This window comes from Phaethon aethereus (assembly GCF_964289735.1).
Source record: "Phaethon aethereus genome assembly, chromosome: 4".
Taxonomy (NCBI): Eukaryota; Metazoa; Chordata; class Aves; order Phaethontiformes; family Phaethontidae; genus Phaethon; species Phaethon aethereus.
In genome coordinates, this window is record NC_138578.1 from 59,277,004 (window position 1) to 59,387,670 (window position 110,667).

The 110,667-nt window shown below is 39.9% G+C and overlaps 5 protein-coding genes across 7 annotated transcripts; 3 read left to right on the forward strand and 2 right to left on the reverse strand.

Moving 5' to 3' along the window:
- Window positions 1-281: 281 nt before the first annotated feature.
- Window positions 282-16,151, forward strand: UGDH (UDP-glucose 6-dehydrogenase; the record flags this gene model as incomplete). Of its 3 annotated transcripts, none has more annotated exons than XM_081998710.1 (11): window positions 282-443; window positions 2,760-2,861; window positions 4,241-4,441; window positions 4,524-4,721; window positions 5,219-5,366; window positions 6,543-6,637; window positions 10,792-10,922; window positions 11,644-11,777; window positions 12,927-13,018; window positions 13,104-13,214; window positions 16,041-16,151. In XM_081998710.1, 11 exons carry the CDS (start codon window positions 282-284, stop codon window positions 16,149-16,151), a joined length of 1,485 nt encoding a protein of 494 aa, XP_081854836.1. The 3 variants fall into 3 exon arrangements, with proteins under 3 accessions (XP_081854836.1, XP_081854837.1, XP_081854838.1); XM_081998711.1 differs by having other exon boundaries at window positions 5,219-5,360; XM_081998712.1 differs by lacking the exon at window positions 4,241-4,441.
- Window positions 16,152-22,507: 6,356 nt separating this feature from the next.
- On the reverse strand, window positions 22,508-31,941 carry LIAS (lipoic acid synthetase; the record flags this gene model as incomplete). Its single annotated transcript, XM_081999132.1, has 11 exons — window positions 22,508-22,560; window positions 23,487-23,598; window positions 24,384-24,454; window positions 26,133-26,278; window positions 26,946-27,074; window positions 28,143-28,200; window positions 29,055-29,211; window positions 29,443-29,523; window positions 30,185-30,278; window positions 30,967-31,139; window positions 31,858-31,941. 11 exons carry the CDS (start codon window positions 31,939-31,941, stop codon window positions 22,508-22,510), a joined length of 1,158 nt encoding a protein of 385 aa, XP_081855258.1.
- A 659-nt stretch (window positions 31,942-32,600) lies between these two features.
- On the forward strand, window positions 32,601-37,446 carry RPL9 (ribosomal protein L9; the record flags this gene model as incomplete). Its single annotated transcript, XM_081998912.1, has 7 exons — window positions 32,601-32,646; window positions 32,723-32,838; window positions 33,730-33,825; window positions 34,139-34,271; window positions 35,669-35,749; window positions 36,207-36,324; window positions 37,332-37,446. 6 exons carry the CDS (start codon window positions 32,601-32,603, stop codon window positions 36,311-36,313), a joined length of 579 nt encoding a protein of 192 aa, XP_081855038.1. The 3' UTR covers window positions 36,314-36,324; window positions 37,332-37,446.
- A 3,372-nt stretch (window positions 37,447-40,818) lies between these two features.
- On the reverse strand, window positions 40,819-60,833 carry KLB (klotho beta; the record flags this gene model as incomplete). Its single annotated transcript, XM_081999380.1, has 5 exons — window positions 40,819-41,180; window positions 43,651-44,794; window positions 46,369-46,637; window positions 50,541-51,048; window positions 60,096-60,833. The coding sequence occupies 5 exons, from the start codon at window positions 60,831-60,833 to the stop codon at window positions 40,819-40,821; spliced, it is 3,021 nt and encodes a 1,006-aa protein (XP_081855506.1).
- An 11,116-nt stretch (window positions 60,834-71,949) lies between these two features.
- Window positions 71,950-109,557, forward strand: RFC1 (replication factor C subunit 1; the record flags this gene model as incomplete). The annotated part of the gene is made up of 25 exons (XM_081999337.1): window positions 71,950-71,985; window positions 72,771-72,899; window positions 75,083-75,158; window positions 77,227-77,346; window positions 90,194-90,426; window positions 91,159-91,233; window positions 93,136-93,213; window positions 94,010-94,097; window positions 94,193-94,494; window positions 95,603-95,710; window positions 96,245-96,424; window positions 96,746-96,850; window positions 98,104-98,506; window positions 99,461-99,570; window positions 101,167-101,281; window positions 101,746-101,834; window positions 102,874-103,011; window positions 103,433-103,528; window positions 103,704-103,802; window positions 104,241-104,395; window positions 104,513-104,630; window positions 105,580-105,725; window positions 106,176-106,392; window positions 108,511-108,702; window positions 109,252-109,557. The coding sequence occupies 25 exons, from the start codon at window positions 71,950-71,952 to the stop codon at window positions 109,345-109,347; spliced, it is 3,504 nt and encodes a 1,167-aa protein (XP_081855463.1). The 3' UTR covers window positions 109,348-109,557.
- Between the last annotated feature and the right edge of the window lie 1,110 nt (window positions 109,558-110,667).

Sequence of the window (110,667 nt, forward strand, 5' to 3'; positions counted from 1 at the left end):
ATTTACGCTGGCAGGCTTCAAAGCGACCACAGAAAGCGCTTCCTCAATGGTCGGTGTGTGCTGGTGCTCCTGGCGAGGGCAGGCTCGCCTTCCTGGGCGAGAGGGAGGAATTGCAGTTCATTTCAAGAGATCAGCTGTAAGAAAATGTTTCTCTTTGTGGCAGCATAATAAAATCTCAAGTCGTTAATTCTCTCTTCTTTCCTTGAATTGTTGGCCAGTATTTTAATTTATAACTCCTGATTCTTCTTCCCCCTCCCCCCCCCCTTCTTGGTAGAGCAATCATGTTTGAAATTAAGAAGATTTGCTGTATTGGTGCTGGTTATGTTGGTGGGCCAACCTGTAGTGTTATTGCACAGATGTGTCCCAGTATCAAAGTTACTGTTGTGGATGTCAACGAGGCCAGAATCAATGCCTGGAATTCAGATACACTCCCAATCTATGAGGTAAACTTGTCTCGCTGTTGTCTCTTCTTCCAGCCAGTGTTGCATTTGCTTCCCTCCCACCACATGGCATTCCACATGGCCCACTTCATAGCACGGTGATGTCCTTCAAAAAGAGTATTCTGGAACAGCTGCTTGTCACTACTGCTAAACAAGATTTTTGAAATAACTCAATATGTCTGGTGCAGGCAGGTATTTAAAGCTTATATATGAAGGGCCTAATAAGGAAAAATGTGATATTATCTATAGTGAATTGTGCTAAATCATGCTGACTTTCTTTCAAGACCTGATCTAGTCATAACATAGTCCTCTTAGTTATAGCTATTATCTGCTGTGTTGTAGCACAATATGAATGTGTAATATTGGGCAGTAAGCTTTATTCCCATTCTGAATACTGCCAAAATCCAATCTGTGCTGCCCATCTAAACCATGTTGTAAGATGGGAACGGTAAGGTTCCTGACTCACTTGTACCATAAACCTCCAATCTGGTCTGGGAACACTAGGCCAGGTAAAAAATATTTTTAAATGTATCTCACTGTCACTTCATTACAGAATGACTTTCATTTAAAAATATATAAAGCATTTTTCTATTTTGATTCTCTTAGCACTTGTTATTTTTCATTCTTTTTCACCCTTTAAGAATAGGTTTCTTCATTCTTTCACAAGGTACAGTTTTTATAGGTTTGAGTTCTTTCTTTTCTTTAATGGGAGTGAAAACTTATCTTCACTTGACTCCCAAAGACAAGGCATGTTGCTGATACTAACAGTTACTCTTTTGCTATTTCTTATATTCTGAATCCTGTTTGTGCTGTAACACTAGTGTAGGGGTTTTTTCCCCTCTTAAAATCAAACCTATACTGTGACTCTTTAAGTGAAGATGAATAGACCTCCTTTGTCATACATATTCAAAGGAAAATGCGTATAATGCTCAGATTAGTTAGGTGAGATATGAATAAGGATCATGAAAGCAAGTCCTTTGTTTTGTATAAACACTTAGACTGAATGAGTTAAAAGTAGAGCTAGTCTTGGCATGTTGAAAAAAAACCAAAACCCACAAACTCGCAACATCTGTTTCCTGGAATGGTGTCCTTTGCTTACAAAGAATGTACAAAAACTGCCAAGAATTAGTTCAGATAGTTGTAAAATCGAGTCATTGCACGGTGAGGTTTTTCTTAATTTTTTTGTTTTGGGTTTTTTCTTTCCAGTGTCAGAAATTGTCTAGTGGGCTACCTTTCTATTTACATCCCAGTAGGACCATAGTTGGAACATTTGGTGGGTTGTAATGCATGTTATTCTGCCTGGACTGACCTTTGTTTTCCTTTTAAGAAGGTATTTGGTACAAAGTGAGACAGCAGAAGTGTCTTGTGTAAGAAAGCTTCTGCTTCATTTTCCTCTCTCTCCCTCCAGTGAATCTTTGCCTTTCTGGCACTTACTTAAATATCCCATGTCATGATGGGCATCTCTCAAGTTGGAGATGTGATTGCCACATTACAGTGTATTACTTTATTTTTCAATCAAAAAGTAAAGGCTTCTTTTGTTCTTTGACAACTATATCTTAGTTAACTAATTTTGTAGACCATTCTGACATGGAGGATTGCTCATGTACATGGCCTCCTATTCCTCTTGTCTGAGTGGAGGTGTTAAGGGAAGGGAATTGTGCCTGTGATTCTTCCGTGCTGCAGGTATGGTGCCATGATAAGTTTAATTTGGCCCAAAGATAAGTGGTTGCCAAAAGGAGTGTGCTCTTTTATCTACTCTGTGTTTCTGCCTTTCTTTCACTGGATCAGGGCTTGCTAATTTGGTAGAAGACTTCTTTGGCCAGGGGTAGGATTTGTGCTGGATCAGTTCTAGGTCTGATGTTGGGGAGACCATGGAACGTGTAGCTGAGAGAACAGGAGATTGGGACCACCTCTTTTGTTTGCAGTCTAGGGAATATTGTAAGACTTTATGTCTTGAACCTACTTAACATCACTCTACAGGTATTTCTTTAATTGTTGCTCATGCTAGTAGAACTGAGTGTAAGAATAACTGCAGCCTAAAATCTGGCTGTGCAAATAACAATTCAGTGTGTCTGAAAGTTTTGAGACAGCATTTTGAGTGTTTTGAATAAGAAAGGGCTTTATTTTTTTCACTATGTAAATTTACAGAAGCTTTACGTCTGTTCTTTACATTTGGCATACTGAAAACATGCCACACGGGGGATGTGTGTGTGTGAAGTCTTTCTGTACCTGAAATGATAGGCTGTTTGTTTGGGTATGCAGTTTTCTGTTCTTTGAACTGCATTAACCTTAACTGTTTTTTTTCTTGCTCTTTTTCAGCCAGGGTTAAAAGAAGTGGTAGAATCCTGTCGAGGAAGAAACCTCTTCTTTTCCACCAGTATTGATGATGCCATTAGAGAAGCTGATCTTGTATTTATTTCTGTAAGTTTAGGGGGAGAAGGTGGTTGTGTGTATTTGTCTTTTTTTTTATCAAGTCATAATGTTGCTCTTATGTTAGGAAGAGGCCTTTGTTTTGTCATATAGATTCAGTTAGCAATGTCATGTCACTGTCACAGTTTTCTCCTTGTACTTCTGTGTGCTGTGGGAAAAGTGTTTAAATAAGCTTTTTATTTTATTTTATCTGTTTCTTATAGCCAGTAGAATGTTTGACAAATGAACAGACTCTAAGTCCAAATGATAATGTTGATGTTTAGCTTGGTTAGATGTATGGGGTCTTAAAGCAGATCTGACATTGCAGTGTACTACTGAAATGTATGAGACTTTAAGAATACTGATATGGTTCCTAGATAGGGATGCAAAGTCATATACTGATTGTTGGGTTACAAAGATGACTTATTTCAAGAAGCTTTTTAAAAATTGTATTAGTAGAAGAGAGGCCAGCTGGCTTTAATATTTTCTAGCTTTAATATTTCTACACTATTGACACCACTAGGAAGAGGATCCAGTCAAACATAAACAGTGTGACCTTTTGTAGTCTAGAAGGTTGTTCCTAATGCAAAATCCAAAAGAGCTGATTGCTATTAATCTTCCTAGGCCACAGTTAAGTTTTGGTGGGTTTTTTGTTACTTAAGTCCTCTTTTCTTGAACTCCTCTTTGTTAGGACACCTCAATACAGAGCTCTATTTCTGATAGTATTTTTCTCCATTCATTAAGGCTAAAATGAATGCTGTTTGGCTGGATGACTGCCACTAATACAAGCCTATATATTGCCACCTGTCCTTGGCTTGAAACAGGCTATTGTCTTTTACATGTTGTTGCCATTTTCTTCTTTCAGTCTGTAATGAAAAGGACCCTCTGTCTAATCTAACTGATGTGTTTTCCCTTATGTTGCCTTTTCTGCGTACTTCGCCACAGCAATTTTCAGCAGCTCTACACTTAGGTTTCACTGCAAAGTGGGTTTAAACTGTAACTGCCTCACTAGCTGCAAGATTTTTACATGAATTTTTGCACTTCTGATGTGGGCCAGGAAACAAAAGGTGGCTGGCTGTAAGAATGAAGAAATTACTAGTGTTTCCAGAATAAGGACTAACTTTCACCGAAGCTTGCAGAGCTGCTATGAATTATTCTTGCTTAAATTCTATTTGAATAGAGGCCAGTGAGCTTTCTTTAGAAGACAAAATGGGTAATTGAGAAAGCTAATAGCCATTCATCTGATATGGTAACTAAAATAATTCTGGGGTAGAAGCAAGCTGGACTCTGGGAAGGAAAATGTCTGTCATTTGTAACAGTTTCACCTTGTCAGTACCTCTTGTATTAAGAGACCTATAACATTTCTTCTCCCTCCATGTATTTGTAACTAGGTTAACACACCAACAAAGACCTATGGGATGGGAAAAGGCAGAGCAGCTGATCTGAAATACATTGAAGCTTGTGCTAGACGAATTGTACAAAATTCAAATGGCTATAAAATTGTCACTGAGAAAAGCACAGTTCCAGTACGTGCTGCAGAGAGCATTCGTCGAATATTTGATGCTAATACTAAGCCTAACTTGGATTTGCAGGTAAGTGTAATCTTTGAGTTGTCTATTTAAAGGCCGGTTGTTGCTTTTGGCTTTTATCTGTCCTTTATTTCTGTGCCTGTAGGTGCTGTCTAACCCAGAGTTCCTTGCAGAAGGAACAGCCATCAAGGACCTGAAGAACCCAGACAGAGTGCTTATCGGTGGAGATGATTCTCCAGAGGGACAGAAAGCTGTCCGTGCTCTTTGTGCTGTTTATGAGCACTGGGTGCCCAAAGAAAAAATCCTCACCACCAATACCTGGTCATCAGAACTTTCTAAACTGGTTAGTGTTACTGACCATTGTTGTCTGCAATGAGCGAAGTGTGTAAGTGAGACAAAGTTCAGAAGCAGAAGTTCACTGACACCGGGTGATGCAGCTAGGAAGGGTGGATGAGATTGGGAGTACCCAATATGTATGTCAAAGGATATTAATCTTTTCCAGTTATCTCAGCTGAGATCTAATAGATGATATGAACTTTCCATGAAGTCTTTTTCTCACTGTTATTGCTGTGTTATTTATTACTAAGAGTAAACTTCCAGTGCTGCAGAAGCTGGTTACCATCATAAAATGGTTCAAACTCTGCAAGTTAATTATTACATTATTTTGCTTAGATCCTATTAACCGGCATTTATGTATTAAACTAGTTATGTTACCATTTTGTATCTCAACAGTGTTACATAGATACTAAAGTAATCCTTCCAGTAGTAACTCCCTTTGGTCTGTGGGCATCTCAGTTGCTGGAAAAATCAAGTTCTCTTTACTATGGTTTTTATTTGCAGGCAGCTAATGCATTCCTTGCCCAAAGAATCAGCAGCATTAACTCAATCAGCGCTCTGTGTGAAGCTACAGGAGCAGATGTTGAAGAAGTAGCAAGAGCTATTGGAACAGACCAAAGAATTGGAAATAAGTTTCTCAAAGCCAGTGTTGGTAAATGAAAATTTCCCCCCTTTTTTTTTTCTTCTGGGCTTCTGATTAATAGTGCAATAGGTCTACTAGTAAGTGATCTGATACTCTAAAATCTTCTACAGCATGAGTGTGTGAAAAAAATATTGCTGTAGAGTACTAGCATAAATCAGTTTTTCTGGTAAAATGTCTAGGACTGAGGTTGCTCTAGGCCCTGGAAATCTGAAACCTGAGAGTTCAGAGTGCAAGGTTTATCCTGCCTGCACACTGGAAGGAAAAGCTGCACCTTTACTTTTATGAAGCATCACTGATGATAGTGTTCTCCGAGATAGATGTCTTCCCAATTGTAACTGCTGCAATTTTGTTTGTGAGTTGCTGCCAGCAGCCTGAGGAAGGGGATGCCTCTAGGTCAGAATGTGTGATGGCAACTTCTAATTTGTAGGACGAATTCGGCTGTTTAGGTTTACTAGAGAGTAAGATGTGATGAAATGGTGGTCAGCACAATAAGCTTTCAAACTTACGGAACAAGACTAAAGTCTATCTGTATGGCTACAGTTTTCATGCTGGAAAGAGACAGTGACTTTAAAATAACCTTATTAAATATAACATCTCCTAGAGTGAAAAGTAGGTAGCAAATTCATTACCAAAATTCCTATTAGGTTATTACAATTCCTTCTACAATATGTTGCTTCTGGGATGCTGCTGAGCAAAGTTCTAAGGGTCAAGGATCCCTCTATTAATTGCCTCAGTTCTCAGTCGTCTGTGGTGATCTTTGGTTCTTGGCAATGATGAGAGACCCATTTGGGGTGGGGGAGGAAAGAACCTAATCTTAGAATACTTGGTCTGAGAAATACTAATCTAAATCTCTAGGTAAGGGGGAAGAGCAAACCCAGGTGCTTGTCCAACCACTTGTGATGATAAAAAAACCTAGGGGCTATCTTACCCTATGTTTCCCTGAGACTGGGTTAAAACTTCCATTGACTCCAGTGGGACTTGAAGCAATTTTAAGGCTTCTGTAACTGACAGTTAAGTAGGTCCAGGAGTTGTAGTTTGAGAAATTCTTAAGGTTTTCTTTTGCTAGCAGTGAAATACTGGGAAAATTATGCTGACTGTGTTAATGATAGCAAAAAACTACTTGATTCCAAAGATTGGCTAGAATAGTACCTTAGTCACCTGTACAATAACCATTTTCTCTTTCAGGGTTTGGAGGTAGCTGTTTTCAGAAGGATGTCTTGAATTTAGTGTACCTCTGTGAGGCACTGAACTTACCTGAAGTAGCCCGCTACTGGCAACAGGTACAAATTTTTTTGAGGGGTTAGTTTTTCTTCAGCATTCAGCTTTCAGGCACAGAGCTTTTGAGCATTGCCCACATATAATCTGTGTTTCAGCTTTAAGGAACAGATACCTTAATGTCGATCATCTTTACATTTTAGGGCCCTCAGCCTGACACTGCCATTTGATACTTGTGGGTGCTTAGGCTTTTTTGGGTTCAACTAAGTTGTATGGATCAAATGGATTGGGAAGTTGTCTAGAAGTAGCAGTAGAAAATGTGAAGTACAAGCATGTCTGGACTTCTGTCTTCCTCTTGCTCTTGGTTATCTCTGTCCACTATATCAGAGCTTATGATCTTTTCTTCAGGGTCTACTTTTACAGTTCCTTTTCCTGAAAGAACTTAGCAGAACTTGCTATTCTTTTAAATAAGTATGGTTGCTGCTGTTCCCTGGTTAATATTAGGAATGGTTGGGAAGATGTGGATGCTCTCAGCCCTAGCATCAATGCAGCAATACCAGAATGCTCAGTCTGTACTAGAAAGTGTTTCCCTATAAACCAGTGAAAGCACTTCACCCCTCTTCCCAGTCCTGACTGAGGAAGCAGCTTTGACATATGTGGTATGGTCAAAAGAACAGCTTTAGCTTATTGTCCTGATTTAGGCTGTGGCGATCAAATACAAGGCTGCCTAGCAGATGCCCCCAGAATACCATGCACATGATTTACCTACCTTATTAGCAGCTTTCCTGTTTTTTTTCAATCTTCCTTTTGCTAGCCTTTTTTTCTCCTCACTTTCCTCTATCCCAGTCTGCCTGCCAAATGAACAACATGCCCATAATTACTTTTCATCATTGGTCAGTTGTGCCACATCCATCCTGATGTCCAGTATTTCTTATACTATTACCCAGGTCATCATGGCCATGTGGTACTGTTGATGGGAGTTACTTAGGCTCTGTTGGCTTTGCAAGATTCTATTCCCCAAAAGGTCCCTAAATCTCCTTTCTAATTGTCTGAAGCTTGACTGAATCTCGCTCATAATTGCCCCATAACTGCTTGTAGAACTCAGCCATCTCTCACAGTGCTATCTGTGACTTTTGTCAGCTTCTTATATTATCTGTGATGTCCAGTGGCTTTCTGCATCCTGTTCAGATAGTTTAACCTCCAGCCAGGGGCTAGTCAGCAGCCTAGTTACTTGCTTGCAACTCTCTTATATCAGTTTTTTGGGACAAGGAAGACATGGAGTTTATGCTGTCTGCCTCTGAAGGGGTTCAGATTGACAATTTCCTTAATATACTTCATTAGGATAGTCTAGTCCATAGTGGAGAGGCTTGCAATCCCATCGGTGAAGTGACACTAATGTACTACATGAACCTTGCACAAGCATCCAGGAGAAGTTTGGTTCAGTGTAGGACTTGGATGCATTGGCACAGTACGAAAGAGAAGGAGCCCTATGTTCTGAAACATGCTTCAAGAACTGCTGCTTTTACTCAGTATAAGATGTAGGCAGACAACAATCTCTGGAGCTGCAGGAACTAACCATGTTACCCCACTGACAATCTGATGAATAAGAAAAAAATACTGTCTTGACAGGGACAAATTGGTTTGGCTCTCTCCTTTGAGATCACAAGGGTCGTTCTCAAGACGCACTCTACTTGGTATCTTGGCAACCCAAAGGCATAGGAACACTTAGTTTGCTCTGTGTGGAGGTGTGTTTTTTATTTAACAAAAGCCTAAAAAGTTGCATTGTTAATGTAAACTAGTTTAAAGTTGTGGTGGGTTGACTGTGGCTGGATGCCAGGTGCCCACCAAAGCTGCTCTGTCACTCCCCTCCTCAGTTGGGCAGGGGAGAGAAAATACAACAAAAGGCTCATAGGTCAAGATAAGGACAGGAAGAGATCAGTCAGCAGTTACTGTCACAGGCAAAACAGACTCAACTTGATCAAATTTAGTTTAGTTTATTATGAATCAAATCAGAGCAGCATAATGAGAGACAATGCAAATCTTAAAACACCTTCCCCCCACCCCTCCCTTCTTCCCAGGTTCAATTTCACTCCTGACTTTTTCTCTACCTCCTCCCCACTCAAGCAGCACAGGGGGACAGGGAAAGGGGCTTGTGGTCAGTTCATCACACATTGTCTTTGCTGCTCCTCCTTCCTCAGGGGGAGGACTCCTCGCTTTCTTCCCCTGCTCCAGTGTGGGGTCCTTCCCACAGGACACCATCCTCCACAAAGTTCTCCAACATTCCTTCCCACGGGCTGTAGTTCTTCACAAACTGCTCCAGCCTGGGTCCCTTCCACAGGGTGCAGTCCTTCAGGAACAGACTGCTCCAGCGTGGATCCCTCATGGGGCCGCATGTCCTGCCAGGAGCCTGCTCCAGCATGGGCTTGCCATGGGGTCACCGCCTCTTTCAGGCTTCCACCTGCTCCAGCGTGGGGTCCTCCACAGGCTGCAGATGGAGATCTGCTCCACCGTGGAGCTCCATGGGCTGCGGGGGGACAGCCTGCCTCACCATGGTCTTCACCACAGGCTGCAGGGGAATCTCTGCTCTGGTGCCTGGAGCACCTCTTCCTCTTCCTTCTTCACTGACCTTGGTATCTGCAGAGTTGTTTCTCTCATATTGTCACTCCTCTCTCAAGCTGTAATTGCACAGGTGGTTTGTGATTTTTTCCTCTTCCTAACTATGTTATCGCAGTGGTGCTACCACCATCACTGATGGGCTCGGCCTTGGCCAGTGGCAGGTCCGTCTTGGAGTCAGCTGGCACTGGCTCTGTCAGACACAGGGGAAGCTTCTAGCAGCTTCTCACAGAAGCCACCCCTGCGGCCCTCCTGCTACCAAAACCTTGCCACACAAACCCAGTACAAAAGTCCTTTTAATGCTTTTATGCTCTCTTACTCTGTTTTAAGAGCAATTCTTTGCAGTGTTTATATGTGACTTACTACCTGATTTGTCCACGCCTTAATAAGAATAGTTACTCCAGAGTTAGGATAAGGTAAAGTGTTATGCTCATGTAGTGCCACCCCTTGCCTGCACCTTCTGCTTCCTCAGAGCCCTGTCATCTTGCAGAGGTCTATCTGCCCCACCCCAGACTGGTAAAGCCATGTAACACACACGTGCACCTGTATAAGCAACTGGGTGAAGACCTTCTTTGTGGCCTGAGCACAGCACTGTCAGCAGCTCATCAAAATGCATGCCCATGGGAGACCTCAGACCAGTCTAAGGACAGGGTGCAAATTCTGGAGGATATGCTGATCAGAGCAGCCCCAGAATCCTAACTTTTATTCTCCCTAGCCTTCAGACAGCACAGGGCGCTCTAGTTTTGAAGTCTTCATTAGTTTAAAACCTACCTCCAGAAAGAAATATGTCCATCTTACCCTGTCATCTGTTACCTTTGTTTCCCATCACCACCTTGTTGAATGCATAAATCTCACTGCTCTTATTTTTTTCCTCAAGTAAAGTTTGTTCACCAATATCCTTCTACTGTATAGTTTATACCTTATGTTTCATAGACTGCTTTTGTTAATTCTTGATTTGGGTTGAAAGTCTCAAAACCAAGAGGGAAATGTAGTTCTTTCCAGTCCATGCTGAACTCTGACTAGGTGGGGGAACCAGTGCCCTCTGTGTTAAGGGCTAGAGATAAAAGTATGAAGCAGGCTGGTGGAAAGTACAGGAACAATCTGAGTGAAGTGAGGCACTTAGATATCTGATTTAACCATGTTACTTTTGTGTATTGAAATCTGCTAGTGTGGATTAAAAAGGCTAAAAATGTTCTTACAGTTGTTATACATGGTGTGTAAGGTAGTGTAGGTCTGGCAATGGGATGTCTATGTGACATGAAGTATTCTAACACTGAAACTGCTTTCCATGTTTCTGCCTAGAATACAATAAATTGTCGATTGAAAAAAAGAAAAAAAGGCAATCTGAAAAAGTCCTAGCCTTTGAACTAGATAATGCATGATGGTATGTGTGTATATCAGTCACTGATTAAAATAGGATTTGACTCAGAATTTGGTAAATTACCTACATTTATATTTGGATTACTTACACTGAGTAAAAATATTTAGCTTTCTCTTTAAGCCTCTATTAAACTTACATGTGGGTAGCTTTGCTTGATTGTTAATAGAAGCTGTTTACAGTTTAAAATGGCTCCCTCCTGTACCATCATGTTTTATATAATTTCAGGTGATAGACATGAATGATTATCAGAGAAGAAGATTTGCTTCCCGCATTATTGACAGCTTGTTCAATACTGTCACTGATAAGAAGATTGCTATTTTAGGGTTTGCATTCAAAAAGGATACTGGGGACACAAGGTAAGAAAGCAAATTCAGTTCACTAATGTGGATTCCCTACAGTTGTGACCAGCTGTGCAGCTAAACCCCCCCAGCTGAATTGCATTAATAAAAATAGATCAGATATGGAACCCTTAACCTCTTGTGACTGACTTGCATTGTAACAAGGATTAGTCTTTCTTAAATGGATGAGACAATTGATTCTCGGCCTCTACAACATACCTGAATCATTCAGAAGCTGGAGCAGATACCTCTGGTCCTTATTAACTTGCATAAGCAAAGGTAGATTTTTGATGGAATCCCTCCATTCTCCACAGAAAAGAATGTAAACTTTTTTTTTTGCAGCTGGTTCTAAATTGCTATATGAAGCCAAAGTTTCAGCTTTGTTTCCTAAATGTGGTTAATTCTGTTTTTCTTTAAAGCTTAAACTTGATACAACTCTCTGACTGCAGTTTGTGGGGAAAGCTGATAAGCTTGATACCTTGTTAATTATGGTAAATAGGAGTCCCCGGGCTTGGTATCTCCCTTGCATGATTCAGCAAAAGAGATGTAAACTTGGTTTTCATATTACTCTCAGTGGTGTCCCTTAAGATTTCAAGTTTGCTGCTGGGATGGATTACCATGAAGATGTTTAATGTAAAACTGGTGTAAAAGATCTGGCATTGCCTGTCATGACACTTCAAGACTTTTGGTACTTGTAGCATGCCACCTGATTCTTTAACTGATTCATTCACTTCCCTAGAGAATCATCCAGTATCTACATTAGCAAGTATTTAATGGATGAAGGAGCAAAGCTCCATATCTATGATCCTAAAGTACCTAAGGAACAAATCATCTTGGATCTCTCACATCCAGGTGTCTCAGAAGATAACCAAGGTAAGAATGCCCATGTAAAACTTTATTCCTCTTTCCCTCCCCACCCTATTCTCACAATACACAAGATCTGTTTAACTACTATAAATTCATTTTCACATTTTCACCATGGCAATGATGTGTGCTGTTGGTTACACTTACTAGAAGACTGTCATAGCTCAGAGGATTACTGGAACTCTTCCCTCTCCCCCCATAGCTTTTATAGATAAATGCTAATTTTGTACTATTTTTCTTTTGATAAATATTAATTTGAATACATGCAATAAATTTTCTCTCTGCATAATTAAAAGGAAGAGAAAGAAGAATGTCCAGAAGTAGGAGAGACTAGTGTTTTGTCAGCTCCTTTGTGTTATGAGTCCTATCTTGCCTTAGTTTTTGCTTGCATATCTAAAGTAGAAATAAATAAATAGTTCTGAAATTCACTGTAGAGCATTCTCTATTTCCCCTATATCAATTGCATATTAATTTGTTCCTTTAAATTCAAGAAAACGTCAAAATAATCATCTACAACTAGAAATTTCTTGGAGAGAAGCAGAGGGTATTTGGGATTTTTGTTTTCTTTTTTTAATGTGGAGGGGGAGAATGGAGATGATGGGTGGAAGTGGGAGAAGGATAGATCAGGCTTCTAGAGGGGAAGAGAATGGAGGAAAATGAGCTTTGACAAAGAAGAGCAAAGACTGTACATTACCTGATTTGCCCTTGAAGTAGAGGGGAGTGGGAGGGTTGTCTCTAGGCAGCTGCTGAGGCAGTTGAAGGAGGAAGGCAGCCCCTAGTGAGCCATATGTATCTTCTCTAGTGTGAACCAAGTGTTAAATAGGAACTGTGATGTGCTGCTATTGTACAGGCAATGACCTTTGTGAGAGCTGGCATTTGAACACTCCATAGTAACTTATAATTCTAGAGATACTCTTGACTTCAAATCAAATTTGAATGGTTAACTTCAAACATGTAAGTGCTTGGACTCTATTCAGATGCCAGGTACAAACTGCTTTCATTTAAAAAGTGAAATTGAAGTGACAAATATCTTGATAGAAAACATCTCTAGGCAAGTGACTTGAAACTCCTTGTTTGTATAGAGCAAGGAAGGATACTCATTTGCCAGGAGTGCACCAGATGTGTGAAGTATAAAACTTTATTTTCCTTCTGTTACAGTGTCTCGGTTGGTCACTATCAGTAAAGATCCCTATGAAGCCTGTGATGGAGCTCATGCTCTTGTAATTTGCACTGAATGGGACATGTTTAAGGTAAATGTTATCTTCAGTTTAAACTAAAGAAAAGGGGAGTGTTATGCTGCTACTTTATTCTGTCTGCTTTAATTGCCCTTTACAGGAGTTGGATTATGAACGTATTCATAAGAAGATGCTGAAGCCTGCATTTATCTTTGATGGTAGGAGAGTTCTAGATGATCTTCACAATGAGCTACAAGTTATTGGCTTCCAGGTAATCAGCTGGATGCTGCTGCTGCTTATGTTTCTTTCCTTCTGCTCTCTTCCCTCTTGCGTTCTCCCTCTGCAATGACTAAATAGCAAGCAAAAAAAAAAAAACTTTTCAGGTGAGGATTTAAAACTAAACCTGCCTGTACTTAAGTCTCTTCATAGTGCTGTCTTCCTCCGTTACCTTACTATTTTCATAGACTGATGCTCTGTTAAAATCTAAGCTATCTATCAGACTATGCCATCAACATTCAGCAGTATAAAGCATGCATTAGAATCATAGAACCATTTAGGCTGGAAAAGACCTTGAAGATCATCAAGTCCAACTGTAAACCTAACATCGGAATGCTGGTCTACCCTTCTTTGGACCAGGGAAGTCATGCAGAGTTATGAGGCTGAGATTTAGCAGTTTTTTAGATCTCTCCTAAATTCATTTTGGGTAATCATCAGGGTATTTGACTGCAAAACTACTCCCTTCACTGTTTCCTCAAGTCCTGCAGTCTTTGCTGCTACCACCCAGCGGAAGGGCTGAGCTTAGCATTTGGTGTATGTAATAACCTGTGCCACAGCCCCTACCTGGCAACTTGTTTTAATACCACCAAACAAAAAAAGCAGCATTTAAAACTGACATTAACAGGATAGCAAAACATGCTTCCTTCAGAAGTAAGTGTAAGCTGTAAACACACTTTTTGCTCTTCACAAAAGACATAAGCAGGTTTACCTAAGGCATGAGACTTAAAGCCAGATGAAGTGTAATGCAGGTAAAAAATATTTATCAGTCAGTGAGGTCCTCCACTTGGACAGACTATTAAGAAAAGTTTGGGACTCTTCTCCACAAGGTCTGTACAACAAGGCTGGCTGACATTGGAGATAAATGCATTGTATGCAAAGATGTATCTGAACATTAGCCAGTGAAATGCTCAAGTGTTACATGAGAGACTGGAAGAGATGATTGATTATCCTTTGTGATGGATTAATGTCAACCAGAAGGTCAAAACAATGGTGTTTGTTTACACCAAAGAGAGGGCCCAGAAGCAAACGCTTAACTTCTTAGCAAAATGCTTTGCTAAGCTTACAGCAAATGATATATCAAATTATAACCAGTGTGATATTTCTCCTAGGAACTTCTCTTCTGAAGTTAGTGGTTTTAAAGACTTTCAAAATCAGAGACTGTACCTTTGTTTCATAGCTCTTGGGTGACTTTTCTAAGAAATTCTAATTGAATTTTTAACCAATTTGTGAGTTTGCCATCCAGGTTTATAATCCAGATTTTTCATCTAGAATATAATTACAAAGGCATTCAACAACTGACCTATGTTCTCTGCATAAAATAATAAAAAGAATTTTATCATAAATGGACAACCCCAATATTTAACTTTTTAGGTCCCAGTCTTTTTAACTGCCCTTGTTAAAAGCTGTTGCATAGACAGCCTGATGCCAATAGCATTTCCGTTATATACAATCCAATCTATGAATTTGAGCTGGTTTAATTTCTTTTTTTTCCTCAAATTGGAGTTTAAAAAACTTCACTTGAAATGGTGGGTGTGTTTTATAGCCTGTTTCCACAGTGGAAGCTTAATTCAGGAAACACAAATGTGAAGCTCTGTAATTCTAAGTAAAGTAATTTCTGATTTGAGACAAAATCTGTTCGAGTCTCAAGTGAGGAGAGCAGGGTGAGCCTTGATTTGAAGGGCTTGAAGCACTTCTAGCATAGACAGAATTTGACTAATACTAAAATCACCAAATCCCCAAATAATCTGATAGAAGCATCTCAGACACAACCAGAACAAAATCTACAAGCCAGACCAGATGGATGTTTTGGTTGTGTTTCATTCTGCGTACTCCTGTGTATTGTGATTACTTGCATAATGGCTATAGGCTTTCTCTCTTGATATTTTTCCCCTGCTTAAACTACACATAGTTTACACTGTTTGTGAACAGGCTTGTATAAATTGATTTAACCAGACAGTTGAAGCTGTTATGGGCAAATATGGTACATACAGCTCACATGACTGTTGAAACACCTTTCAGAGTTAACTCTGATGTCTGTCTAGAATATATTAATAAAATTCATGTTACATTTAAAATAGTTGAAGTATTTTGGTGCTTTGCATCTGACCTGCACTGCTTAAGAGGAAAGCTACAGCTCTCCTTATTTACTGGGTGTCTGAACTGTTTTGATAGTTAGTGTTTTGTCCTCTACAAGTTCTGTCCTTAGTGATTTACATTAGTCTGACCTAGAAATAGGAGGAATCTGTCTCGCTCTTTGAATTTTGCAGTACCTGGCTTATATGTGTGTTTGTTTTGTTACATACTTTCTCTTACTTAGTTGGCTGCCTTTAGCAATTCAGAGTTGTAGTGTTTCAAAACCAACCCACTCCATCAAGGAGGGGAAAAAGCTGTTTCTATCCTAATTTATTTGGTACAAATTTTTAGACAAAGGAGGCCGAACCTCCATTTTGTGAATACCCAGAACATTTTATGACACTTGTTGTACATAGTCCTAGGGAAGCTGAGGCACATGAGATGGCAGCTATAAATAGGCAAAGCAGGGACCTGTGAAAGGCTGTTTGTTTGTTTGTTTTAAAAAAACACAACAAAAAACCACCACCAACAACCAAACCAAAAAAAACCCCAAAACCAAACAACCAAAACAAACCCACAAAAAAACCCCACACCACAACTCTTTGCAACTCCAATCCCAGAAACTGTCCCTGGGCACACTGTGCTTTGTGGCTTATATTATTATAGTGTTTGTGAAACATAGTCATGGTCCTGGATTTAGTTTGTATAGCTTGCTGCACTCACTTGTTAAATGTGTTTTCTCTTTCAGATCGAAACAATTGGGAAGAAGGTGTCAGCCAAAAGAATTCCTTTTGCTTCTTCATGTGAGATTCCTAAGTTCAGCCTGCAGGACCCACCTGTCAAAAAGCCTAGAGTATAATGTTTAATAGGTACTGAAGGAATTCTGTGGACCTTCTTAGTGATAATAACTGTATGCCTATGCTTTTTTAAGGAAAGATATTTTTCATAAACTAAACCAATTTTACACTAGAAATGGTACCTGGTACATGTGAATTCAGTCTATTTTCAAATCTCTATTTTTATAGCAATTTTTTTGGTTACTGAAGATGGTACAAACCTGTTTTTAATAATGAATCATCTTTTAAGTGAAAAAGTTACCTTCAAACTGCAGATTTCTGCTCCAGAAATGTTCCTAAACTGCACTTTAAATGTTTCAAGTTATATGAAAGCAAAAGAAATAGAGTATCTTAGTCCAGTTATGGACAGTGATCAGGAACTTTGGTCTAGCCAATTTTTCATTTTCTTTTGGGGTAATTCTTTGCCCAGTTACATGCTTGCTCTAACTGGCATTGAAGTCAAAAGATAAGTTCTAAGTCAATTTGGTGGGATTTGTATTGATCCCTAAAATAGATCTGACTGCAACAATAATACCCCGATCCTGGTTGGGATCAGTTGGCACTGATGCAGTCTAAACTGCATGTGTTGTGAGGCCAGGTAGTCCTGCAGGCATCTATCATGTAATTAATGACAGTGGACTAGCAGCTATAAACAGATCCACTGGCAGATCTTCACTTTTGATTCTTTGGTTGTCTTGCCTACATTCCATGTGCAGCCACATAAATTGTTGATCTAATCAGATTCCTGGGGCAAGTTTTTCTTAAGTTACAGCAATACAACCCAACTTCAGCAGAGGGGCATTCTGCTTGTTTGAACATTGAATTTAAGCAGAATTACCTTAATTTGGTGTCAGTCCAAGTAGAAAGCAAATATTGGCCTCAAAGCTACCTGATAGTTATCTTTTCCTTCCTTTCTGCTTACATACTTCATCTGAAAGCAGCTTTCTTAATGAATCTGCAAAAATTATTCTCTGCTGTTAAGAAATTATTAAAAATAAAAATTCAGCCCCATGAGTTAGTCAGCTTGCTACCTCATTTAATTAGCAGGAATGAATACTTCCTATGTTATCTTGATATTTTTGCTTTTACTATTACTTTATTTCTACTTGTTTTTATTATTCTCAATTGGACAGTGCTATTAAAATCCTTGAGATGACAGCTTGTGTTTGGCTTATTGCATGGGGTTGTGAAATGGAGGGGAGGCTAGAGAAGGATGACCATGAACAGGTTTCGGACTAGAAGACATAGATGTCTTAGCTGAATAATAGAGAATTCTCCTCTAACTGGCCATATAGCATCTTCTGAATTTATTCAACAGGTTTGCTTTCAAGTATGCTGTATCAATAGTTTAAACAGCTTAAGATCAGTGTTGTCTTGGTAATGAGTGCTATATCATAGCTATTTACTCACAGAAATGTAGATACAACTTAAGCTTTAGGACAGATACTTGAAGATTTGAGGAACTTGTATAACAATTCGGGTAGACAATACAAGACAGTGTTATCTGACTGAAATAGCTGTATCCTTGAACCAGATGTTTTCAGATTCTGCATGTTACTGGCTTCCACAGAGGGACTTATATGCAGTGATCACTCAGCACTTTGGGCAAATATGCCTCAGGCTTTTTGTCCTATCATAAGATTCTTCTGTGAGGAGTGCATCAGAAGCCACTCAGAGTGGGAATTACAGGGGCTTAAAATCAAACTGTCATCTTTTCATCACAGCTTCTCCTCTTCCTGATTCAGTAGTGCTGCTTTCATACAATGCCTACACAGCAGGGACAACCACAGTTGTGGTATTTGTAAGCATTGTAATCCAACTGGTAATCACCCTGTCTTTGCAGGTAGGCATCCTCTTGACTACCTCTGCCCCCATAGCACCTGAAAGGTCATTTCTCCTTAGAGATTAAGAGGGTACTGACAAGTTGTACTCCAAGGATCTCTTATCCTGAACTATGTTCAGGGTAGCACAGTGCTGCTTCAGGGTTTATCTTAATGGGGAGGGTGCGTAGAGGCTTCAAGAAAATCAGGATCCTTCTCAAACTTGCACACAGCTGTAATAGTAGTGCTTCTGTATGGCACCTGTCCTCATCAGTTTGAAGTAGACAGATGAACCATTAAACTCTTGCATGAAGTGTTGTTCCTGTTAGGAATGTGCAAGAGCTGTAAGGCTGGCCAGTGTTTGTGAGGCTTCCAGTGGCTTTTCACATGCCGTCCCACGGAGAGGGAACTAGGTGCTATACCCCTATTCCTACCCTGGTTCTCCTGCAGACTCAGTCAAAGCCTGGATAGTTACTTGCAGCTTAATCATAAAGATAATAAAGAATGGGCAAGTTCATTATAGTGGAATCACTCTTAACTCCCCTTTCTTAGGAAAGAGCAGCAGATCTTTTCGGAAGAGCAACACTGGGTAAAACTGGTACTGGCATTTCCCTTGCTTTCTTGGAGAGTCAGCTTATTTAGTTTCTTGGTGACTGCATTCTTTTAGTGGGACACTAGGACTGTGGGATGAATCCAGTAGAGACAGCTGGTAGAGCATGCCTTCAGGATATTGAAGTACTTACCTTGCACATATGTGAGAGAACCTCACTGCAAGACAAAAAGAGCAGGCTTCAGAAGCTTTTACAGCACTGTGAATCATAACCCATCATCTTCAGAGTACAGTTGCCAGGGAAATAAGAATTGGAGATGACTTGCATTCCTGCTCTGAAGGCTTGAGCAGCGCATGTAAGAGATGGGTTTTAACACTGTTGAGTCTTTGTCTATGGGATTTTACAGCATGTGATTCTTGATGAGAATTGTGTAATAGGAGTAGTGGACTCCTGTGCTTTAAAATTCTTTTTATGGGGTTCTTAATAAAATGCAATCCCGCAGTAACACTGCTTTTCACTGCACAAAATGTGAATACAACATCTGAAGCAAATCCAGCTTTAATACAAGACTATGAATAGTATGATGCAGACTGCATAAATTCTTACCCAAGATGTGCATAGACAAATTATAAATGCCAGGCAAGATGTACCGTTTTTCTTTTGCGCACGTGTTCAACCCTTTGTGCAGCTAAAACTACTCTGGTTCCAGGCATATGATAGCCCAGAGTATTGCAAGTGAATAAAACAAACACAGTTTTGACCAAGACTGGTTAGTATAGGAGCAGTTAGTGGTGGGATTTTGTACTGGCCAACAAGCTTACACTTCTATCACTTGAGGATGTTCTGTTGATCTAGAATTTATAGTAGTGCTATATATCTTGCTCAACAGCTAAAGTTTGAAATGAATTGTAAAACAGTGCAGGAAGGCATAATGGGTTATCTATGATTGCTTTAGGAATACCGGAGTCAGTTTTCATTACTTGTTTTTTCTATTCCAAGGTGAGAATTCCTATTGCAAGTTGAACATCTGCAATAAGTTGCCCTATCTTGTAGCAAAGGAGTGCAAATACTTGACATTTTCTTTTTAAATGAAGGGGATACCAATATTAATTATTGATCAAGTAGGAGAAAAACTTAAAACTGTTCTTAAATGAACACTTCGGCTTTGATTTAACCTAAAGACTTGAAATCACTGGGAGATGTAGCAGTTTTCTAGTCAGCTGCATAACATTTAATTATGCTTCACAGAGTGTAGTAGATTAGATTGGTGTAATGATGCTAGAAAGACTATTCATTCTTTTAAAGTGTCTGTATCAACTTGAAATCATATTCCTAAAACTCTTTGTTTTCCTGATTGCAAGGAAGATTGTTTCTTAAAATATTTTATGGCTGCTTTGTGAAACAAACTGACAGAATGAAGTGATTGACATACAAGAAGAAAATGTCACTAAACATGAAACTTCATCAGAAAGAAAACTGAGATAGTTGTGAAACCTGTGCTGAATTTATAACCAGGTGTTCTGCGAGACTTTGGTACCTGAATGGGCAATAGGGAAGGAAGATGGTTGTAAAAGCAGGATTTCTTAACTAGGAAAAGAAATTTAGCATTTGTCGTCAAATGCGCTTAAAAACAAAGCACCCCTCCCATCTATGAAGTCAAAACGTGACTGCTTTCCTTAGAAACCGCAGCAAAACATGCAGTTAGAAAACGGCTCATGTAGCTTCTGAAACGTGGTACCAGCTGGCAGACAGTTGTGTAAAAGTGTGAGATCATCTTCCAAACCACCCAGCAGCAATTCATAGAGAATTCTAACATGAAACAACATTGGACTGTGCTTCCAGAGGAATTATTTCTCTCACTGTAAAGAAGTCATGGATAATTACTGCACAATGTTGTCTTGTTCCAGTTTGGTAATAGCTGTATGGCTCAGAATTCCTTTTTCCGTATTTCTGATGTTGATATGCTGAAAGAGCAGCAACTTGGCAAAAGCTACAGTAACATTGTTAAATCTACTCTGTAGGCAAGTCAAAGCCATTATTTATATATAGTAGGATCTCTAATAAAGGCTGGCAGCTGTTAAATGGTGAGGGTATCCAGGAGTTAATGTTGCACCCCTCCCTGCCTGCTGCTGTGGAGGCAGCATTGAATTTCCCTACCATACCTGACAACCTTCCACTGCTTTAGTATTTGGTGTGCTTCAGCTGAAGCAGGGCATTTTTGGCTCAAAGTATGCCTGGTCTTTCGAAGACTAGTGGTCAGGTTGGTTTTTTTTAATTTAAATTTTAAAATCTATTATTATTTTACAATTTTTTTTAATTAAAAAAAAAGCCCTGCCTTTCTCTCTGCCTTTACAAAGTACAGCTATTAAGATTTCTGTTTCTGTTCTTCCCCTCTGTTCCTCATGGATCAGACTTCTCTTCCCCTAACTTACACTTCCATTACACTGTTTAATTAGTACACTCCTCCTAGCTTAAGGCTATTTGTCTTCATAATGCTTTAACAATGCTATACTTCATACTTCATTTTGTGAAGTGTCAATTGTGCATCACTGGCCTCAGTGGTATAATCTGATTTTTGTTGTTCATGACAATACCAAGTTTCTCCTAGATATTAATTTGCTAACTAGCTGCCTGCCTTCCAACATCTTGCTGAGTAGGGGGTGGGCAAAAGGTGCACTCTTTCATGTAGACTACAGTAGTTTTCTACAGAAAAGTACTATAGCCAGCCTTAGGATTACCTGATGATGAGAGTCTGGGACCAGATAATGAATTCCTGGCATGTTTCCCAAATACCTTCATGAAGATACAGCTGAAGCCAGGTCAAAAATGGTATCTAAGGTCCATAGTGGACAACTGAGAATTATTAGGGAGAGATGCACTTTGCACTATCCTGACTGTAAATAGAAGAATTTACAGCTGCCATTATACCATAAGCCATGCTTTTGTTTCTGCTTGAGCTTAGTAGGGTATGTAATGGATTTCATACTTCATCCGTGATGAAATTCACTGCTCTGCATTCAGACTTAACAGCCAGACCATGTCTTAAGGGGGAAGGTAACCAGACCAATCAAGCACAACCACCGCACCCTCAGACTGGCTTTTTAACTTTCTTTTAATGATAAGACAATACCTATGGAGTAGCAGCACAGTACAGAACAGCAGTAGTTCTGCATACCCGATACTGAAGAAGCACCTGTGCAACTCAGCAGGGTTTGGTACAGTTGTACACCCAAACTAAGGGTGGCTCTATTTATGCTGTTAATGGCAATTCAAATTTTTCCATATGATTTAAATTATATGGTATCTATACAAGGTTAATCGTCCTGATAGAAAGGCCTCTTGTTGATTTCAACTTGATATGTTGTGTTTACCGAGGCTCACAGTTGGAGACATGCAAGCACCTGAAAGGCAGCAGCTATCAGAATGGTATAGCTCATTTTCTTAAGATGAAGGTAAGAGATACCGTCCCTTGAAGGAGCACTACCGATACTTTCTCTGGTGTGGTTCAAGAGAGCCCTAATACCGTCCTTCGTCATGTGCACAATCTTTCTTTAGAAGTCCTCTAGTTCCCAGAGCCCCTGCAAGCTTGTGTTACACAATGGTAAGATACACCAAAATATCAGTACCTTTCAAATTACTGTTAGCATCTTCACAAGCATTAACTGCAGCAATAGCGATGGTAGTATAAAACCTGTTTACTTAAATCTGTCTTGATTTTTTTTTTTCCAGCTTACATTTCTTCCATCTCAGTTCCATCACTCTTTCAAAATCAGTTCTATCTTCTGACTTTTTGCTGAACACGAGAAGTACTATGTAGTTGTAACCTTGCCAGGAGGAATGAGGTAAAATAATGTGAAATGTTTTGGTGAGAAAAAAGTGTTCTGGAAAGATAGTAAATTTATTCATACATCCACCATCTGGACTTCTGCATTTCTGGAACTCAGTGTAATTATGCACTGAAAAAGGGATCCTTAAAACTGGCTGCTTTAAATAGGTTCACTCTCATTTTCAGATGGCTTTCGTCTTTCTTTTTTCTACTAAGTTCTTCAAGAAGAATTCACCTAATTAAAAAGCAAAAAAGCAGCAAAATGATTTATAGGTATTTCAATGAAATAAAGCAAAACAATACACATTCTTATTCAATGCGAATATTCTATTTTACAATTGTTCTCACCAGTTTTTTTGTAGTAATTCAGCTCCATACAACAGACTTTCAATGTAAAATGGGGATGTAAAAAAACCCCAAAACCCAACAACCAACCCTTCCACCCCCACAATCCTGATTTTCCTCATGCCCAATTTTATGAAATAGCTCTGCTTCTTTGTGTTTTCCAACAGGCAAAGGTGAAATGATTTAATTAAAAATTAATTCCTATTTCATAAAGTATCAGTGAAACCTGCTCTAAATCTTATTTGAGCTGGGATTAAAACAGCCTGAGAAGCAAAGTGCCCCAGATGAGTCTTCTCTGCTCTGTCCTTAGGAAAAAACAGGATGTTGGACGTACACAACAGTCCCATTAATATCAGCTGCTACTTGATACTGAGTGCTGTGTCAGAAAAAGTACTGCCGTAACAGTGTCTATTTCTAAGACATGGTAAATAAATTCTGCCTAAAGCAACAAAATTGCATCACACACAAGTAAGGCCCCCATTAAACACTGAAGCATCCAAGAGACAGAATGAAAGGGGTGGGAAAACTTGAAAGTTGGGTACCCTTTATGCTGCCTCACGTGTTAAGTATAGTACAAACTAGGTTTGCAAAGAATTAGCTTAAGCAGCATAGCCATTGTACCAATACCAACTACTGTCACACTCACGCATTTAGATGACCTACAGAAGATAGTACGTGTAATAATTTAAAAAAAAAGATTACTATATTAGGTGTCCTTGAGCTAAGGTAAGCTTTGTTGCGTTATTACTTCACCGTTTTAACTTTATAAACTAAAACGTTATGTGCTAAAGAATCTAATGCTTTTCAGTAATTTACCTGCTTTATAGGAGGAGCGCACTAAAGGCCCGCTAGCAGTGTAATGGAATCCAAGATCATTTCCTACTTTTTCCCAGTACTTAAATTTTTCGGGAGTTATGTACTCTTCAACCTAAGTGAAAAGAATTCATTTTGATCAGGTATTAATGCAAAGGAGATGGCTATAGCTAGCACATAGTGAAATGAAACAGTGTTATATTGCAAGTTCAATATAATTGAATTGAAATTATTGCAAGTCCAAAACTTTCACCAGTCAAGTCACAAACTGAATTTCCTCTCTGTTCTCTACCAAAAGAATGCATTTTCTTTGCTTTTCATATTTAGCTGAGAAGTTTAGAATTTAGTTTCTGGTTGTTGCTTTATCATTTTCTTTACTCTGTTTTTGAAGGGTCCTTTCGAGCAAACCTGTTTTTGTACAAGTTAGTAAAAAAAAATACAATAGTCCTACAAATCTCTTCACTAACAGTTCTCTCGGTGAAACATAGTAACAGAGATTCAAGCTCTGGCCTGATTAAAGAAGGAGAAAATGGTAATTTCCCCAGCTGAAGGGAGAGCCTATGAGATAGTGAAGGGGAGCTGGCTTGAGCCATTGTGTTTGAGACGTACACCGAAACACTTGTTTTCCAGAATCATGCCTCAGCTTCAGCTGCCTCCCCAGCTACTAGCAGAAAGTAGCCACGGGAAGCCTGCAGAAGATGGAAGGGATTAGATGGCTGAGGTCATTTTTAGCGAAAAGTCCATAAGAGATGAAGATCAGGTTAAGCAAGGAAGAAAATTTTTCCCAGCATCTGCAGTTAAGGTAAGGATGCATATCAAGCCTCAATTTTGAAAGAGGAAACTTGACTGTGCAAGGTACAGACCACAACAACACTGCCTGTAAATTAAAGGCATTTTTACCTTTAGGTGACGTTTTGTTGGTTGCATGTACTGTCCTAGGGTCAAGCAATCTACATCTGCTTCCCGCAATACTGTAAAAACAAAATTCCCTGTTAGTGGCAGAAGGATCACAAGGAATTGTCAGCAGCTAGAAAACACCCTCCTTCCAAGTCTGAACAAAGGTCACTCCATGGCACCCTGCGGGGGTTACATTCTGCTCTCCAGCAAAGGGAACATGCAACCTCCATGAGCAGTAGCCATGTACCTCACCGTGAGCTCCATGCTGCTGCATGTTTAAAGCTAGAGGGAATAGCATGGGCCTCACTGCAGAGATGACATGCTCTTGTCTTTTTCATGTTACTGTTTTTCATTGTGTCTTTAGGTCAGAGCCTTCGTTTGACTGATTCTGTGGTAAAAAATGGATGCTTGCACGTACACTTGGCACTTCTCCACTGTTTCAGGAGAACTCATGCCGAAAAGATGCGAACAGTTCTAAACAGCTATAAATCAGGGGAAGTTGCCAACATCTTTTGCCATTTTTACACACTTAGGATGTATGTTAGTTTTGATGCCTACAGAATCTCATAAACTTTGCTAAAATTTGAGTATATACTAGAATCAATATACAGCACATGAGTTCAGGTCGTCCACGTAGAGCGGGAAATCCAGATGCCCGATAGTCAGCTAGCCTGAAGAATTATGTTTGCGGCAGCTAGTGAGGTGTTCTGAACAAAAGGATGGCTGAGGAATCGGATTTTGCATTAACATCTCCATATATTTTCTGGCTACTTGGGGCTGGTTGCCCCATGTCAAATAGGAAAAAAAGACTGTTTTGACTACAGCATGACACTCACTGTTACCCTGGCATCTCTGTTTAGATTGATATGGTTCTGTAAAGAAACTGGTTCAATATTGGCACATTTACATGTTCTCTAACTCGTACCCAGAGGATGGAAGGAGAACAAAATTAGCGTAACTGAATGAATGTCATGGGTAACAGTATGGCTCCAAATACATCCATGAAAGTGGCCTGAAAACAAATAGCACCAGATCTGACATTTCATATTTCTGTGGCGAGAAAATGCTGAGCAGGAAGAATGGGAAAAACCAGGAACTGTAATTCTGGTCTGGATTGTGGGACAGCTGCAGAAAATACAGACTATATCACTGCATTCTAAATATGGGTTGTTGTACACAAAATAAAGTCCCAGGTAGACATTCTTACAGGATATGGGAGAAATGCCACAGGATTTATGAATTTCTTCTTACGAGGGCATTGCATTCACTTACTACTGTGAAATTCTCTCCTCTTAAAAATACATTTACATGAAAACATAACATGTTACAGCTCCAAGCATAATAACTTTTTTTGCATCTAAGTAAGCTAAAATAGAATATTTTAAACAATCAGGTCTTCTATTTCTAAAAAAGGAATGCATGATTAAGGCAACTATGTTGCAAGCCCATTATTTAAGTATTGCAAAGATAAAAATGTGGATACAGTCACACAAAGATAGTTATAATTTCCATTGAAATCAACAGGAGGTGGATCTGCCTGTCAAATTGAATCCGAAAGCCATAAGAAGGCAAAATATTTCAGAAGTTCAATCTTTTTTAACCCAACTTTTTTATTTTTTCCATAAAGCTTAGAAAACATTTCCTGCACCAGCAAACTGATTTGCAAGTAGAGGCAAAGATGCTTACAACTGTTTTCCAACAGAATAAAATTCATACCTGCGAATTTTGGCATCTATTTCAACACCAACTTACATTTCATTGTGGAATATACTTGTTCATCTGTCTCGCCTAGCCCCAGCATAATGGAGGTTTTAGAAATGACGCTAGGCTGGACCTCTTTAGCATGCTTCAGCACACGTATGGATTGCTCAAAGTTGGCTCGGGGATCACGGACCTTCCTTTTCATATTTTCGGTACAAGGGGGAAAAAAAAAACGCATGAAAGTGTGCACAGGAGTTAGAGATGCCAAGGATGGCGCGTTCTGCTAGTTTCTACACAGTGAAAACCGCAACTTGGAGGTCTCAGCGGTGTAGTTTGGCACGGGCGGAAAATGCCCCAAAGCAACACGAGCGGTGGGATACGCCCCAATTTCGCGCTGGCTGGATGACCGAAGCCGGCCCTCCCTGGCCCCCGCCCGGCCGCGGCTCCCCCGGCGTGGCTGGGGTTGAGGGGGCGGCCTGGGGCGCGGCTCCCCCGGCCCGACGCTGAGTCGGCACCGCCCGAGGGCCGCGGCGCGGGCGCCCTCTGCCGGCGGCCGGCGGGCACGGCAGCAGCGGCGCCGCCGCGCGCGGGGCAGGCTGGGAGCGGGGCCGGCGGCAGCGGCGCGCCCCGCGCCATGGCGCCCTGCGCCGCGCGGCCCGGCCTGGGGCCTGCCCAGCCCAGCCCCGCCAAGCCAGCCCAGCCTCGCCGGGACAGGCTTGCCCTTGCCAAGACTGGCAGGGAGAGCTTCGGTGGGGATCTAAATAAATGCCTCCGGCTATACTTTTCGCAAAAAGTCCTTTTACAAAAGCCCTCGTCTGTTTATACTTTCTGCCACTTCTGTTTATACATGCCGCTACTGCGTACCTCTGTAACTGCGGCACCGTCTCCACGTTGTGGGCATACACATCCAGGCCCGATGATGCTACTTTCTCCACAGCTTTAAGGTCCCCTCGAAAATCAGGGGTTAGGCATTCTACTAGGATTTTTGAATTCCTGAAAAGGAGAGAAATGAACACAGCTATGGGATTTGTGTCCCTGTTGCTAAAAAAACCTCAATATAGCAAAAAACCAAACGTAACCAAATAAATGATGCTCTGATAAGCAAAGCAAAGCTACTTCAGGATACACTGCTAAACCAACAAATTTCTGCCAATACTTGTATTACAATTCAAACAAAACATCGTGTTTAATTCCTCATTTTACTGATGTGAGCTGAAATAGAATGAAAGCCAAATAATAAATATCAGAAGGGGTTCCAACAGTCTCTTAAACAATCACATGCACTGTTTATACATAGTTTTTTCTGTGTCTTTGTTGCAGATTAATTTAACATGAGTTTAATATCATAACTGCAAAACACAGAGGAGCTATAATCCTGCCTACTGACATAAGAAGACTCTGCATTATTGCCCTGGAATCTAATCCTGGTGTCCAGGAGGCAGATTTCAGCTCGGAAAGGCAGGTGAGGAAAACTGCAGGAACCATTCCAGTCCCAGGATACACTGGATAAAGACTTAGATGAGGTTATACGAATTAAACCTGCAGGCAGAAAAGTATGCTATCAAATGGCATACAGGTCACCGATGCAGAGAGTGCAGAAGGCATAGCTAGGTACAGTAGGAAAGTACAATCACAGTTAGAAATGTCCATTGTGGGAAAATGCAACGCAATCTGATCACTGCTGGAAGAGAAACCCAACTTCCTTTGTAACATGATGATACTGTTATCTAAACCCAGTGTTTGAGCCCCAAGCTTCAAGAATGAACATACCTCAAAGGATGGACTCATCTCCTGGTAAACCAGCTGCATGGTCAGAGAAATAATCCAGTGCTTAGCTTCAAATAAGCTTAGGCTAAATTAGAAATGCATCCAAACTTAAAACACTTCAGGGCCATTATATGAGAAAGATGAAAAACAGGGGAAAAAAGGAACACAGATAGGCTAAAGGCAGACTTTTGTATTTGCATGGCCACTGGAATAACCCAGCTGAAGGTAGTTTTGATATGCAGTACCACTTTCTAAAGTTTTAATAATAATAATAGTAATATGTTAATGATGTACCTTTCTTTCAGATGAGAGACTGTCTTTGCAAAGTGTTCTGCTCCACCATCAGGCATATCTAGAAGCATTTCAGTTATTCAATTAACTTTTCAGTTCAAGAAATGTACTTAATTATTAGCAAAGCCACAAAAAACCTACAGAGTCAAATGTAAATGCAAACTAATAAAGCAGTCAAAGCTCAGTCTTATCTTACTGCATATGCCAAAGGTTTACAACAGATATTCTACCAAGCCTTGTTCTGCACAAAGTCTAACTGTGATCATCTAGGGCAGACTTCAAATGTTTACTCCGAATTTACCCGTCTCTAGGTTCAGCCTCAGCACAGAATGTCTTTATCTATTTATGTTTTCAGTCTCAGAAACCGCTCTACAAAAATTAAAATACATCTGTTATTGCTCTTTTATTGTAAGCCACTTTGAAGCTACTGGACCTTCCACCAAAGTCTACTGATCAGTCTTTACCATGGTTTTCCCCACCTATGTGGTGTCATCACAAAGGAGCTATTACAACCTTAGGAAAAGGTAACTTTCAGTTTTGTTATGTATAATATATTCCAGGTTTAGTTTTTGGAAGGAAGTTCTGTAATGGCATTGCATATAAATGTTTGCAGGGTTTTTTTGCTAATCAAGTAATAGAACATAATGTACATGTATGTATTTTGCAAAAGTTATAAAATATTTGTTGTAATATTCTTGATGTTTAATAGCAGTGTAACTTCTGTTACATTGTACCAGACAGAGAGAGATACTAAGAATATGTAGAAACTTTCCAAAGTTTCAGCACTGCCCACTCCTTTAAAATAGTAATCCTCAACAATTGCACCAAGTGATGAATGTTTATGGAGGTCTACGTTCACCCCATGGAAGGCATATGAGAGCATAGACTGGAAGAGATGAGAGACAACATACTAACCATCTCTGTCCACAGACGTCAGTACAACATAGTCCAAGCCCCACTCAGCTATAGCCTTTGCTGTGTTGTAAGGCTCCTTGGGATCCAGTGGAGGTGGATTTTTGGCTGTCTTTACTGAACAAAATCTGCAACCTCTAGTGCATGTGTCACCCATCAGCTGAAATAAGAAAGACATTCTTACCTTTATGTTGTACGCATCCCTATCGGTCAGCTGAGAAACAGCTGCATAAGCTAGATCAGATAAATCCCAATATTAAGCGAAAAAACTAGGACAGTGCTTTGCTCTAAATTTCTTGTAACAAACGCACTCCTTTGCAGTAGCGACCAACAATACACTTCAAACAGCTCAAACATTAATAGAATACTTAAGAAATGGTTAATGGCTTACCATAATAGTAGCTGTAGCTGTAGCATACTCGCCACCTCCCCAGCATTCTCCGATGTTGGGACAACGTGCTTCTTCACATACCTAAGTTCAAAGACAGTAATGTACCTGTCTTTTTTCCATGTTGGTACTGAAATTTATATTATTGTTGTTGTTATTATTATTGATATTATTATTGTTATTATTATTATTATAAAATTCAATAGTAGGCTACAAACAAAACACAACTGATGATAAATTAGGACTTTAACAGAGTTACATGTTCTACGAGCAGTCAGTAGAATAGCTAGGAAGAAAACAGTTGTTTCCCGACATCTATTGCCATTCTTTTCCTCTACTTTACAACTCCAAAAACTCCTTGGCCAAGTAACTGACTTGTTAATTAGCACAGATTGCCATTAACATTTTAAATGTAAAAATTTATACAATATTCACAAAATCTATGATGCATTTCCACGTATGTTTCCATTAAAAACCGTCACACAGAGCATCTTCTGATCTCTTTGGTGATGCAAGCTGTAAACCCTGATATTTAAAATCACAGCAGGAAAACCAGAAAATTCTCTATTGGCTTTTCTTATTCATTCTTTAGGAGCAAAATTCACTGCTGGCAGAAGGGATCAGCACTGGGCTTGGTTTCAGCATTGAAGATCATGCAAGACATGATTTCCACCTGTCCTTCATGAAAGAATAATTTTGTATCCTTAAAAAATGCCTTATTTCTACAGAAATCTACTAGATTTACCGTATGAAGATTCAAACTTCTCAAGGTATTCTTTAGTTTATTGTAGTTCTTTCCCATGGGAATCTCTGTTTTCAGCCATGGAGGAAGCCGCAACCTGAATATTACCAAGTAAACATAAAGATTAATAAATTATTTATGTGGTAAGCTTTCATTACTTCCATGGAACCACTTTAATTTGTTACAGGTCCCAACTAGGAAAGGTTCCTTGGAAACTGATGTGACTCAGCAACCAATATTAACATCATTCTGACTCATAACAGACTTCTCTCTTCCATGTTTATGATCATCCCAGCATTCAAGAGTAGGAGTTTGTTGTCACTGGAAGATTTAAAACTGCAAACTGTACCGTTGGGATTTAACAGTGCCACGGTGGAGACTGCAACAATTAATGGCAGTTTAAATTACACACGTATCACAAAGTCTGGTCAAATTTATAACTGCAAACATGAGTGTTTAAAGCATTTTTTAATTTAGTCTTCATCTGTTTGTTTTATGCTATTAAGAATATTTTTTCAACACCAAAATAGGGTATACTCGCCTACTGATACATAATTTGACACAATTCAAGGCACAGGCACTCAAGTGAGAGACCATCACCACATCTTCATGTTTTGTTATGGATTTGAAGTTAATAACATGTTTGTTCTTTCTTGAAAAATTAGGAAATTGGCAAGCCAGTGCAACAGAATTTAATAAAAATACATTGTATACATTTTGTAGTCAATACTAAACACGCAAGATATGGCATGGAAGCAACTACAGTTGTTTAAAATCACAATTACCTTTCTCCTTTCTGACGCTTTAAATTGCCTTTATACTCAGCCCACACGCTCTTGTCTGACAAATCTCCAGATACAAAGTCTTGTAAGTCTGGACCATTTTGCAGAAACTCCTTTTTTTCCTCTGTTAAAGAACCTGATGTTCTGTACTGGTTACACACATGGCTCCCTGACACCTAAAAGAAGCAACCTTCTCATTTATTGAATTATTAATGTACTAGTATTACATACTAAATAACTGCTTGTCCTTTTGATGGTTAACGTACGCTTTGTATAAGTATTTTGCCAATTGCCTTTACTTTAAAGATGTAATTGTCTTTTTCATTTTAAGTGAAACACAACGCATGATCCCTTCCAAAAAATCTTAATATCAAACTAAGTTTTTGGGTACAGATAACACTGTATGGATTAATTTGAGATTTCGGGGCTGAAAAACAAGGTGTTGTGATGACTAACCGCACACTGCCGTGTCAGTAACCGACCGACAAAACGTAGCCCAGGCCGGGCTCCCAGGAGCGGGGTCTGCAGCGGGTGGGGTCCGTGGCTCAGCCTTCCCAGTGTGTGCCCACGGGCACGGCAGCTCTCCGCCGGCTCACGCCCCAGACTAGGCCGCCGGTGCGATGCGGTGCGGGGGACAGGCCCTCCCGGAGCTCTGCCCGCCGCGAACCACCGCTGTCACGCCCCGCCACCCAGCCCGCAGCGATCAAGAAGACGAGCTCGGATAACGGCATCGTCTTCTGCCTCCACGATGGGAGCAGTACCCTCACTGGGAGTGGGGAGCGACCGTCCCGAGGTCTCCTTTCTGCCGGGCCGCAACGCTCACCCCGGTACGCTCGGCAGCCCGCCGTCCGGCAGCCCCCAGCGGCACACGGCCCTGACACGGCGCCCACTCACCCGTCCTTGGGGCCCCAGCAGCAGCCGCCGGGCGGCCATGGCGGTGGCGGCCCCGCGGCAGCGGCCCCGCGGCAGCAGCGACATAGCGGCACCCGCGGAGCGGCCGGACCAGCTCTCCCGGCCGGCGCAATCGATCCTCTCAACGCTCGTCCGCCCCGCCTGCCCGCCTCAGTCAGCTCGGAGGCATCGGGCCTCGGCTACTCTTGCCTCTTAGACGGCTGCCTCGGCGTGATGACGCCAGAGGGCCGGGAGCGGCTACAAGTGCGTGATGACGTCAGACGCAGGCTCTTTCCGCTCTGCCTGCTGCGAGGTGAGGCGCGCGCCGGCGGCGGCATCCGGGGCCATCCGCCGCAGGCAGCCCCCTGAGCTCCCTGTCCGGGCCTGGGCAGCCTGCGGGGCGGCGCGGGGCCGAGCCGCCGCATCCTGTCGCAAGCCCTGCGGGAGAGAAGCCCCCAGGATGGCGTCTTCCCCAGGCCCTCCCCCTCTCCGCCAGCGGTCCTAGGCCTGGGCTGGGCCCCGCTGCGGCGTTGAGCGTTGAGGCCGCCGCTTTTCTGGGGCTTGGGCGGGATGTGTCGGTGTTGGTTGAGGAGGCCGGCGCCGTGGTGGATCGGAGGGGGTGGGGGCATAGGATCGGTGCTCCGTAGCTGCGCGTTCCAGGGTGCGTGGCGGAGGAGAGTGGCAGGGGCGCAAGAAAAGGACTGTGCCTTGAGGGTCTGCAGCTTTTTTCCGTTGTTCTTTTTAGAATGAAGACCATTCTCAGCAACCAGACCGTTGACATCCCCGAGCAAGGTACGTCTGTGTTTGAAAGGCGTTTTATGGTGCTGACCCTGCAGCCTGTTAACCTGCGTCTGCCTTTGATTTCCAGTCAGTGTTTCACTGAAGGGCCGGACAGTCATTGTAAAGGGCCCCAGAGGAACCTTGCGGAGGGATTTTAACCACATCAATGTGGAGCTGTCACTCCTGGGAAAGAAACACAAGAAGGTGAGTGCTGCAGAGGTCGTTTCGCTGCCCGGAGAGGGAGAGTAGCTTTACAATTAGCTTAAAAACTTCTTGGTAGTATAGGAGAGTGAACCAAAAAGTTGAGCTGCAGTTATGTAACTTAATTTTTCGCTTATTTCTGTGTATTTTGGAAGAGGCAGGTCTCACGGGACCTGCTCTGGACCCATGGAAATCTTGCAATTCTGTGATATATTGGAGTGAACTTGTTGATTGATTTTTTTTTTTTTTTTTGGTAGTTGCAGGCAGATAGTTAATGGGAAAGGGGTTGATCGTTGTATCCCGTGTTTTATAAACGGACTCGTTTTAGCTAAAAAAAAAATAAATCTCTATGTTTAATTTTCAGAATTGGCAAGTTATATCAGGAGAACAGATGTTTTCTAAATAAATGCATAATATTTTTGTATGGCCTTAAAAACTACAAAAAGAGGGAAAAAGTGGCTGATTTCAGCTACTTTTTCACAAGTGTCTAGTGTTTCATTAAAACACTGGACCCACACACAGTGTTTTGTTAAAAAGTTCATAGATTCCACATAGGAGACTGACTTTAGAACAACGTATTCAGTGTTTAGTATTTGATAACACATCCTTCAGCTTAAGATGTCTGAACATCTACCCTGGCTTCTTTGAAGATTTGTTAGTAATGAGACATGAAGAAAAATACTTGTTGTACGGCTGGAGGTTAGGATTTAAAAGATTTGAGCTAGGTGGGCCTTTAATAGTCTTTGAAAAAAAAAGGTATTTATCTGCTTTTGTTAGGTGGGCTTTTAAGTAGTTTATTAGAGCTTTTCACTCTTAGTTTATCACAAAAACGTTTCATTTTTAGTTCTGAAGTGTAGCTGAAAGCGTTAATTTTATTGAATTTTTTTTACACAGCTACGTGTTGACAAGTGGTGGGGTAACAGAAAGGAACTGGCAACAGTTCGCACAATTTGCAGCCATGTACAGAACATGATAAAGGGAGTTACACTGGTGAGTTTTATTTCAGAATGGGATTACCTGTCATTTTCGTTACAGCAATGGACAGCCTTTTACTTTCAAGAGAGCTTTTCTAAGCATGCGAGATGTAGCTTTCTCTATTTTTTTTTTCCCCTTGCACTTGCTGTCAAACAAGTTCTGCAGGTGGAAGAAAGCATGAATGTCTCTTGGGCTTAGTGTCTTGCCCTTGTTAAGAAACTAGTTCCAGTAATCCCTTGGGTTTAGATTTCTCCAGTAAGCTTAACATATCTGTTTTACCTTTTGGACATGTTCTGCTTTCAATATCTGATGATGCCCTTCATCGTAGGGCTTTCGTTACAAGATGAGGTCAGTGTACGCTCACTTCCCAATCAACGTAGTTATACAGGATAATGGCTCACTTGTGGAAATCCGAAACTTCTTGGGAGAGAAGTACATTCGCAGAGTGCGTATGAGGCCAGGTGAGTGTCTCTGGAGATGGACTTTACTGTTTCTAAACTATTTGCTTTGTGTACTCCCACTGATACAGGCAATGGTGAATGATTGTTGAAGCAGCATTTTTGCCTGTTTGAATTTACATAATCTTATGGTACCTTTGCCACTGTTTAGATTTATTATTAATAATGCTTTTGTCATTTATTAGCTAGCTCTTACTACTAAAAATAACTAGTTTAGAGCTACTTACTGTAATATGAGTGACAAGGACCCCAGTGTTTACTTTTATCATGAGATCTGGGCAGTGTTGATAGCTGGTAAACTTCAGGTGCTCAATTTTAGATTTCTGTTTCTGTTTTAAGCATTGTATATGAACTAGTCTCACACTACATCATATTTTTGGTCTTTGAAGTGTTCTCGTATTTTGAATTTCCTGATTGTCTAGGAGCACACATGATAAACTTCAACATTACTGTCTTAGTTGTTGGTTTTATATCTTGCATACTTGGGAGTTTTAGGAAGATGTCTAGCAGAGTAGGCATTTGATGGAGCTTGTTAAACTTCAAAAGGAGACAAAATATGTCATAAACACAGTTACCTTAAGACTGTAGGAAAAACTCTATCAAATTTTTTTTGATAGTCCTACTTCTGGTGAAGGTATGGACAAGGCTACTTAGTGTGACTGATGGTGTTTTGGGGTAGCTTTAGATGAACGCATTAGATTTGTCCAAAACCACTGGTAGGTACAGTGTGGGTTACTGACAGTGACTTTGACTTTGACTGTGGGACATTATGGGTGGGTTTGATTATTGTATTTCATTTTTGTAAGTCAGCATTTATGTCAAAGATAGTAAAGTGCTTGCTTAAAATCTTAACATCTATTGACTAAATAGATCAAACTTCTTACTCTCCTTGCAAATGAAAATTTCCAGTTAGACTCTTGAATGTCCTTGTGTTTACTCCTTGTGAGTATTCACAGTGTTGCTAGTATAAATGTGGTGCTTGACATGTCAGGGGACAGGGTTGTTTTTTTTAATGACTCGGTTGCAGCGAATCCAATTTTGTCTTAATGAGAATGTGGAAAATGGCACCACCTAGCTGACGAAGCCACGCTGGCAAAATCTCTGGCTTATACAGAGTGTTGGTGATTAATGCTGTAAATTAGTGACATTTAAGTAGGAATCACACTTAGTTGCTTTCAATCCAGATCACGACTTGCACTAATCTTTGTGTGCAGAAATGATTAGGGAGGACAATCCTGGAAGGGGCTTGGGGGACTCGTTTAACAAAGTCATAGAAGTTAATTACTGCCCAGAATACTACTTTCTGGATCTGTAAATTGGGACAGGACATGAATTACGTTTTTTTTAGTACCCCTAATGTCTTCAGCAACAATGAAGATTGTGTCTTTTTCTTTCTTTAGGCGTTTCCTGTGCAGTATCTCAAGCCCAGAAAGATGAGCTGATCCTTGAAGGGAATGACATTGAATTGGTCTCCAACTCAGGTTTGTGACCTAGCTGTGTGGGAAGCTATAATGATACAGCCACTTTTATCTGGAGATATGTCAGCTTAACAACTTCTGTCTTTTTTCTCAAACCCTGAAGTAAATGACAGCTCGATTCGTCCCCCCCGTCACTGTAATTGCTTTTTATAGTTTCTTACACTTTTTTTTAGACTTAAAGATACTTCAAGTCCATGGAAGGTTTTTTTGAGTCAGTATTAATGGCCTTTTTGGCACCAAACTTTTCAGCTTTTCAGTAATAAACTGTCACTGCCCTGAGTTGCCAAGATGGGCTCAGTGAAAGGCATTCTGTTTTCATTGGAACTGGCAGGATTTCAAGTTGGTAATTCCCTTCTCCAGGTGACAGTTTCATTTGTTAGTTGAAATATTGGGGAGTAAACAAAGGCTATGTGTTGGCTTGGACCTGTGCTTTCTGCTAATGGTCTTGCTTTGTCTGCAGCTGCCTTGATCCAGCAAGCCACTACAGTCAAGAACAAGGATATCAGGAAATTCTTGGATGGTATCTATGTCTCTGAGAAAGGAACAGTACAGCAGGCAGATGAGTAAAACTCTAATAGGTTGGTATCCTCTTATGCAGATTGTACATCTTCCGTAAGGGGAAGATGCTATCTGGGGACGTGGTAAAGTAGATAAACTTTGTCAAGGTTGTGGTTAAGCAGGTTCCCGACAGGGATGCAGTTGTGCTTGTAAAAGGCATCGTAAGAGGTATCATAAAACTTAACTTTTGCTAGGTCTCTTGACAGCGACTTTCCATCTCTCATTCAGTTGGTATTATCCTGCTGTGTAGAGAAACATCTGACTCTCAAGTGTTGTATTCTGTGCTGTGCGTGCCACTTACGATGGCGGCTGACCTGGCATGACAGACTGCTTTATTTAGATTTACAGAGACTACTTTCTTAGATTAATGTTCCTCTTGGTTGGACACTGCCTTCAATAAAGTCAGTCATCAGCACATCATTTATATAGATAGGTTTTCTGTGTAGTTTGTGTGTAAATGCTTGTAAACAAAGGCCAATTCAACAAGGACAAGTATATAACATTGTGTATGTACATTTGTTACTGAAGGATTTTGGGATAATTTAAGAATTTTAACTGTTAAAGGAATTCAGTGCATTTCAGCTATGTATGGTTCCATACATGGTACAAAACACTTGTGCGGAATAATGAGACAGGCTGACTTGCAAATAAAAGTCTTTGCCTTTTGCACCCAAGCTTGAGACAGAGGATGCAGATGAAGTGAGTTTCATAAACTGAATTTTTTCTTATCACCTGACAGGTACCAGCTCATGCAGCCTACTGAAAAAATGATACTTAGTGCTGCTCCAAGTTCCTTGAGAGACAGAATGACTTGTTACCTGTTTGTTAAACAGTCGAGACCTGTTGTGTTTGAAGGCATCTTTACGTGATCTTGTCTGAATAAAATTAAGCAAATTCTTTGAGCTATTGAAGTCTTATCTTGCATTAAAACTATCAGATAAATGAACTTGATATATGTCTATAAACTTTCAGTTTCACATTTGCAGTACTGAAACCTTTCTAAAAGCTCTTAACTTTTTATTTACAGTTGTCTGGATCCTGAAACAAACCACCATGAGACATTATAACAGCAAGTACTGGATTGAAGAATCTGATACAAAACCTGCACACCATGAGAGGTTTAATAAAATAAAAGATATTTCATATCTTGGCCTCTTTTTTTTTTAAAAGAGCTAAATGGTGATTATGTGAACCTGTTCAAGATCTTTTGGTTTTTGGAGAAGCAGATTTGTCACAGAGTAGTGCAAGATAACGTTAGCACTGTGTACAGGTTGCGTTACCAGTCTCTGAGAACATTCCGACTGGATGGAGTCTGATGGTTTGGAAACCTCATACTGGTGGTGTGTGGACCCAGCGTATAAAGCAAGGAAGTGGTAGTTTTAAATCATAGCATTAAGAAATAGCAAAAAGCATTGGTCTCACCGCAAGGAGACTAGTGTTCTTTTGCATTAGTTCAGAACCCCACACCAATGATGGCAAAAACTGATTTCCATGTACAGTTTCTGGAGGGGGGGTCAGACTGATAACGGAATCTGAAGTAGATTAAAACCAAAATTGGAATTGGTGGAACCAGACTTACATGACTGTAAACCAAATACAGAGGTGGAAGTAATAGCCTGAATACAATGCTTTAGCTGTGTTGGTCAATAAAGAAAACCAAGGACTTTATCTCAGAGTTCAGGCAGAGCTTATTGCCAAGTTTCACCACCAGTGGTTTGTGTCACCTGGGGATATAGCATGCTCTGTTTCCTGGTGACTAATCCTGCCAGGTAGCCATGTCTCGCTGGGATTTTGTGCTAGTTCTGTGCTGTGGTAAAATCCACGTTGTCACTTGTCATGTTTGATTTTGAAGAGAGAGACACACAAAATACTGGGGTAGTGCAGAAATGTACTTTGCAACAAGTGGCTAAAGCTTAATACTGAGGAAAGCATCTATGCATGCCTAAAAAATAGAGAAAATGGCTCAAAGCACCTCCTTGCATGGTTCTACGGAGTTCCACGGGGGTGTGCAGTACCACACCCTGAGCCCAGAGAAGCAGTGGTACTAAACGTTACAGACATGGGCTTTGTACGTGGCCTGCTTAACATTTCCAAGATGGGTTCTTGTGTGAATTGTGTGGCTAAAGGAGTCTTCCAAAATTCTCTGTGCTCCTATAAGGCACAGGGAATTCCAGCAGCATTTCCCTGTGGCGTGCTTCAGTTTGATTCCCCAGCTGCTGCCAGTGGTAATCCGTCAATGTCTTTGGGTGATGGAAGGATGCACGCACCTCTTGATACCTGTCCTGTTTGCTGTGCTGGTAGAATGTTTTCTAGGGTAAAAGGGGCCAGAGTCTCTCATCGTTTTACTAGTGCTTACCTTTTGAATTAACCTTCTGTGATGTTGACCAGTACTTGAAGTAGAATGGAGAAACAGTCTCCTGCATTGATGAACTGAGACTCGAGTTTGGGTCAAGTATTGGGAGTTTGGGGTTCAGTTGATTGCTCGTATCCTTGAAGTCGCAGTTTCATAAAGTTTCTAGTAGTCCAAGTCTAAGTAGCCATAATACTTGATCACTTATGTTCCTATTTATCAGAATACGTTACTATTTACCTTGTGCTTGATGCTCATTCATGTGTTCCAACACAGTTGGAAAAGACAATGTGTTTATATGCCTCATCCCTTCAGAAGCACTGGGGTACATACAAAGTGCATCTATCTGTTTTGGCGACCTTAAGACTGCGGTAACTAGCCTCTAATGGGAACAGGTTGGGGGTATCGCTGTGTCTTGAAAATGGTACTAGCCACTGGAAAAGAAGGTTGTAAAGTGGAAGAGGGCAGTGGGAATTTAAACTGATGCCTCTTTTTGCCCTTCCGTTTCTAGAGCAGCTTTTCTACCCCTCTCCAGTGGTACCTGTCTGGGCAGCGATGAGCTGAGCATGTGTCGTGATGCCACGACTGAAAAGGCTGGCTGATGTGAATTCTAAATGATGGTACAGTTCATGGGAAGAACTTGTTGGGGTCATTCTGAGGTGACCAAAACCAGACCAAAGTAAACCTCTGTGTTTGGTCCCTGAAAAGTTTAAATGAGGTAGCAGGTTTATTTATCCTTTAAAGCCATTATGCCTGGGTTGGTAGCTTTTGTTTAATGCAGTAATAGCAATAAACTCTTGTCATGGTTTTATCCCACTTGTGGCTTGCCCTGGCACTTGACCAGAACTAAGATGATAATACATATTTATTTCTATGAAAAAGTGCAATTTAAAATGATATTTTCATCACTCTCTTGAGTGGATTAATAGTTAACGATTTATTTTTATGTTCTCTGCTAGTAAAAATTTTTACGGCTGTCCCATTTTGGAGATGAAAAATAGTGACTGTATATGTTCTGGTTTCAGCCAGGATAGAGCTGGTTTTCTTCAGAGAAGTTAGTATGAGACTATGTTTTGGATTTGGGATGAGAAACTGGTGATAATGTGCTGATGTTTTGGGTTGTTGCTAAGTAGTCAAGGACAGTCCAGCTTCTCGTGCTGGGCTGCCAGCGAGCAGGCTGGGGGTGCACGGGGAGCTGGGAGGGGACACAGCCAGGACAGCTGACCCAGGCTGGCCAAAGGGATATTCCATACGACGTCATGCCCAGTACATAAACTGGAGTTGGCCGGGGGGTGGAAATCACTGCTCGGGGACGGGCTGTCGATCACTGGGTGGTGAGCAATTGCTGTATTGGGCATCGCTTCTTCTTGTACATTCCTTTGTTGGTATTATGGTTGTTGTTTCTTTCTCTCTGTCCTATTAAACTGTGTTTATCTCAACCCATGAGGTTTTTTTCCTAATTCTCTTGTGAGCGGCTGCGTGGTGCTTAGTTGCCAGCTGGGGCTAAACCATGACAGTATATTATTTTGACTTGTCTCCTGTGGGTCCAGTTACATTTGCTTAAACCATTGACATCTGATTTCCATCCAATACATAAGAGATAATAGCTATGTTGGTCAATAATGGAGTTAACTTGGATTTGTTTTTTTAGAGGTCTCTTCAGAAGCTGGGCCAGCACATTTCATTCTTGGTTTTGTACTTAGTTGAAAGTTTGTGGGTTTTAATAACATTTTTATTTGTAAACCCTAACAGCTGCAGTTTCACACTCAACAACATGAATATACATCACAAGACACTTTGGTCTGAAGAGGTTCACAGAAAAGTGCATATCAGTTCTCACAGCTTAATATCTCTTTTCAAGTCTAACTGCTTGAAAGGTTAGTCCAAGGCACAGGAGAGTCGTAAAATGTTCGTTCTTGTTTTTAAATAGATGAATTTATCATCTTCTATGTACTGAAGGTGGATAAAAGCCATTTCACCAGAAAGGAATGTCATCATAGCTGCTCTTCCTGTGCATAAGATTACTTTCCGATTTCCAGCTAAATGCTTGGGGTGTATGACTGGAGTGACTCGCGTAGTGCTTTTCTACACTTGTCTGATCTGCATCATCCTCTGTAGAATGCAAACTGATGAATTTCACTGACAGTGGGCTTGTGCCCCCTTTTTAAAATGAAACACAGATGCACTGGATGCTTTTTGCCTTAAAACGTTTTCTTCTTTTTCTTTTGTGAAAAACAATAATGGTTAAAAGCAAGATAAAGGTAGAGAAAAGGCAGCAGGCAAAGAATATTAACGGTTTCTTCTGAGAAATAAACAAGCAGAAGCTACACTGCTTTTCTTGGTTGGAGGGATTGCAGATTGAATAGTCAGCAGGAAAGCCGTTGTTGCTTATGAGGTTATTGTAAAATTTTATTGAAGGCTTTCCTTTTGAATCTGAAGTGAAAAATCCAAATCTGGGCTTAGATTTTTCTTCAGTCAGCTTAAATGCATAGTAGCCTTTAATCTTGACTTTATCAATGTAGTATGCTGGGAAGGGGGGAAGAAAAAAAAAAGAAACAAACGTTGTTAGTAAAACCTTGCATGACATGGAAACCTTCTGGTAATGAGTTCAGATTTCAAATTATCAATTTAAAAAGCATAATTGCATCATAAAATATTTACTTACACTTACCACTTCTAACAATACTCCACTCCCACTATCTTAATCAAGTAGAAAGAATGCATCATTGTTTAAAAAGAAAAAAAAGTCAAAATTTGGGGATTTTCTGGTCCTACTCTGTGGAAGCTGGATTTGAACAGCGTTAGAGCTGGGAGCTTGCTTTCCTGGGAGAAGCCAGGCGCTGCTCTTCTAGCCGCAGTGACTCAAGGGGACCAGCATCTGTGCCGTGAGAGGAGCTTTCCGAAAATTCCTGCCCTCTTCCAAACCCAGCTGCTCAACCCTGCAGCACTGTATGTTATGCATGACTGTATGTTATACTGCTGCACCTAAGTGTGGGGTGAAAATACTAATGAAATCATAAATAGCAGTCTTTCGTGAGTGAACATCTCTCCAGTTCATGTGTAAGCAGATAGCATAGTTGGGGATGTGGCCCAGATTAAGCAAGAATGTTGTAAATGGGTGGGGGATCTTTCTGTGAGTACTACGAAGTATCATGCTGTCTGAAAATTAAAATGGCAATACTATCATGAGTGCCTTTTTAACAACTTTTCACTTTAATAATTTATTGTTCTTTTGTTTGCAATGTGAAACTAGCACAGAAAATAAATCAGCAAATGCTCATTAGTCCTCTAGTAATTGAGAAAGAGCTAAGCACTCGAGGGGGAATGCTCTGTTTCTTGTTGGTGTCTAAAAGTAATCTGAAGCCATGCCTAGCCATGGGTAAGATCCATCTCATTTTTACCTAGCTAGCTCCTAGAGAGGAGGAACCAGGATATGTGCAGAGGGATCTGGACAGGCTGGATCGATGGGCAGAGGTCAACTGTATGAGGTTCAACAAGACCAAGTGCCGGGTCCTGCACTTGGGTCAAAACCACCCCGTGCAACGCTATAGGCTTGGGGAGGAGTGGCTGGAGAGCAGCCCAGCGGAAAGGGACCTGGGGGTGCTGGTTGACAGCCGGCTGAGCATGAGCCAGCAGTGTGCCCAGGTGGCCAAGAAGGCCAACAGCGTCCTGGCCTGTACCAGAAATAGTGTGGCCAGCAGGAGCAGGGAAGTGATTGTGCCCCTGTACTCGGCACTGGTGAGGCCGCACCTCGAATCCTGTGTTCAGTTTTAGGCCCCTCACTACAAGAAGGATGCTGAGGTGCTGGAGTGTGTCAGAGAAGGGCAACGAAGCTGGTGAGGGGTCTGGAGCACAAGCCTTATGAGGAGCGGCTGAGGGAACTGGGGTTGTTCAGTCTGGAGAAGAGGAGGCTGAGGGGAGACCTCATCGCTCTCTACAACGACCTGAAAGGGGGTTTTGGCGACGAGGGTGTTGGTCTCTTCTCCCAAGTAACTAGTGACAGGACAAGAGGAAATGGTTTCAAGTTGCACCATGGGAGGTTTAGACTGCGTATCAGAAAAAATTTCTTCACTGAGAGAGTGGTCAAGCATTGGAACAGGCTGCCCAGGGAGGTGGTGGAGTCGCCATCACTGGAAGGGTTCAAAAAACATGTAGATGTGGCCCTTCAGGACATGGTTTAGTGGGCATGATGGTGTTGGGTTGGTGGTTGGACTTGATGATCTTAAAGGTCTTTTCCAACCTTAACGATTCTGTGATTCTGTGTTGCAGACTATGTTTGGGGACAGGTGCCCCAGAAGAGCTTTTAGACACCCCATGTCCTGATCAGGGAACTCGCTAGTGCTTGCCAGTAGGGAATAGTGAGTGCAGGGAAGTATCGTATGTGTGGTTTGGGCTGTACTGGTTCAGGTACCCAGGCCCTTCTGGGTATCCTATGGCTTGCTGCTTTCCTTTTAGTGTTTGGTTGGAGGAAGAGGGATGGGAGGGGTGAGGTCCCTGTGGCATTTCTCATACAATAAGCTATTGCTGCAGATCATTGCCTTGAACATTTTTGTCCTCTACCTCCATAATTGTTACTACTTTTTCTCTAAAGCAAAGAACTAGATTTCTGTAGGTGCACAGGAGAAAGCAAGTAGTGGAACAGGAACTAGAGTTGGACTCTCCCTTCACAAGTAGCTCCTCAAAAATGCAGTGACCTGCTGTATTTCTTCTATATATCCCTCCAGGATACATAGTCCAGGTCTCCGTGGACTTGCTTGTGCTTTCCTGCCCAGTGACTCTAGCTCAGCCAGTAAGTAAGCAGGCTGCCACCTTTCTTTGTAGAGCAGAAAACAGAGCTGTCTCTTGGGAGTTTGTCTGAAGTACCATCTCCTACTAACTTCTGCATAACCACTCTGCTGTATATGCATGACCTGAGGGCTTAGCTGCTTGCTTAAGCAATGCCTGGGTCTGTGCCACGGAAATGGCTCTGAGGAACTTGAGTCTATCATATACTCACCTTTTAAAACCTCTTGTACGTATTTTCCTAAGTAATAATTTCGAAGTTCGTCGTTGTCTAAGGACTGGTCATCTATTCCGTTTGCTGTGATGTAAACATCGATGTCACCGTAAGTTTTTTTAATCCACCTGAGAACTTTGCGCACTCCCCAAGGCACCACTGCCAGGCGGGAAGGGGAGCTCAGGCAGGTGATATCCTGCAGAAATTGGATGTCACGATCAAATTCGTACTGGCTCCCATTCTGAGGTTCGTGAATGACAAATCTGGTGGTGAAATGATTCAGCGCGTAAAAGTCAGCTGCACCTTTGACGAGCTGCTTTTCCTGGCTTGTGAAAGACGGCAACGAAGAATACGAGAGGCCTTTTCTGTTTTTGAAGCCGATGTATTCCCTCATAGTAGCTGGATAGTCCCCAGTCTTAAATATGGGATCGGCAAACCAGCCTATTTCAAACTGAAGAAACCTGTTGGCCGCTTTTGAATGAGATTCAAAGTAGGGGTTGGCAGGCTCAGCCCAGTCTGAATGCAGGGACAGGGACACTTTGCCATACTGAAAGGACCGGTACTGCTCATCATATATTTTCCAGGCCATGGCATGTGCTATTAATAAATTGTGTGCTGCCCGGTATGTGTCATTGCTGCTCCTATTATAGACATCGCTTAGCCGGTTAGGCTCGTTTATTGTAATCCAAAGTTTAACCAAATCGCCAAGTTCCTGAAAACACAAAGCTGCGTAGTCTTGAAAAGCGTAGGCAGTAGACTGGTTCAGCCAACCTCCTGTCTGCAGCAAAGGACCTGGCAGGCCCAGGTAGGCGTGAGTTGGATAATACAACGTGACCATGGACTGAACATTGAGCTTCAGTACTTCGCTAACCACGCATCTGTAATACCTGAGAACTTGCCTGTTGACCACTGACAAGTCTCCATTGGGTAAAATTAGTGACCAGTCAAGTGCAAATCTGTAATGCGTGACTTTCATTTTTTCCAGAAGGTCAAGCTGCTTTTTAATACTGACAAAATCTGTGCACTGTGCTGGCCGGGTTTTTAGCTTCACCCCTTTAACTTTGTGCAGGAGCCCATCTCCTGTGACGTTCCAGAGGTACAGGCTGGAATCACAGAACTGTGGTGAGGAAGCCACGGATTCTGCCTGTGAAAATAGAAACGATAAGTTACAACGGGGTTTAATTAAATGGGTGCCTGCTCAGAGTCTGCATTTCTGCCTGTGTTTGGCTGTGGGGATTAGTGCTGGATGTCAGGAGGTCCCGCTCAGGTGCTCCGAGGGGAAGAGGATCTATACGGACTTTGTGCTAGTGGTTGTCTTACCCGTGCTGTTCTTTCACGTATGGAAAACATTAAAATTGCACTCTCCTTTCTACCTGGAGAACACACTGGCGTTTGCCCTGCCACCAGCCCGCACACGTTTTTGCGCAGGCACACCTCCCCGATGGAGGTCACTCTGCGGGCATGCAAACAGCAGTTCCCAGGCAGCTGGCAGGGGAGCGGGGTGGTAAGAACCAGGGGGTATGCGAGCCAGGGGTGGATTATTTTGGTACTGCTGCTGAGATAACTCTGTGAAACTGTGGCACAGCGTTCTGTGGTCTTACTGGTAGTCCTGCCTATGCAAACATCTGACACAAACAGCTTGCAGTGTTCATTATCAGTTATAGCTTTACTATTTTCTACTAGTTAACAAGGTGTAGCACAGGAATTTTTTTTTATGATTCCAATTTTTTTAAAATACTTTTTGTAGGATTTGTAATACAATATAGCAAGGTTTAAAATATTTAATCTGATTTTTTTCTTAAGAAAATGGACACTTCTGTGCTGTATATTTCCTCAAAACGATTATCAAAATATGTAGAAGCTTTTTCCCCCCCCCGATGGTTGTCAGTGAACAGGTTAAGTTACAGAGTTTCGTTATTTTTTGAGGCTGATGTTGGTCATTGGACTAGCTTTCGGTGTGCGATGACAAAAAGTATCCCAACGCTGGCCATACGTACGGTTGGCTTGTCTACCACGTTTAAAGTAAAAAGAGATACCGTAGGAACCAGTTTGGAAAAAAGGTGGTATGATCTGTTTTCAAATGGGAGCTCAGATGGCAAAAGCTGATGTTTTACTGATGTTGGTTATAAGTCTTTCTAAAGAACGGCTTGTTACCCACTTGTGCAAGTGGCCCTTAGAGCCAGGCTCAACCCAGGGAACCTGCTGCTGCCTTGTTCAGTAGCTTTAGACAAGACCTCGAGCCTGCAGGCAGCTTACAGCAGGTTACAGGTGTAACCACCTTGTCCCTGCCCTGTGCCACTCTCTGTCGTGCCGTCGTAGGCACCCCTCTGGCCACGCCGTGAACTGGATTGGGAAACTCCCCTGGTTGAAAAATAACCCGGGAACAATCGGTCGGGGTCAACTTCTTGGTCTGAAATTTCCTGATCTGATCTGCCACGTGGAGACACGCGCAGAGGGAATGCGAGGGAGGGCCAGCCTTGGACGGGCTCCTGCAGCAGGGTCCGCTGCCGCAGGAGCACCAAGCACTCTGCGACTAGCGCACCCCAAAGCCTGTAAAGTAGATAAAATTGAAGCTATGCAATTACGAGTAGGCTTAACTTCTGTTTGCAGCGTGCATTGAGATTTCTGAACGAAACATGCTGTACACAGTCATTTATTTACAAAGTAAAGTTGTTGATTGCTCTGCATCCAGCAGTCTTCCCAATAATTCACGCTTACCTTAAGAACAGATTCGGTGATACCCCAGGAGAAGTCACAGGAGAACTGAGCTTGCAAGCTTGGGGTAGACTCCTTTGGGAAGAAGCCATTTTCTTGTATGATTTGTTTATAATAAAGTGCAGATGACTTGGGAATCCTTTCCTTTTTTTCGCTTTTGAAATCCACATAAAATAATCCGCGTCTGATGTTGTAAGCATGTTGCCATTCAAAGCCATCAAGGAGTGACCAGGCTGTGTAACCGAACACATCTATGTTGTCGTATTTAATAGCTGCGTAAGAGAAATATCCATGAGTCTTAGATTTAGGTCTCTAACATATGTAAGGGATAATTTATGAGAAAGGTCTGTTCAATTTGAAAATCTCAAGGATATTCTAAATGCACATAGGGTTATTGGCCCATTGTAAGTCATTGCAAAACTGACAGACATTAGATATCTTAGTTCTTATTCATTAAAAAAAGCAGGTACATTACTAGTTTCTTGTAGTTCCTAAATTACTGTAGGATGCTTTATTTCTACTTTGAGCAAACATGAAATCATAGAATCACAGACTAGTTTGGGTTGGAAGGTACCTTTAAAGGCCATCTAGTCCAACCCCCTGCAGTGAGCAGGGACATCTTCAACTACATCAGGTTGCTCAGAGCCCCGTCCAACCTGACCTTGAATGTTGACAGGGATGGGGCATCTACCACCTCTCTGGGCAACCCGTGCCAGTGTCTCACCACCCTCACTGTGAAAAATGTCTTCCTTGTATCTAGTCTAAATCTACCCTCATTTAGTTTAAAACCATTGCTCCTTGTCCTATGGCAACAGGCCCTGCTAAAAAGTCTGTCCCCATCTTTCTTATGAGCCCCCTTTAAGCACTGGAAGGCTGCAATAAGGTCTCCCCAGAGTCTTCTCTTCTCCAGGCTGAACAACCCAACTCTCCCAGCCTGTCCTCACAGCAGAGCTGTTCCATCCCTCTGATCATTTTTGTGGCCTCCTCTGGACCCGCTCCAACAGGTCCATGTCTTTCCTGTGCTGAGAGCTGGATGCCACATCCAGATTTAAAGCTGCATTTGATGATTTGCAAGTAATATATATCAATAAAATTAGAGAATAGTGAGTAAAAATTAAAGGTGCAACAGTTGATCTAGTTTGTGACTTTGTATTTGTCTTGAAGCTAAAACTTTCTTATTGCTCTATCTTTATTTGAAAGATCTCTGCAAGTTCTTAACATTTAGTAATGTCTGTTCAGCTTCTAAATTGAAAAATTAAATGTGTCAGTATGGGACCTGTCCTGACTTTAGAAGAAGCTGGGTTGATCAACCCAGAGACAGAAGTGCTTGTTTTTTTCACAGAATGGGTGCAGCACATGCATATTTCTTCGGTTAATCTTAACATCCCTCCACCTTCTAAAGGAGGATTTTGACAGACAGATGGATAGCCATATTCTACCTGTAGTCAGCTGGGAGTAAGCCAAGGAATACAGATGAAGTATTCTGATTTAAAGCTCTACTCCCACCCAACATTGCTTTGCCTTCTTTTCTCAGGACGTTTCAGTTTGCCTAATTTTATGTTTCCACTGAACTTCTTTGCCTTAGTCGCACCATGCCATGACTTCAGCAGGAGGCAGTTTTGCGCTGTACTTGTGTTCATGCAGCAGAGTCACAAGGTACATACAAGCAGTACTGTCATAGTCTAGTACGATATTTTACTAGCTGCTGGATAAAGAAATCAGAAAGCCCAAGAGTTTGCAGTGTAAGTACATGAGAAACTGATAGACAAGACCAGAAAACTTGGCCTTGGAGATGAGGGAATGCAATGAAGCAATACAATGGGATGCATCTTCGAGAAAAGCAACTTCTAAATATTAGGGAAACCACGGGAGAAAGCACAAACGTGTGAAAATATCAAATGCAAAACACGGTGGTGGAGAATGATGCAGAGGACAAAGAGATAGGCCAGAAGGGCCTTGTAAGGAAAGATGAGTACTTCATGTCTGCGATGAGGAAGGCTGAATCAATGCAAGTAGACATATAGGGACAGGATAAGCGACAATTATTATTTTTTTTAGAAGCATACTGAATGGATGGGAGCTAAGTTTGATTGTCAGAGCAAAAGATACTACAATACTCGAGATGGTGCATGCCTAGATGAGAATTTTTGCCTGTTAAAATGGGTAGGGGGAAAAAGCACTATTTTCTGTCTATTTTGTGATAAGAAGAATTAATAGCTAGGCAGGTGATAGGTAGAGATCCTGTGGATCAGCATGAGAGTACATTTGTCTGCAGTGACAGTGAAAGGAAAGGGCAGAAACAAAAGTCAGGATCCTCACTGAACATTGGAGCGGGGGTGAGAAAATCCGCCTAAAAACCAAGGGGATGTTCCTGGGAGCAGGACCAAGGGGCTGAAGGTAGGAGAGGTCAGGAGTTAATTAAGCTCCCTGTGTCATCAGAGGTGACAGCCACAGAAGCAGATCTCAAGGAGTTTCTGCGTCGTCTATAGGCAGAGCCTTGGAGTCCCTCTGCAGAAGTAATAATAGTTTCAGTATTTACAGGCATATGCATGCCGCTAAGAAGCTGTAGTTTCAATTGCATCCTTGTACCATATCTGAGGTCGCTTCATTCCAACGGTGACGTTATACATCACGTATTTTCATGGCTCACAGTGCCGTGAGCCACAGACATACAGTGCAAAGTTTACAGCGCTCTCCTTGAAGACGCGCACGAGAGTCCAGCGCCTTACAGCCCGTTACGTGCCATCTTAACAGCCACCATCCCATTACAATTTGGCCTGTATAAATGATGTTTTGAGGTTAACAGGATCTAATTGATTTTGCTGCAAACAAACAGCAAATTTATGCCTGACTTCTCTGCAACGACAACAAAAAAAGAAAATATATTCCAAATATTATTCCTGATCAGACAAATTAATGTTTGCTTCACAAAAAATGTATTAGTTAAGAGATAATCCTGTATTTTGAGGCAGAGTTTAAAGTATCTGCATACATAAAAATGTAGATGACAATTCTTGAGAAGTAGTTATTGGTTCAACATTGACCAGGTATTTCAGAAGCGTGAATCCACAGATGGTTATTACAGCCAGGTCTGCTGTAGAGGGTTCAAAAAAAAGAACACGCTACAGATTTTCTTATGTATGTGTCCAGAAACCTACCTGTTCCACACCTCCAAATCCAGGCCTGCATCTAGGCTTTCCTGCTGTGTCACTGCAGTATTTAAAATATTATAAACCAAATACTGGAATGTAACCTCCTCAAAATCTGGGAGAGGACGTGTCACACAGTTGCGCTATGTGAAGTTTGCAGTTTGAACTGTATACCTGGATAATCTTCATTTGGAGCTTAATTACATTTGTTGGTGATACAGTAATTCCTGACTCGGTGTCAGAATAAACGAGTACTGGTGTTTTCCCTTTTCTGAGGGTAAGAAAGGTCTTTGTAAAGGGATCCGAGCCATCCCATCACTGCAGTGTGGCAGCAGCAGCGGGCAGCTGCCCCTCTCCCAGCGCCAAACCTACAAACTGGGTGAGTGGGAAAAGAAATACTGCTTTTGCAGAGGCTGTAGGTACTAACAGCGTCTCTATTTTATACGAAATTAAATCTTTTGCCTTCAGAGAGCACCCCTGTACACTGACTTTATGAAGGGCAAATGCCAAGACTAAAAGTGTGTCTTTAACACGCTATCTCTGTTGGGCGTGCAATCATCCTGAAGAACGATTGCCCTGCTCCCGCTGACTTCCTTCGTGCATTTTATGTTGGAGTAGGATCCCAGCACGGCAATGACAGTCTGTAGTCACTGTCTTGTTTTCCTGCTGTCAAGGTATGTACCTGTACTGTAAAGGTTTTACAGTTGGGCTGCCAGCACTGAAAAGTGATATCAAATAGATTTGTTTTCATTCATTTCCAACTCAGTTTTTCCACTTGTTTAGTTTTAAAATCAAGCGCAGGTGTTGGACTTTAGCTTTCTGGGACAGGGACTATGGTTTTTTTCTGTGTTTGTACAACACCTAGCACCAGTAGATCCTGATCCATGACTTGTACTCATGCAGTATAAATAATTAATAATTAACTTAGTTGCCATTATCTCTTAAAAAAAAAACCAAAACATTACAGAGCTAAATATCAAAAGATCTTAAAAAGCTCTCCGAAAATCCAACAACTTGTGCACAAACCTTGTAAAACCTTATTAATGAAGTTTTTCATCATGTAGATGGCTGTGGTGTCATCTGTTTTCACATGGCTGTCAGTGAACCAGCCATTCTCTGCAATCAAGATTCGAGGACTGTTATATTCCAGTTTAATCCAGTTCAGTACTTCTCTCAAATTGAGTGACAAATTTTGTCCCATTTTTGGTAGAGTGTTTGGAGGTTTAAAGTTATTAGGACCAAAGGAAAATGCAAAGAAGTCAGCTGTTCCCTTTATGTAGTTTTTCTCATCCTCAGTAAAGCGTGGCAAAAATGAGAATTCGTTTTTCAGTTCTTCTGGATAATCGCCGTCCCCATGGATGGGTTTAGCAAACCATCCGAGTACTCTCTCCATAGACTGCTGACATTTAGAAATGTCCAAAGCATCTTCCGATTTGTTAGGTTCGATCCAGTGGGATCCCAATACTATGGACATCATCCCTTTCTGAGACGGTTGAAAGCGTTTTTTGTAGTTATGCCAAACTTTTGCATGAGCCTGATGAGAGAAAAATAGCATTAAATTGTAACTCTCTAATAAATCTCTGTGTGCGTAGGCAGCTAGACAGGCAGGTAGCCGCATCTGATTCACGGCAGGCTTCTCTGGAATCTTAACACACAGTTAGGGCACGCTAATTACTCCGCACAGTTGTAATGGGCAATTACTGTTACACTGCAAGGTACCTCAAGATGACGGTAATGCTTAGTATCTCGTGTGCACTGTTCCTATGACACATTAGGGTTGTGGCTCTTTGCTTTTAACATAGGTCTTAAATTTCTCGAGAGGTCCCAGCAGGGATGTGAATAGCGGTTACATGGACACTTTGGGACTAAACTGCTGTCTAACGGTGGGATCTAGATGGTCCCGTCTAGGTCTTTCTCTGTCAAGCGGTGATTGCTGATACCATTAAAATTTTAAACCATCCTTACAATTGTTCCATAAATTCTGCATCTCAAATGATGTGTCCTTTGTCAGTGTTGGCTGTCTGCTATTAACTGCTCTGTGCTATGGGGGTTGCCTGGATTTATTCTGATCAAACCATGTCCACCCCATCCCCCTTCTCGGGATACACTTCCATTTGCTTTAGTTCGGCCTAATCGTCTGAGTGTGTGCTCAACTTTCGATATTTGCACAGTCCCTGGGTGTGAAAACTTAGAGAAAGGACCCAGCTGCAAAGTTTGAACCCAAATGCCAAGTTTCACGGTTCTGTGTGAGAATTTTGATCCAAGTTCATTTCTTCTTTGAAGCGTCTATAATAATTCTTCTGCCTGTACATGCAACAGCACAGAATGAAGCTTATTCATATTAAGTAGAGAACAACAACATTCTGGTTTGAGAAGGAAATTTGGTAGCAGTGTCTTATAAGATCTATTGGGTATGGCATGTTTTAGTACTTATAATCAGTCAAATATTGATTGCCCTAGAACAGACAGAAGTTTTGCTATTCGTGTTAGTGCCAATGAAGGCATATCTTTTATCGCATCTTAATTCCATTTTTCTGATTATCATCATGTTTTATAAAGCTTAACGTTGTCACACAACCAGGATTATCTTCAAATGTCACGTTGTTAGTTACTTAAATAAGAGAATACAGCAGTCAAAATTTACACCAAAAAAAGGAATGCATGAGAGACTGAGGAGCCACTAGCACTGCCAGAGTCCCATAGGAAGCGGGGAGAGCCAGGGTGCCAGAGAAGGGTGACTCTGGATCGCAGCGTGAATCACGCCAGAGGATCTGACACGAGAGGGGAGCTGACCTCTCCCAGCCGAGGAGTTGTCAAGTAACTCGGGGTTTACATCATTCCTGACGTGTGGCTCTACGCTCTTAAGCTGGAAAGAAAACATCTGTTTGCACCCAGAAAAAACATTGAGAAGCACTGTAAAACACTTAGCGTGCTGAGTTAGACCAACATCATTACGAAGCCAAACAGCGTGTCTTACCTTTGACAATAATTTCAGTTAACTTATCTGGAAACACACAGCCTTGACAGTATAAAAAACCGGACGATCTGATGTCAGGTAGATATTTGGTTAAGCTAGGGAGTACCAAAGAATTACAGTTTGTGAAATTTTGTGTATCAGTTGTTTATGGTTTCTAAGGTCATGCTCGTAACATTTGTTCAAGGTCTGTCTTTGAAAATACTGATAAAGTAACATTAACCTTTGAAATGCAGGTTCCGTAGCTGAAAAGGGAAGTCAGCAAAATTGTACTCACGAGACAAACTGCAAGACACAGCTAAAATATCATAAAACGGATTTCTTACCAGTCTCATCAGAGAATGTAAGTGGCCAGTGCCATCTCCTCACTTACCCTCACCGTCCTCTCCTGAAGGTCTAGCCCGGGGCGGGTGCTGGGGACGGGCTTGCTTTGTTCTCTGCCTCTAGTGATTTCTCACCTGGTTAGTTTTTTTTTTTTTTTCCCAGACACAGGCTACTAACGAACACTGTTTAATGAAAGGTATATGGTTGCGTTGACTCAACAAGAAAAGCCCCGCTGAAGTCAGCTGTATTATGCACAGTGCCAAGTAGCATCACAACAGCACCAGGGCAATCTCAGAAATCACACATTTCTAGGTGAAGTGGAGAAGGACAGCTTTGCCAGAAAAACAACTAATTAGAATGCAATATTGACAGGTAAAAGACAATCTGGGACAACTCACTGTATTCATAGGCACCTTCAAGAGGTTGATTAGAAGTACGTAAAGTTACTATTAAAAACGTTGTCTACAGTAGAGAATACAGCCACAGGTATAATTCTACAGGAGTAGACCTGTAGTACTTTACAAATAAGTAAACTTAATATGAGGCAAGATAGGACCCCCATACACAAATTCATGTGTGTCACTGATGTCTCACTGAGGCTTAATGCTACCGAAAAAAAGTCACTTGTCTATAGTGAGGGGTTTTACAGATGTAGTAGAGACAATAGCATTTGCTTGCCTATAATTCTGTTTTGAGTTGTTAATTATCTGTAAAGCAGCTTAACATTCTCAGATGGAAGGTGTTCGCTAAGTGCAAGCTATTGTTGATGGAAGCAACTGATTAATATAATTTCTTTTGTAAGACCACATATGAAGCAAACATCAATTTAAAAGCTGTATCATACATCAGTTTGGCTATTTTGAGTAAATCTTGACTAATCTTTTTTTTCAGTTAGAGTTTAATCCTAATCTTTCACTTTCCTTGCTAGATCAAGGACAAATGTCAAGGCTAAGTACACAGTGAAAGCAGGATCAATACTGCGTATTTATTCTAGACACATATGACACATTAATTTCAGCATATCTTCCTGGTATTCATATAGAAATTATTCCATAGACCTGAAAGTCACAGAGAGTGACTAAGTCAGTTAGTATTAACCATGTAAAAACGCTAGATAAGCTAAGTCAAGTTAATAAAATCAAGACAACAGTATTGTTCTCCTTTCTTCTTGAAATATTCTCATACGCCTTCAAACTCTGATCCTGTAGTTTATCGCATACATATGCAGCAAGTTTACTGTTGAAAGACCAATACACTCAAATTCTTAAGATATATTAAAGTCAAGCAATTTTCCTTGAATGTCTCAGCAATGAGCACACAAAACAATGTCAGGGGTATATGGAGTTATTTTAGTGTGCTGGAGAGCAAGAATTTAGTAAAATTAGAATTTTAAATTAATTTTAAAATAAAATTATTCTGGCTTTTTTTTTAATTGTTTGGGTTTTGAATGATGAAGAGCTAGAATGCAGAGTCTGTTGATGATGGTGTTAAGCATCACTGTAAAAGAAGGGCAGGTGTGTGTGGCTTATTTGGAGAACATATTTCAGTTCAAGGCCCTTTTGGTCTGTGGTAAAGATGCCATGTAGTCTGTAGAGCCCTTATTTTGCAAACTGACTCTGAATCTCAATCCTTGTTAAGGAAAAAAGGGCTCTTGAGATGTAGGCAACTAAATTTCTAAGAGGGTGGTTTGAAGGACTGAGACTTTACTATCAAATGTGTTGTATGCTAACCGTCTTGCATTTGGATTGTGTTTTTCCTGATGATTTCCAAGAAGTGTAAGAAAGCTAACCTGAAAATAACAAATCATACAAAAAAGTGTGAATCAGTGCTGAACTTTACATCATCACTGGCGGCTACTACTGTTTGAAAAATCTTCCAGCAAAGACATGTACAAGCATAGAAAATTCGGCTGTCCACCCTAGAGCCCTACTTGGTGGAGACAGATTTCCCTCCTCCTCCTGTAAGAAATACAGGTACTGGTGTAGCTTCATCTTTCTAGATCCTGAGGAAAGGAAGGATCTATGGAGAAAGGAGGAGAGGAACTCTCTCCTCTATCTCTAGAGGAGATCCTCTAGAAAGGAGGATCTTCCTCCATCCTTTGGAGGAAGAGAAGAAAGTGTCTGGCTGGATGGAGAGATCAGAATTATTCCTCATTCATGCAGCAGAGATTTGTTTTTAAGGAGAACGAATTATGGGATTTCTCTGGGACATGCTCATCCAAAGATCCCAAAGGCAGCAGTGTCCACAAAGAGATCCTGGCATAGTGAGAGCTACCAAAGAGCTCGGAGAAACACAACTGGGCACAGAGATGAACCTGATCTGTAATGGATCTATATGAGAGATAACCATATTTGAAAGGGAATTTATTGCCTTTTCCCAGTATGTGATATAAAGGTGTGTCCAGGAAGAACATTTTTAGGGAGATCTTATTCTCCTGGGCTTGTCTGCCAGATGGAAAGCAGTGTGAATGATCTTTAACGGGAAAAAACCAAAAGTCCCTTTCCGCCTGTTACGTAGCCAAGGCAGAACTGCCCAGAGTGCACTGATACAGAGGATGAAAAGAAGGCAGCTTCGTCTGCAGTTTCTGATTTTTATAAACCTCAATCTAAGTATAAGAGAACATAACGAGATCCAGAGAAAATGGTAATAATATATCAAGTATATATCTCATTTGGCTCCAGCCACAATGATTCAGCTGCTTTCTATTTTCTTGCTTCGTGTCAGATTTATTTACTGTTAAATCAAAGAAATCCATCTAATTTTTCTGTGTGCAGTTTTTTTTTTCTCTGCCTCAGTATGACAGCTGCCTCAGGAGCAAGCTTATAGTTTTTGTATCTTCTTTGATGTGTCTTTCAAATGTCCCATGGCAAGTTACACGGTACCGTTAATTGTTTTCCGATTGTGCTGGTTTTGGTGGGATAGGGCTGATTTTCTTCACAGTAGCTGGTATGGGGCTGTGTTTGGATTTGTACTGGGAGAAGTGTTGATGATACAGGGATGCTTCCATTACTGCTGAGCAGGGCTTACACACAGCCAAGGCCTTCTCTGCTTCTCACCCCACCCCACAGCGAGGAGGCTGGGGGTGCACAAGAAGCTGGGAGGGGACACGGCTGGGACAGCTGACCCCAACTGACCAAAGGGATATTCCATACCATATGCCGTCATGCTCAGCATATAAAGCTGGGGGAAGAAGAAGGAAGGGGCACATTTGTCATTATGGCATTTTGTCTTCCCAAGAAACCATTATGTGTGACGGAGCCCTGCCTTCCTGGGGATGGCTGAGCACCTGCCTGCCGACGGGAAGTGGTGAGTGAATTCCTTGGTTTGCTTTGCTTGCATGTGCAGCTTTTGCTTTACCTATTAAACTGTCTTTATCTCAACTCATGAGTTTTCTCACTTCTACTCTTCCGATTCTCTCCCCCATCCCACCGGGGGAGTGAGTGAGCGGCTGCGTGGGGCTCAGTTGCTGGCTGGGGTGAAACCATGACACCGACGTTTTTGTGAAGTACAGTCTCCTTTAATGAAGAAAGGAGATACACTTTTGATCGACACTCTCCATCTGGTATAAGATTCCACATGTTAGTGGCAATAATCATACAACCGAATAGAGATTTATCTAAGTGAACCCCTTAGCAATTTATAATTGATAAGCATCAAACTTCAAATTTCCTATTCATTTCCATGGAATTAGTATCAGGTCCTTTAAAAAAATCAGTAGCAATTATCACCCTCTGTGTATGAAAAAGCATATATAGTAACATGCAAATATGTTTTTTAAATTGAAACTTCCAGTTCTTCTTCTGTGGATTATTTTCCCCACGTGGATCTCCTAAGCACCCTGCTTAGCAGCCTTTGCTTCTGCATTCACCGGCCCTCTTTATTGGTCTTGAATAGCAAGACCCACGTAAAAGGCAGGATTGTCTCTCAAGTAGATGTATGTGGGCCATTCCCTTAAAGGGATGCAAGGCACCGAAGGAAAGCACGTGTTACTAGGTGATACAGCATCTGCAATGCCTTGTGCTAGCCAACACCACAGGGATCTGGGGCTTGATGAACATGGACCAATCCTACTTTTTTTGAAAAGCCTTCATAAGATAATTATCTACCTAATTACCTACATAATTACCTACATGTATTCATTCACAGAAGCAGATCATTTTTTAATCAGTTCTGAAACGCATGGACTTTTTCCTTATGCCAGCCAATCATTTGAGTTTTAAGATGTTGGATTTCTTTAGTCTACCAAATCTGATACTTGAAAATTAAGAGAAATTTCTTCAGCGCCTTCTTCTAAGATGCAAAAATCTCAGCAACTTTCAAACTGTTCTTACAATAAAATTGTCCAAAATAAATAAAAGCAGAGGTTTATGGTTTGTTACATTGTTTTCGTGATTCTACGAAGCCTAGCTTCAGTTTATGATTGATACATCACATAAAAGCACTCCTTTACATAAATGGTGATTGGTTCTCACAACACCGCAGCTGCAACGGTGCAGGGGTAAATGAAACTAAAAGTAGGACTCATGAGAGAGCTTCATTTAGTTTATCCAAAGGTACTACAAAAAGGCTTGAGAATGATTATTCAGCCATTTGCTGTGTAACAGAGTGGTGGCCAGATTAGTTTCTTTTGAGCATTACAGACCTCTTTTTCCTGCTCAGCATATTTAATGGGTGAACCTGGTGATGTATGGAGAATATTGTCTTTCAACAGCCTGTCCAAAAATGAAGCTCTGACATGGACAAGAACGTGGCTCTTCCTAAACCCATTGACACACATGGGAATCTTTTCAACAGCTTTAACAGGCTTTGCCTCACACTGTCAGAACCTGACATTTTTGTTGGTCTTTTATTTTTGGGAGGACATTTTTGGTTTGCAGTGGTAAATTAGAAGGTAGCCATAATCCATAATACAACAGCTGAGAAACAGATTTGCATATACCAGTCATGAAATAAAAAGCCATGTGAAATCTCTTTAAAGAGCAATTCTTATAACATTCCCTGCTTCTCAAAAGGAGAGACATTTCAGAACAAATTAATCCTGATTATGCATCAATACATTATATTAATATGGTATTGTCAAGAATATTAAACAAACTGCACATGTAGATACCCACAAAACTCTTTGAGAAAGATTCTGGCTAGTTGGCTGGGAACATGTAATACCACCTATGACTTCTGTGGAATGACTGGCTTTAATTACATTTTATTAAGAAAAAAATAATTTATATATATAAGAAGAGTTGACTCATGTCAAATGGTTCCTCAAGAGCTTCCATTCCACCTCCAACTCCAAACATCAAACTCCAGTTCCTCAAATACATTACTACAAATTTGAGATTCTTCATAAAAGACCTAAAATCTTCAGAAATTCTATAGTGCCACAGGAGACAATTGCTAATACATTAGGTAATATTCATGGGGATATAAGAAAGATACAACATGAAAATAATTTCTCCTAGAAATAATAAAAAACTAGTTAATGGATTGTGTGTTGCTGAAAGTCTCATTAACTCTTTCATTTAAGGGATTGATTTTTATACTCAGATTCACAGACTTTAAAGCTAGAATGAACTCTTAGATCAAGTCTGAGATTTAAACAATATTGACCAAGGAACTTAGGTCAGTAATTTGTATGTCACACCCAGCCGTGCTGGGCTTCCCAGAAGTCCTCAGCAGAGGCACAGCTCCCTATGTGCTGTGTGCTGCTTACACCCATTTTACAAAGTAGGAAAATGCAGAGGCTGCCTACTTGGTACCCCAGATTTGATTGTGCCACTCAGAAATGCAGGCAAGCAATGCTGTAAACTTACGTCGTACCTTTTACATGTTTTAGATCAAATATATTTTATATAGCACTTGACAATAAAAAGAATGATTAAGCATCAGTTCTCTTTGAGATGCTTCACAAACCTCTATAGTTAAATTGTCCTTGTGCTAAGTCTGAAATCAATGACTCAGGATGCTCGATGACTTTTCTATGTGTGAAACTTCTATTTACTGCAGTGGGAATTTTCTGAAAAAGGAGGTTCTGCAGGTTCAAGCCCAGAAGCAAATACAGGAAATAGAAATGGTCAGTCGCAGAATACTTTCAACCACTCTGGCAATTCCTTTTTTCCCACATGCATACTTCTTTCTGTAGGACAAATACATCCAGATTTATTTGTAAATTATATTTATAATGTATGGTAGGTAGTAGAAAAGTTCTCTTCCTGACAGCTAGGAATAGTTTGTGCAGAGCTAATTATACTAGCTGCTCTATCAAACAGAGCAGGATAGCGACCTGTTCTGTAAACTACTTTGAGCACTACAGATGAAAAAAAAAGCTGTATTGATATTGTTAATTTTTATCTTAAGCTGCTGTTATTGGAAATTGTTTTAAATTACAGTACGAGAAAATAAGAATACAAGCTGCTATGCATAGCAACTAGCTGCTCTGTAGAATGAAATTAATAATCTATCGGAGGAAATGTTGTAAACTCTGTAATGCTGTTGAGATTACCAGGAACAGCGTCTGCACTTTCTCCTTAAAAAATACGACACACTTCCGATTTTTCTTTTTGTCCTTCCCAAAGAAAGAATATAATGAACTGAGGACCCAGTACTGCAGCTGTTGAAGCTATTGATCACGGGATCAAGCCTTTTGGATGTGTAATTCTGTAGAAGACAGCTGATAAATAAAATAAGACTGATATAAAAATTACAACGCTGAAAACATCATGGAAATAATGTAATTTTGAAACTCTCAAATACTGAAGGGGACATTCATTTTCTTCCAAACCCCAAGAACTGCCGACCTTGCTAGTTCAGCGATAAACATTTTGCAATATGATCTTACTAAGATAGAACTAATCATATTTATATATACATACTCTATTGCTAGTAGAATTAATCCAATATGCAAATGCAAATAAATTTCATTTTAAAGTAATAGAATAGTCATTTCAGTGTAGCCAAATGAATGGTCATGTCAGTGTGTTTAATTAAGTGAAAAGAATAAAGGAAAACCATGCTCTTTAATAGCCAGATTTTGTAGGCAAAGCCTAGTTTAAATAAAGTAATAAACAAGCACTTTAAAACAAATAGTTACTGAATCAGCTGTTGTGACAACAACAATAAAATCAACAAAAGGATTAAAAAAGAAGACTGCCTTAGCTAAGAGCTATTTCTTGGTGTTTTCACATTCCTTGATTTTTTTTTTTAAACATTGACTACCATCAATATATACTTCCCATAATCTCCCATGGCGTTGCAAGATCAGTTTGTAAAATCTTACTATACTGTACCTTGATCAAATTGTGTCCTACAGAGTAGATGGTTGTTATTTTCCCTCTCTCTCCAGGAGCATGAATGCCTGTGCCATACCCATGCCAAGCAACTAAATAAGGATTGTGCATTGTAATCCAATACTTAACACGATCCCCAAAGGTCTGGAAGCAAAACGTGGCATAGTCATTGAAGATATCAATTACTGATTCATTTTTCCATCCCCCATATTTTTCTTGCAGCATCAAGGGCAGGTCCCAGTGGTACAGAGTAACCATGGGGTCAATATTTCTGTGGAGTAGAGAGTCAATAAGGGTGTTATAATACTGGAGTCCTTTTTCATTGGGAGCTGCTACCACTCCAGTGGGAAAAAGCCTTGACCATGAAATTGAGAACTGGTAAAAAGTAACTCCCAAAAAATCCAGGGCAGACAAATCTTGGTCCAACAAGGTGTAACTGTCACTGGAGGCATCTGTGCTGCCAGTGTCCCTGAACTCCGAGTGGATGAAGTGGTCCCAGATGGAGGAGCCTTCCCCGTCCTTCCTCCAGCTGCCTTCCACCTGGAAAGCCCCTGTCCCTACACCCCAGAGAAACTCTTGGGGGAAAGTGTCAAACAAAAACATCTGTGTTTCACTCACGGGGCTGAAGTGGGGGTCCTTTTTCCACACAGATCTTCCCTCTCCAGCAAGCCCAGTAACTATCCTTATGAAAACTAATGTCCAAAAAGCAACAAAACTCTCCAGTCGTCGGCCGCACATTATGCTGGTTTATAGCTCCAGTGTTAAAAGTCAGATTTCTTTCACTGACGGCAAAAAAAATCCATTCATTTGCCGCAGTCCCCGCCGTGCAGACTGTCTTCATTTGCAACAAACTGCTGGAGTGTCTTACCAAAGCTTGACTAAAAGCTTGTGATCGTAAACGCCCTGTCAATGATTAGCCTGAACTGTGAGACCTAGAACGGGTCAGAGAACGGCATAATTTTTAGGGAGGTGGCCTCTGTATGACCACTGAGACACCTAGCTGGCTTCTTCCTGCAGGAAAATAGGTTGTCTGAACAATATAAATGCTTGTAACTAATTTATCATTATTTAAAGCTCAGTCATGCAGGTGGGAGAATAGAGGTGACAGAGGGTGCTAAGAAGCTATTACATCCTCTATTCCTCAGGCAGCTGTATCTCGAGGAAATGTGGCAGAAATATAATTCTGACTACATAGTCTCCGATTAAAAGGTGATTTATCTTTCTGTATAATTGGATGCCTGGAAGGGCAGTGCATCATTCCTCAGCCCTGCCCTACTCAAACATACTCCTTCTGCTGAAAAATTCTCCCTGGACTCGTGGGAAATTTTGCTGTGGACAAGAGATGGATGCACATCCCACTAACCATATAAAAATGCAAAGTAAGTCAATTTTCTTTCAAACACATACAACTGTTCTTCTATCCTACATAAAAGCCCACTGTACAGCTCTATGCACAAAATTAACAGGGGTCTGTTCCAGTCCTTAAGCAATTTCCCTGGATTTCTTCAAATAAATACAATTAGCAAAGATAATTAGCCCTCGAAGATGCTGTTTCAGGACTGATTAATTTAACAATCTCAGTATATGCAGCTGGGACATCAGTACAGAGAGTACCTTACAGAGCAGCGATGCAATATCATTTTTTAACATATTTCAAATTACAGCAAAACTACATGCACTGAGATATAGCCCATTTACTAAATACAGTAAGACCAGCGCCTGCCATTTTTGCTTTTCTTGAGGTACAGTAATATAAAATGTATCCACACCTAGACCACAGTTGCTGAAGAGATTCGCAGAGCACGGTAGCAATGTGAAGTAACCTCACATGCAAGAAACATGTGCGCTGAAATCTGAACATGGGAACAACCTACCACCCAAGTATAGCACTCTGCTTGGATGGATTAGCCCTGCTGGCATGTAGGAGATGAAAGCCCAGGTGGACTGCTGGGCTACCGCCGCTGGACTGCTCCTGCTACCGGTGAGAGCCTGCTTGCAGCACTGCGTGATGCCATTGAGACATACTGTTAGTGTAACCATAAAGCTGGTTACGCAATAGAAGATGTAATGCATTTCATTAATTTGTTTTTGTGATAACTGACAAAAGCTCAGTGCATGTCTGTAAGCATTTCTCTGCAGCGCCTTTACAAGAAACACTTTCACCATAGATGAAGAAAAAAGCTCCCACTGATGTCTTCTGCACTGCAGATCCCTGCTGGTGGGGTAGCCATGCATCTAACAGGAATCTGTCCCACATAACAAACCCAGCACTCCTCGGCTACCTGAAGTAACCACGCTTCCCAGCCAAGATCCCACCAAAGGCAGCTTGGGAAAGAGGTAGGGACTGTACCCAGCTGGTCTACAGCATATACAGACATGTTTCTTTTTTGTTCTACGGAATAGCATTTTAAAATGCTAATTTGGATAGTTATCGCATGAACATAACCCTTCTACTTAAACATCTAAAAGCTTTGTTTGTGTGTATCGTACTTTATGAAAGAAACCCCAACTACAAGTTATTACTGATGCCACTATACTCCTAAAGCAGTTAGTTACCATGATTACCAGATGCTTGCGTTCAAAACACTCACGACAGCTCTGCAATACCATGGTAATGTGCTGGCAAAGTAAAGACGATAGGCTTCTCCCCACTATCTACAGCAGAGTTAGTACCACTGGCATCTTATTGCAGACAATGTGTTGAGATGTGAAAGGTGCAGCAGGCACTTGTGCTCCCAGACGTTTGATCTGGACAAAGTTACGAGCTGCATTCCTTTCCTTATTACTGATATGACTGGGAGCACGCTGTAATCAAGGTTTGAAAATGTCTTCCAGTATGAGGCTCTGAATCCAGTTTCTTACTGTTTTATGTTTTTATATTAAATATTAAATATTTTTAATATTTAACTGTTTGGGCTGTAACATTACTCGATAAAATTAAAGAGGAAACAATTTAACTGATGAGAGTCATAGAGTGACTGGAATTTGGAAGGAGGTTTTGATGAGCTGAGCGAAGAGTTGGGGAAAGGAAATACTGTGACTGTTAATTTGGAAAACACTTAGCACAGATGAGTGAGATGTGATCCGGGACTGTTGAGAAGTGAGGGCGCAAAGGGAAGAGGAAGGAATTAATTATTCCACCAGCTCAAGCGGCAGAGTCAGTACCGGCTCCAACCGACGCTGATGCTGTAGGTGGAGGTCAGCACCACGCAGGCCAGCGGGATTCCCTGCCTCCGGCTGTGCCCTTAAGGAATCTGCTTTCAGACTGAACCAAGGCTGGGAGAAGCTCTGGTCTCCAGGGCACTTGCCATTACTGTTACAGTAGCTGGGAAGCCCAATGACTCTGCAGTTCAATTAGCTATCAAATTTCCTTTTCTGTCCTCGCCTCTGCCAAGGCAAGTGATTCAAGTTACGAAACCTACTTTTCACTAGACCATTCATTATGTATTCTCCTTGTTTTAGGGGCTCGGCTTGAAAACCTGGGGTTTGATCTCCAGAAATGCCGAAGACGTCAGCTGAAAGGAGTAGAGTTTTGAATCTCTGCAATGTTAGGCAGAGTATCCGAGTTAAGACACATTCATTCTGCCTAGATATGCAAATGAAGAGAGAGAAAAGACCTAAAGACAAAGTTCACTTAGAAAAAGTGTAATGTTTACATTAACATCAGCTGCTCAGCTCCACCAGTGTTCGGTGCTCAAAAAAGCACAACTTATGTAATTGCCCTCAATAGTGTGATGCAAATCAAACACTTACCTTTACCTTATACCTTTACCTTATACAGCAAAAACTGTTTGATATGGGATCAAGTATTTTCTAAAGACACATAATTGTGATGGATACTATAGAAAGCCTCATGCAAATAGAAACCAGACCACAGATTTGGAAAGAATTTTTGGAATTTTTGGTCTGCAACAAAATGCTAATTCCTGTTCTACAATGTGAGAGAAATTCAATTTTCTTTACTCTAATAAGCAAAATATTCCCGACAGGATTCCTCCAAAATACAGCCTACCATCTAGTAAATGGTATTTTAATGTCTATTAATGCTACTTAAAAAATACAGAATTTAACCTGAAATTTCAATTTCAGGAAATATATTTTTGTTGTGTTTTCCTAATAATCTCAGCATTACCTTACCATATTTCCTTAGGACAATTCCTGACCTGAGAGGTCCTTTGGACACATATGAGTCTCAGACCAGCTCTGTTCCATTATAAAAACTTCTTAAATGATCAAAGTGTGTTGTCCTCTAAAACATGTGAGAAACACTGCCTCATGGACTTCTAAGTTGCAAAAGTATCTCAGTGTTAAGTTACAAGTATCTGCTTTATGCTTCAATTAAGTTTTGAATAATTCAAACCACAAATTTTGTAGAGCAGTAAATAAAACATTGCTTCAAAAGTTGCAATAAAAGTTAGATTTCAATTCCAAAATTGCCTCAACATATCAATATACAAAACATTGAAAATAAAATAAACAAGAAAATATTAACAAAAAGAAAACAGACCAATATATTTTTTATTTCTAAATATAAGAAAATGTATTTTTTCTTATAAACAACCTCCTCTCAATAAGCAAGACAAAGCCTTTGTTAATAGTAACAACTCTAGCTACTTCTTAAAGGTTTTTCCCACTTCTAGTGGTTTCATAGCCATGGACGTAGAAACAGGTATCCTCACTCAGGAGTGAATTATAGTCATTCCAGGTATTCAGTCTGATCTCTTTTCATAAAGGGTTAAACTCTTGCCTTCCAAGAAACCTGAACATGTCATAAGCCCCCATGCAGATACTGCTCTGCTGGATGTTATTCTAGGTAGCTTTATCAACTACAAATAGAGATAACCACCGGCAATAATTCTTCTAGCATTATTTAAACAGTTTGTCTGGCTTTTACAAACACCAGCCATTTTAACTACTCTTTAGTTCTGGTATCAGGAATACGCACAGCTTTAAAAATTACATCACGAGATTTAAATACGCAAACACAAACATATCGCTGGAGACGTTTTTCTAAAGTGATACCGGTTTTGTTTGCATAGCTATTATAGTTGAGCACATATGGAATAACTTGCAAAAAGTACTGAAAAGCACAGCCTGTGCTTGTTCGCTCTGTCATGTGTTTCTTATGCAGAAATCCAAATTCACAAGCTATGCTAATATGGAAATTATAAGAATCCACCTGACTGTGGGCAGCATTTCTATACAAACAGGGTCTTAAGATTACTTAAAGTCCAATTTAAAGAATTAAACAGGAATAGTAATAGGTATGATTAACATTCATGTCTTCTCAGATCAGACAAAAAGATCTGCCTTTTATCTCTATGTAATTACCTTTGCTGGAGTTTGACCATGCCACCGAGTAGGCAGTCTCTTGAAGGGAAGGTATACAAATGATAGCATTGGAAATTGCACTGAGACAAGTATAAATTGAGCTTGTACTCTTTTTTAATGAGTTGCTTTTTAAATCTATGGCACTATCATAAATGCCACAAATTCAGTGTCCCCCCCCCCTTTTCTCCACAACTAGCAATAATCAGATATTCAGTAGGTTAGCAGAATCTAAACATCAAACAAGCAATTATTGAGAGAGGAATTTATTTTTATTGTTTGCCTGAGTTCATTCCCTCCCAATGTCCAGCGAGAACAAAATGATGAAGAAAATGAGAAGAAAACACACAAGATTTTATTAGCAATTGATTAGCAATTAAAAGGTCAGTGGGTGAGGATGGAGTGTGACTTTCCAGTTTCTCCTGGGCTCCTCAGATGTCGACTCTAATCTCTCCTACGCCTTAACGCATGGGACAAAATACTGTAGAGCAAGCAAAGCCTGACCAGGAGCGAAGAAAGAAGGGACCAACATAGGTTTATTACAGGGAAATGGTTTTATGTGCTGCGCTTTTTCAGACCTGGCTCATGGTGGCTGCACTGCTGTTACTAGCTGTCCACGTATTTAGGATGCTGCGTTTGCCTCAGTGCATTAAAAACCGGTAAATCTCATGGAGGCCTGGCACTGTTCACTTGTGTTGAAACAGAGGCTATCAGCTCTCCTGCTCTGTCAGAGGTGACGGAAAACACACCTATTCTCTGCGGAGCTGCAGCAGCTACAAACCCACCATTTTGAGGCGAGCTTCCACGCCCATCCCTTTACCAACAGGCCAGGACCGGCGGTAGGTGCCCAGGCTTCCTGCCGAGGTTCAGCAGAGCGGTTAGACGCGGTTAAAACCCGCTGCAAGGGACACCGGCCGTTGACACCTCCACCGAAAGTAGGAGAGGGGAAAACAAGGGTGGGCAGGGCAGGGGAGGCAGCGCCCCGCCACTGCCGCGCCCCGCGCCACCACCAACGGCCGCGGGGGCACAGCGGCCGCCGCCCCTCCCCGCCGGGCCGGGCCGGGCCGGGCCGAGCCGGGCCGTGCCACGCCACCTCCCCGCCCGTCGCAGTTGTGACGCCAGCGCTGCGCGCCGAGTTGCGGGAGTTGGCGCGAAGGCGGCGGGGGGGGGTGTGGGGTGTGGGCGGGAGGCATGGAGCCGGAGGCGTCCCGCTAGCGAGATAAACCGCCGCCGGCAGCATGGTGAGCGTGCCGCACCGGGGGCCGTCCCCGCCGCGGTTCTTCACCCGCGGGGGAGGGGGGGAAGGGAGTGTTGCGCAGTGTCCTGGCGGCAGGGCCGGGTGGGTGTCCTCCCGGGCGCGTTGCCGGCAGCCCGGCGGCCGTTGGAGCTCGGCGCGGGGCTGAGGAGCCGAGCTGGGGTCCTGGCCCCGGAGGGCGGCCCCGGGTGCGGAGGCCGCGCGCTGCGGCGGGAGCGGTTGTGAGGCTGCGGCGGAGAGGCCGCCCGCCCTGCCGCGCCTCCAGCAGGGCTCGCGCGCTTCCCGCCGCTCCCGCCCTGCGGGGCCGAGGCCCGGCTTCCCACGCGTGCCAGGAAAGTAAATCCGCGGCCGTGGGAGTGCCCCCCAGTTTTTCCTTTGCCCCCGAGGGGTAAGCGTCTGTGTCTCCCCAGCTTCCCGCCCGAGAACGGGTGGCGAGTGGGGCGCGGGCCGCGGGCTTGTCCGGGCGGTGGAAAGGCGGTCAGCTAACGTCTCTCCAAACGCAGTCTGCCGAAGTTTAAACTCCTTTAATTTCCGTAAGAGCATACACGAGGGCGTTTCAGCTGCCGAATTGGACAGAGTGCCGTATTGGCAGAAAAACAGTTTTAAGTGGGAGGAAAAAAAGAACTTAAAATACTGGAAGTAGACACCTGATTATAAACAATGAAGGATGCAACCCTAAATAGGTTGTAAAGAATTGGTAAATGTAACTACATACATGTTTATGTGTGTGCTTTCCGCAGTGCTGCTTGCTTATGCAGCCATTGTAAGATGGTATCCCCCTCTTCATCTCTGGCACAGCTAAATTTGCTTGTGCTCAGATGAAGTCTGTGCAGATGATTTACTGGCTTAACTACAGATGTGGTTCAAAGCCACCTAGGTTCAACTTTGGTTTTGGACTCTCTATAGAACTGAACCTTGTTTATATCTTATACCTGATGCTCAGCAATGATGGGCAACGCCATTTGAGTCTTTCACAGTACTGCCAGCACTAAGAATACTGAAACTATTAAACCGTGATATTTTCATAGTTTATTGGGTGTGGCTGATGACTTTAAATTTATGTACAAGGACAGGTCTGCCTCTCTTGATGCCCTGCCCCCACCTCTTCAGAAAAATGATTTTACTGGAAGACTTCCTCCTTTCCCACCTTCCTGGGACAAAGGCTTTCTCTGTGTAGTCTCTGTGTAGTCTCCTCCTGAACGCCACACACCTTGCAATGCCTGTCCGTTTGCTAGGAGGGAGGAAGACCACCCATCATTTTGGGGAGAGGATGAGTTGCTTCAGCTCTTTCCCTTTTCAGTGCTCAAGAGAAGAGCCTGTACAACCATCACTGATGCAGCTGTGGAGGTAGAGGCAAAAATACAGTGATGTTAGTAACCGTGTAGCTTGCTGGGCGTGTGCAGTGACAGCACAAGCACACTGGAACTTAGTATCATACCCTTGTAAACAGACTTTTTTTTTATGTAGCACCAAACGTAAGTAGCCCCTGTTGGGTTGGTTCTGCAGCATCTCAGCTGTGCTGAACTAATGTGTATAGAGTTACGCAATGAACTGATTTGCCTTAGAAGGGATTTATATTTCTTTTACCCAGATTAGCAGCCTGACCCCGTTCCCAAGCAGAGCGCTGTGCTGGTACAGCTGAGGGAATGACTGACTGAAGTAGGGGCTACTTCAGCTGCCTCTAGCTGAGGGGGGGGCATTCGTATGGCCAGAGCTGTAGCATCAGCTGGTGTGTACTTAGGACTGTGGTACTGCTCGAAAAATACTGTATTGTACCTATGCTTCAGTTACCGCTATTAGTAAACATTGATTAAGTACAGTTATTCAGGCAAGTATTACTGGTTTCACTGAAGTGATACTATAAATTTGATTTCAGTTAGTGCAATTTTCTGGACACACCAGATGTCAGAGCTGACGTTTGCACAAAACTCGCACTGAAATAGGCAGGCTGTAAATACATACGATTCTTTTGATGCAAGGCCCTCATGGACACGCTTCAGAATACCTGAAACAAGGTGCATTACTTTCTATTGCAGTTATTGAGCTAGGCTGGTGAAATTCAGTTTTCCATCTCTTACTGTATTTTGAGGTGCAAAGTGAATTACATGATGTTATTTTGGAAAATATTCCGCCACTGGACACTAGTCTTCTAAAAACACTGTGCCTATGACGGTTAGGTTGAGATGGTTCTGTCATTAAAGTGTTAGAGTAGTTGATTGAGTAGTTGGTTCAGGATGCTTTTGAAATGCAGGAAAAAACCCTGTATGGAATGTTTATGACTTTTATAACTGACTTTTTTGAGCTGGGTATTTACTAAAGTCTTAAAAGTCACCCTGACAAACTCTTTGAGTGACCAGTCTTTGTACTACCTAACAAATAGGTTTCAACTTCTATTCCTGTTATTTCTCCTCAGTAAAATGGACAGATATAAATCTTTCAAGAGAAAACTTGCAACTTGGCATGATTAATTGCTATGGTCTTACTATTATTGCGTAAAATGGAGGGTTTGAAGCAGTAGTCAAAACTGGCAAGAACTAGATGGGCACAGCCATTACTGAGATAATACAATTACAAAGATAGCTCAGCAGGAAGCAGTGCACCTGAGCGCAGCTATTTAGGCTGTTCAGCTGTTATGCATCAACTGCTCCTCTAATTTAGCGAGAGTGATCAGCAATTCTTACATAGTTCCACCTTCTGCTTAGGTGGAACTGCTCAAAGTTACGTGCCTCATTGCTTGCTGCTGAAGCACCAGTGGGGAGCCATGCTCATATAGCCTTGCATCTTTAATTTTAGCCTTCTGGGCAAGGGGACCACCTAGGACAGCCATGCTGGTGATTGTATGTCCAAGATACACAAGGCTGATGACTCCTCCTGGTTTTTGGGGGAACATCCTGGAAGGAAACTTGCCAGTTACATTGGTAGATGCTTTTCCTCGCTTGAATGAGCACAGATAAAAACTAACCGTATGCAGTTTTGCAGTCTGGTGAACTGATATATATGCATGGTATTATATAGCAATAAGATGGCCCATCAGGGGATGTTACATAGATAAACCCAGAATGGAGGCAAGGGATCCTATCTGGAATCTAAGCTTATATAATGCTTTATAAATAGTCTTCAAACTTGTAGGGTGGGAATCAGTCTGATAGATGCTTGTATTGATTCATTTCCGCAGTTAGTTATGCAATGAATTAAGGACTTATCTGCCATCTCTTAATAAATGTCACGAAAAATCTGCCTCTTAAGATTCTTGAATAAAAGCTTCACTGAAAGGTAACTTTATTGTTGCACTGTGGCATACTTTTTTCCCAAGCACTTCTGAATTCACTGTCTGTTATAGTCCAGCAGTGGCTAACAAGGTTACCTTCTGAAGAGCAGGATAGCTGAAGAAGATTGGAGGATTTATAACTCTGAAGATTGAAGAAGATTGTACATAGATGTCAATTTTCCTTTTTAGCTTAGGGCTGTGTAGTTTAGTCACTCAAGTAGATGGTTGCTATGGCAAATTAAAATTTACTACCCAAATACAGACTTTTACTCAGAAACCTCTAGGTGGCTTGTGTGCTTTAATATTCACAGTATTTTCTGAAAAACTCCCTAACACAATCATGTAACATTAAAAGAAAAGGAAAAAGCTGCCATTTCTTGGTGACTGAAGTGCAGCCTGCATCAAGAGAATGCAACAAGTTGTGTTAACATAGGGAGGCAATTTTGGAGTGTGTAACATCTGTACCACCACAGTATTTTCAAAGTAAAAATAGTATTTGTATGGATGGTGCTTTCTTAATAAATGGGTAGAAGATGTTGCTTTGAACAAAAAACAAAAAAAGAAGTTTATTCTCATTTGACCTGTTAATCTAATGAAGTACTACAAGCATTATAAAATGTAGTAACAGTTGACATTTATTTTAGCTGTTTATGAAGTTATTTTGGGGGAAAACAACTTGTAAAAGTTGATCCTGATTAGATACTATTTTTTAAGAGTTTGAAGTGGCAGTTTAGGTCTTCTTTATAACATGTTCAACGTAGCAGGGCTTATAGCTATGGCATTCATTTTGTGAATTTAAGGTATTTATGAAGAGCTAACTTGATATCTCATGAGAACTGATAAGGCAGAAGATAATAATGTATACATTATAATTTGGGCCTTAGCAGTTTAGGAACTGTGGTGTTAAAATAGTGGAAATTCTTCCCCCCAGGAAGAATCTGGGGCAGACAGGTCAATTTCATATGTTTTCTTTATTACGTCTGCATTTCATAAACCAGGATACGATGGTATTTCCCTGTATAAGTCCATAAAAAAAAATCTAATATTAGTGCATATGGTGTTTGCAGAGCAGCTCACTTAACTAGTTAACAGTTTTTAGTTAAAATACTGGAATGAATAGAGCGTTGTTATTGATCTAAAATTAATTATTCTCCAAATATTTTAAGCCTGAAAGTAACAACTATAAAAAATGAAAACAAGACTTTAAAGTCACTTTATTTTGCAGTGTTGTGCTAGTATTCAAATTATTTTACTACATTAAAAGATCTAATGAGACTTGTAATCATTTTTTCTGTTTCCTGTGTTACCTTAAGCCTAAAAAGAAGTCAATAATAATGTTTGAGTCCACAAATCTACTTTGAGGCTTTTTAAATAGATGCTTTCTTCAAACCTGTTAGCTATAAGTATTGGCAGTCAAAACTTCAGAGCTTATATAGTACTGCATTTATATTGTAGGATTACATGTAAAATAGCAGAGTGTTGAAAATTTATGCCTCAAGGCATAAATTCCATAGATGGAAATGTGTGAAGTCTCATTGAGGAAGAATGCTTCCCAGTCTACTATTGTCTGTTTGCTGAAACTATGTTATTATATGCAGGTAAAACAAAGAGTCTAAATTTTTAGAGGAAACAACATTCCTGCTTCTAGAAAATTGTTTTAAGCTAAATATAGTAAGTAAATCTATACATGTCCTATATTTTGTGTATGCTTTCAAATTACATATTCAATTGATTTTAAGCCCATAGGCTCTGATAAACCGAATCCAAATTGGCAGGCAAGTGACTGGTAAGATAAATGGAGACAGAAACACCCCTTCTTATCAATCAGACTTTTCTGGAGATCTCTTAAGAATTTACTACTGTACTTGTAGTTCCTTATAACCATCAAAAACTACCCAGATGAACTCTATGATGGGGAATAGCTATCAGCTGAGTAGAATATAGTCCTGAACCACACCCTTTACCTGCTATATATTTAGGCCATATGAAGTACTTTCTCTAAAATGGCTGCTACCACTGGAGGTAGTGATGCCAACCAGGTATATGTTTTCTCAAGTTCTTTTTAATAAAACTGAAATGCTAGATTTTCAACAGAAGTCAGATTTGGTTTTGTGTGTACAATAGTGCTTTTTTGAAACTGAAACTTCAGCTGCTGATTTTACATATTTAGAAAGCTTTTTATGGTTGTACTGTGGTCAGATAATAAAATAAGGTTACAAAATAGACCTCTTGGAGCTATTTGTATTATGTTCTTTCTCTTTTTTTATATTTTAATCTGTTTCTTGCTGGCTAATTTTTTTAGTGAGATGAGAGTTACTGTCCTAAATTTATGAGAAGGTGGAGGATGTACTATGTCCCACTACTTAACTGCTTTCTAGCTCTTGATGCTTTTCTGTCTTTCTACCTTGGACACTGCATTGTAGCTGAGTTGATCACTTTAACTATAGACATACTTTGGGTTATGCTTGTAATGATTAATTGGGGGAAAAAAGGAATTCTAATTGTACATCTGTCTTAAGTTGCTGTATTTCATTGCTAGTGGAACTTTGTTTTGAAGTGTGTATTGGTGAAGATGCCCAACTAAGAGAGAAATAAACTTTTTTTTCATGATTCAAAGACAAGAGGGGGTGGTGCTGTGTCTGAGCAGCTATGTTTAACTAGCTAAGCTTTGTTTTCTCAATTGTAAACAAAATTTCTAGACCAACAAATACTATAACAGAGGAGCTGCTGAGAAAGTAATTTAAGTGTATTGCTGTTTTGTAGTGTGACTTCCAAGAGCTATCTGTATTTAAAAAATGTATACATCTGTTTTCCCTTTTATTAGGATATCCGGAAATTCTTTGGCGTTGTACTTCCTGGAAAGCGACAAGAATGTGAGGCTGTGAAAAAAAGTGAAAAAACTAAAAATGGTGAAGGGCCCTCAAGTGGGAAGAAAAGGGGAAAGGAGGCTAAGGTTAGTTTTTCTTTTCTTATTTGTGAAGAGCTTTGTTTCTCTGATGTAGGATTGCTTGTATCTCTAGCTTTTTTTTATAGTCATAGTTCTCATATACTCAAAACCCAGACTATATGTCAGTTGTTTTTATAGGCATGTGAGGAAACTACTACTTAATGTTAACTTCTAGGAGCAAAATTTTGTAGGTAGTGAAGAAAATAGCTGATCTTCAAAATATTTGAATTGTAGGGCAGAGAAGGGGGAGATAGAAGTTAAAATGGTTAGGTGCTAATGTAGGCACAATCTGATATATTTGAAGTTATTTTAGCTATGGCCCACGGTTCTCTGAGTAGCTCTGCTTTTTTAATTTTTAATTTAATTAAGATTGAGGCTTATGCACAGTAGATATAGACATATCATAAAGATGTCATGCTTTCAAGTAAGGTAAAAGTCTGTGATGTAAGTGCTCTCTGACCAGTTTTTTAACCGGGGCTTTTTAAAGGCAGTGTTAATGTTTCCCTCACGGGTGTGTTTTAAACACCACTGGTATGCAGTGACTTGTGTAAACCTGTTGCAAAGACCAAATTCTGTAAAACGACAAGTTAAAACTAGATTGGGTTCTACTCCTGGAGGACTTTTCATGTTAATCATCTGAACTGGTATAAAAAAGAAAAGTATGGCTAAAGAGGGCTTTAAAATCACTTAGGGAATGGAAGGATTTCTAATAGGATGGAATGTTTAACGTGAAGCATTGCGATGAAGAAATAAGATGTTACTTAAGGTATTTTGGTTGTATAATTTAATTGTCTCAATGTGAAAATAAAGGACCATTGAGTGGAACTGAAAGACACAGCAATTATATGATCTATTACTTTTACTTTGCAATTCTCCAATTACATAAAGGATTTAACAGGTTTCAGGTTAGAATTGCATGTGAGTTATAAAACGTGCAGTTATGTGTATCTAGAATTATATTTTTAGACGCATTTACAGCTGTGCATGACTACATGCTAGTAGTGTGCATGCTAGTTTGGTAGGCTCAGGAAACTTCCTACCTGTGCAGCTTGTGATTTTCCTAAATATCTAAAATGTGTCAATGTTTTAAAGAAAAAAAAAAAAATTACCTTGAGACAGTTTAATACTAGCTGCTGCTGGATAGAACATGCTTGTTGACTGTGGCCATTGGTGCAGTGTCTTACGGTACTGCTTAACGGGTGAGAGGAGAAGCTGCAAGCAGTCACGACAACTGAATTTAAAATCAGTTTAGCTTCAACTGTTGTGTATGCTCTTTTCCTTTTTCAATTGTCTATATTTTATTCTGAAGTTGTGTTGAATTCCGGTGATTACAGCAAAGCCATATCTGGAATGGAACCAAAAGTGAAAGCAGAATTCTGTACAAGTAACTTACTGGCCTGTATGACCTCTGTTTCTGGCAGGACCATGCAATTTCTTAGAATCACAGAATCGGAGAATCATTTAGGTTGGAGAAGACCTTTTGATCATCAAGTCCAACTGTTAAACTAGCATTGCCAAGTCCACCACTAAACGGTGTCCCTAAGCACCACATCTACATGTCTTTTAAATGCCTCCAGGGAAGGTGACTCAACCAGTTCCCTGGGCAGTCTGTCCCAATGCTTGACAAGCCTTTTGGTGAGGAAATTTTTCCTCATATCCAATCTAAACCTCCCCTGGTGCAACTTGAGGCCATTTCCTCTTGTCCTGTGGCTTGTTACTAGGGAGAAGAAACTGACACCCACCAGGCTACAACCTCCTTTCAGGGAGTTGTAGGGAGTGATAAGGTCTCCCCCGACCCTCCTTTTCTCCAGGCTAAACAACCCCAGTTCCCTCAGCTGCTCCTCATAGGACTTGTGCTCTAGACCCTTTTTTGGATTAAAAATCAGAAGTGCTTGAAAATCCGTTTGATTTACTTTAATTGGCATTAAACTTGAATATTTATTCTCAACACAATCACCTATGGTTTGCTTGGAGCATGTTTACCTTTACTGCTGCTGTTTTTTCCATACTTCCACTGCCCTGCACCTTTCCCCCTCCCACCCATCAGTTAGCACAAGACTGTAAATGCAATATTGGGAAATAAATAATTTCTGCTGGAATTTGTTTGAAACTCATAAATTTGAATGTGTAACTGAGTAAAAGCTGTAAAGACCTGTTTACTGGTTGAACTAATGGACTGTTACTCTTAGGTGAATAATTCACCCAGTGAAGATGATTCCAAACAAAAGCGGACAAACAAGAAAAGAAGAATAATCTACGATTCAGGTAGCGTTCACAGTTGTTTCTGAATGTTCCATTGTATCTTTTGCATCAGCGTTCAAGGTCAATTAGGTAAATGGTAGATCTGAAAGAAAGCTGTGATTGTTTGTTTTTCTTAGTAAATGCAATTAAAAACATTTTTCACAGTAATTATTGCTGCATACCTAAATATATTTCGTAATACTGAGTGGAGTATGTGCCATGCATGTAATATACAGTGCAAAGTAACTTAACAAAACCTCTCTTTTTAAAAAAACAAAACAAAACTGAAAAAAACTAAAGCCACAAAAAATAACCCACCAAAAAAAAGTTCTGGTAGTAAATTCTATCAAAACTCCAGAACTTTTTTTTGTTGTGAAGACATATAAATTGTGGGGAGTTTTAGGTTTCCTATTCTGTTAGGGATAAATAACATCCTACACTGAGTACAGGAGGCTGATCACATACTATAATTTCACATTTCTGTGTGTTGTGTGAACATACTATAGTGTTAAAAGGCTGACTTGTGTTTCCATATGTGTCTTTCTTTATTAAAAAAATCTAGTAAATATTCATCACATAGTTTTAAATTTACAGTATGGAACACACATATTCTTTGGAATATTATAGTACGGGAATCTGTCTTAAAAACAAAACCAAAAAACAACAACAAAAAAACCCAAACCAAACAAAAAACCCCCAAAAAACCCAAACAGACAAAAACACAACCAAAAAAAAAAACCCCATCACCAAAAACCCACCCAACAATCAAACAACAAAAAGCACCCCCCCCCCGAAAAACCCTCAAACCCTTGCCTGTCAAGCTACGTTACTTTAAAAGGTTGAAATTTATAGTTTAATCTTTCTGACCTGTCTCTTTGTTTGGATTCTGAGTCTTGAATAGTTGTGGTGAAACTAAAAAAGATTGCAAGAGTTTCTACAATTTTTGACACCTACTGAAAACTTCAACTTGAATTTTTAGAAGCAATCTTAACAATAGAAGATTGCTTCTCTTGTAGAAGAAAAATATCGCATACGTATCTACCAAAATAATGCTGTTATATCTGGAAAAATGTGTTCAAATGTTCAGTTAAACTGTTCTGTAAAGAGTTCCTGTTTAGCAGTGAGGAACAGCAGTAGAAACATTACTGCATTAAAAGGTGGACCATAAAAGTAGTACATAACTCAACTGCTACCTTTGAAGTCCTGATATTGTCTGGAGATTTTGCAAATTCTAGCCTATTAATAGCAGGAGAGCAGAAGAGAAACAGTGTTCTATCTTTTTTGGCAGAGAAGGGACTCGAGTCAATTGACCATTGCTGTGCTGCTTTTTTCTTTTTATAATTACAATATATATTAGTGTTTATCATGGAAAATTGAGGCTCTGAAGGGTAGTCCTCCTCACTTGCTAGTTGTCTTTGCTTCTTCATTTTGTCCTGCTTACTCCTTTGGATGTAGGGATACATAATCCACAGTGGTGTAAGTTTGGCATCTTGACAACTTTTGGGATATGGAGACTGGTTGGTGAGGTGAGTGACAGTCTACCAGTGTTCCCCTGAAAAATGAGAGTACAACCTCAGTGATCTGTTTTAATCTGTTGTGAGCTTTTGAAATAGTTGTTGTGGAATACACCAGCGTAATATAATACCATATAAATTTAATCAGGCTAATGAATCTATGTTAAAAAATTGTTGTGTTCTTTGGGGTTTTTTTGTGTTTTTGTTGTGGTTTAATTTTTTCTTAATTTTTTTTTAGTAATTTGATGTGGTACTCTTGATAGTTGCATTCCTTTTCAGAAAAGTTTTTGTACAGGCATAGGAGTTCTTGGAATAAGTAACAAAATATTTCTTGTTATGTAAATAAAAAACACTGCCTAGACTGAGTTCTGACCAAATTTTCATTTAGTCGTGTATATGCTAGCTAGGCTATTAGCTGATGGAGAAAAATGAAGCTGTGCTCTGACCTTCCATATGATACCTTTTTGTAACTGAGTTGAATATAGATGAACACATGTTAATTTATTTTATGTGATCTATTACTTAAAGCCTGTATGTATGTGGAGGAAATCTACATTTATGTTGTGGTCAAAATACAGATTCAGAAGAGGAGGTGCAGTCAGTGAAAAAATCCAAGAAGGCATCTGAGAAAAAAGCAGCTACTTCAAAACTTGATAAAGTTCTAAAGCAGGATCCTGTTGTTTATATTTCAGAGACAGGTAATGGAAGAAATACATCATTATATGTTCACTTGTAGTGGGGTGGATTATGTTACAACTGGGATGGATTGTTTGACTGATAGACTCTTAAATATGACCATAAAACATAATACTGAGAAAGAACAACATAATTTGTCTTAAACAAGCTAATCAGAAGGACTTCAGAAGTTTAGCTCCAAATATTGGAAAGTCAGGAGTGGCGTAAAACTGAGGTGATGTTGGGTAGTGGCTTAGGGATATAATTTAATGACCTAACACTTCTCTACTTAAGAATATTCCATAGATTTAGGAGAAGGAATTAAGTAAAGAAAGTATTTTTAATGTAGTTAAACTGCTCACTAGCACGTTTTGTGAAGTAACTGTTGGTTACCATAAATAGGTTTGAAAACCTGGGTTTTTATTTTATTTGGTGTATGACCAAATTTTTGTTGGTCTTTAATCTCTGCCTAATATGTTGGTGACTGCAGAAGTTCTTGGGTTTTGTATTTTTACTTCCTTATCAACACAAACAATTTTTTTGAAAAAACATTATTTGTCTATTAGACTTCTAAGAAGAACTGGGTTTGGAAAAAAAACAGTTGTTACAAAAACTTGCATTGTACCTTGTATATACCATGCTATATGATGCTTCTCAGTCCAGGATTTCAGCTTTCTAAATTCTGGAGCTATTTTTGTTCTTGGGGGAAAGGAGTGAATGTAGTTAACCATTCTTGATCATTTTCAGGTCTCCTGTAGCCTTCTGAAAAAACTGTGACAGTGATTAACTGCTAAGTTCTCAGCAGAATTTTGTTTAGATTTAGTCTCTTTTTTAGAAGCTGTATTGTTAAACTAAAAATACAATCTTAACTCAAGCCATAAGTACCATTTAACTCAACAGATAAGGGCAAATTCTGTCAGTCTGAAGAGTCTTATGTGTTAATTTGTTTTCATGGTTTGCATGATTCTTGTTCCTTAGTGTTGCTTTTTGTGTGATTCTTGACCTTGGTGCTCTCGAGGAGTTTGACTGAATTTACAGGGGAGACATTCTACTGTTACGGAAGTTTCATCCTGCAGAATTCTCATTAAATGTGTCTCCTTCCCAGCTTCAAAACAAAAAACTGATAGTGGTTCTCTGCTGTCCCCTCCCCTCCCCCTGTGTTCTTAATTCTATTATGAAACAGTTTTGTTTCCATTTGCTTACAACATACTGTGCATTTTCCTCTACTAAATTTGAGATGTTGTGGAAAAGTTTCGGTGGCATTAGCTATGATTGTTTGATGGGTGAACATCAGTTTTCGTAGACTCAGTCTTATTTATGAATCAGGCATCTTTAAATGATTTATGAATCATTTATGAATCGGGCGTCATCACCAGCATAGTGGAAAATACTCAGGTTTTGTGAATTCTGTAAGAATGGATCTGTGGAAGAAAATTAACAGACCTTCTAATATTTAGCTTAATATTTCAATACTTCTTGGAGATGGGCTTTAACACTCCTTTTCTGGCATCTGAGAACAGTTGGCTGAATGTTCTGAATGTTTATGCATGTGCATTTTTTGTTACGGTTATGCATAATTTTTTAAACACATTTGAAATACATGTGAGTGCTTGCAACTTCAGGGCTGATTTTACTACTGGTTGTTCTCTTATTCCATCTTAAAGAGATCTGTTAGTAGCACTGAAGCAAAGATTAAGACTATATGTGGGCAGAAAAAATTCACTTACTGAGATTCTGATGATAGGGTGAAATTTGATTTGTGTCTTACTGAATGGCATAGATTGGAAGAATCTTAAATTTGACTCAGTTAATTTGATATACTAGCAACTTTTTGAATAGTCTGCTGTTCAGAGCTGATAGTTTCCCAACTTAAATCTCTTGTCATGTTAGGTTCATGTTTTTCTGATTTGCCTTTAAAACATAAAGGTCTCTTTCTGTGATGGATCTGTTGTAATTTCCCACTGACTTGTTATAATACAGATAAACTTAAGTATTTTGATAGTGGATACTGGTTACCATACTCTGATCACCTGTGCAACACAAGCTTTAGCATTTCCTGAGAGTCGTACCACTAGGTGGACACATTTTGGTTGCAAAGGTATTTCTTACAGTTTGCGATGCATTTCTCTCTCCTTACTGTTCTTAGGCTTGAAATGAGACAGACTTTTTGCCAGTTGCTGCTGTGATTAGATGTACTTACTACATCTGGTCAGAGTTCAGCGGAGGCTTCTGTATTTGTCTTCTAGAGTAGAGTTCTTTACTAGCCACAGGACTTGCCCTGTATGGATTCTTAGAAACGGTGATAAAATTAACAGACTTTAATCCAAATCTATTTTGATAAAACATGTTTTTAAGTGTTAGAATTCCAGGAGTTCTTCTGTGATACCTCTTTGAGTTTTAGAATACATATTTGGAAAACAGGACACAGTCCCTGGGTATAGCATTTTTTTGGTAAGATCATTGCTGAATATCAACATTGCCTCCCTATAATCATATCATGTATTCTTAAAACAAGAAATGGTTGTTTGCTGCAGTATCCTATTAGAAGTGTGGCTTAGCTGGCTTTTTTTATACCTTCTTCCTCTTCAGGCTCTAATTTTCAGAATCGCTGTTTCTAAGATGGATTGTGCTTATTTTACTTGGCCTAGGTATTTCACCTGGCATTTAGCTGTACTATGTCATGTACTCAAATGAGCTCAATTTTCCAAAGTATCCTGAACAATTTACTCATCTTGTGGGTCCTTGTACTCAAAACTTCGTTTCCTTTGACAGTTTTGCCAACAGTTATTTCCTAATTAAAAAAGATCCTTAATAGCATTGATCCCAGAGTAGATAAATGATCAGATTCTTGGGGAATAAACAGTACGTATTCAGGTTCATTATGCAATTCAAGGTGGTGTAATCAAGTTTTTCTGCATAGGGATACCATGAGAACACTGGTCAAGGTTATTAGTGAAATCCCTCAAAACCATGGCTCAAGGTTACTCTTATCTAAAGAGCCTAAAGTATACACAAGGTTGACTTAATAGTCTATGACTAAAACAATGCCTTCATAACCTTGAGACTTAATGCTTTAATTTAGTTTATATTTAATCTGTATAAATTGTTTTTTCAGCTTAATGGAGCTGTCAAGCTGAGTATGTTTTAACGATTGGTTACAGCTGTTGATTGATTGATACAGCTGTTGGCTTGAGATAAATGTGTTTTACAAAAATAAGAACATAGAGTAGATTGAAAAGATCCTAATGGAATTTGTAGACATTTGTCCTTTTCTTATTTTTAGTGTTATGCAGCTGACAACTTAAATCAAGAATACAATTGTTGGACTTGCCCAAAAGTCAGTCTCATTCTCGAGGCCTCTGTCCATGACAATGTGTTTGAAAAAGCCTTTTGGCATTAAGTAGTCAGTAAAAGCTTGGTAGTTAATTGCCTCAACCTATTTTTCAATTTCATTTGAAACTTTTTTCCCCTTGTTGCTTGAATTTCTTTTCGGCTCTTCTATGTAACTATGTGGGATATAGCTTTCTTGAAAAATGTTGGGGGAATTAACTTCTTTGGTTTGTATAAGACTGGATTGATGAGATTATTGCATTGCTTTGTTTCTTACTAGCTTGTGAAGTTGCCTTTTTTTTAAAAAGCAAGAATAGTTGCTCTTTGTAATTCTATAAGAAATACTTTGTTAATGTTGAAACAAATTTAATTTAAATAAAAATTTAGTTTATTGATGGCCAAAGATAAAGTTATTCTAGAAGGTAACAAGGGGAAAAAGAGCCCTTTTTTTGATAGAACAGTCTTAGGGGATTGGGAAAAAATCCAAATGTTTGTTGTACTTGTTAAAATAACACTTGGTTTGACTGTTTAATGAAGTATGGAACCTTGAGCTTTGTTTGTGTAAGATGACCTGTTATTATGATGTGTTGAACCTCATCTGGTTTCATCACAGGTGGTTATTTGGCAGGAGTTGCGACTTCACCTTTAGTGAATACTTAATCTATCATATACATCATGTAGAGGTAATTATCTATATGTAGCAATTGCCTTGATTGCTTGAATATTGCAAAATATAGTATAAAAAAAGTGCGCTTTGTTCTAGCGGTAGGCTAAATTATTTATAAAGATAGAAAAACCAAAGTGGTAGAAACTGGGTGGGATAGAAGCTAGGACAAGAAGAATAGCTTGTGCATGCTGAATATAGAGAATACTGAGAGGTGGTGGTGGGGTGTGTTTGTGAGGGAAACAAATAACTGATTTTTCTTCTCTGGGTTTTTAGTTTGTTTAAGTGCTACTACTGGTGGCAAAAAAAAAAAAAATCCCCACATCCAAACACTAGTTCAAATAAGCAGCAGCTTGTTAGTGAATAAGCATGTCTTATACTGAAATAGGGGAATAAGAAATTGGCAGTGTTACTTCCTGGGCATTACTAGCATTGTTATATACTAATGGCAATTGCTACTCTTATGTGAAAATGCGTGAAGGTGATAAGTAGTGCTCTATGTACCAGCTTTCCTCTAAAATGTGTTATGAAAGGTCAGTTGAGAATATGTAGTTGAACCTTAAGGGAGGTTGACTTGAAATGCACTTGAGGATTGAGAGTATAGGTTCTGGCAGAAATCATATGAAGAACCAGGGACTAGTGTTGCAGGTATTTAGGAGCAAGCCCCATTAAAATGAATTAGTTTAAGTTTGTGAATACCAACAGTACAACATAAGGGTGGTGTAATGGTAAATGTGCTGTTGTACTCAAACTTTTAAGTGGTGAGAAGAGTGTTGTATAAACATGGTAAATGTATGATAGTATCTGGCTTCTTTGATCTGGAGTTGCATCCCTGAATAGGGGAGTAAGTAGAAACCAGAGGTATGGACAAAGTAAAATTTAATCTTAAAGAGGTGATCTTTTTTTTTCCTTTCTCTACAGAATCTAGGACAACAGCAATATTGAGAAATAAATGTGGTAACTTTTGAATAAAAAATTAATACGATTAATTTATTAGAAGACAGAGTGATTACTTTAGGATTACTTTGTCAGCCTGTATATCAAACATAGCAGGACATGAAATACATTCATTACAGTTTAATCTCTGTAACAATTGCTGCTTAGGTTTTAAGTTTTTAAAAATGGCATATTGTTTCACATATTTTTACAAGAACATGGTCATCTTTTACCACTTCTTGGAGGTGTGTTAAAAGATGTTGTGGTCAAGCAGCTGACTAGCTGTAGTACTGTGCTGTTCGCTTGATATGTTTGGATTGCAAAATGATTGTTTTAATTATCAATTTATTTTGAGGAAACTTTGTGGAAAAATAATTTTCATACAGACTTCGTGCTTGTTCCTTCTTTAAAAAATGGCTTCTGTGTGAAAACTATGGATTCTGTAGGTTGCTTTCAATAGTTTAAAGCCCAAACTATTTTAAAATCAGTTTAGAAAAGGAAACAGGTTTCTTTTCAAATGGAAGTGTGTTTTTTTGCTTGTTTATTTGTTCTAATAGAACTATCAGGGTTTGGGTGGTTAATATGTATTGATTTTAATGGGAAATACAATGGCATAAAATACTACTTTTTATAAAAAAAACTTTAGGCATGTAGCAGACTGGACATGAGCCTCTTAAATTGGCAGCCCCATGTGCTGCTACCCTACATTATAATTGAAGATGAAGGGAATAATTTTGCAATTTAATTTGGATGCCAGAGTTAACGCTTTTTAATCCCTTTCTTCCCCTGCAAAGCAGCATGAAGTGAATTCTCCTTTTTCTGGTAGCTGAATGCAGAAGTTACCTTGGATAAGTGTAGGAAGTCTATTTAAATTAAGGAACTGACATCATATCCTTAATCTAGTGTTAATTTTATTGCCTGATAGTTCTGTGGAGATACCTATTTTTGTAAGCATTATACTCTTCCCTGACTGCAACAAGCGCTTTTATTGGGTTTTCTTTCCTTTTAATGTTTCAGTTGAAATTTTGCATACAGTGACTTGCACATATGCAAGCTGTGTTGTCTTTTATTACAGAAATGTTGAGAAATATGCACACATTGTAAGTATATTAAGTACCTTGAGCACTTAACATTTTATGTTTCTTGGAACTTCATTGTATGTCTTGCATGTTGTGTGCCTAATCTTTGATGTTGTACATCTATGTTGTTTTCTGACTGAGCTCTGACTTTATTTTTCTCACCCTGATACTTTGTCTCCTTATGCCATCAGTGTGGTGAAACACAACAAGTATGTTTTGCTGGGTATTTATGTGCATGTCAGAGCAAGGTGACATTAATGTTCACAACACTATGTAGCACAGGGAAGTAGAAACAGATCTTAGAAGGGGAATATTTAGGATAGTACCATGGAAATCATAGTGTAGGGAACAGCCTTTTTCTTTTCAATCAGTTAATGTCTGTTTTCCTTTCCATCTCCAGCGTGACTTGTGAAGTCAGTTGAAGACTAGGTAGATTATTTTTTTTAATACTTAAGCAGATTTTAATGGTTTTAGTCCTGTAAGTGCAAATTAATCTTATTTCTTCTGTGCCGTGTGTCCTACATAAGGCAGCACATTTTTAAGGTCAGACCTAAGATGGTAACACAGAGGTAGTACTTAGTAATGTTTGTATTTTTATGTACTTTTATGTATTTTTAGTACTTTTATGCAGGTTATTTCTGCTTACAAAGCTGCTATGCCATTAAAAAAAAAAGCAACGCATTGTTTTTTACTGTATCAGTAATTCATATACTGTTATTGTAGGCATTTAGATGGTATGGATACAAATAACTTATTTGCAGGTAGCTTTGTGTTTTGATTTTTTCTTATGCCAGTTATGGTTCAGAGTTCACATGATCAGGTTTTTTTAAATGGTATAGTTATTATGTGGTGCACCTGTGATGTTATAACTTTGTAATTTTTCAACAGTTAAATTTTTAATATGTAGGAGGTTTGTCTTTTTTTACAGGTTTCTTGCAGGTTTTTAATTACTTTCACGAAGCCTGTGAAAATGGATGGCAGATTTTTGCACTCAAGTATACGCAATGTTTTCAGAACATAATGTGAACTGCAGGAACTTTTTGAAATTCTACTTTTTGTAGAAATGTACACATACTTTCCTGTATGAACTTTTGTGACTGTAATTATTTATAAATAGATCAGTTAATCTGCTGGATTATTTTTTTCCTTTTTGCTAGACTAGTTCATTTTGTCTGAAACAGAACGCCGTCTTGCATGGCTCAGTATGTTGAGCTGCCTGAGCTGCAGCTGGAAAAAATGAATGCATTTATACTTGCTTGGATTTTTTTCAAGTCACTTTTTTCCTGTTTCCTAATTATTAATTTGGTGTTACTGAATATTCCTATCATGCAGTAAACTTTGGGCAACTAAACAAGAACATGAAGTTCCATTGCATGGTAAGGATTCAGCTCTGCTTTTGTGAAAGGATAAAGCTGCTATTATGGTACAAGTAACCAGTTCAAGCGGATAAAACTCTAGAACAAACTGGAGAGAGTTAATGGACTGGTAACTTCTAGTTGCATGCCAAGGTAATACAGGCTGCAGTTTCTGTGGCAAGTGTGAGTATTGCATTTGGAAGGAGTTGCTGTAATTGATGGTTTTGCAGATGAAGATCACTTACTTCAGTTTAAATATATTCAGCCTTTTCATATGTTTTAATGCTCCTAGAACTTGTTCCTAAAGATATTTTTAAAATACAAGTGTACATATTTGACTAAGAATTTTATTTGGCACAGACTGGATAAAAAGGTATAAAAGACTATGGAGTTTGGTACTAAAGTGTGTCATTACAATTAGACATGGCAGTTACTACATTGAGGTCTTGGATCCCAGAACCTTTTTCCTTTAAAGAGGAAAATATGACAGAAGCAGCTTCTTGAAATTATCTTCGATAACTGGAAAATCCAGATGTTAGTTGCTTTCAGGGGAGTAAAGCAGGAACGGTTCTTGTAAGCTTTATATTTTTATAAGAGCATGGAACCTTGACATGTCAATATAGGCAAAGTGCTAACAATTATGGTACAAAGTGCGTGTGTATAGTACATCTAAAATCAATTAGCTTGTTGAGAAATGACATAAAATCTAAATGACTGTACAGACCACTTTTTAAAATGTAGGTTGCAACTACTGTGGGTTTTAAATGAGGAGGAAGATAGAAAAAAAAATGCATTTTGCTAGTCACACATAGCATCTGTTCTTTTTGGAAGGAGTTACAGGGGTTGAGTTTGAACAGACTTGCTGGCTTTTTTGAGAAGTGGTGGTTATTCTTAAAGATTTACTTTAAGCAAAAGGTGAATACAAAACTCAGTCCTACCAAGTGTTGGGACTATTGAGTACTGACCAATGCATATTTAAAATAATCAAAACCTGATAAAATGACTTCTTTTCATACAAATGCTATTTTCTCCACCCTTAGCTTGGACAGCAGTACCTATTGCTCTAGACTGCAAGTTCTTTAGGACAGGAACTGTTTTAAGTACTTGTGCAGATGTGGTGCCATTGAAATGGAAGAATGTTCAGAATATTGTCATTTTATGCAAGTAATGTAGATTTAATGACTTTTGGGTAGGATATAGTCCTTTTAGCTCCATATAGAAATCCTTATGTGATAGTCTGCAAACACCAATTTAACATACATTTATCATAATAAGTACAAGTTATTTGTAACCTGTAGATGTCCTGCCTATATTTGGAGTTGATTTTATAACATCATAGCAAGAAGTTGTCTCTGCCTTAAACATTTTGCATTCTAAACAGAATAGGAACCAGGGAATTATATTCTATACTGATGAGGAGCTCAAATAAATGACGATGAATAAAATACGTTGTTCTGAAGGCCTTCTGAGGATCTGTCTGATGCTGCTGCTTGCCATTGTCCCTTCCTGCAATGGATTGTTCCCTTTTTAGATTGGCTGAGGTAGTTCCTGAACCTGAGCCTTTTAAAGGGATCTGAATTTAAATAAATGTTTAAAACAGCCTAAATAATTTTCATAGATCTTGGCTAGGGAACAACCACACATGTTGCTCTGTAATCAGCAGGCAAAACCCTGTTGAGAAAGGGTGAGGATAGGAAAGGGGAAGAGTAATAACAAACAGTTCCAGGTGGGCTGCAGGCATTAGTTTATTAACCTCATTGTGCTACTGCTAGAACAGTATATAAAATGAAAGCCAGGTGTGCTTTAATGTCATGGAATAGTTCTTAAAACCTTGGATTTAACAGTTGTTTGTTGCTAGGGAAGTTTGTCCTTGTACATTGCCTGGCATAATAGGTCCTTGCTTCATTTGTAGTGTTTGCATCCAAAATAATTAAAAGCAATCTCCTGTTTGTTGTGCCTGTCTGTTCCATTAATCACATGATTAGCTTTCTCTTTGTCACATTGACTTAATTTTCAGAAAACTTGAATAGATGGTATTGACTTGTGTTTGTAATTCAGATAATCCTGAAAAAAAAACCCAAGCAAATGTGTATGCTCAGGGTATTTTTTCGTAGTATAGCACACAAAAAAATGTGTTGATGTAAATAGGAAATACAGTTCTTTGTATAGCAGAACAAGACTATTCCAAGATATTGCACCATAAAAATAACCTGATGATAAAATTGTTCCCTGTTTCTTGCTTTGTGAAGTCTGTGCCCCCATGTAAGGCTTATCTCAGCTGTTCACCTAGCAATTGCTGTACGAATGCAATTAAGCTATACTTTTTATAAGCAAATATCTGAATTTTCACTTTTTTTTTCTCCCAAATTATTGGCTTGCTTGTAGGAGTGAGAATGCTTCTCTCCTTTTGCAGGTTGTGTTGAGAAACATTGGCCTGAATAGTCCAGCAGCAATACTAGGATGCTCTCTTGATATTTTCAAAGTTGTAAATGAAGTCACCTCATGTTTGTAAGGAAACTGAAAGGGTACAACTGATCAACTTTGCTGTTCACTTCTGTGGCAGTAGGCATGTGTGAGCAGTTTGTTTCAAGGAAGAAGTGTTGAGGTTTTACTGAAGAAGCTGATGTTCTTAAGTACTTGACATGAGGGGAGTGCGTGGGGATCAGGCAAATTTGTGCTGAGTTTATGAATTTCCTGAACCTGGGATGAAACTGTAGCCTGAGCAGCTGTCCCCTAAAGCATCTTTTGAAACCCACTTAATAGAATCGGGGTGGTTTTGTTTCCTAATGACCACTTTCATGTTCTCATTCTGCCTTTCCTTTATTTACGCGTATAGATGGCTGTTCATAAGCGCTGTGAGTCTCTTGTCTTTCTTCAACCACTGCTTGCAGTCAATAAATGCTTCTAATCCTGTTGTTTCTAGGAAGGACATAATTAAAGCAAACCTCTAATTATTGGTAATACTTGGTACTGGCATCATAAATGACTCAAATCCACATCCTTTTTAATTAAAACCTAATTATATTTACTCTGCTGCTTTCTACTTGAGATACAGCAATATCCTGTTGTTTTTTGTTGTTTTTTAAATGGCTATGAGTGAATAATGAAAAAATCAATATTGCATGCAGATCTTCTGATAACAATAGTGATGAGTAAATTTTATTTTTTCTAGCATGGAGCAGTCCTTAGCTTAAGAAAAGCTGGGAGTTGAGGGGCAGAACAGGATTTGTATCTTCTTTACAAGGCAAATTTAATTAAATGTACATTAACAGTTGATTTCTAATAGTAGGTATGTTTTACTCCTGCAAATGTGTTTTCTTGTTAAATTGAAAAATTTAAAAGATGCAAAAATATTTCTGAAACTATGTTTGAGATAAGCAGTCTCGTATTCAGATCTCAAACTATTGTAAATTAGGAGCCTGAAGCATCAGTGTTCAAATCTCCCAGATATGTAATAGTTTGTTAAATTCAGCTAACTTGGCAGTAAGAGACTTACTGCTGCCTAGGGAAAGTAAATTGTGTTGAGGATAGTAAAGCTTTTAGCTTCGTGGTAAAACTCACTTCTCTCAACTGAGGGATCTGGGCTTGAATTTTCTCTTTCATATATTGCTTTGTGAATTGAATTGGCTAAAGTGCCACTTTCTCGTAGATATATTTTTATCTTTAGGCATTCTGGATTTAACTGCTGAACTACTTTCCTTCCTTACAGATGTATCTTTGTTTTATCTTTCTTTCTCTGAACTTTCTCTCCCAGGAATAGTCAGGTTCCCCCTTTGTACTTGCTATAGTCTGCTTAGTAAGTGTTCAGTAGCAGATGGCTCCAGATCAGCTAAAAGCTGATGCCTAAAACACTTGTTACTACCATCTATTGAGAAAAGGTGAAACAAAAAAATGGTTTCCCTCTATCTAGTATATAACAAAAATTATAGATTACAGACATATGATATCATCTAAACTTAGAGAATTGATTAAGAAAACAAATTTTTGTATGAAAAGAAATATGGGGGCTTAAATTGGAGATAAATGGAAAATGAACATTTTTTGGTGATAATACTGTCAGTTTAAGGTCAGTTATAAAACAGATGTTTAGAACATTCTGTGTTTGATATGTTGAGGGGAATGTCTGAAACATCTGTATTTTGAGAAAAGTAAAACCAGACTTCAGTTAGCGGCATGCAAATGAGGCTGCCTCTGTTTCTGTTCCTCTCAAGTCTTTGCGTTTTATTCTTTCCATGTCTAATGTTCATTTTGGGGGTTTTCTTGCAATTTGCTTCTTAGCCCTTGCACACTTTGAGTTTTTAGATTTCATAGAGAAAGTGCTTTTGTCACTAATTAAGAAGTTTGTCTAGTGATGTTTGTTTCTGTGCTGTAATATTAATCATAATCACCATTAATCATTTGGCAATGATATCTTGTAGGTTTTGGTATGCTTCAGTGATAAGTTTTCATTTGTATAACTGTCAGTAAGACTTCATGACATGACACAAAACTCTTTGAAGTCCTTGGTAATCTTTTTTTGTTGAGTGATTGACTAGGTGAAGAGTTTGGGTCCAGAATGAACAAATGGCAATCAAACCGTCTTTCTCTTTTTCACTGCTGGGAAGATCGTGTTCCTGGCTATTATAGAAGAGTCCTAAAAGGAAAGATTGAGTTTTTGTTCAGTGGTCTGTGGACTAGTTCTTAGTGAGACTGTGTATGCCTTTTTCCTCCTTTTAAATTGAAAATTTGTATATATATGCTGACCCCTTGTCTGTTTTCTGTGTTCTGTGAAATGGCTGCATTTCATTGAGATGGTTTTGACTGTACTGGAAGGAGAGTGTGTTTAAGTGCAGAAATGTAAAAGATATAGAATAGCTCACAGAATCTCTGACTAAAAGGGAAAAAGTAAAAAATGGTGTTCAAGCATTTCTGCTAAAACATTCATAAGCTATGAGTAGTACTTTACAAATAACTGGCAAGCTTATTTAAGAAGCTTTTTGTAAATACAGTGTTCTAATACTTCCCCTGGTTTATAGTGTAATATTGAGAGTTTCTTAAGAATATAAAATCTACAAAGCCTATATTAGCTGCTCAGTTAATGGATACTATAAAGTAATAAGATAAATATAGCTTTTTACTTCACATTTTACATGAAGGAAGAGTTGTGCTGTTCAATTTGATGTTGCATTAATTAAGGAGATGGTTCAGATTTCAGCGACCTAGATTTTCTGTTTATTATCTTCCCTATGTAAGAAAGGAAGGCGTTCTTTGAAAACTCTGAATGAAAGGTAATGTATGAACACAAGTAAATTTTGTGCATCGTTATTTCAGTACTCAATCTATTCAGACTTGAGCTATGCTATTAAAGATGCTAAATACTGTGTGTTATGCAACTCAGCCTTTTTTTCAAGTAACTTCTAAATACCTATAATATCTTCTTGGTATCTGAGTTGATGTAACCTGCCAAATCTCTTGTAAGAACTTAAGTGCCATGTACCGGAAGTAATGGAATACTCTTCATGTTTAGATGAAGAAGATGACTTTGTCAATAAAAGAATTTCACTGAAACCAAAGGAGAATGGGACATCGACAGTCGGTTGTCTGGGAACAACTATAGTGAAAAAGGAAGATGCAAAACCACGAGCTAAAAGCAAACCATTATCTCCAGTGAAGCAGACTCCCACCTCAGCACTTGATTACTTTGGGGCAAGTAGTGTCCAACGATCAGAAAAGAAACTGGTAGCAAGCAAAAGGAAAGAAGTGAGTACTGATGATGTTCCTTTAGGCTATTCATGTGTCTGATAGCAGATCAAAATGGCCAGCTTAATGACTGCGAGGAGGTACTTAACTGGTTGTCCTACTTAATGTTACTTTTTAATAACCACTCAAGGGTAAGTTCTGTTCTGATGATATGTGCAGGCATATGAAGTCCTCAAATACAATTTCAGAGTAGCATTTCTACATTTGAGAAGACAGCACAAAGTTGAAAGTAGTATTTTCTCTGTTGCTTCTTCTCAAGTGACTTTTCTTAAAATGAAGTAGTTTTGTAAGATTAGTGAGTGGATGGCATAGCTTATAGTTGAGGGCAGAGGGCAGGAGGGAGAGAAAGGAGGTTTTTTTCCCCAAGCTTTATGGCACATATATTCATGGAATAACAAAGTACCAAATATAGTATGGAGGAAATTAAAAATTCACAATTTAGTTGTGGATTTCTCTTTCAAGCTGGCCAACTGTGATAGCTTCAGAGATGTTCAGATTGTTTGAAGAAATGAGGTATTTATATTATGGCATGGTTTTGTTTTGAATAGTAAAATCTCTTAAACAGCCTTGTTTACTAGTGTTTAGGTTAGAGAGATAGGAATAAAATGCTGCATGTCTCATTCCCAGTCCTCTTCTAGAAGTATACAAAATGAATCTGTACAGATTAAATTATTATAATTTACACAATATTGGGGAAACTGAACTGTCAGTCTTTTTTTTTCTTAAATACAGCCTTCACAAAGCAGAGACAGCACAGTAGATGATGAGGCCATTGCTAGGCAACTGCAGCTTGAAGAAGATTCAGAGGTAAAAGCTCTATAAATTTGCTGCTGTATGCCAAGAAGTTTGTTTAACTTAATTTCTCAAGCAAAAACAATTTTAAGATGAGCTTTCAATGTATGACATAAGTAAGTGTAATAAAATGCATTTGTATACTTAACTCTTGCGCATATGTGTGAACATAGTCATGCAGTTATTTTTATGGTCATTGTTTTAGTTACGTAAACAGAGCATTTCAGTTCTCTGTCTATCCAGACTTGCTCTGTGCAGATGATGCGTCTGTAATAATCTTGCCTTTCTACTTCCTGCTTCCTCATATTTTTGGGTGTTTGGGTGAGTGTGGTTTGGTTTTGTGGGTTGTTTTTTTTTTGTTTTGTTTTTGTTGGTGTTTTTTTTTATTCCCTGGAGTGAAAAATTAAAAGCCATTGCCATCCATGATTGTTTCACTTATCATCTGAGTTTTCTTACCATTGAGAAAAATGTGAATGACCCTTATGTGTGTGTCTTAACCTTTCCTGTTTGAGTCAGTGCTAGTATGAGGGAAGGGTATACTTGTCATACATATTTACTTGCTGTTGGGAAAATAAATTAATTTCCCATGTACTGGCAATATTGAGTATCATTTGAAATGTACATGCAAAACTTAAGTCTCGTCCTTGACCTCCACAGAGGTGTGATGAATCTAGCTTTAATCTATTAGAAAGTTAAACAACCTGTAAGGAAAAACAGGGTGTTGTCTTCCATTTGAACTGATCTTATCTATTAATGCTGTCATTGTTGATATGTATCATCAAAAGAATGTACCTTATTTCAGGTGTATCTCTGCCTCAGTTTGGTTTGCTTTTGGTAGTCGCTGCCTTTCGCCTTTCTCACTGTAGACAGGGACGATAGATGCATTTCATTGTTATGAGCACATAAAAAGTAATGCCTGTGGCATATTGGTTTTATGAAATCTTCTATTTGAATCTGATAGCATTGCATGTTGGACTTCGACAATTATGAAAGGATTTTTGTTGTTGTTTTGTTAAAACAATGGTCAATATTTATTTGCAACAATATATACTATTCAGGAATAGAAAAAGTGTTCTCTAAGGGGCTGTATTGGATAGAAAAGTAACTTGATGATCAATTACCACTGTAGATGTCACATTTATTTTGTTAGGTGAAATAAAAATGCAACCAACCTGGCTTTGTTTTTTTATAATTAATAAATAACTTCCACAGATTCCATATGCACTATTTGTTCCTACTGGTGGTTCTGTCAGAGAAAATCAGTTGTGTAAGCAGAAATATTAAAAAATTGAAGTATATTGGTTTCCATAAAGTAAACGGAACTCCTGGCAGCAAGAGCTGGGTAAGGGCAGTAGCTGAATTGTCCAAAACAGCCAGAATTTTTTTTCATATGATATGTTGCTAGCAGGAAACAAGAATAAAACATTCATTATTGTAACATCATCATAATACTTAACAGGCATTGTTCCTACTTGTGTTTTGTGATGGCTTTTGGAAGTTTTCAAAAGCCAACAGGTTGCATCACAACTGGTTGCTGTGAGATCCTGCCTTCAAGTTTTGTTTGTTTATTAAATGAAAAGGATACACAACAATAAAAAATAGGAAGGAACAGAAAACCTCTTTGAAAACAGATTATACAGGCTTATTAATGTTTCTAGAGCAAAAAACTTAAACTCTACTTTTCTCAGTAGACTTCAATCTCTCTTTTTGGGGGAAAGAAGTAATTTTTCAGTGCAATTTTCGGAAATTTGTTTGCCTCTGGTAGGATGCATTTTTTCCAGCTATGTGCTGTCTTATTTTAGATAAACTTTTTGTCTTGAACAGCAAATAGAACTTTAAAACATTATAGTAGAATTAAAACTCATCAGATGTGAGCCTAAAAATCTTTGTTTTCTTTTTTTTTCTTTTTTCTTTCAGCTGGAGAGACAGCTGCATGAAGATGAAGAATTTGCTAAAACTTTGGCCATGTTGGATGAAACACCGCAGGAGAAAAAGGTTGAATTATTTTTAAACTTTAGTTTTTAGAAATTGTATTACTGAGAGTGTTCTTATTTAGACACCTAATCTTTGTTTTGAGACTGCCATACAAATGCATTAGAAGCAGCAAGAAATTGTTGGCATGAAAATAACATACTCACTTTTCATACTTTCCTCTTGGATTTTCCTCGCTCAGTAAATAATGTGTCCTTCCTAATCATACAATAACCATTGTATCCCGCTTCTGTTCAAATGGGACTTTAAGTTCTAGTTCTGATCGAGTGAAGTGTGTTGCTGAAGACTCATGCTTTAGATCATCTATAGCTCTGTCTGTTCAGGAGGACCAGGTCACGGAAGAGAATACTTCCCTTGCTCTGACAGAAGGGGCAAGTAGGGATCTTGAGAGTTTTAAGACTAACCCCAATAGTGGAAGTCTTACCAGTTCTCATAGCTTGTGGTGTAACGCACAGTAAAATATTTTCTGGGTTGTACATCAAGACTCTTAAGGATTGCTAGTTTGAATATGGCAAGTATTAGTACTTCTAGATTAATCAGTAAACTGGTTGGCATGGAAATTTACTGTAACCTGGAAGTCTGTCTGGCCTTTGACTTAAGGAATGATTATGTGCATGGCCGAGTGTAGTATTTGCTCATCTGCCTGCCTTTGATAGAGAATGTATTCTGGCTTGTGGTAGGGATCAGCTTTGTTAGATGTCATTCAGTCTGTTGTACTTAACAGTAGGGAAACCTGGGGATCTGGACTTAATGGTAGCTTGGGACATGCATCTCTGACTGGCATTGTTTGTTTATTTAGGCTCGGAAAGATTCGGGAGGAGAGCAAACGGTATTGAGCATCAAGAGCAGTCCTAATGTGGCAGAAAGATATAAGCAGTCAGAAAGAGGTAAGACATGGAATATAGAAAATACGTCACCAGTTTATAGTATTAATGAGATAGATTCTTATGTATGTGCTCTCCTCCCTCTGCCTCCTTTCACGTGAAAGCAACAAACTCGACAGGTGAAGCAAAGAATTACACTGCGAAGCAGAAGACTAAATCTGAACGTTCAAAAGGGTCTCGTTTATCCCCACAATCATCTGATTGTAAAATAGCAAGAGAGTTGACGAATAAGACCTTGCCTTTGAAACCTAGCTCTAAGCTTGTGTCTCTGAAACAAAAAGAAGAGATTGCTGAAAAGCAAAGAGGTGCTCAAAGTTTAATATCAAAAGAAAAAGCTGCTTCAGGGAAAGAAAGCAAGACAACACCAAAGAAGGAGAAAATTTCTCCCAAGAAGACTGAGGTAGGACCTATCAAAATTACTTTAGTTGCCTTGGTGGAGTTTGCAGGAATTTAATTTATTATTGTTTATGTGTCACTGTTGTGAATTGGTACTTTGAATCTTCTGGGCAATTTTGAAAACTTTGAATTCTGGTAAGGCTTTAAGTTCATAGCAATTGTAGAAATATAGGGGGGAAAAAAACTAGCTGGAAAAGTGTAAATTAAATGCATGAAGGAACTGAGAGTTCTTTAATGCTCATTAAGGTATGCATGTACGCTGCAATATCAGTTCAGTGCTCTTTCATGTTTAACTTTCCTAAAAAATGCAGAACACGGGAATTCTGACACCGAGTAAGTGAAAGCTGACTGTTTATGTGAGTGTGGTGACCCTGTGGATCTATACTGCTGTTAGAATGATAAATGGCATTGGTTTTTTTTCCCCTTCCTTCCTCTCTACTCTCCTATTTCTGAAATATATTTCTTATGGTTGATATATTATGTGGGAATATACTTTAGTTTTCATTTAACTGTCTGATTCAGTAACTGTAATTGTTGAACATACTGGCAGTTATTGGCAGCCTCAAAACATACCTTTTAATCATAAAGTACAAAATATCCAATTTTGATGCTTAAGTAACAATTGTAGTTGGGAGGGGGAGAGACCCTGCACCTTTTTCAGGGGTGAATTTTAAATAATTTTTTTACTGATTAAAAAGCTTAAATGTTTTGTATGTAGAAATACTATGAAGTAGACTTTATGTAAGTGTAGATCTTGCCTATACCTGATCATAATTCTGAAATAAAATAGGATGTATCTTTAAAGCAACAATTTATGAATTAAGTGAGCATGGACATGTTGAATACAGATGAATGTATGAAACTTTGCAATAAACAATGGGTACATATTTTTTTAAACTCTTGGGTGAGTTTTTGAAATTTTTAAAAAAAGAACAACAAAAAATACCTCAAAACACATGCACCAAAACCAGAACAAGCTTTGGTATTGTATGTTAACAGATTAAAAACAAGTGTTAGAACGTTTCCTCTGGTGCATGAAGATGTCTTATATTGTGATGCTTGGGTTTTTGTTGGTTTTATATATATAATATGTGTATGAATCCCCCCCCAAGTCTGTAAGTCCTGAGGACTCTGAAAAGAAGCGAACCAATTATCAAGCCTACCGAAGCTTCCTTAATCGTGAAGGTCCAAAAGCGCTGGGTTCCAAAGAGATACCTCAGGTAAGTTTGGCTACAGCAGCATTCCATATATACAAGTGGAATGTGTCATAGGCTTACTGTTATAAGTGATCTAACAAGTAGGAACTAGACTACTTAAAAACTGGTATTTTTTTTCAAATAGGAAGTCTGTCTTGGAAAAAGCTGAATTGTAATGCAAAGCAGTGACTAAATGTAGGGAAATATATGAAGAAATTAAATTCAGTACTTGGCTTATGAAGTTATGATGGTGAAAAATAGTTACTGATCTTAGAATTGCAGATTGCTGTCACTCATTTGACTGACATGCTCTGCTTGAAGCATAGAGTGTTATGAGCATGATCGGTCAGGTGAACAATGTGGGAAGTTTTGCTGGTAGCTATTCCTTTTAATGGCTTTTGAACTTTTAGAACTATTACCTAGCTAGGTAGCTTAGGCTTACTTTTAAAGTTTCATAGGGTTCTTGACATGGTAGGGGGTTAAAAAAGTTTATGGTGAAGAGGTATTTGGTAGAATTGCATCAGGTAATGGCATTTTCTGCAATGCTCTGGTTCTCAGGGAGCTGAAAACTGCTTGGAAGGCCTGACGTTCGTAATTACAGGCGTTCTGGAGTGTATTGAAAGGGATGAGGCCAAGTCTCTGATTGAACGTTATGGAGGAAAAGTAACTGGCAACGTCAGCAAGAAGACAAACTATCTGGTTATGGGGCGAGACTGTGGCCAATCTAAATGTGAAAAGGTGAGTGTTCCTGTGCCTGAGCGATGTAGGAGTGAATTATTTGTATCTAACTGTGTTGATTTTCAGTATCTCTGCCAAAAGGAGGCAGTACTACAAATAAAGTGCATGTTAAAAAGGAAAAGTTGCCTAATGTTTTAGGGCTTTGTTTTGTTTTTATTTATATATATGTGTGTGTGTGTATATTTTTTTTATATATATTAAACAACCAACTCTTGTTGTTGTTGTTGCGTTCCTAAACATAGTCTTTACTGGAAAGTGCTTTGAAGTGAATTATGTAACTTCTTCCTTTACTTGACCATACTTTTAATTCTTTGGCTCCAGGCATCGACTTTAGGGACAAAAGTTATTGATGAGGATGGCCTGTTTGATCTTATTCGAACCATGCCGGGCAAAAAGTCCAAGTATGAGCTGGCAGCTGAAATGGAGGTTTGTTTATAATAAACTTAGTGTTGTGGGTTTTTTTAATTTGGTTTGTCTTTTGTTGAAAGGAATTTTGTTCTTCTGCTCCAGTACCAGTAACCCTGTGATTGTCAGTTTGATCTTTTTATGTGTTTCAGACTTCTACTTGGCAGCTATAGCGTTTTTTCCCACCTTTCATTTTTATATCCTGACGTTATTCTGTATTTTAGGTATCTGAGGGGGTAGTTGTAGCTCCATAGATGGTTTCAGTTTTAAACTTTGAATATTTGATTATTTTTTTTGATATAAGTAATTGTGACTGATACTGTGTGGCTCTTGGACAGGCCCAATATAAAATTGTACGGTAAACATGAGACAGCTATATGTAAACCATGTGTATGCATAACAGACTTTGTCTTTAATATTATTACTTCAAGTATAATGTAAAGGTAAATTTTTTCAGGGAGTAGTGTAAAAACAGTAAGAAGTTTGGGATTTTTATGCACATTTAAATTTACTCTGTAATAGCTGATAAAATGTTACTAAAATCACTGTTAGCTCTAGCATGTTGTACATTGAGTGTAGATGTTGCTTTGGTACTTCTGATGTGGCTAGACATGAATTGTTGCATGTAAAGATGCTATTGGTATCTTAAGGAAAAGCAACTCTAAGCTTGCTAGCCAATTACTTTCACCCCTCTAAAATTTTTTGCATTGAACGCTTTCTGGGGTTGTGGGCTTTTTGTTCAATTTTTTTTTTTTCCTGTTAAATAACTGTAGTTCTTTTTAAAAGTGTGTGCTTGAGAGGAGTGTTCCCTTGTTGGAAACAGGGTTATTCCCTGTTCTTCCTGCTTTTATCCACATGTTCCTACTGTTAATTTTTTGTGTGTGTGTTTGAGCTTGGAAGCGCTGTTTTGTGAGAGCTGTGCTTCAGCTTCTTGAGTGTCTGATGGCCCAACCTGACAGTCCTCAGTTTTGCATTATTTATTTTAATGATGCATCAGGCTCAGTGAGTAAGGGGAGTTACTGCTCTGGGAATGACCGGAACATTTCCTGCCTCTCTTGTGGGTTGTCCTACAGAACCAGGTGGCATCATGTTAACAATAGTTTATTTTTCAAAGAGGAATATTTCTTTATCTGCTCTTAAAGTTTTTTTTTATCAGTACGTAAGCTTTGTTACTTTCTTAAGCACTCATGTACATGTGTTCAAAGACAGCATGTTTGTTTACTGTATGGTTTTTTGAAATTTCCCTTTAACTTTCTTACCTTTATTTTCTGAAGACAAAGCAAGCAGAGTCAAGACCTAAAAAGACACCCCAGAAAACTGAAAAAAGGAATTTTAGCCCCTTCAAAAGGGAAACTGATAATAAAAAAAATAAGTCTACTCCTGAAAAAGGAGATACTGTCAAATCTGTTAAGAAAGAAACCACTGCTGTTCGAAAGCTTACGGACTTTAAACGGCAAACTGTGGAGAAGAAAGACGCTCCAAAACCCAAGAGAAACTTGGTTTCTGAGATTAATGAAGATGGAACAGAGAGATTGCTATGGGTAGATAAGTACAAGCCTGTATCTCTTAAGGCAATAATTGGACAGCAGGGCGAGCAAAGCTGTGCCAATAAACTGCTCCGATGGCTCCGAAACTGGCACAAGAATACCTCAGAAGATGGACAAGGTGACCAGCGCGGTTAACATTTTTCTCTGTGTTCTTCTATGTCAATCTCACTGCTTGGTTCCCTGGGCTGATAAGATAGCAGTGCAACTCTAGAATGGGAATGAGGCTGAAGTCTGATGCATTTTTTTCAAAGCAGCAGTTGAGCCGGATTGTGGTGTGTGGGAGGGGTGGTTTTGTGTGGTGGGGTTTTCTGGGTTTTTTTTGTTTTTTTTTTAAAAGCAGTTTTTCCCTTACCACCCATTCCCACCTCCAAAAGACACAGAAAAGCAAACTGTGTCTGAAGAGATTTTTTAAAATCTTATGGTATTCTCTTAAATGTTATTTCTTTGTCAAAAGAAAGCAAAATAACCTAGCAGTAGTATCTATATAAAAGGCCTCATATTCACCCTAGTGGATTCTTTCTCACAAAGAGGAATGTTGAGCAGTGCTAACCTGTCTGTACACACAGTGACAATACAGGATAGCATCATGCATGGGGAAGAGATGAATTATTAAGGTCCTGGTTCTGTCTGAGAAGCAGCCCATGTCATGCGTAGTGTGTCAGCCTGTAGACAGTTTTGTTTGGGGGTGTGTTTTTTTTTTTTTCATCCTATGATTAAAGTGGTGTTTAAGCTTCTCTGCTGTCATAGTGGTAGTGTTTTTTTTCCATGTGGTATGTGGGTTGGGTTGTTTTTTTGTGGTTTTTTTTTAATGATGTGGTTGGGGGGAAAATTGCAGAAATGGTTGTAGTACATTAGTAGCTCTTTTGCTATTTTTCAGTTTAGAATCACTGCAAGTCTTAAACTAAGATGGTTTAAGCTGCTTTTCCCCAAATGGCTAGGATGCAGATGTGTATATATTTTTTTCATATCAAGCCTTAAATGAAGAAAAACTGTAGTGGTGTTTGGTATCTTTAAAGATTTACATGAAGTTTGCAGTTTGTTTTGTAATACATACCTAGGTAAAATCTGTAATCTTCTTTTATAGCAAAGACCAATAAAACTGGAGGCAAAGATGATGGTTCTGGTTTTAAAGCAGCATTACTTTCTGGTCCACCTGGAGTTGGTAAAACTACTACAGCTTCTTTGGTTTGTAAGGTGAGTTCATATTAACAACCGTTTATATATTGACGCTCTATCTGGATACAGATACAGTGTGCAGGTGGATAATCCCCTAAACTATCAGGATCTGCTTGCAGCCAAGTTCTAGCTGCTCAGAACAGGGTTACAGGTGAAAATATGTGGATGCTTAGATACCTTTATAAGGTCTGGGATGAGAATACAGCAATGGGTGTCTGTGTTTTTCTGTTACATTGAGACGAAGCATATTGCAGTATGTTGAGCAATTGGAAATAATTTTCAGAAACTGAGTGTTTTAACACTAGTTCAACAAGTCAGTTGTTTTTGCACTAAATTTAGTGGGAGTCAAATTCTGGCAAGCTTTTTGCGAGTTTCTGTGACAGACTTGGTCGTGGCTTTTATATATCTAACAAAGATATCTTTTTCCAGATTCATTCTAAATTCAAATACTATTTTACGATGAGAGAAGCTGAGGGCTATGTGTTAATTTCTAAATCTGGATTTAGAAATTAGTTTTTCCTGACTTAGCTGGAACACTGTGTTCTACTAACTGTGTCATGAGAATCAGCTGGGAACTTTATTAATAGTGTTGCTGTATCATGTTACAGATTATTTTTGTTGTTCTTTGACTTGAAAGAACTCACTTAGAATATGATACTACCGGCTTGGAAGGATTGAGAACTATTGTCAGATATCTGATCTTTGTGCTGGGAAGGAATGATTACTTGCCTCAATATTTGAGTTGTATAGAGTAACTCACAATCTCCCCCTTGCTTTTCCTCCTCTGCCTTAAGAGCTTTGTGCCAACAAGCTGATGCCGCGCCCTTGCTTCTGCACTAGCATGCTCTTCTGCTTCTGGTTTCCAATTTAGCTTGCTCACAGCTGCTTCAGGTCTCTGCAGAGCATTTCCCTGTGTTCCACAGGAATAGACAACAAAACCAGTTTGTTCAAGCTGCAAGAGCTGTGAGCAGCTCACTGCTGTGCTGTGGCGTGCCCCTGGCAGGGGAGTTTGAGAAAGGAGCAGCTGGGTTAAATTCCTTCAAGGACTGACATGCAGCCCAGCCCTGCTGAAGTGCTAGGACTGCTGGGGGAGCCATGTGTTTCCTAGCTGTTGAACAGTTAAAACCTTCTATTTTCCTTCAGCTTTCAGAGGGTTGTGGCATGTTTCTTGTCCCAACTTTGTGCGTAAGACTTTGATACGCAGCTGGAAATACCATGGAGCTTAGCCAGCCTTGGCTCATAGCTCTGTTTCTGTCCCTGCTGGCAGTTCTGTTAATCCTTCAGAACTAAATCTGTGCCACTGAGTTTTTTTGGATGGTTTTGGTTTTTGGGGGTGTGTGGGTTGTTTTGGTTTTGGTTTTTTCCTCCTGTCCCCTCCCCCCTCCAAGTTCTCTTTTGGGCATATCTGTTCTGTGTCTGGTTATAAATATTTTTGGAGTGCGAGAGAAAAGGGGCATAAGGGGAGAAAGGAATCAAAACCACAAATTATATGTGAAAATAGTGTTGTAAGAGCATTCTTCTGGAACTCTGAAATACAGTTTCTAATTCTGAGTATGTTCTTGCACTGATCTGTGTTTGTTTTTTTTTTTTTTGTGATGTGTATGTTTGGACTAGGAACTGGGGTATAGCTATGTGGAGCTGAATGCCAGTGACACTCGCAGCAAGAACAGTCTAAAGGAAATAGTTGCTGAATCACTTAACAACACCAGCATCAAAGACTTTTGTTCTGGTATGTCTGTTGTTTGAAGGAGGATTCTTTGTGCTAAGAGTCTGGTTAGAGGAGGGACAGAGCTTCCTTATTACATGACAGTATTAGGAATTTAACTTGCTCATCATGTGAAGGGATCTGACTCTAACAGGGGTGGCTTCATTTAGTAAGCTGTTTTATTTCATCTTCAATTGTAGAATTAACTGATTCTACTAATAGCAGGATTTGTTAATCTGCACAAATCGTTCAAGAACTCTGCAGTTGCTCTTCTGTTGCATGCAATGTGTTTCTTGAAAGATGACACAAGGCTATAATTGGTTCTATTCTGTGAACATAGATTCATGTGATCAAGTGGCAGGACAAGAGGTTCACTACCATCTCAGTTGCCTAGGATGCGCTTACGTAACCTATAAAGCATTGGGTAGAACTCTGAGCAAGACCCTATTTTATTCCCATCTCATTTTCTTGTCCATATTCATTTTCAGGCACATCCTTATCAGTTAGCGGGAAACATGTATTGATCATGGATGAAGTGGATGGTATGGCAGGCAATGAAGACAGAGGAGGGATTCAGGTGAAACTGCTAAGAGTGCATACCATATACAGCATGAAAACATTTCAAGCCAGTCTGTCTTCAACCCATGGTCCATAAACTGTACTCTACAGAGAGTTTCTATCTGACCTATTTTAGAAGTCTGTCTTTGTGGAAGAACAATTATGTGTTGGTAGAGGTGGCGGGGCGGGGGGGAGATACTTTTGTAAAAGAAACATGGAGTGATGAACTTCGGTGTGTGCACTTCAGCTGTTTATTCCTGGACAGGTGAATTTATCCTCAGGTCTCTGCAACTGACATCTACCTGCAGTGGGAGTTTTGTAATCTGACTGGGACAGTTGCTCTCTTCAGTAGGTAGTAACGCCGAATAAATAATGTGGCATAGGCAGTATTATACTTTGTTCTCCTTAGCACCTCCAGTTTTAGCTTCTGAAATTCTCCTATGGTCACATGCAATACTTTGAGAATAAAGGGCCTACAGATCTTTAGCTCAGATGCAGACACTTACATTGCAGGAACATGAAATGGACCTGAATTTTAGTTTCATTAGAGCAGGCAAAGTTTGTTCTGGTAAGCCTAATAATGCTGAAGCCTCACGGTTGAGCTCTTTGGAGAGGGAAGAGCTGATCTTTTTACTTCCTGCTTTGTCATTGTTTGTGGCAGGGTGCAGTCAGAAAGACGGGTGCTCCTTCTGTGCACAGGCCAGGTCATACTGGCCTTTGGACAATCAAATCTAGTTCTGCAGGTGGACAGCTCTGCTCTAGGCTATTGATCTTAATTGTGTTGTGAAGAATGGTCTAAACATGATTGCTGGAAGTGGATAGTGGAAGTGAGTAGACGGCAGATTTATTGCAGCTGAATAGAATAGCAAGTGGAAAAAGTAGGAGAGGGGCTAGGCTTTCACTGTGTGGAAACATGGTTACAGTGGGAAGAGTTTTATAGGCTTGTATCTGTCAAGGATCTGATTTAGGCAGGGGTTAATACTGCTCGGTATGACACTTTAATTATTCTTATTCTCAGAGTTATCTGATGTAACTGTTTTAATGTGTTTAAATCATAGGAGCTGATTGGTTTGATTAGACACACAAAGATACCCATCATCTGTATGTGTAACGATCGCAACCATCCTAAAATTCGTTCCTTGGTCCACTACTGTTTTGATCTTCGTTTTCAGAGACCTCGTTTAGAACAGATTAAGGTAAGAAGGCTGTGGCTGTGTGGGCTGCGCTAAATTACCATCAGTAACTTCTGTCTTCATGTAGCAGAATTCATACAGAATTATAAATACTGCTTAAAACTTAATGGATCGCCTCTGTGAGTAACTGTGCTTTTCAAAATGGGTTGCCTGAGTTTTTCTTCCCAAAGAATGAAGTATCCCAAAGCCTTTCAGATTTAGAAGCCTGTCTTAAATATATAAAAAGATTTTTTTTTAATTATCATGCACTTTTTTTTTACACCAATGACAGGGGATGACTTATGGGATAAAATCTAAATTATATGTGCCTTAAGAAACTAGAAAAATACAGTCACACTCTTTCATAGATATGTCAATGTGTTCTGTAGGAGGAAGAATTCATAGGAATTCTCCAGTGACAATTTCTCAATTATGTGTATTGCAGGGTGCTATGATGTCTATTGCATTTAAAGAAGGTTTAAAAATTCCACCACCTGCTATGCAAGAGATAATCCTGGCAGCAAATCAGGACATCAGGCAGGTCAGTGCCAATTCAGCATCAGTGTCCATTCAGAGCATGTCATTTACAAGTCCTTGACTTCAATGTAGTATTTGAACAGTGTTGTTGTGTTTATATATAGAGATCAGCTTGTTTTCTGCTCCAGTCTTCCATTTAAATGCTCTTATGCTACCAAATTGTCCATTTTGTTCTTTAGGTTTTACATAATCTTAATATGTGGTGTGCAAAAGATAAGTCATTGACTTACGATGAGGCCAAAACAGATGCCAGCAGAGCCAAAAAGGATATCAAACTGGTAAGTGTAAAATACTGGATTGGCTTTTACTGTCATGTTGTGATATAAACATTAGGCTTTATAAGCATTCTCTGAACTAAAGCACTGATAGCTTAGATACAGGGAGCTGTCAAACTTGCCACAAATAGTTGAAGAGCAGTAAATCCAGGACTGAATATATATTTTGATGTACTGGTCTTACGTAAGATGCAATTGCGAAGCTCATGCTTCTTATGCCGAGTCCTCTATTTAGGAGATTATTCCCTTAATATCGGAAGTTAAACTCAATTTTTGAAATTGGTAAAGCACTAGGAAGGAAATACTGCACATTAAACTTGTACAGGTGAGTCCAGATATTGTTGGATACCACCACTACAGTAATTTTGTTGATACTGTGCTGTGTCTTAATGTTTGTGTTGACCCGCAACACACTGACTTCCTGAAATATCATTTACTTAGGGCCCTTTTGATGTTGTCCGGAAGGTTTTTGCTACTGGAGAGGAGGCTTCTCGTATGTCTCTTATAGACAAATCCGATCTTTTCTTCCATGATTATTCCCTAGCACCTCTTTTTGTCCAAGAGAACTATGTGCACGTGAAACCAGCTGCTGCTGGGTGAGTTATTCCATACCCTAAATTAACACAGGCGTTTGTGTCGGGGGAGTAAAACTAGACTAAAGCCGATCTGGATATTTTGCTTTGTAATACAGTCAACTTTGTTTTTTTTTCCAGAGGAAATCTGAAAAAGCACTTGGTGCTCTTGAGTAGAGCAGCTGATAGCATATGCGATGGTGATATAGTAGACAAACAGATTCGTAGCAAGCAAAACTGGAATCTTCTTCCGACACAGGTGAGCACTTGACACCCATGAAGTACATGAGTGTTCAGTGTGAAAGACTGATCTCTTGAGGTTGATGTTTTAGTTTAATTTTGACCTGTATAGTTCATACTTCGTGTAGTAGTCTGTTCTGCTAGCGAGAACAGCAGTTTTCTGTATTCATATTGTTGAACCTGTGCTGTATCATGAAATGAAGTCTTCTGAAACTTTGCAAAGCTTGACCCTTCTCTATGAAGCGTAGGAGCACGTGGCATGTATCACTTCTGACGTGCAGTGGCAAGCCTGCTCTGTTTTATTTACGTGCTTCCTTCCCCAGCCTCTCTCCAGGCCAGTATTTATCCCAGAGCACAGGGGACTGAAGCCTCATCACTGTACTTCTTTTTATGATCACTGAAACATTGACAAGGCTTGTGTTTAAAGGATTATGACTGGCATCAGAGAATGTATCATATATGAAATGGGAAGGGACCTCTGACGGTCATCTAGTCCACCCCCCTACTTAATGCTGGTCCAAAAAGATAGGTTGCTTAGGAACTTAATCTAGCTGAGTTTGTGTAGATTTGTGGTGTTCTTTGGAAAGGTCTCCTTCAACCATCTCCATCTGCTGGAGATTACAGCACTTGTTTGCCTGAAGGCAGCTGTTTGAGTGCACTCTAAAATGAGAAAGAAACAGGCTTCCCTGCCTGCCCCCCCCCCCCCCCCCAATGTTTTAAACCCCAGATAATTTCACAGATATTTTAGAACATGGGAACAAATAGGGTGGTACAAGAGAGGAAGCTGTAACCTAAAAGGGCTCGAACAGAAACAAGCAAGCAGGCAAGAACTGTCTTAAAAAGAGCTGTTTCCACTGCAGAACTGTATTCACTACCCCCTTTCATGCAGACAAGTAGGGCAGTATGTCACAGGGTCAGAGAGACTAACTCATTGTGATTGGAGTTTGGCATGTGTGTTACTTTTTCAGGCTATTTATGCAAGTGTTCTCCCGGGAGAGCTGATGAGAGGCTACATGTCCCAGTTTCCTGTCTTTCCCAGCTGGCTGGGGAAATTTTCATCCACAGGCAAACACGATCGTATCATTCAAGAACTGGCAATGCACATGAGTCTCAGGTAGTACTGACATTCCTCTTCTGGTGTATATTGCCACAGGTATTTAGTTCTTTTGTAGCTCAGATCTGCCATTAATTCCTTGCTGTGCTTGGTACAATCTTAAGCATATATTCTGTGAATATCCTTGTATGTTGTTGGTGATGCTTTTTTTAGCACTTAATCAGACTGCAAACACTGTTAGTATTGTTGGTGGTACTGGACTTCCCCACCCCCCGAAGTTGCTTCTCAGTCAGGGATGTGTTTCCCCAAACTGTTCAGCATTTGAATGCCTTGCATCAGGTTACCCCTAAGGCAGGTGTGGCAAAAGGAATAGCAGGGCACAATGTGCCCTGAGCTCCTAAGGTAGCTGATTATCTGTTTGCCAAGGGCCTACCTACAGGTTGCTTGTGTTTAGAAGTGAGTGTTGGTGGTTGTAGTACAGATTTACTTACTCCTTCCCATTTGACAAAGAACCCAGATGTGCAAGAGGACAGTAATAAATATGGAGTATCTGTCATATTTGCGGGATGCACTTGTCCGGCCCTTGCAAGACTTTGGAGCAGATGGTGTACAAGAAGCTGTAACATTCATGGACTCTTACTGCTTGATGAAAGAAGATATTGAAAATATCATGGAAATAAGCACATGGGGAGGCAAACCCAGTCCTTTTTCGAAGCTGGATCCTAAGGTAAAATTCACTAGTGATTCTTTTTTTTCTTTATCTTATAGATCTTTAAAAAGAAATCATAGCATAATAGGTCTTGTGTGGATGTTCTGCTTGAAAGGCTGAAGTTGGTGCAGCTGCAAAGGAATAATTTTATTAACTGTAATTAATTTCAGTCCCTGGTAGTCTTTGCAAATCATCTGTCAAACATACTACAGAAGGTTCAGGGATGTGTCCTAAAAGATAGTCAGGCTGTGCATCATTCAGGGGTCTTATACCTGTTGTTCCTGGTGTAAAGGACCATTGGGAGTCGGCTGTGTCTGGGGCATAGATGTGGAACAGAGAAGGGGCAGGGAAAGCTGGCACCTTTCTACACGCAGGCTCCTGGCTACAAGCTGTATTGCCTTCGCGCATAGCACTGTCTTTCTTACCACCATGCACAGGAGAAGAGACACACAACTGTGTTATGGTGTAGGCACTGAACTAAGAGGCTGGCTTGCAGCTTGTCTCTTCCACAGTCCAGTTAGACCGAACTGCCTGACCTGGGGAGACTGTGTGGTGCTCCCCCAGCATCCCTCTGGGGCTACTCCACTTGACAGATACTTCAGTGGTTGGGACCCTTATCTGGTACAAGGTGAGCTTAAGCTCAAGTCCCTGCTACAAACTAGGCAGGTGTGAGATGTTGGACCATGATCTCCCCCATCCCAGGCTGAGCCCAGAGAGTTGTGGTGAATGGAGTTAAATCCAGTTGGCGGCCAGTCACAAGCGGTGTTCCCCAGGGCTCGGTTCTGGGGCCGGTCTTGTTCAAGATATTTATCAATGATCTGGATGAGGGAATCGAGTGCTCCCTCAGTAAATTTGCAGATGACACCAAGTTGATGTGCTTGAGGGCAGGAAGGTTCTTCAGAGGGATCTGGACAGGCTGGATCAATGGGTTGAGGTCAGTTTTATGAGGTTTAACAAGGCCAAGTGCCGGGTCCTGCACTTGGGTCACAACAACCCCATGCAATGCTACAGGTTTGGGGAGGAGTGGCTGGAGAGCTGCCTGGCAGAAAGGGACCTGGGGGTGCTGGTTGACAGCTGGCTGACTGTGAGCCAGCAGTGTGCCCAAGAAAGCCAGCAGCATCCTGGCCTGTATCAGAAATAGTGTGGCCAGCAGGAGTAGGGAAGTGATTGTGCCCCTGTACTAGGGTGTGGCCTCAGCAGTGCTGGAATACTGTGTTCAGTTTTGGGCCCCTCACTTACAAGGACATTGAGTTGCTGGAGTGTGTCCAAAAAAGAGCAGTGAGGCTGGTGAGGGATCTGGAGAACAAGTCTTTTGAGGAGCGGCTGAGGGAACTGGGGTTGTTCAGCCTGGAGAAGAGGAGGCTGAGGGGAGACCTTATCGCTCTCTACAACTCTCTGACCAGGGGGTTGTGGTGAGGTGGGTGTTGGTCTCTTCTCCCAACTAACTAGCGATAGGATGAGATGAAATGGCCTCAAGGTGTGGCAAGGGAGGTTTAGACGAGATATTAGGAAAAGTTTCTTTACTGAGAGTGCGGTCAAGCATTGGAACAGGCTGCCCAGGGGAGTGGTGGAGTCACCATTTCCTGGAAGCATTCAAAAACATGTAGATGTGGCACTTCAGGATATGGTTTAGTGGGCATGGTGGTGTTGGGTTGGTGGTTAGACTTGATGATCTTGGAGGTCTTTTCCAATCTTAATGATTTTGTGACTCTGTCAGTACTCAGAGAAGAATTTTCTCTACTGGTACCTAAATCTATGCTACTATTGGGTGTTTACACCTAGTCTGAATATGCTACTCCACTGTGGCAGGTGTTCAATGCTGCTGAAGGCGGCTTTGGTGTAAGGGACTTGGATTAGGTGGGAGCAGAACAGTACTGCAATTACTGGAGGGCCTAAGCAAGAAGCATCTGAAGATGCACACTCTTATCTGAGGATTATGTGGGACTCATTTAAAATGAGCCTTCACCGTACAGCTCTTAGATGCTTTCTGTGTCTTTTTGAGATAGTGTCCTCTTCTACAATCTTTGGTGAAAGATGAAAAAAAAGATGATGCAGAATCTCTAGCCCAAGAGTTGGTTAGCTCATGAACTACCATGCCTAAGCTGATGCTTATGGTGTTTCCTTCCAACCTAACAGGTCAAAGCAGCTTTTACACGTGCCTACAACAAAGAGGTACATCTGACTCCATATTCACTTAATTATGTGAAAACATCTAAAAGACAGTCGGGATCTGCTGTGGCCTTAGATCTGAATGAAGACTTGTATGTGGAGGAGATCCAGTCTGATGAGGATGAGCAAGATACTGTTGAAAGTGATGCAATGATTAAGGTGACTTAGTTTTCTCAGTTAAACTACTCTACTAAACTGTTTCCTTGTTTTTAGTTACCTTTCTGGGACTTGCAACATCATCTGCATTTAGAAACAAAAAAATCTTGTAGTAGATATTGGATACATAATCTCTCAACTTTTAAATTCTTCACTAGTAGTAGTGTGAAAAAGTCTAAGTTATTTCTGTCTGTTGGCTTCTGCTTGAATGTGCACCCAAGTCAGACATCACTGTAAAGTCAGGAATACGGCATACAATTCCAAAACTTAGCAATATACCATTGGTAAGCAGCAGCCACAGGCCTTTGCATGTGGCTACCACAGGCGCCCATTCCAGTAATACCCTTTGTACATATTGCCAAACGGGGGAACTGTGCTCAGTCCCTAAGACTGGATGTTGTATGGTCTGTACTCTCTCTGGCCTTTAAAAACCTTGTACCTAAAAGGGGAGGGGAAGAGAAGAGGGGGCTTTTTCTTTTAACACTTACAGCATTTTGACTTATGCTTTTGTCAGGCTGCAGTTGGATTTTAAACTGTATATTCTGTTTGCAGCAAAAAAAGGCAAAGTCTTCCAAGCTGCCAAAAAGAGAGAAAAATGAAGACACAACAAAAAAAGAAGGGAAAAGAAAAGAGAAAACAAGACATTAAACAGAATAAAATCTTCCTCTGGATGCAGCTTTGCTTATCTAACTTCTGGCAGGAACACAAGACAGACCCAGTAATGGAGCTGGGACAGCAGAATGAGTGCGTTGAAAATGCTCCTCTTATAGAGGTGACCTAGCTACTGTACTCTCTCCCTATGCAGTGCTGTCCTTACTCCTAACGTGCTACAACGTTACAAGCTATAACTACCCTTGTGCAACAAACACCAGGGTGCAGGAACACGATGAACATGTGATGCTTACTTACCTGGCATTTATGGGAAGGCTTCCTAGAACTTCACTTTTTTTTTTATAAATCCCCTGATATTAGGAGGTGAGCTCTTGTAAATAGTACATGATGCAGAAAACCACCCCAACCCTAAATTGCATATTTGTACATTATAGAAATTAAGCCGTGTATAAAATTACAATAAAATGTTTCACAGGAGTCTTTTAAAATCTTGGTTAAGTCCATGAAGCATTCTGTGTCTCTCCTCTTTTCTTCCAAGGTTCTGGCTTTCCTGCATGCAAAGGATGTGGTTATATTCTTTTCTTACTACTTCCCTTTTTTTCAGTTAAAGACACAGAAAAGCAGCGAGGGATTTAATTCCAAAACCTGAGGAGCCTGTGCTTATGAGCTGTATCTGTAATCAAACCCAGAAAGGAATACTTAAAAGTAAGAAATGTTTAATAGAAATCAGTCATAAAAGTTCACAACTGATGTTGAAAAAGAGAAAACTAGGGCTGGTTTTTTGGCACTCACATAATGCAGGATTCCCCTTGGTTTGTCTTTTGGTGCAGATAAAACACGAATTTTCCTTGGTAAGAATTATCAGTAGGTTTTATTACTATAATAAATCTAAGTACAAAGTTTATCAAAAGCTAAATATTTACAGGCTACCACAAAATAGAAGTGACATGGTGGTGGTTGTTAAATCCTAGTGGGGAAAAGATGTGTAATGTAGTGACAGAGCTTTCCTTGCTGCTTGCCAGACAACACTTGCAGATCTGAAATTAAACAGAGTTGGTTAGTCATATCCCAAGATATAAAGACTGATAGCAAACTACAACGTTTTCTTAGACTGGGGGTGGGGGTGAATTAACAAAAATGTTATGTTTGCACTAGTAAATCTGCCTTCAAATGTCAAAATTAGCAAGGAACTTTAACTCATTTTCAGTTACCATTCTTTAACATAAGTGTGTGGTACAGGCAGGGCAGTGGTCTCATTTGTTGAAATGAGTATTTCACAGTGTTGCTGTTAGCCTGGGAGATAATTCTTACTATATTCTGTTAAACAGAGAAGCTAGGATCTACATGACCTTTGGC